The sequence below is a fragment of the Gymnodraco acuticeps genome, unplaced genomic scaffold, assembly GCF_902827175.1.
Source record: "Gymnodraco acuticeps unplaced genomic scaffold, fGymAcu1.1, whole genome shotgun sequence".
NCBI lineage: Eukaryota > Metazoa > Chordata > Actinopteri > Perciformes > Bathydraconidae > Gymnodraco > Gymnodraco acuticeps.
The window spans coordinates 7223676-7366620 of NW_022990238.1; the positions used below are offsets into that span (position 1 = coordinate 7223676).

The 142945-nt window shown below is 40.8% G+C and overlaps 10 protein-coding genes and 1 long non-coding RNA gene across 22 annotated transcripts; 5 read left to right on the forward strand and 6 right to left on the reverse strand.

Moving 5' to 3' along the window:
* Positions 1-470: 470 nt before the first annotated feature.
* Positions 471-8457, reverse strand: gfap (glial fibrillary acidic protein). The gene is made up of 9 exons (XM_034220167.1): positions 7921-8457; positions 6440-6500; positions 6239-6334; positions 5974-6135; positions 5744-5869; positions 3204-3424; positions 3079-3122; positions 2704-2786; positions 471-2494 (listed from the first exon to the last, which is right to left on the reverse strand). Exons 1-9 carry the CDS (start codon positions 8433-8435, stop codon positions 2453-2455), a joined length of 1350 nt encoding a protein of 449 aa, XP_034076058.1. The 5' UTR covers positions 8436-8457; the 3' UTR covers positions 471-2452.
* Positions 8458-13394: 4937 nt separating this feature from the next.
* map3k3 (mitogen-activated protein kinase kinase kinase 3) lies at positions 13395-30595 on the reverse strand. Of its 3 annotated transcripts, none has more exons than XM_034220156.1 (17): positions 29409-30595; positions 25389-25395; positions 24689-24810; positions 23793-23833; positions 23250-23349; positions 22794-22907; positions 22468-22588; positions 21506-21639; positions 21125-21198; positions 20918-20985; positions 20433-20528; positions 20133-20294; positions 19042-19190; positions 18180-18311; positions 17143-17272; positions 16827-17004; positions 13395-15753 (listed from the first exon to the last, which is right to left on the reverse strand). In XM_034220156.1, exons 3-17 carry the CDS (start codon positions 24782-24784, stop codon positions 15525-15527), a joined length of 1824 nt encoding a protein of 607 aa, XP_034076047.1. In that variant the 5' UTR covers positions 24785-24810; positions 25389-25395; positions 29409-30595; the 3' UTR covers positions 13395-15524. The 3 variants fall into 3 exon arrangements, with proteins under 3 accessions (XP_034076047.1, XP_034076045.1, XP_034076046.1); XM_034220154.1 differs by having other exon boundaries at positions 25315-25395; XM_034220155.1 differs by lacking the exon at positions 25389-25395.
* Positions 30596-31692: 1097 nt separating this feature from the next.
* On the reverse strand, positions 31693-46101 carry limd2 (LIM domain containing 2). The gene is made up of 4 exons (XM_034220242.1): positions 45803-46101; positions 35128-35172; positions 34755-34891; positions 31693-34588 (listed from the first exon to the last, which is right to left on the reverse strand). The coding sequence occupies exons 1-4, from the start codon at positions 45803-45805 to the stop codon at positions 34429-34431; spliced, it is 345 nt and encodes a 114-aa protein (XP_034076133.1). The 5' UTR covers positions 45806-46101; the 3' UTR covers positions 31693-34428.
* Positions 46102-47098: 997 nt separating this feature from the next.
* Positions 47099-55580, reverse strand: ddx42 (DEAD (Asp-Glu-Ala-Asp) box helicase 42). Its single transcript, XM_034220233.1, has 18 exons — positions 55453-55580; positions 53952-54167; positions 53657-53807; positions 53495-53556; positions 53053-53089; positions 52521-52673; positions 52203-52307; positions 51877-51996; positions 51595-51771; positions 51382-51510; positions 51175-51274; positions 51046-51093; positions 50855-50952; positions 50199-50475; positions 49586-49812; positions 49380-49490; positions 49087-49185; positions 47099-48473 (listed from the first exon to the last, which is right to left on the reverse strand). The coding sequence occupies exons 1-18, from the start codon at positions 55575-55577 to the stop codon at positions 47784-47786; spliced, it is 2925 nt and encodes a 974-aa protein (XP_034076124.1). The 5' UTR covers positions 55578-55580; the 3' UTR covers positions 47099-47783.
* strada (STE20 related adaptor alpha) lies at positions 55510-63536 on the forward strand. 7 transcript variants are annotated; one of them, XM_034220234.1, is made up of 13 exons: positions 55510-55663; positions 56444-56509; positions 56934-56991; positions 58387-58415; positions 60163-60265; positions 60626-60747; positions 60995-61103; positions 61194-61317; positions 61566-61737; positions 61885-61989; positions 62066-62334; positions 62425-62467; positions 62646-63536. In XM_034220234.1, exons 2-13 carry the CDS (start codon positions 56498-56500, stop codon positions 62799-62801), a joined length of 1302 nt encoding a protein of 433 aa, XP_034076125.1. In that variant the 5' UTR covers positions 55510-55663; positions 56444-56497; the 3' UTR covers positions 62802-63536. The 7 variants fall into 7 exon arrangements, with proteins under 7 accessions (XP_034076125.1, XP_034076126.1, XP_034076127.1 ...); XM_034220235.1 differs by having other exon boundaries at positions 62081-62334; XM_034220240.1 differs by lacking the exon at positions 56444-56509 and having other exon boundaries at positions 55524-55663.
* On the reverse strand, positions 63521-66620 carry rnf113a (ring finger protein 113A). The gene is made up of 10 exons (XM_034220241.1): positions 66474-66620; positions 65918-65997; positions 65736-65834; positions 65346-65453; positions 64931-65040; positions 64716-64822; positions 64510-64599; positions 64334-64427; positions 64153-64259; positions 63521-63706 (listed from the first exon to the last, which is right to left on the reverse strand). The coding sequence occupies exons 1-10, from the start codon at positions 66577-66579 to the stop codon at positions 63639-63641; spliced, it is 969 nt and encodes a 322-aa protein (XP_034076132.1). The 5' UTR covers positions 66580-66620; the 3' UTR covers positions 63521-63638.
* Positions 66621-67061: 441 nt separating this feature from the next.
* Positions 67062-80253, forward strand: rundc3aa (RUN domain containing 3Aa). Of its 2 annotated transcripts, none has more exons than XM_034219911.1 (11): positions 67062-67324; positions 75562-75689; positions 75832-75965; positions 76073-76158; positions 76409-76498; positions 77361-77441; positions 77521-77686; positions 77790-77947; positions 78493-78606; positions 78754-78860; positions 79302-80253. In XM_034219911.1, the coding sequence occupies exons 1-11, from the start codon at positions 67218-67220 to the stop codon at positions 79439-79441; spliced, it is 1311 nt and encodes a 436-aa protein (XP_034075802.1). In that variant the 5' UTR covers positions 67062-67217; the 3' UTR covers positions 79442-80253. The 2 variants fall into 2 exon arrangements, with proteins under 2 accessions (XP_034075802.1, XP_034075803.1); XM_034219912.1 differs by having other exon boundaries at positions 75562-75677.
* Positions 69130-74726, reverse strand: LOC117548548. Its single transcript, XR_004569349.1, has 2 exons — positions 74296-74726; positions 69130-71622 (listed from the first exon to the last, which is right to left on the reverse strand). It is a non-coding gene; the product is annotated as an uncharacterized LOC117548548 (long non-coding RNA).
* A 926-nt stretch (positions 80254-81179) lies between the features above and the next one.
* fam117aa (family with sequence similarity 117 member Aa) lies at positions 81180-91291 on the forward strand. Of its 3 annotated transcripts, none has more exons than XM_034219476.1 (8): positions 81180-81646; positions 83185-83330; positions 86028-86123; positions 86899-87012; positions 87965-88093; positions 88394-88625; positions 88729-88903; positions 89657-91291. In XM_034219476.1, exons 1-8 carry the CDS (start codon positions 81523-81525, stop codon positions 89868-89870), a joined length of 1230 nt encoding a protein of 409 aa, XP_034075367.1. In that variant the 5' UTR covers positions 81180-81522; the 3' UTR covers positions 89871-91291. The 3 variants fall into 3 exon arrangements, with proteins under 3 accessions (XP_034075367.1, XP_034075368.1, XP_034075369.1); XM_034219477.1 differs by having other exon boundaries at positions 87965-88081; XM_034219478.1 differs by lacking the exons at positions 81180-81646; positions 83185-83330 and adding an exon at positions 85091-85516.
* Positions 91292-92153: 862 nt separating this feature from the next.
* Positions 92154-99635, forward strand: slc35b1 (solute carrier family 35 member B1). Its single transcript, XM_034219958.1, has 9 exons — positions 92154-92686; positions 93688-93791; positions 93894-94024; positions 94121-94151; positions 95435-95592; positions 96185-96311; positions 97993-98099; positions 98257-98410; positions 98963-99635. The coding sequence occupies exons 1-9, from the start codon at positions 92562-92564 to the stop codon at positions 99013-99015; spliced, it is 990 nt and encodes a 329-aa protein (XP_034075849.1). The 5' UTR covers positions 92154-92561; the 3' UTR covers positions 99016-99635.
* A 1778-nt stretch (positions 99636-101413) lies between these two features.
* Positions 101414-103451, forward strand: ndufa4l (NADH:ubiquinone oxidoreductase subunit A4, like). The gene is made up of 4 exons (XM_034219960.1): positions 101414-101672; positions 102409-102497; positions 102744-102804; positions 103156-103451. The coding sequence occupies exons 1-4, from the start codon at positions 101631-101633 to the stop codon at positions 103210-103212; spliced, it is 249 nt and encodes an 82-aa protein (XP_034075851.1). The 5' UTR covers positions 101414-101630; the 3' UTR covers positions 103213-103451.
* The last annotated feature ends 39494 nt before the right edge of the window (positions 103452-142945 follow it).

Here is a 142945-nt window from a genome sequence, read left to right on the forward strand (position 1 = left end):
GGGCTACAGGAAGTACAATCTTTGTCATTGAACATATGTGCACCTGTAACTCTTTTAAAACAAACATGGGAAAGTGTGGATCTATCCTTTAAGCAGTGACACAAAGTTAATCAAAGTACAAGAAGTATATATGAGGACACAACAAATCAAATTCCTCTATAACTATCCCTTGAAAAATGTAACCCATAGCAGGAAAAAGCTTCCGTAAATATTCAGGTGTTTAATAATCAACTGTCAGGGGTTCATTTGGGTCTCATTTCAAGTGTGACTAGCCATTATAGAGCGTTTTGTTCTCTATGTTCAAAATAAACCTTAAATGCACCCAATCAAGCTTTTGTTGTTGAACAATGCTGGACTTTCGAATGGTATGTGTCAGTATTGAACCATAAGCCAAAAAAGAAGACTACACACATATGAACTATTTTGAAAAATGAATGAAAAAGTGTAAGAATCAAAACAAGAGGCATCAACTCTAACAGACAAAATGTTTTATTCTTGTCAAGTAAACATTACGTAGCATCGGTCAATACTAATGTTATATTTCCATCTGCAAATGTTTCTTCCATAAGAATATGCAGGATTCATCCATCTAAGATCAATATTAAAAAACAAAGAGGGAATACAGTAGAAATCTGCATGTTATTGGGAGAAGGGGTTGAGTGACAGCAGTGGAAGTTGTGGAGGGGAGAGGGTGGGAGGCACAACTCAAATCACAGCATGTCCTTGGCAACGAACACAGCAACAGCCAGCTTCAGTGTAGCAGCACTCATTAGAGGCGAGGCCAGCTGTCAGTAACACGGCTTCAGTCAGCGTGCCGTGACTTCTAACCAGGCAGGAAGCATGGATTACAGTGTTTTTGCTGGAAAGGTCAATCAATCGTCCTCCTTCGCAGCCTCCTTTTACTTCTAACCCCAGCATCCTCACTTTTATAACAAACCTTATAGTTTCTACTGCTTTGGGATTTGGTGGAGATCATCTCCAAAGCACTCTCTCGCTGCTATCAGTCAAACACAACAGAAATTGGCCTGGGAATTTGGAGGAGATTTATTGGAGGCTGGAGGACAAGTCAGTATCCAAACAGTTTCTCCACACCTCCAACCTGGCTCTGTCCCTATCACGCTTGCTTGATTATACTCTGAAGCATCCTTGTGTCAAATAATGTCTTATCAGGTTGTGTGAGAGACAAAGGATACCAACAGCTGCGATGAATGGAGAAGGCAGAAGAGCAGAAGGCGAGGGAGAAAGTATAAACACACTCACAGCTGTTTATTTTGGCTCATGAGACTTCCTCTCAGGACTGCATAGGTTTTCACACACTCGTCTGTTGTGAGTTTTGTTGCACCTGTTGATGGGACACCTTTTATATGTATGTAACATCACAGAATATGGATGCCAAGGTCAGTGTCCTCTGTAGAGAAGATGCAAACATTCAGCAACTGTCAGTCAACACTGTTTCTTTTAAATAAAACTACTGAATGGTGATGAAATCAATTCTGTCAAAAACTCACAGAAAACATCATAGCTTTGATCAATATAGACTCTGCAGTGGTTTTATGTTGATTGCCTGTCAGCTGTCTCTGTCTCTGTCTGATCTGTCTTTACGATTTAGTAAATGTTTACTACGGCTGCAACTTATTGTTCGACTAACTGTCGCAGCTCTAATGTCTACAGAACACTGACTTTTTTACAAATGTACCCATCAAAAGCAGCCATAGCAGACTGTTTGGCTCTAGAGAGGTTTGTGGTTGTAAAAAGTGAAAAAGTACACATTAGCTGTTTGATCATTTCCACTCGTCTCCTATCTAAGCACACGTGTAATCAGCCCGAAGTGAGGTGTACTCATTGAAACACCTGTGCAGGCTATACAAGCTTTAACACACAAGCAGAGGCATAACATTAAAAAAAGAGCCCAAATTCACCTGTCCTTCTGCCAAAAGATGCTCTAACATACACACAACTCTTATTTCCCACCGCTATCCAATTCTGGTGTCTGCAAACCCAAACTCCCTCTGGTACTTCCCTTGCCACATTTCACATACTCATAACATGTCAACCTCGACCATGCTACATATTAGCTTAAGACAATTGCTACGTTTTAAGGCCTTCTCTATGGCAGCTAATCTGAAACCGTGCTAACAAATTCAAATTAAACAGGTTGCCAGTGGTTTCCTGGAGTTTTCACTGGAACAGAACAAAATGGTACATACCATTTTAATATGAGTGACCTACATCCTGCTAACAGCTGTATAAGAGCTGAACATAGATGTTTTTTGCAGAAGTTCTAATGAGGAAGTCTAGGAGAGTTTAATAGTTAAGTCATGGGTTGTTGAATAGATTAGCATGCAGGTGATGATGAAAGGAGAGAAACATGAAATGATGCACTGATGGGGGAGCTTTGGGGTTTGGAAACAAAACAAATAAGTAATAATCCCAGATTGAGACAAGTCGAACTTTAAGGAAGATCTTTGTGTTCAGTTGTTGATTCCTTAATGATCTGAAAATAAAAGACAACAGAGTTAAAAATAGAGACAACAAACGACTCCCCAGTGAGTTTTTGCTACAAAAGGCATCAGGTGTGCTGTGAGACAGTGAGTGAGTGTGAAAACCTGCAGAAGGGTTCAACATTGCCCTCCAGAGGGTAAGGTGAGAGGTGCAATGTGCAGTTTTGTTTGCTTCAGTGGAATGTTCTGTAGAAGCTCATACCTCCCCATCTCTAGTCTCCACGGTTCTAACCAAGATGCTCCTCTTCACGTGGGCCTCTGGGGTTTTAGTGTCCAGGTTAGTTTCTAAAAGATGAAAAGACTCCAGTTAGTGTAGTGTAGACATTTTTTTGTTATCCTCTCTTTGATGCCATGTATTATAGTTTACACATTTAACACAGTAAGAGTGAATATACTATTGTGATTGCCCCTAAAGAAATAAAAAATATTTTGTGAATGCCTTTTTGGAAAGGTTGGGTGAAAGAGATGGGAAAAGACCAAATCTATTATGGATATTTAAACAGTTTTTACTAATGATTTCGATGACCCCTTGATCCCCTAGATTAAAAAAGGGGGTCATACTGTATGTGCTACTAACCTCTAAACTGCAGGTTAGAAAAGCTCTGAACTGGAATGGTGATCCTGAAGGAAAAAGAAAAGATAATATTTAGTTTTGTTTTTTTTAAATGTTGGTGGTGCTAAACCAACAAAGCTGTGTCTGACCGGCTCTCCTCTCCATCCAGCAGCTTCCTGTAGGTGGCGATCTCGATGTCCAGGGCCAGCTTGACGTTAAGGAGGTCCTGGTACTCCTGCAGGTGTCTGGCCATCTCGTCCTTCAGCGAGTGGATGTCGTCCTCCAGATGGCTCACTCTATCCTGGTAACCAGATGTCTCCATGGCGAAGCGGTCGTCCATCTCCCGGAGCTGACGTTCCAGAGACTCGTTCTGAAAGAGGAGAGAGAAGACGGAGAGATGAACACCAACATCTGATGCATCAGACTGAGGTTACTAAACTCACACTCTTATGTTACATTTCAACCACACACATCTTTTATTTGTTATTAATGTTACATGTACCTCGACTGCTATGTCTGCTTTTATAAATCTAATACCTACCACTACAAAGTTTTCACTAATCCCTCCCTGCTTCTATTTTGGCACTTACTGCTGAATCAGTGTTATGATCTTCATCCAACTTAACATTATTTTTAAATAGCACTATTTAGGTCATTGACTTAAGGCAGTTACAACATTTGTGTTTACTGTTTGTCCATAAGACCCCTCAGAAATAGGAAATGGTATACAAATGGGAACACTTTTACACGCAAGCTCTAACTAGGGCTCATTCTTTTAATTTCAGTTCCATATTATATAGAACCAGAGATGTTCACAAGTCTTTTTTTGAAAGTCTAAGTCAAGTCTCAAGTCTTTGGTCACGAGTCCAAGTCAAGTCTCAAGTCTTTGTGGGGTGAGACTTGATCAAGTCTCAAGTCTTTGGTCACGAGTCCAAGTCAAGTCTCAAGTCTCTAAAAAATAAAAGTCTCATGTCTCTTCTGGTTGTAATAAGCCTTCTATTGTCTGCTGCTATCCAGTCTGTTAAGAATACTGCACAGCTATATCTAAGAAATTCAAAGCATTTACTGTATTATTATCACTCCTACATCTATTAGCATACAGTATCAGTACTGATTAGTTGTTTGTTATATGATCACTTTAAACAGGCTATTGCAATGCAATATGAGGAAAAACATCACACTTTAGCTAAATGCAAACAACTTATAAGCAAAACACTTCAGAATCAGAAATCAGTATCACAAATACTTTATTAATCCCCCGCAGGGAAACTGTGTTAAAAGTACTTAAAAGTAAACATTTGTTCTGTGCCATTTGCAACTAAAAAACTATTGCTGCAATATTATCTGAAATATACTGAACTGGTGATATTAAAACATGACCTGTTCCAAAAGAGATATCTACCATTAACACTATTTACCAGCCAAATGCTGGTAAATCATGCAAGTGGCTGGTACTGTATGTTGCACGCACCAGCCAAAAATAACAATGGCAATCTATTGAGTGGCTGGTAACATTTCAACATTCACTAGGCTAGCCATTTGGCCAGTGGACAAAAATGTTAAAATTTGACCTCTGCAACCGTATTGTTTAATTACATTGGGTCTCTAATTACATCTTTTAAGTCTACTATAAATAAACATATTCCTCTATCCTCTCACTCAAACCCAGTGTAATGGTAACCTGATAAACCTGTAACATTAACGTTACGTGGTCAACAATAAACCTGTACCTGTCTATAAACCGACAGATGTATTTATGTATGTAACTATGTATTTTTCTACGTTTAACGTTAGCCAGTGGCCGGTGGCAGCGGAACGTAATGATTAACGTTACCGACCTTTTTTATGTCATGTCAAGAGTTGGATGTCAACGCCACTCAACGCAAACAAGTGTGACAAGCAAACATTCACTCATCTTTTCAAATATTCAGTTACAAAGCTAGTAGCAAGCTAAGTTAACATTACATAGCTGATGCTGAGCTAAACATGTTTGCTAACCGTCCATAAGTGCTTTGACAAAAAATCCATTAAAAAAAGTCATCTGTGGAAGCCGTAATACTGTAAAAAGCACGACCAATTATTTTAGCCGGCCCGGCTATAATAACTGGATGGACTACCTGCCTGTCAGCCTTCCATCGGGGCACAAATTTATCTCGTGCCCTCATTGGCGCGTTCGTGTGTGTTGGAGGAGGGGCTCTGTGAGGAAGTGGCAGATTTTCTCCGGTTGTGTATTTTCAAATTCTAGCGATCTCGAGCCGGTTTCTCAAACTTACCTACCCCACCTTTAATACGCCAAAAATAGAAAACACAATGATTGTTCACGAGTCCCAAAACACGAGTCCAAGTCGAGTCCGAAGTATTTTGAGCAGGAGTCCAAGTCAAGTCTGAAGTCTCTGTGTGTGCGACTTAAGCGCGACTCGAGTCCGAGTCACAAACTCGAGTCCCCATCTCTGTATAGAACCAATACAACAAAAATGAGTCTTGATGCTGTCTGAATGAGCTGTTATTATGTGGCATCAAAATATATCATAACAATATTTCAAGTGTAAGGTTTCCGGTAGAGAATATGTGCCCAAATGTATACTAAATATTTGATTGAAGAAGCAGCATAATTTAAATCTTACTAGAGCTGGATAAGACTAATGTTATGTTCTCAAATACTGTCTTCTCTGTGGTCGAGTGGACTTACTGTTCCTCGTAGAGCCTCAACATCGCAGGTCAGCACTTGGACCTGACGCCGGTATTCATTGGCCTCCTGCTTGGCCTGGCGCAGGGCTTCTGCGTTTCGATTGGCTGCGTTTGTCAGGTCAGCAAACTGTACAAAGGCAAAAAGCCTGTGAGTATCTATCTTCTCACAAGGATATTTTACTCTAATGACTTTAATTCTCGGTACTGCCAACTTAATGAGAGACTCGTGACCTTGGATCGGTACCAATCCTCGGTCTCCTGCATGTTGGAGGTTGCCATGGTTTCATACTGGACCCGGATGTCCCTCAGAGCAACAGTCAGGTCTGGTTTGGATACATCAAGTTCAACATGCACCTGCTGGGCCATGAGCTGCTCCTGTAACTCACGCAGATCCTGAGAGAGACAACAGTAGTGAATAATTGATTCAAGTTCAAATGAGGTTCTTGATTGTGGTTAGCAATAGCTAAAGTTTATTTTGCAAGATTTCAATTTTTACCTCCTCATGAGTCTTCCTCAAGAAGTTTATCTCATCCTGCATGGCATCGATTTTCCTCTCTAAATGGACACGATTAAGAGAAGCTTCATCCACATCCTATGCAAATAATGAGATACATAGAGAGATAAAGGAGGCCAGTCAGACTAAACGAAAGTATGAATTGTTAAAATCATGAATTTAGAGAAAATTCAACTGAATTACCTGTCTGTAGGCATTCAAATTGTTTTCTGCATCCTGTCGGAGACCCATCTCATCTTGCAACCTGGGTAAGTCACAAAGAAGCAGTAAAGGCGTGAAATAAAAGTCCTTCATACAGTAGCTGATCATGGACAATGCATATTTAAAACTACACATTTTGTTATATTGAAGCCCATACTGAACAAATTTTAGAATAATTCTTAATTAACAGGAAAGCCTACAATATTTACAGTAGATTTTCATATCACAACATACATTTTAGCATATATTTATTTGGGATGTTTTTAAATAATGACAAATGTCTTCTTTGCTCTATGCCTGATAGTAAGGGACTGTAGCAAAAGCACACAAGCACAATGAGACTGTCCTGTTTAATAATAGCCAAACTATAAAAACTAGAAACCTATTTAAAAGATGTTGATCATATTTTTTACTGTGCTGCTCCCCTAGCTTCAGGAGGCGACTGGGGCTCAGCTGAAAGGGCAGTTCATGCATCGTTACACACTAACTCCAGTCTAACAGCCAGAGGACTTTCCCACGGGATGGAGTTTACAGACAAACACAAACGCACAAAAGGGGGTCCATGTGTGCAGATACATCCTCAAGCACAGACACACACAACACTGAAATCCGCCTGAGGCATAGCAACATAAATACCAAGTAACATATTTTGGTAACATCTGCAGTGATTCATGCAGAGTTCAAGGGAAGCAGTTGAATCACGATAGTGACCTTTACAGCGACGGCCATATTCACATCTTTCAGGATACCAGCAGCTGCTGAGAGTTGAGAGGAGCCCGAAGTACAACTTTATTTTACCCCAAGGGAAATTAAATCGTTTATTCTCCTGACAATTTTTAACAATAAATCCATACCAAGTAGAGTTAAGTTAAAAAAAACTAAAAACCTGGATATACGCATGGAGTGAATCGGAGTTTTACAGTAACAGGGGACAAGAGAACATCTGCCTGCCTGTCTCATTTGTGGAAATCTGCATATAATTGCATTCCTAATTTAAAAAAAGAAAAAGATCTCAGCTGTGCAACAGACAAACTGTTCGGAGAGTGTTTTAAAATATGCAAACTGACTTTCCTGTAAGAGTATTAAAAAAATTCCCCAAGTAACATTTGCAGAGCATAACCATTAATGCAATGCCAAGTTGACCAAAATTAGTTTTGTGTCCAACTCCAGCTAGGGACAAATGTAAGTCCCACTTTACATAAAACAAGATGCATTGAAGAGGTTAAAAAAATATGATATGTCTTAAAGTTTTTGAATGTCTAGTTTTACTGTCCACACAACTACGTTTACATATAACATATTAAGCTTTGCTGTCAAGTGCCATCTTTAACATAAATGTAATGTAATCATCAGAAAGGACAAGTGAGAAAGCAAAAGTCAGTCTTCTTATAAGCCCCTTTTAGAGGCTGTGCATTGCACTAACATGCTTCCACCCCCAGGAGTCCCACCCTGCTCCATCCTACCTCTGCTTGAGCATAGTCACATCTGCAGCCATGTTGTCCTTCTCTATCTCCAGCCGAGCTTTGCCAGAAGTGAGTCCGTCCACCTGTCTGCGCAGCTCTCTCAGCTCCTCCTGGTAGATGTCTCCCATGCGGCTGGGTTCCCTCACCTTCAGCTGGTTCAGCTCCTGCACCAGCACCTTGTTCTGCTGCTCCAACAGGCGCACCTTCTCTATGTAGCTGGCAAAACGGTCATTCAGACCCATCATCTCCACCTTCTCGTTGGTGCGCGTCTCCTTGTACTGGGCCTTCATCAGGGATTCAGCTGGGAAATCCAGCCGGTCCATGGTGCTGCCCAGGAGCAGGCCCGTTGAGCCCAAGGAGATCCGCGACACAGGGCTGGAGTGGGTGAAGTTGCGGGGGGTGCCTTGCCAGGAGAGGCGGCTGGAAGAAAGGCTCCCAATTCTGACTCCTGTGCTGCCGGAGCCCTGAGGCCCGTAGCGCTTCCTGTACGAGGACTGGACTCTCTGACTCTCCATGATGGGAAATGGAGCTCACTCGGGGCAATACCAGGGCTTTTATAGGCGAACCCCCCCCGCCCCAAGTCCAAAGCAAAGAGGCCAAAGGGTGCAGCAGAGAGAAGGGAGGGTGGCAGGCGGTGAATGGGACAAAAAGTGAGAGCGGAGGGTTGGTTTACATGACACTCAAAGAACTGTGTGCCAGGGATTGTCTGTGCTCGTCCACTCAACTACAAATGTCTCTCGGCTTTCTCCATCTCTCTCCCCCTCTCCTCCTTTCTCTCCCCAGCCTATGACTCACTCTCTCACTTTTTTTTGTCTTTCTCTCTTTCTTTCTGTCCCTGCTGAATGAAAAGGAATTTGTGTGACAGGATCTGGCCACCAATTCAACCTGACCACAGCACTGCCACAACAGCAGAACGTTTGATCAAAGAAAAAGAGTTGGAGCTTTTGGGAAGAGATCTTCAAACTGGTAGGAGCAAACAGCAAAAGCTTTAATAAGGAGAAGATACATTAGACACAGAAATGGTGAAATGGTCTTCCCTTCAATCCCTGCCTACGTTCTATCTGTCCTATCTTTATAATGAAGGCCAAAAAAGCGAGCCCATGCTTTTTCTGCTACACATTTTTTTTTAAACAGGTTAGTAACATGACAAAGTCACACAATCTACATTTGAACAACCATCATGCTGCAGGAGCACACATTTATGAGTACAGGGGCTGTTTATAGAGGCTCCAGAAAGACTGTAGGACTCTGGCCTGTTCACTGTGTTCGGGTTATAAGACGTCCTGTTTGGCTCCAACACAGATGGATGGTAGAGCCGAAGAGGAGGGGGGGGTGCAGGCCTAATCTGAACTCCAGGAGGACAGAGGCTGCATTACCAAACCATTTTCACCCATTACCTTGACAACCGCAGGGTTGGCTACGTCAGCACACTTCAGCTGATATATTTCAGACTTATTTTTGAAGGGCATGTTTTGTGGAGATGAGATTGACTTACTTGTTGCCCTTCTCCAAGTGTTCATCTATGAAGAATATTCAAGGTATTAGAGTCCTATGACACAAAACACTGTCACAAAGAAAATCTTAAAGTTGTAAGAAACAAATGTTTTCCTTTTACTTGTCATCATAAAGTAAATGTTTATTGTACATGTACCGGCTATAGAACTATGGCGACATCTGCCTCACTTTTTTCGTGAAATTCTGTCTGCCACCAGGTACCATCTCTCAGAAAAATTAAGGATCGATTTGCGGCCCAAAGATCGTCAACCATTTTGCAAAAAAGGTAGAGTAAAGCACTTTTGTTTTCGCCGGCAGATATTGGTAGCTCACCTCAGATTCAAAGTGCCAATGTACAATTTTCGCAGTTACTTTCCCCAGTAACAGAAATTATCAATCTAAATCAAAGAAGAGGTCAGAAATGTATAGAAACCAATGGGTGCCATGTCTTGGGAAACAGCCGGTCAAAAACTGTGAGCACAATTGAACATTTTCCAGCATCGATTAATCGGTCAACTCAAACAAGATTTGTAGTTAAGGAAAACAGAAAGTAGTGGAATCCTTTAACTGTAGTGTTACTACAGGTTATTAAACCGTAACAGCAGTGGGACATAAAGGACTTCTTTGTTGCTGGATAAAACACAGGGAGTGGAAACCAGTGGTACTGGGAGACAGTGGATAAAGCACTGTATGACTTTACTATCTGGCCTTTGAGTGTTGTCGTTGTTAAGGAAGCAAAACAACAACACAGTGTCTTGAATTCAAATTGCTCTCTTGGTAATAGAGGTTAAACAAGATGGCACACTGTAAGTCTGGCAGAGATTTGTTGATTTAAAGGCTCTATTGCTAAGGATTAATGCCGGAGTTGCATCATTAAGGTGACACTAATTGTTTGGGCTCACTGGATTTTTTAGACAATCACGGCCGTTGCCTCAGATCTGGTCTCTGGGGTAATATGTCCCGATGATTAAACATCCACAGAGAGAGAAGAAAGGGAGTTGGGGTGCAGACCCTTCCCTCCCTGCTGCTGGAGTCAATGCAGGGCCAAGCCAAACAGCTGATTCATGTGTCCGACATCAGGAGAGCACATGTGCAGGACTTACAGGAAAAAAGGGTGCAGGCAGGGTAGAATCTTAATGCTTCTGGACTCATTCTGATCTCACGCCAGGGAGACATGGTTGCTTTGTGCTCTGGCATTTTACACCCACAATCCCCAGTGTAAACCTCTCCTCAGCCATCCCTCAACCTCACTGATGGCCACATACCAAATTGAATCCTGTTTAACGAGCAATTTAGCCCCACCTTCATAACTACATCATGGCCCTGATTCCCAGGATATTAAAGGGGGAGGAGTAGGCCTTGATCTAGAATAGTAACTGAATTAATGAAACATGGGATTTTTTACTTCTTTCCCATAAATCATGAACTGAATTAAGCAAGATTCGTTTCCAACACCTGCGTTAGTTGTCATGAGTGAGGCGTATGGCTGCCAAGCATTTTGAAATAGATCACATGAAACGCATGTAATTGCTAATATTGGAAAACTACAACAAATAAAAAACATACGAGTGTGTATGTGTGTGTGTATGTGTGTGTGTGTATGTGTGTGTGTGTGTGTGTGTGTGTGTAAGAAGAATTGGGGTGCCGGGGGGGAGGGGTTTGCTGCCTTTAAGTAGGATGCCTTTGGTTATGTTTGTTTGTTCTGCATTTATGTATAAAATGTGAAACAACAGAAAAAGATATAAGAACACCCACAAAAGAAACTAAATATGATAAAGTAGCATGAAAAGAGTAAATGTAGCCTACCTAGTTACCTTCTGTCACTGCTTATGAAAAAGTATTATAGTAAAAGCCAACTTAAATGTACCATTTGTTTTAATATACCTGGAGCACTTGACTGCATCATTAAATAAAACCAGAGTGTGGCTCATTTGTGCAGCTGAACCTTAACTACAGTAGCCTACATTTCTAAACCCTGAGAAGTGACAACTTAAAACTAAACAGATAAATGCTTGGTTGAAACGGAACCAGCAATGCCTTATGGGAATGAGCTGTGTCGAAAATCAGGGGGCTTAACTTTGACAGATAAGCAGGCTAAATGACTCGGCACCGCCGAGGTCCAAACAGAGCACAGCCACAAAGAGGGCCGGTTCAGACCCGAAGCCGCAGTCTGCCTGTCAGCAGGAATGCTGGGGCCCAAATACACAACACACAGACAGATCTGCATACCACACACGGCGCATAACAAGCAAAGCACGCAGACACTATCTCAGATTCTAGTCTGTTCAAAAATGATGGGTGTTTGTATATTGATACACAAACTGATGGTCATCAACTCTTTAAATGTGACTCAGATCTGATCAGATTTGTATCATTAAACAGGTCTGAGAATCTTACCATGCTAGCTGCTCTGTGAGCTGAGGCCACCTGGTTGTGCTTTGCGCTAAATACCATCAACATGCTAACGTGTTAGTTAAAGTTAAGATGATAGAATACAGGTGTTAAGCGGCTACATTTCTTTTAACTTTATTTTAGCAGTAGTGTTTGCAAACTCACTTTATCTAATCGGCACTTAACGCATAGGATGGAAGCACATTTCTGCAAGTAAAAGTAATAAACAAAATGAAAACCTCGCTTTGTGAAAACAAAAAGAGATCCTAGAAGTCTCAGAAAGTTATCTTTAAGCTTATTTCTCGAGGAGATAAGTTATGACACATTTTCTGATTTTGAGATAAAGTTGTTATTTTCAAGAAAGTTGTAATTTGTTCCAAATACCAAGTCATTATTTTGAAATAAGTATTTGTTATTTTTTGTTTCTCCTTATATTGAGACACATTCTTCACACTGCATCATTATTTTGAGAAACAGAGTAATTTATTTTAAAATAATTATTCATTATTTAAAGTTGCACATTATGACTTATGCATCACATTGGCAGAAGTTGATTAGTTTGACAGATATTTGGGTAAACATCCACATCTTGGATGAATTCAACTTTTGCCCTGACTATGGCACTAGAGGAAACATTAAGTAATCACTAAAGTAATTACAGTTCATCTGCAGGGACATAAATGTGTGTGCAAATGTCATTGCAATCCATTGCATATTTGAGAACATTTCACATACTCAATAGGATGTTGCCCTCTGAGAACCATGAATGTCAGACACCAAATGTAATGGCAAACATCTTACTCAAATAATTCCAGAAATATTTCAGTCTGGACTAAAGTGATAGCTGATAATTCATTATATGCAAACCCAACATGTTCAATTCAAGATTTAACTGCTCAAACAAATACTTTTTGACATATAACATCTAAAGGTTGAAGAGCGAGAGGGAAGCAGAGGGAGGCAAACATTCACAAAGCGCCTTGAATGTTAAACAGCTGCCGGCTCCTTCTGTTCCGCCTTAATATAGGGACATTATTAGATACAGAAATGTTCATCCTCAATTGCTATAATTTCTTTGACAATTCTGCGTGTGTGTTTTACCAGGTAGAGTGAATTGATTCATTTTGAGGGAAAACTAATCTATTTATGGAAAACAGGCTGCATGTACAGCTTCATTGTGAAAAACAAACAAAAGCTTAAACAGACAAATACTTCAATCCACTGTAGCCATGTCTAGAATCTTTCATTGTGAGGGTTAACCAGAATGAATCAATCCATAAAGGCAATAAAAACCAAACCTGTCAAAAGCAATGCATCTCAAGAAAAAGGCCCTTTGTTCAATACAATCTGCTTTCCCATATCACAGCCAGACACTGTTGCAGAAATCTCTCCTTCCTGTGTGTGCCTTCTGTTTTCCTTCATGTGAAAAAAAGGAAGAACATAAATGAGGGAGAGCAAGAGAAAAAAAATGCGTGCATCAATCAAGTCGCTTCTACTGCCAACAATGAGGTCAGTCTTTCATTTACTGGACTCACTGATTCTGAACAAGCCACAGCTATCCTCCTACACATGAACACACCAACAAACACTTCTTAAAAACTATTTATTTTGGAGAGAGGGCATGACATATAATATATAAACACTTTCATTAAAACATACTATTATTTTCTTGCTGTAAAATACATTTGATACATTAGACTTTGCACTGCAAGTCCTGTCGTGATACATCATCATTTATAATATATAGATCTCTAAACAACTAGTTTGTATTAATTTGCTTACCACAGGGTTCTTTACTGTCTTTTCCTTAAAAAAAAAAAATGTTTAAACACTGAACATATTTTAGCTGCCTTTAACCTGTAGCAGCCCCAGAGAAAGTTCTTATATTAGCTTTAAGGCAGCAGCAAGCATTTTGCCCAGAAATTCATTAAATACTGGACTCGTCTGAACCCTGGGATAAACAAAGTCGTCGTATGGGATGAACAGGGAACTCTGCGCTCCAGCACTGGCTCTGATCCGGCTTGTCTTTGGCTCACACACACTCTTTCATTACTGAGATCACAGAAAAGTACTCCCAGCAGTTAAGCATTTAAAGGCTTCATTCATGACACCTTATCGATGTGTCAAAGCGTTATAAGTTATAAGTAAACGTTTCCTAAGAATGTGTGGAAAGGTTTTTTAGCTGGAAGAGGAACCAGACAGGCAGAGTTTGTTTCTCACCCATTCTTCTTTTATAAACCCCAATGTCTGCAAAACCAGCTGCTTTCAATGATTTACTTAGTCCTGAAAGTATCATTAGATATGACACAGTCTAAATATAAAAATATATTTATACATATTGGCTTATAAAACATCGAATTGGGATAGACATGGGGATATAAATAAAGTTTTAACATTTTTCACATTTGAAGTTAACAATATTTATGAATTTGGTAAAGAGGACAAAAACATTCATTTGACATAAAAGTGCATCTGATTTAAAATGGATCCTCAAACTAAGGCTTCTCAGTCAGGAATGTTTGCGCCAGACATATTAGGCAAAAGCCAACGGAAATATATTTTGTACTTTTAACAGTTTAAAGCATCTGCCCAACTTTCATATAAAACTGATCAAGTCTGAGGCATTTCATCGGCCCCTTTTTGGCACTTTGTCGGTTGAGAACACCTGTGATGCTGAAGAGCTACAAGAAGAGAATGGCAGGTAGATGGATAAGTCACATTGAGGCGAAATGTAAAACATGAGAGAGAAGTCAAAAAGAAAAATCCACCCTCATCTCATCGGACACTGTTATATCTCATCCTCATACTTCTACAGTTAGGAGGCAGCAATAGTGATTGTGGAGGGAGTGTTTTCTGCTTTGGAGAAACATTTCAAGTTGTATCTCTGACTTAAATCAGGTCCTGTGGCTGCATAGCCTCAGTTAGAATCTCTATTATTACAATCACCACTGCTCTGAAGGCATTTCCAGAGTCTTCAAAACTCATCTAACCATCTTGATGAAAAAAAACATCCACTTTGCTGCACTATGATAAAGAAAACGTGTCAGTGGAGAAACTTTTTGTTCCTACATTTTTACCAGTTTACTAAATGATGTTAAACTGTGGAACTAAAATAAAGACTTGTTCTGTTATATAAACTCCAGTGTAGCTACTCTACACATATCTCCAACATCTGTGTTTCATTCAATATACTCAATCATCTAGTAAGCAATGCATCAAACATAGCTTTTAACTACTCTAAGATCTTAGTTTTCTTGAAAAAGAAACTAGACAAAGAGGAGGGGGGGGAATAATGAACACTGTTGTGCACCAGGTGTGTGCTGAAGCTTTGAAATGATGTCAAATACCTGATCCCTGCTCAAAGAAGTGAACGCAAATACAGGAGAGGCAACTGGATGAATAAACAACTGTAGCATGACTTAATGATGCTGTCTTTGGAGTGCATCATTTGTGCACATAAGAGTGTTTGTAAGGATCCGCTGCCCACCAGATACTTAATGTTTTGTTTCCCCCTGGTGGTGACTCGTGTAAGAGCATGTACTGGCATTGGTATTCAAGAAATAGATGCTGCTGTTGGACGTGGGGGAAGAGGCATGTTGGGTTTTACACTGACTTCTAGTCCAGTTCCACGTCCGGATTTCTGCCATGGATGGGTTTCAAGGAAGCTACAGATACTGATTAGGCTAGTCTGTGATAAAAAGTTAGAAACCGGGCAGGTTTCAGCACAGAATCTGGGAGAAGGGATGTCTGAGCAGCTCCTCAGCACTGGGTCTGTGTTTGGCCTCCACAAAAATGCAGCTGATGAAGTCCCGTGCCTGGTCCGAGGTGTGTGAAGGCAGCAGTGGGTTGGTGGGCTGGGTGGCGATCTTGAATATGGCCGCCATAGCCTCGTATTCAGCCCATGGAGGCTTTTCCGTCAGCATCTCTACCACGGTACAACCAAGGCTCCTAAAAAAAAGAAATGACGTTAAAATACATTGAGCAGACGCTTTTATATAAGGCGACTTATACAAAGTGCAATCAACCATAAAGACTCTGAACAGCAACAAGCCTGCAAGTACAAGTACTCTAGTCACAAAACAAGCTGAAACAAATACCACATATGAGCTTTACAGGAATGTTTTGAGTTGAAACTTTCATACTCGCTGTCTGCAGAAGGCCTCCTCCACCTGTTTGGGAGCTTTACTGAGAACCTGGAACATACCAACCTCTGTTACGACCTGTCTGACTGGCCTTCAGCCAATCACATCACAACACTCATGGGTTCACCACCCAATCAGATTGCATGAGGGAATGTTGCCTGCTCTGTGTGGTAGACTGTGGGTTACATACTGCAGGCTTTACTCACTTTATTTTTTATAAATCTTCCCTCTGAGAGCACAGAGCTTCTACCACTAGATCCAACTCAAAATGATGATGGGAATGAAGGTTACTACATGATACAAGACCAAACAACTACATTTAAAAAGCCAATATGTTTGTGTTTTCATGGAAGTCACACAAGTACAATGGACTGCATTATATGTATTTTGTATCCGGTCTTTCTGAGTCCTCAAAGAGCTTATAAATACACCCTTCACGCATTCACACACATTCATACGAAGGCAGGGGCTGACATTCACACACCATTTCAATGCCATCAAGAGCAATTTGGGGTTATCTTGCCCAAGGATACATCGACATGGTAACTACAGGGTAGTAGCAGTACCATTTATAATCTGCTCTACAGCTTTGAGTAAGCAATTAAGTATTCTTCCAGGTATTAAACAAAATGGGTTATATGTATTTCAATATTGAGATGTATGCACCTTATTTAAAAACATATTTTAAATTAAGTTGGCTAGGGAAAGCATAAATATGAAAATCTACAATTTGTGCCCCGAGAAACTGCTTCAATTAGAAGACCTTCTTACCTAATATAAATATAGCTTAAGCATGACTTATATCCCTGAAACATGTACTGTACTTGATTATCTGGGATCAAACATTGAGCTAGAGCGCTGTGCATCTCCTGGTCTTACCAGACGTCAGCTTTCCTCCCGTAGCCCTCTCCACTGATCACCTCGGGGCTCATCCAGTACGGGGTGCCGGTCACAGAGCGGATGCCGGTGCCAGACATGCAGATGGTCTGCAGCCTCTTGCTGGCTCCAAAGTCTCCGAGCTTCACGTTGCCCTCTGAATCCCGCAGGATGTTGGCACCTGAGTTGACATGGAACACGTACATATTTGATCCCCTTTCACATACTGTCAAACATTTGTATATCAAAACTCTGTCTAAACATTGATCTAGTGTCAAAATAGTATATTACTCTAGCCCCTGTGTATTAACAGGACTACCTTTGATGTCCCGGTGTACGATCATGTTGCTGTGCAGATAGGACATGCCCTCCAGGATCTGTCTTGTGTACTTCCGTGTCACGTTTTCTGTCAACGCCCCGTAGGCCTTCAGCTGATCTTTGACTGAACCCTGATAGGAAACAACCAAATGCTAAACACACCAGCACACACACTGTGAGCACATTACGATTTAAGACCACCAGTCTACCCCCTCACTGAAGGTCTAAACCGGGAACACAGTCAGGATGTAAAAAGAAACACATATATAACAAAACTTAGAAAATGTCACATTTGGAAAAAGTAAGTTAATTGATAAAAAGTAGGCATTTAAAAATAGACTGATAAACAAAAGTCATCACATTGTTTGCAGTGTAATTTAGCTGATGCGTGCTTGAATTGATATTGGAAAACAACAATCTTGGGTTGATAGAGAGACTACTCTGCGTTGATCTGCTCTATGGTCATTATTTGTGGATGCCAAGAACTAGAAAATATAAACAACTGACTGACTGCAACAATGTGACATTTATTTCTTCTGGTTCTTGACCTGCTTTAGTACGTAACGCAATCTTTCATTATCTCTTTAATCTCACTACTTATTTAGTCCTGAAAGAAGTTGGTTACACAACTATGGCTCAGTATCCCCAAACTGAAACAATGTTACTGAGTTCCTAGAAAAGGTTCCTGGAAAAGTATCTGCAGTTGAAAAGAAAAAAGGTATTTAACTTAATAATGGGCATCATTTCAGATGGAAGGAACAGAGGAAATATGCCAAATCACACTTCCTAATGCCAACATCACCAGATTAATATCAAATCAAAACATTTAGTCATGGGAACAAATGGATGCCCTCCGTTTGCCTTACTCATGTCTTTTTTGGCTTTAAATAATTGCCCTGTGACATAATGTTGGATGCCAACTTGTCTTTGAACAAATAAACTGAGGTTAGGGAATTATTGTCATTTGTTCAACCAACAAAAACAACATTTATCTGTTCCCTAGCTGGATCTCAGAGAATAAAATCTGCTGGGACTCACCCCCGGCATGTACTCCATGAAGATGGTGAGGGTCTTCTCATTGTGGTCCCTCAGACAGCCGTAGTACTGAACAATGCGCTCGTGGTGCAGATTTTTCAGCAACTGGATTTCACACTCCAAAGCGCTGACCTCCTGTACAGACACAATGAGAAGCAGGGAGATTACAACACGAAGACTCAACCGCTCAGACATAAAAGCTCAGATTTCTGAACAATGCCGCTTTGTTTTCATTTGTAAACAAAATGCACTTTCCGGACATGCCAGAGACATGAATGCTCTGTCATATCTGTTACTGCTGATGACAACACATCTAATCATAAACACAGGAATGACAAACAGTTATTAATCGCTGCATGTTGAGCCAAATGTGAAACCTTGAGTAAAGAGAGTAGATTTAAACCAATTGCACAGTCCCCCAATAGAAGAGAGGGAAGTCACATTAATCCCAACACAGAAGCCGGTTTTAAAGAAACAACAGATTAAAATGTGCTACAAGCTGGGAGGGGGTGAAGGGGTAATGAAAGGCCAAGGCAATGACCGCCCCCCCCCACCACAACATCCGTCTCCTTTTTAGACACAGGAAGTGACAGTGCATTTTTCCTCTGTGGAAGACAGGAAAACCCATTAAAATGGGGAAGAGGGGGGTTGAGGGAAGAAAATAATCTCTTCAACGCTTCATCAGTAAAAAGTTGTTTTCACTTGGATTTCAATGTCATGTTTTTATAGCAACTTGAGTTAATATCGAATTGTAAATAGTGGTTATCTTCTCCCTCAGTACCAGAAAGATGAAAGGGGAAGGCATAAGACAACCAAGCTTTCTGTCTCTGTGAAAACATGAACATTTGATCTCCATGTGCCTCACCTTGCTCGTCTCAGGACTCTCTGGATCAAACTGGACCTGCTTGGCAGCCAGTTCTCTCCCAGTATCCACATCGTAACACAGGTACACACGACCGAACGCTCCCTGGCCCAGAAGCTTCCCCCGCCGCCATGTCATCGGAGCACTGGGTGCTGCAAAGAAACATCACCGCTGTTTATTTGTTTCTATTTAATATATAGAACATGCCATCTTACATAGCACAGAAAAAAGTACACAGCCTTTAAATTGTTGCAAAAATAATCATTTTCTCTTTTACCCTTCCAACAAATGTTCCTAATAAGCAAAGCTAAACTGACGGATTTCTAATGGCACAGCAATGCATATGGCAGGGCTATTCAATTAGTTTGGAATGGGGGCCGGTTGATGAAAATGATCCAAAGCAAGGGGCCGGGAAAAAGATGGCTTGAAATATGAGCAATCATATTAAGAGCTTCAGCTACAGTAAATAGTGGAATGCGTATATTGTGTTTAATTAAATCAAACAACATAGCCCCAAGGCCATTATAGATCTAAATGGCAAGTTCAGAACTCAGTAAGCCGACATGTGAAGCTAATTTAACCATCAACATCATTTCATTTGATTTAATTTAGGTGAAATGATCTAATCATTCACGCAGAGATGCAATACATGACAGGAGCTGTCACTACAGTAGCTAGTAGGTGGGTTCGAAACCCGAGCCCGCAGAAGTTTTCAGGCAATGTCTTCCTCTATCTCTCAATTTAACACCCTCTCTGGAATAAAGGCACTCTGACCCAAAAATAAATCTTTAAAAAAAAAATTACGTAGATTACTTTTTAACATTATACTCAAAGGGCCAGTAAATATCACCCCGGGCCGCCAATTGAATAGCTCTGGCATATGGTACAGTTAGCATAGGAATCTGACACACTTTACTGACACACCTTTTAAGTATTGTTTCTAATTTCCTGCTAAAAGTCAACTCGAGAGGAAAAACTTAATTCGATGATTAGGTATATATATATTAGCCATTGAACCCTGCAATGCATCATCTAGATATCCTTTAAGAATAATGAGGACACTTTGTTTTGAGTCTTAATGGAGCAACACTCACACTTGTGCGCGACAGGACGCTCTTGGGGCCGCAGCCTGCCCTGAGTGTCGACATGCTGCCAGCTGCCCACACTCTCCTCGCTGCCATTGAGTGACCGGCGCGAGGGCACCAGAGTGAACAGGTTCCCCTGGGGGCGGCGGATCCTCGGGAACGTCCGCCGGCCTGAAGGAGAGCAGGAAAGAGGATGGCACAGGTTAAAAATCTCATGACAAACGGAGGAGATTAAGAGAGGAAATGGTAAAAAGAGAAAGCATGAGAAATAAGCTACATTGTCAGATAAGATACCAATGCCGGTCTTACCTTCACTGTGGTCTTTATGATGCAGGGAGACGTGATACCTACGAGGAAAGGTGCCTCCTTTCCCTGCTACCCTGTCATACACATGATTCTCCCGGTCTGAAAGTAAATATCAAAAGGTCAAAGATCAGGAGGATTAGCCTGTAATTTAAAACAGTTTAGCTCAGTTGCTCACTGAGTCACATGAGCTACATTATGACTCTCCCTTGAAGACTATACTTTTGTAGAACAAGGCAGATCTGGAAAAAATAACTGTAGTTGTAGATTTTATTAGCTTTGGTTCATTTATAAAAGGCCTGGCCAGGACTAGTATTTACAGTTTTATTTTATAAATGTGGTTTGCTGTAAACACCTGAACTCTTATGCATCGCTCACAGTGTCCTGATGGTTAAAAATCAACAAAGAATGCTTCAACTCATAATATCTGACTGAATTGCTTGAACACAGTATTTGCCCACGGGGAATGAGAATATCATGGCAGCTCTCACCTGAGCCCTCCTGACGATTATCAGGATAACTCTTTGCTCTATGCATTCGAGACTTTCTCAGTGAGGGGCTGTAAGAGAGGAGAAGATAGGAAGAGGAGTAAGAGATGTTGAGAGGTATAATTTGAGTGATAACATAAAACAAATGCCAGAAAAATAAGAAATATGAAAGAAGAAGTGAGTCTCTGGCAGGCAGATCTGCGCTCCTACCTGTCTGAGTTGCTGTCTAAAGACTGACAGCTGCCAGAAACAGAATTGTCTGCACTGCTCCAAGGATCCAGCACCTGCACAGTGGAAAATAAAGGTGCTTTGTGAACACACATTCATTTCAGCAAAAGCAAATTCCACCTTAAAACAGAATGTATTTAAGAACACTTGAATCAATAAGCTCATGTTTCAATGGCTCCTCTTGCAATGTATAGATGGATACATTTGTTTGACCTTTTACCAATACCTTTACAGTGTCTTACAAACTTGAAGAAAAGGTATTGAACCTTTGAAGACGAGGTATTTATGGGATAACGTCTCAGATACACAACACATGATTTATACTTTAAGGTGGATTTTCTTAATATCGAAGCAATGACTCACACACTGATCGCTGGTCTCAGGGATGAACTCCCCCTCGCTGTTGATGCTGGTGTATGAACCTTGGCGGGCGATCCTCTGCTGGCGTTCAGGCACGTAGCCAGGAGGCGGTGAGCTTCGCCCCGTGTTCTGAGAACCTGGGATAAGAAAGGAGTAAAGATCATAAAGGAAACATTAGATATATGAGAAAAAAACTCACAACTACAACAATTACACTAAACAATGGAGGATTAATACATACACACATCACCACTAAACTCTTTTTATTGCTGCCCTCTACAGGCCTGAAACACACAGCAACAATATGCTGTGAGGAAATCAGTTGATTTCATGATAATGATATTTGCCTAATTTTGAACAAAATGCCTTCATTTATATTGACATGTATTTGGACATCAAGCAGCACTAAAAGCAAATACGCAGTACTTGATGCCACATTCATACAACTCACATACATGCAACTACTGTCATGAATAAATGTTATTTTAATATTCAGAAACCCTCTCCCCCAAAAAGAAAAAAGAAAACATCTGTACAAATACTGATAGCTTCCATTCTGAGTGAAAAGAGCAACAGCTGAGAGTCTTAATATTTATGGTGCTGTCAAAGTCCAGCTCTGAGGCCCTCCTGCAGTCATAAACCAGGCCACTGCTCCACGACACTAATAGCATTCTGTAATCTGATTGGCTAATGTCCAGCAGGCATCGTCTAGTGATGGTGAACGGGAAAAGGAAGTGGAGCCATTTCTAAAAGGGGAAGCCAAAGAGAAGGCGACACACAAGGAAATCCAGGAAGTAAAAAAGAAAGTGGCAAAAGCACGATGACAACGTGGCTAACCAAAACTGAATATTATCAAAACGTTAAGAAAAAAGAGTGTTTATATTTCCTACTTTTAGTCACTGGATTCACACTCTTTTTGGAGATAAGATTAAAAAGAAAGTTGAATGGCGGGTGAAGATTTGTACCAGTTGATAGGTGGCGTCCCCTGGGCTCTGACGATTGGTAGGCCGTGCTAACGTCTCCAGTGGACTGCGAGGGTTTGACCCTCACCTGCTTACACGGCACGTGGTGGGAGGGGGAGGGGGCCTGTAGTGGGAATGAGGAGAGGAGAATAGTAGGCTTAAAAAACATTCAACACACGATGAAACTTCATGTCAGCAAGCCAGTTAGGGTAATGAGGAACTTGATTTCACAAAACATGGCTCAATGGTGAAGAAATGTCAGTGGTGCAACAATACGCTGTAAATGCATGCCCAGTGGGTGAGTGTGTGAGTATGTGTGTGTGTATTACATTGCTGTGCTCCTGAGTGAGCAGCATGATCCTGATGCTCTTCATGTTGGAGCTGCGGTCCAGCAGGTCGATTGCCTTGTCCAGGTCATCCTGGTCTCGCAGGGGGATGGACAACTGCGAGGAAACAAGACAAACACAGAAAACATCAATATCAACAAAACATATATATAAACAACCACATACATAAGATTCAAAAGCATACAAACGCTTTTTGAAACATTGTTAAATGTACCAATGTTTAAATGTGTTATCACTTGCATACACACGGACCCACAAAATACGATTTTATTTTAATTCTCGTAAATGAAACACGTGTAGATTCACACAAACATATTTGGAATTGATTGTAAAGAGAACACTATCAGTTGATTGTTGGAAAATGAATCAATAACTTTATAAAATATATAGATTTATAGATTTATAATAATCCAAACCTTATCCAGCTCTCCACTTTACCTCATTGTTCATATAGTGCAGGTCAAGCTGCTGGCCAAAGACAGTCTTTACTTTCTGGTGGATTTCCTCAAACTGCACAGGCCTTCCAAACATCAGGATCCTACACATTACACAAAAAGCAAGAAATCATAAACAAACGTTTTAGAAGAGATTTGTACCGGCTGTTAAGGAAACAGCTTTCGACTTGCACATGTGCACTCAAAATACACACAAGCTGCTGTTTGTAGCGTGTGCAGATTCCTCCAAGTACACCTTGCATATTTGAGGTCTGTGCTGGCAGCCGCAGACTAACCACAGTCCTTTTCCCCGTCCATCCTCCAGCTCACATACCAGTCTGAATTAAGTGCTGGTCTTAGTCTTTCTCATGAACTGGAACATGTGACGAGGACAGCATGCGTCCGCGTGTGTTTATGTCTCTGTGTGAGTTTATGCTCTCTCTCCCCCTTAGATATACATCCATGTATGCATTTCAAATGCCTAAACGCATACACACACGCATACACACACAAACACACAAATAAGAGAATGACAAATGAAACATACCTCCTCTCTCCTGAGAACTCAAACTTTATCCTGACATCGTCCTGAACGAAAACAGAAACAGTAAGATTAGAGATAACACTCAAAACACTAACACAATTAAATGACCATCGTAACTATCAGAGATGTGTTTTTCCCAAAAGAGAAAACTTAAAAAGACCGACTTACTCATGCACTGCCTTCACTTATTGACCTTACACAAAGAGTATTCACTGGGAAGAAATATCACTCTGCACCTCCTCCATCGCTACATCACTTGCCAAAAAACCCACTTCCACTTATAACAAGTCCAAACTATTCCCTAGTAACCAAGTTATTGAAGTGGGAAAATGGGAGAGAATGTGTTTCCCAGGGGGGAAATCTCTGGATTTAAGCAAACATTACATTGCACATGAGTTGTCTGCTTTGGCTGTTTTCCGTGGCTGCAGCTGCAGTAGAAAGTGAGGGTGGGCTACTTATCCTACACAGGCAAGATATATTTTTAGAAAAGAAGGTGAAAATAACTCCATTTATTCATCAGTGGGTGGTTATCTTGGGACTTCATGTACCACTATGTTAAATTATCTAGTTGTGTGGTCTAGGGGAAATACTATAAATCACGAATATACTTGCACAAGCGCTTTAGTTACACTCTTTGTAGCAGAGGTCCAACAATGTAATACTAACATTGACAGACCACTGGTCATTAAGAAAAAACATAATTTCTCAGCATTTAAGACTCTCCTGAATATTAAAAGGTATTGTAATATATACCAAACACAACTTAAAGACTCTTAACTGTTTAATTTTGAAGCAAATCTCAACACGTGTGTTAAGCTTTTCATTCATGTTGTGGACGGAATCTACAGTAAGACAGTGTTATAAAATGTTTGATTTCTGGTGATGTGGTTGTACCGCACCTGTCTGTTGGCCTGGGCAGGTATCTTGGGTTTGTTGCCGTCATATGACAACACAGGCTGGCGCCGCGTCATCTGGAGGGCAACCAGGTCCTTCATTATAGAGTGGAGAGCCTGCCTCTCGTCTAAAGAGGATAATGAGTTGGGAAAATACACAATTAGAGTGTGGATTGGATAATGGATGGCCTTTATGTGTCTATTTGACGGAGAGAGAGCGGTATCAGCCCCTCAAAGTCATTTCTGCAAAAAATGTTTAACTACATCCATATTGAGACTATCCTGTGACAGGGTATTTGAGGCAAATGAGGGAGCCCTGCAGTGTTTTTGATATGCCTATTGCCATGTTTGATCTCAGGGCAAGCTCTGCCTTGGCTGCACTAGCTCATGGAGAGAAAATATTCTCCTTGTGAAGCTTGGACAGACATCATACAGTCCTGGGGCAGCAGAGAGAACCAGACCCCCATCTCTATAACGCAGACAAGCAATCCTTCATCCGACAGCGTCTGGAGCAGCAGCTCTCACAGGCCTCAGGGATAGTGTTTGTTGTGAGTGTATGTCTGTCTTTATCTCATGTTGAGAGAAAACCATGCTCATAATGTCTTTCTAACATCAGAATTTAGAGAACTTACTCATTGTGGCAATGTAAGCTCACGTGGTCTTCAAACCAAGTCCTCAGAAACGTGTCTGTGGTGTGCAAACTCACCAACAGCCTGGAGTGGTAAAACAGAAAATGAATTTGTTTTCAGATAAAGAGTGTAATAACTTACGATGGCACGCAAGCATGTGAGTAAGACAGGAGATGACATATGAAAAAGGTTGTTCAGCATACAAGTACCTCAGCCCATAAAACATTACTCAGTGGTAAATATTATTAACATTAGGACTAAGAAATGGGGAATAAACTGAAGGTTTAGATGACAATGTGGCTTCAACCCTATTTTATGATATGCAAGTAAAAGAAAAGACAGAATATTGTTTTACTGTGAACTAACAGAACCAAATGTTCTTTTGCAGTACCTTTTGTATTCATAGTTCCTTGCAAACATTTAAAAAACATGTAATCTAAGCCTGCACAACACATACCTAAAGATGTGTCTGAGTGAGTGACCTGAACCTTGAGTGCATGAGAATGTGAATTGTGTGTTTTGCACAAGAAAAAACATGACAATTGGAAACGGCTGAAATTCAAGCTGCACTGGCAGTGATCAGTATGGCACGGTTTAAAAGGGAAGTTTAACAGGGAGTTTTCATCCATTTTAAATATCTACCAGCTTTAAACCTCTCTGATTGCACGAGCTGCAAAAACCCCCAACTCAGCTGGGTTATAGCTCCATTGTTAACAGGGCAATGTTACCGGCCTCGTATATGCCGTCACCAGCACTATAAAGTGAGGCATTTCCTTTTATGAAGAGGGTTTCCCCAAATCTGTACTGTTAAGAAATTGAATTCAAAGTCAAGTCAAAGTCAACTTTATTGTCAATGTTCTGTTTGTGAGATACAAACAGGTAGATCGAAATGCTGATTCTCACAACCCTGAGGAATACTGAGTAATTTAACAAAGGAGAACACAAACTTAGTTTTCACAATCACGAGATATGATGGAAAACATTGGTTGGTAAAAAGGTATTACAATCAGAAGACAATCACCCAACATCTCTACCTTAACTTATCTCTGCAGGGGAGGATACCACAACTCAAATTCTCTTTATGAAACATTTCAAACCTGCATATCTCATTTTGTGAAACTCCTTGGGATTATCTTCATGCTCTGAAACTTGAAGCCAGGGATTGCTGTTGCACTAAATGCTGATTTGGCAGTTCTGTATGGCTTAATAAATGTAATTGACAATGATAAAGTGGCCTTTGGTCATTTTGGGTTTCTGGAACTGTATAAGAGGTTGCCCTTGGCTCTGAAGGACATGCTTCTTTAAACTAGTGGACTTGATTTGTCACTTATCCAGGTTTATCTTGCAGATCATTTGCAGTAACATTTTCCACTCAACTCAAAGATGCAGAGATACTCTCAAATCAGGTTCATCTGTTTTTTGGTCAGTTAAATTAATGTGAACAATCATGTGTAATATTGTCGGGTTATGACGGTAAACTTTGAAGTCGAAGAACAACATTTTGTTTGCCATTGTCTCTCAAATAGATGCATGTGCACACAGGGTAAGCACACCAATGCACATGAAGCATTTTCCAGTTATGGGTCTGACTGTTAGCAGTATGTAAATATCCCCATTGCAACAAATCGTAAATATGTACATCATTTGGTGTGCAGATTTGGTCATTTTCTGTACAACTATGTCTTAATTTAGCTGCTAATGGCAATCATGGCTACTGTTGCTGTTTACCCCTGTTCTGACCACGATGAGCCCATTTGTATATACATATGGCCATATCAAGTCACTACAAATAAGAGGAACCTCTCAGTAATATCCCATGACTGGTCTAAAACATTATGGAAAGATATAAACCAGAGTCCAGTGCAAACAAGGGCTACAGCTTGTCTAGTAATATACTGCAACAAATCCAAGCATGTACATTATATCTGCGGTTTGCTGCTGGTTAAGCCCAGGGAAAAACTGACTAACTTAATTTACAATATGACAGTTATTAGACCAGGAAACACCAGTGATGATGAAGCCTAGAGAACATTTAACAACTGTCTCTCTGAGGATAGACTGGCACAGTCAGAAGGCTTTTTGAGAAGAAAACGGTGAGCATCGGTACCTGCGGCAACTGTGGATTCTGGGTAATATTCACCCACAGGAATGCCAGGCATGTCTGTCTGTGGTTGGCGGACCGTTACCACGCTGCTTTCGGGCTCCCGCTCTCTCATGTTCTCCTGCCAATGGAGTATAGGTGCCAAGTACCTAAGTCCTTCAACCCTTTGAACTTCATGCATGTGCCCAGCGTCTGGAAGTTTACTTTTGAAATGTAAGTTTCATATTACCCTCTTTTAAAATGTTGTAACTTATGTAACCTTGTTGTGCCATATTATCCCCTGTTTAAGTGTGCAAGTTGCATGGATGTACAATCACTTTAGGACTCTCAGAGCCATCATCTCATCAGTAGAGGTAATGCTGGAGATGTGTGTACCTCAGGTCCCCTGAAGTCAACAACACAACAACTATCCTCCCTGTCCATTCCCCCAGAGACCCTCTGCTGACCCCTGCTTTTAATTACCTCCCAGGTGGAATGCAGAGAATTCAATGGAGAAAGAGGCTGCGCTCTACCAGTCCAGTCAGCTGTGCCAGCTTTATTTTTCTTGTATCACATTTCCAGGACTAGCAGGATTTACATGGATTTTCTTCCCCCCTCTCTTTTCTGTCTGCTTTGAGAGGTGTTTAGTCTGAGGCTGTTTTTCCCAGCCACAGTTCTTACTCTGTCTTTCGCCAGTCATGCATCTGGACTCAGTGCTTCACAGCAAAATTCTGGCCTGATGACTCGTGTTTTGGGTTCAAGGTAACCCACTACATTTGAATATCGCAATGTCAACAGTCTCAAAATCTCGTTACTTGCCTTGGCTAAAGTTTCAAATGTTGCTTGTAATGTTTCAATACATACATACATACAGATGTATTTGTATAGAAAGATGCCGAGAGATAAGCTCTACAAAATCACAAGGAGTTTTTAAAATCTTCCTATTCTGCATTACAGATGACAACATGTGAAGGTTATAGAAAAGTTAACAAAGTCGGAGGGCCTTCTGAGGTCCATACCTTTGTCCAGTTGGCACAGCTATCAACATCTATCTTTACATGTCAATAACAACCCATGACACTATCACAGAGAGGGCTTATAGTTTAACTACAATGAACAACAACCACATCTCATTCTTATTTTATGTTTAAAGTGTTCAAACCTGACAAATTAAGCCCTACACTTGTAAGTATTTGAGTACATACATTTCAAATGAACGCAAAGGACTTATTACAGACCATGAATAACTCTCTACTTAATTGGAAGCTTTATTTATTGGTGCTTTTCCCAATACATAATAAAGTGAATTATGTACCTAATTTACCTCTGAAAATTAGATACATATTTCACTGCACTTCCTTTCAATGGTGCATCAGGAACTAGAAGGATTGCTGATTGTGAAGCAGTCTTATTTTCTATTGGTAAAATACTTCCTTAATAAGTAAATTAAAACCCATACTCAATTAATTACATATACAAGCATGTGACTTTTAAAAAACAATTATGTGTTCTGTTTGATGTTGTTTTGTTAAATAATGAAGTGTTCTGTCCAAATGTAAACATGGTGGTGCTGTAATTGAGGATGCATGCTCGGCCAACCGACCCTGTGTAAATGAAGATAAATGAACGCAGGGAATGTGATTGAAGACAGTGTTTATTAAACGAATCCTAGAACGAGTTTTGCTCCTATTCGGCCATGTATATTTGATTCAGTACGCCTATATAAATATGTATTTGATCTTATATGTAAGATTTGTTTACATGTTTTTAATTCAAATGTTTATTTGCTTATGTTTGCTTATACTGTTTCAACGTTAACATACAATCATATACATTTGTATATCATACTTTCTAACAGTGAATATAGTAGTATATATATACATGAATATATAATTTAATTTAATTGAAATTGGAGAATTGGCACAACCTGTAGTTAAAAAATGTTCCCACATGACCTGAATGCAGCATAATTCAATCATCAAATACCTGTCATCACTGTCACGTGCACAACTCTCACCTGTGGTTTGCGTCACCGGTGTCTCGCAGCAGGGATGACGCAGTAGTTCCAGCCGTCGCTCACGTCCATCGGTGTCCACCGGCAGACCGTCACACCGGTGAGCGTGTGTGAGAGTGGGGTGCCATGGCGGGGCTGACCCCCCCCAGATAACTCTTCTTCTTCAACGGAAAATTAACGCACTCACACAAACGGATAGTCTCCAGGTTGTAAAAACAAACAGACAGCTGTGATTTGTACACAGAAAATGTTCGAAAAAGCGGGCTACATCAGGCTTCTCCAGCTGTGTCCCAGAGACTAACTCCTGATCCGCTGCAGCCTCGGACCTTTGGAAAACTTAAATTTCCAAAACATGTTTTCATTGTTCACAGACGACTCTGCTAAGCATGCAGATCAGGGCGCTGAATACCGCCAATCACGGAGCACAAAAACCACCAAGAAAGGTGTAAGAATAACTGTATGGCCTGTTTGAAATCCATTTGTAAGCAACAGCTTCGCCAGAGGAAAAGACCGAACGATTTCCGTGATTTTGATAGCCCCTCTTCCTGCTAAATTTGCAGATTGTCCTTCTTTGCGTTGCCAGGTTGGAGTCCACAATACAGCAGGCTGCAGATATCCTTATATCATTGCAACTTAAATATGGTTTAAAAAAACATATAAGAATGCATGTGAATGCATAAGAAGTATACTTTATTAAGTGCGCGACATGTTGCAAAAACTGGCTCACGTTGTTGTACACATAACCTCGATTTATTTTAGGGGAGTTCGATTAACTCCATCGATGTTTTACACCTCGCAGAGCTTCGTAGGTAAATTAGGGTTGCTAAAAGTATTAAAACTGACTAATGTGAAAGAAAACGCAGTCTTTTCTCGGAGTCACAGAGTTTGCGTGCAGTTTCTGTAGCAGACTGCAGTCCACAACTTCCCCCCCCAAAGCAAAACAAAGTAACAAATAATCTCCAGCCGAATACGTCAAACTTCCTGACAGAAAAAATATCGCCACCGGAACCCGCTTTTTTACACTTCAACAAGTCGTGAACACTTTACTCCAAAGTCGTGTCCATGTTTTCCAAATACTTCACTCTCCGTCCCCCATACGGGTGTAAAAACATGGATTTATTCCCAGGGGGATTTCTGGTTACTAAACTATCTAAATAAACGCCGTGCTGCATCGGGAGCGCGCTGTTACTCGGTCGAAATCTTTCTGCAAGCGCGCTCACTATTATTGTTAAAGGGGCGGACCAGTTGTGACGTAGATCGCTCTCATGCTGCCTTCATAATTATAGGAAAATCCATATTTAAGGTATCATTGTGCACATCCACGCAGCTTTTTGCCATTATATTGATGCACCAGTGGTAGGGGAAGTATTCATATTCTTTAAGCAAAAGTGTTTTTTCTTTTAATATATACCTTCTATATTTCTATTAAATATTCCTTTCCATTATTGATGCAACAGTAAATATTAATAACTACTATACATTTATGCCCACATTGACTCCATAGATCGTATTCCCTGCAAAAACACACATTTTCCATGCACATATTTTGTTGATGTCTTTATGTTGTTAACCTGTTAACCCTTACCTACTTTGTTGTTGCAAATAAAATGAAAGATCTAAAAGTACTAATTTCATAGTTCATAAATACTGTGGTAGAAGTATATAACATGCATTGACAAGCAATCTTCATTTAAGGTCTAATGTAAAATAAGCCTGTATTGGTCCCCATTGAGATAATTTGTATGTTGTAGCAAGTTCCAGATCAATAGAGAAATACAAAAAATAGTATGAGGTTTATGGAAGCTAAAATGAAAAAGTATAAAAAATAAAAAGAACGACTTTACTCAATGTTGAAAAATGTCCTCGTGCAATAAGATATCATATTATCATTACTAATGCATTTATGTTAAAGCATGATTTTACTGTTTTAGTTAGATTAAGTCATTTCTAACAGTTTGTTATAGGACTGCAACTAATGGACATTTTTATCACAGGTTTATCGCTTTTTGTTTCTTTGTTTGGTTTCTAAACAAATCTAATTACTCAGAACCCAAAAGGGACACATTCAGAATTTCAGCAAATCTGCACATGGGGAAGCAGGAACCATGAATGGTTAAGCCAAAATCGGAATTTATAAAGCGTCTAAAAGTAGAAATAAACTGACAGGAATTTAACAATTCAAGAGCTGGACATTGTCATTCTCGCATCAAGAGATTTAGTCCTTATTATCCTTGGAATTCAAGGATTTATCTTTCTTTACATTAATTAAAACACAAACATCACTGAGTTAAATCAACACCAGCGTTTATTTTTTTCTCCAAAAGCATGTAAAAAAGAAAAAGAAAGAAAATGCACAAAATGATTGTGTATAGAGGCGTAGAAAGGGGGGTGCTTACATTTTAAAATGTTACACTTTCATAACAAACTAAGTAACAGAGAGAATGGAGAAGAGAACGACTGAAAACAGTCCAAGCGTCCTTTTGCTGTAAGGCCACCTCAATCCACAAGTCAAGTCTGTAACACAGAATACATTTTCAAAGATGCATACATTTAAAATGTCTCATTGACAACAGCATTGAAACGTAAATCCTCAACAACATAAGCACAAAAATGAAATGACTCACAGGTTTAACATTTATGACGTTAGTCTGCAATCATTCACCTGAGCCTCTTGGCACCAGCGTTAAGAGTCTGCTAAACTGAGAAGTTGCAATTCACAGATTCTGCAGTTGTACCTTGGCGAACTGCTTACAGAGAATGACAAAGACAGCATTTCTAGATACATTACTCTTGATTTTAAAGCATTCTCAGGGTTTCAGATGACCATTTTATATTGTAAAATATACATTGTCAAATACAGAACTTTGTACATTTATGTGTATAAGAAGAGGTTAGATGGGGGAAATGGCTGCTGGTTGAGTGACGTAATCTTATGTTTAAGAGTGGGCCTCTAAACTAAACTGGTCTGTTGCTGAAAAGGCATTAGGACATTTGTTCGTCAAGGTGTGTGCTCATTTGAAAAAGTAATAAGGTCAGCAATTTATTCCTAAGGCTTCTCTTTAAAAGAAAGAAAGAAAGTAGCAGATATATCCATCCATGTTTCAGTTAAGTTTCAATTCTGCACAGCATGCTGAAATTCACAGTAAACCTTCAGTCACAAAAACTACATTTTGTGTCATTAAAGTGTAAGACAAGTCTCAGTGGTATTCGGATATTTTCCTTTTATGAGATATTTGAGTGCTTTTGACTCATTCTTTGTATAGAATGAAATATAAGGAGTAAATCGTGTGTAATGTGGTTAAATTCTCTTTTTGGAATAAAATAAAATAAATAAAAATGTCTGGAGTGCAGTAGCTGCACTGGAGACCGAGGCAACGTTTTCAAAAACTTTGAATAAAAGGCTAAGTTGAATTGAGGGGCAAGTCATTTGTCTTTCTTTCTCACTAGACACTACTGTCACACTCTCCCCAGCAGGGGGTGCTCCGCAATGGGTTTTGCATGCAGCATGCAGGAGCACAGTGGGGACTAATACTGTGACAAACCCTACCTCAGCCACCTTCTTTAAATTCATTACTAAGAAATAGGTCCAGGCGCTAAGATGTATTTAGCTAATAAGACAGGAGATTAGAACAGGAAGGCATTTATTTAAAAAGGAAACCTGTCCACACTTACTGGGGGTAACAAAACAATGGATGTTCAAGACACTGACTAAATTGGATCCCTCTATGACCACCATAAAATAACTGTCCAGCTATATGAGCACTCTCAAATACAACACAGGGAGAAATCACAACAAGACAACAACTGACTGATGAAATGATGAGGGAATAAAATGTTGTGGTTTCCTGCAAGGTGTAAGCTCTGTCCTTCAACAACCTGGTTTGTGACAAATGTAATAATCAATTCAACCAAATGTTTACAGCTCCTCTCAAGATGTTTCACCTGCCGGAGTGAGGGATATTTACGGACGAGGCCTCAGTTTCCCTGTGATTATCTTGTCCGGTGATCATGTGTGGTCATATGTGCAAGACGAGAGTACAGTAAGGTGGGGAATGTTCACTAATCACAAACTACAGCTCTACGTACAGATAGTATACAAAACACAAACTGAGAATTCCATTAAAATTTCCACCAACAATAAAAGCTCAGAGAGGATTATCTTATGCCACGACATTAATCAAATCCAAACTCAGGCGCTTCTCAAAAACCTTAAAAAGTGATTAGCTATGCATCAATGAAACACATAAAATCATTCACGACACAAAAGATCAATACAGTCATAAGATAAGGCTATTAAGACCCAGTCATCCCAACATGCAAGGATAAGACTAACAGCGGTCAGTAACATAAGAACAAACCACAAGATGAAGCGAACAATGATGGAACTAAAACGAGGTGAGTTGTTGCTGATGTGCGAGGTTACTCTACAGTACTCTGTACCCTGTTTGCTCCTCAAATATGTGAAACCTAGAACACTGACATGACTGACAGCAAAGTCACAATATCGAGGAGTATTATTATGATTTGTGTATTTTAAATAAGTGAAACTATGTGTGTTGACCTGAGTGTATACTCTACTGCAAAACATGGATGCTCTTTAGCCCCTCTGAAATGTTTGCCTGAGCATACAGTTTACTTATTAAAAAGGAAATAAAACGGTGCAAATTCTTCAAAAGAATACGAAAAGAAAAGTGATTATTTGTATTATACTCCCCATTTCGGGGAAGGCTTTTGGTCACAATCAACTACCAACTCCAAATGGGAAATAAAAAAGGAAAATATAGATATCAATTAAATTGAACCCAAAAAATGATTTTTAAAATAGTATGGATAACGACTGGCCAGTCATTTCCTGTTTTCGTTCGTGCCTGTATCTGTTTTGATGGTATTTAAAAAGCGAGTGAGCGCGTGGGTGATTTAACAGTGCCCCAGCATATGAGGCATGTGTTCATCGTGATGTATTGGAGGTGTTAGGAGGAGGAAAAGAAGAGGCATGGATGGAGTGGGACACAGGCAGGTATCATTATGCCGTCTTTGTTAGATTATCTCCCTCCTTGGCGGTCCAGAGCTCTTTGTGCTGTTTGCGTCCGAAGCCCTCGTCATAGTTGCCTTTGCTTTTGAACAGCTGCTGAAAGTGGGGTTTACAGTAAAATTCACCCTGAAGAGCTGCAAAGGTTCCAAGACTGCAGGGAGAGAAGGAATACAACAGTTATATAAAAACCAGACGGTGACAGGAGAAGAAGAAAGTCATGTCAACAAACAGGAAAACACGGGACTCTATAAAGATTAGGTCCCGTACCATCCGGGGAAATGACTACGTTTTAGTCCAAAAATAGTAATGACATTTACCTAAGTTTGGCATTGCAGTGCTTGCAGCAGAAGCATGTTGAATGGAAGACCAGGTTGTTGGCAACCAATCTCTCCATCGGGTAGACGGTCTTCTCGCATGATGAACACACTTCCTTTTGGGTCTTAAAGCTGAAGGACTGAGCACATAAACATACAGATTTACGACCAGACACACAAACAGGCAGTGTTCTAGGCCTCCATGCTCAGTGAGATGAAAGCTGGCATTTACAATAGACACAAACCCCAGGAAAGAGTTCCTTGACTCTGTTTGAAATCAAAAGGCTGATGAATGTGTAGTGGGCCAAGAGTGACACTCAGAGAAAAGGATCAGCGCATACACATGAGGAAAGAGACAGGCGATGCTTATATTTACCTTGGATCGCTGGACAGGTTTCTCTTCAGTGGTATTCCTGGTGTCCTGGATGAACGAACAGAAAAACAAACGGGTAAACAAATGTATTCAAATGTGTGAAATGATGCACGTTATGTTCTTAGAGGATATTCAATGAATAGTTTCTACAGCATTGTGTCTTAAAACCTGTAAACAAATGATCATTTTTAAACACATCGAATGAAGTTTGTTAAAATAAGGTATTTGGTTAAGAAAAGCTTAAGATATTTTCACACTCTCTCGTAAACTTTCCAACTTAGATCAATTTACATGCTAGGAGGAAAGGCTTTTGTAGAAGAGGTAAGTGCACAAATCAAATTACACATTGGAAGCTTAAGTGGTGGTGATGTTGCAGTCATGCGTCCATGGTGTACTTTGTTTATAGCCAAATATTAGCATTTGGGATACTGGCCATAACATTTATGCTTTAAGAGCCTGTTTTCTACATTAATCCAAAATTGTTTTTTTCGAAAGGAAACCTGGGTGATACTATCTTCGGAGTCTGCTTCCAAAAATATGTAGTTCATAGTTAACAAGCAACAGAAGAACGTCACAAGAGCCGAAGAATATCGTTTTCACTGTCCTCTTATTACCTTTATTCCTGTGTTGGTATTGTCAATTAAATCTCTCACCCCCCGCCTCTTTCTATTTGCTCCATCTGTCACTTTGCACCCCTGGGAGAGGATCAGGTGCCTTCTGTCTGGGCATGTGAGCTGCGCTGTGGGACACTCTGCATGGGGCTGCTCTCAACATAGCAGAACAGCTCAGAACCAGTCTTCTAGTTAAGACAATTCACAGGGCAACATCACATGATGTCACTTAGAAATGGCCAGAGATTTCACAGTGAAGTACCAAGACACATTCACCTAGTCTGCCACTCTTTATCATCATTACTTTGTAATCGGCAAACATAAGAAAGCATGTATTTCACTTGTAGGTTCTTCTTCACATTCTCTGGCTGCCATATAACATAGGTCACCACATTTTCCTGCACATTGTTGGTGTTTGGTAATTACAGTTTGGTTTCTGATGACAGGAGGAATTGAAAGACTTCCCCTTGAGGCACTCGAAATGTTAAGAAGGTTAAAAAAAACGAAAAAAAGCCTACACTATCACGAGCTTCCCTGCAGCAGCAAGAACAGCCACATCTTCCAGCTGGGCTAACAGGTAGTTCAAGCAGATCATAAACAGCATTCAGGCATGTACATGGTAACCGCCATAGAAAGGCCAGTGTGCGGGGAAGAAGGGCAGCCTCTGTTCAGGCAGGGGAAAAGTCCACTGCAGACTTTGCTAAAACCCTGTTATGTAAGGTAGTTTGGCTGGAGCAGGAGGAAGTGGTGGAGGTGGGGTGAGGGGGTTCAAGGGCTGCTGACAGAGCTGCAGAGAAGGAGATATTTAGCTCCATCACTCTTTGATTGTGAAAGGTCTTGCTTTGTGATGACTTAACAAATCAATTGTCCGCCCCTAGTGAGCGTGTGTATGACCATTTTAGTGTTCAATGAAGAAACCCAGGGGCAAACACTCACATTCAAAGTTGATTTAAAATGTTATATTAGTATATCTATAGTTGACAGTTAATCCCATTAGGAGTCGGTTTTAATGAGTACAGCCAGATAAACATCTTAATCAAGATACGTCTTCTTAATGAGAAAATCCCCCCTAACATTTAACATTTTACTGTTTGTATGTTTAAGGCTGAATCTAACACTTAACAAAAAACACGCACTGCGTTCCAAATATGGGCACACCATTATTTCAGCTTGGTGATTGGTCAACCTCTCTTCGAAAGACGTCACTGCCATGATCAGCACAAAAATGTTCAATGAGTATTAAGTACACGATCCATGCTGACAGAGCAGTCCTGCTCACTGATGTGTAACATCTCTCGCAGCCCAATATAACCAGAGATTGGTCGGCAGATGTTTGTTGTCTCATATTGAATATTATCCGACCCTTTTACCTTAATGCACCACTTAACAACTGAGCAGCGAGGCCGTTGTCGGCACTTATGAGAACCGGATGACATGTTTATGAAACGATTGGCTCATTAAGTGAGGCCATGCAGCTTCCTGTAGATGCAATCATATCCCAACTGACTTCTCCTCATCCCAGATGCCTCCTGAGCTCAGTAAATATGTTGCTGCTAAGCTAGCAGACAGGTCACACTTGGCTGGTTATCTAGAAGAGTGCATGCTCTACCACTTCCTGTTGCTGCCGCTGAGCTGACGTGACTTTGATCTTCTCAACATAATTTGAACTCTTATGAAACTTGGAATGTGTAAAGTTCTCACAGTCTGTTCATAGTGGAGGTTAACATCAGTGAGAGTCTGTAAAAGGAAGGAAATTAGGTCGATAAGGGCTATATTTGTACATGTGAAATCATGAAATGAATTCGGCCAAAACATTTAAAAACAGACCTGATTGAAGGCTCAAAACTGCCAATGTTTGTTGCCATCAACTCAGCAAGATTTGTTACCATGTTAGGAGGTAGGCATGCATTCCGCACATAAACACACGGGCATCCTGGAAGAATTCAGATGAGGTTGTGCCATCTTGTCTTCTTTTACCATATATGTGCATGAGTCTCAATTGCCGCTAAACAGCTCAAATGTGGCAGGAAGTTGTTATGACACATCTGTCTTCCATAGTCCCCACAGTGACAGAGCAGCTAAAGTCAAAGCTGACTTTCAACTCAAAGCAAACAACCACTTATTCGGTATGAATGCTTTAGTTGCAGAGTGAATAAACATTGATTTATGATCTCTTTATGATCAACTCGCAAATTAGCTCAAGACTCCTCCTCACTAATAAAAGAGACAAAGGATACCCAAATACACCAGTGAGTGGGAAGAGGGGGCCTTCATTAACACAGAACAAGGTGTTCAATGTAAACAGAAATAAAGGAGGTTTGTAGTGTAGTTCATTAGCACTGCTTGCTATGCTAAACACAGTTTTAACTGTGAAGCAATTTGACATACCACTGTGCTAGAAGCTAGAGCCAGCTGGAGAGCGGTGTCTCTTACCAAACAAAGACCACTTTCACACAAGTGCTGAAATCTACTTGCCGCAGAGGTTCAACTCTTACCTCACAGCATCAATTTGAAATCGCACCTGCACAAGTCGGTTCATATTGCAACCACCCAGACTTGTTTGGTAGAATAGGGCCAAGTTTCCTTTGTTTATTTATAAGGTTTTTAAAGATACTTTGACATTTGGGGATACATGTCTTTTCACGATCTTCCTGAGCTTTTGGGGAAATTATCAATAGCACTCTTTTGTCTGTAATGTAAATATAAAGCTACAGAACCAACGGGCACTTGTCTTAGCGTAGCGACTGAAAAGGAGAAAACACAGCAATTCCTTGAAGGATTAGTAGGGAACATATCCTCACTGTAAAACCATAACTCGCTGTTGCATTTCCCTTCTAGTTTGTATGCCCTGTTGAATAAACTAGCTGCTGGCCTTCAGCTTCATATTTACTCTACAGACACAAGAATGGCATCAATGTTCTCATCTACCTCTCAGCAAAAAGCTAATATGTGTATTTCTGAGGATGTCCTTTAACAGATCCTCTTTAGTTCTAAACGAGCTGTCTGGGTTTACTCTTTTGTGCTGAGGGATCCTCAATTACTGTCACAAATCTCACTTCCTTTCTCCCTAAGGCCACAGACCACCCACCATGTGACGGGAAATAAATGTCATTATTCTTTTAAAATCTGTAAAAGATGTAATAGGCAGAGTAGTTTACACAACAACTTTGGAATAATATGTACAAGTCCTTCATTGTTATGCAAGCAAATCAAGTGCCACAACTACGAACCAGACCCCTCTTGTCCAAATCTGAGAGTTTACAAAGGCTATCTGCTGACGCACATCACAGCCATTTAGAACAGCTCATACTATGAGGGTGAAAGGTCAACATGTTCATAAATAGTTCAAAAGGGAAGCAGTAACTCCTCTGTTCCTTGTGCTGATGGACACTACACAATTAGACAACCACCCCCTATCTTCACACTTGATCATCACTCAGGACACACAGTGAGCACGATTCACTGCAACAGGCCCCTAGAAGGAAAGGCAGGCGCTATGTTAACAACGGTCTTATGTCCTTACTCCAAAACAAGGCTCCCACTCTCTCTCCTTCCTTATTTTTAGAAATGAATTCATTTTTTTTTTTTTTGGGACATAAGAATGTTAAAACAGCATAACAAATTTGGAGAAACTCATACTTCAAAAAACACAACGGAACAGGGGGCAGCATCAAAACCTAGTCTATCCAAAAAACAAAAACACACATTTTTTCATCTGTGACTGTGTGATCAATTAGTTAGCTTGTTTTATGTGTAACTTTTGTGCTTCTCCCAACTGGGACGTCCCAACCACCATCTATTGTAGTAATACACTGACTATGACCAAGTACCTCAAACAACTTCACTTCCAATAATCCAAACCATCCCTTTAAATGTGTTTTTGCAGAAAAGCAGCCTGCTGTGCATTAGGGCTGAACGATTAATCGATTTTAAATCGAAATTTGAAATGATGCGATTATCAAATCGCAAAGCCTGCGATTATTATTTGTTTCTTCTTGTGTGTCAGTCATCCACACCAATCAGAAGTGCTGTGCTCCACATGTACCAGCCATTGTTAACCAATCAGAAGTGGCCCATGGTAGAAGGTGATAGACAGATTGATCCAATCACCTGCCAAGTATTTTTCAAAGTGCCTGCCCTTTCCAAATGGCTTCCAATGGAGCTTTCCTAGATGGTTTGGTGAAACAAACCACCTGAGTCAGGTTAGTAATGCTCCATCACATGTTCTATTACAGGGTGAACCTTAAACTGAAGCTTGACTTTAAAGCAACCCAACGGAAGTTTCATGTAAGTTTAGTTCTTTCACTCGTAGCTCGGGCTGCGGGGGTGCTAGAGACGGGAGCATGTTGATGCAACCTTCCTAGGCGGAGATATGGCCGCATTTTACAATAAACTTCCGTTGGGTCGCTTAACAACAAATATCGTAAATAGAATCGCAATATTTGTCAGAAAATTCGCAATTAGATTTTTTCCCAAAATCGTGCAGCCCTACTGTGCATTGCACTTTCTGGACCCGCAAGTCATGGCACCATCCATCCAACAACTAAACAGCTGCTACAGTTAAGATATATAGGCTCCCCTTGACAGCAATTTCCCATCAATAACACCGAACATGAAGCAAGTTAAGTAAAAGAGGGGCCTGGGGAGAAAATAATACTCAGGATTGGAATGTGGTTAATTACAAAACCTTTATGTGTTGGAGAAGTGAGTATTGCTTGAGGTTTTGAAACTTGACAGGCTCTGTTGATGAGAGTAGGATGAAATTATCTTTGAGAGTGCAGATGGAGGATTGCCACACTAGTTAGCAGTAATCATATTTTGGAGTATGTCGGGGCATTCTGTCCGTCAGTACTTCGCTTCCGTTTTTTTAGCTTCCTGCATGCAATAAGACAGTGACAGGGCACTTTTTTAGCTTGAGGTCAGTGTTTCAAATGTCTGCATGTCTTCTTAGTCTGCTGACGCCAAACACTTGTTTTTGTTGAAGTATGACAAGAGCCCAAAAGTGCTCAATTGTAAAAACCGTGTCAAAAACTGGGACTATTACAAATGTTCATTATAGATTACCATTTTTTTTCTGATCAATTGAATGTCAGAAAACAGTGAAAAATCTCCCGTTAACAGAGTTTTTGCTTGAGAAAGTACTTCATAGAGTATTTAAACCAACCTAATGGATGCAGGTCGACTACTTTTAAGATCATAAGAAAGGCGTGAACCTTTTGTTGATATAAAAGACGAACTTGAGCAAATGCAAAACACTTAAGATTATATCATATTCAACCCATTGCTGAGAAGCTGCTGCTTTTCAGAAAGCGAAGATTATACAGCTTTCTTTAACGTTTAATTGGTCAGCAACTTTTGCTCACCGGAAAATAAGTTCTGCACCACTATGAGTTTTGCTGACAGACTTTTGCTCAGTGAGTCCTTTTCATTTCTTTGAAGAAGCTGCCTGAGGGCACAATCAAGAACAACTACTAAGTTCTCTGATCGTTTGTGTCAAAGATCATAATTGCATGCTAACATATCTCGTAAATTCAGATACAACTAATAAAGTCAGAGCAAAATACTACATGCGTTTGTAAAGAAACACTGCATAACATTTATCGATTTCGCTCCTAAACCACACCTGCAATGACCATAATAACACATGGTTGGTGTTGGTATTGTGTAACAGCTGGTCTGTCTATGTTTTCATCTTAAAACGATAAAGAACAAAACCAGTGACGGCCTGTAAAAGAATGTGCTGAGGAGCCTGTGGTGACTTGACAGAGTAAGAGGCTGCTGGCTTTTGCAACTGGCTGAAGCTAGAGAAGAAACAGCCTCAAGTGCTTCTTCTGATCAGATGTTATCACACACTGAATGAGAGGGGGAACAATTTATAACCCAATTCTTGGGACTGGAACTCTGAATAACATGCCCTATCGTGTCTTTAAAAGAAACTCGCATGCAAAAACTCTCTGTAATGAGAGATATGTTCATCAAACACTTCTTTACAGCCCACTTAGATGTTGCTGACTCGGACAATGAAAGATGTAGGAACGAGGGAATTCAGACATTTTTCACCAATAAGGTTGTCTTTGTAGTTATTTCCCAGATATATGTGGATCATTTAAGTTACAGTGCGTAGATTTCCAAAGCTCTGTAGAATTAAAAATGTGCCTCTAGGATATTGTCTTTTGATGGACGATACTCTACTGGCTGAGTCTTTCTAAACAGTCCGCCCTAAGGTGCTTTCAAAGCAGATAGCCTGCATTAGATCAGTGGTGACAGCCACAGAGAGGCAAAGCAATGGGAATGCATGGTTGTTGTTTGGACAATTTATACTGAAAATATTCACGCAAATACAGGGGGGAGTGATGGGCTTGGACATCTGTATTAATGCTAATGTTCTGAAGCTTTATCAGAGATGTGATTTTCAGTAGACTGCAGTGAACCATGTCAGAAAATGTTTATATCAAACAAATGACAGTGAGGGTAATGTTTTAAGTATTTACCATTGCCCTTAGGAGCCAAACAGCGTTTCGCCAGGGGGGCGTCTTGCCGTCATTTGACGCCCTTATTCAGCTCGGGACGCCCTGAACGTGAGCGTCCAAAAATATTAATAATTTGAGAGAAGATCGAGAGTTTTTATCGCTTGAAATGACGAAAAGGAAAAAGGACATCCCTCTGTTGGAGGGGCAAAGGAGTCTGGTGGGATTCTTTTCGGAGTATTGAAGATAGTTTCCCCGACATCGAAGGTGCCTGCTACAGCAGGGGTTCCCAACCTTTATTGTGCCAAGGACCGGCAGATCCATCAAAAAAAAAAATCGCGGACCGGTTGTCAATTTTAACTGATTTTAATATTTACTCACCACCAGCAGCAACAGAGGCTAATTGTATGTAACAGACTGAACAAATACTAGAACAATATGCATCCAAAACATATTAACAATGTTTAAAAAAGAACCAGTGTCGTTTTTTGGTTTTTCGGAAAAACGGAAAACCAAAAAGCCGACGTTATTCAGTTTTTAAACCAAAACGGGAAAACAGATAAATCAACGTTTTGGTTTTGTTTGTATGATTTACGGATAATCCAGTGAATGCTGGGAAAACGAGGAGAAGGCGCATTATGAAGGAGATGTCCGGTCGCCAGGGTGTGTGTGTCTGTGTGTCTGTGTGACTGTGTGACACTGGTATTTGTTTTCAGAAGATATTATGATAGTGACGTTTGTTCCGGTGCACTCCGACAGCATTTAGCACTACATCGAGATTAAGATTAAACTAACTTCTTATGGGAACACCCGCATATACCTATGGAGTTAGCCAGATGTGTGTAAATTACTGTTCATGGTTATTTGAAAACAAATGACGGTGTCGGACAGACACAAACACACCGAACACACAGAGCTGAGCAGAGCAGATACACACACACATCATGCGCCTTGGTAACTGGACATCTCCTTCATAAAACTAATAAAAGGGGGAGAAATCGGGCAGTTCGATGTGTGTAGAGATGTGTGTGGTTAACACGTAGCCTGCAGTCACTCGCTGTTCTGATGAAGGTAAACACAGCGAAGGCGGTGCGTAAAAAGGCACATCTTTACCCACTGGCTGGTGCTTTACTTCTCAGAGGCGGAGTTACACGTCCCGCTGCCTCCTGATGCTGCAGCCATTTCATGAAGTGAAGGAGGATTTCCTTCTATAAAACAGCTGCGGGCAGCAGATACCGTGAGAGTCTCGGACATGAATTCATAGATCAGGGCAGACTGGTTTACTCTCCTGTTTTGCCAATCCGGTGCTTAAACAAATAGCTCTACACTCCTGGCCGACATGTCCTTAAAATGAAGTCCGAGTTTGAAATATATCTCAAATAATGTATGCACTGCCATTTCCCCACGTAAACACAACAGTCTGCAATGAAACGGTTGTCTCCTGTGCGCTCCTCTTCCTACTTGGCGCACCGGTAACTTTCTCGTGCGCACAAGAGGCTGAGACCCTGAGCCGCCGAATCGCTCGGAACATCATAAAAAGCCATTTTCAACGGTTTTCTGGTGAAAGATTAACTAGGCTACTGAATGAAATAATATGACTGCTATAGGTGCAAAAATTAAAAAAATATAAAAAAATATTATGATAAAATATTTTTATATATTTATAATTCTGCAAAAATTACGATAAACTCACAGCTATTTCGCGGCCCGGCAGTAACACCTCCGCGGCCCGGTACCGGTCCGCGGACCGGGGGTTGGGAACCCCTGTGCTACAGGACAACACTTCCAAAAAATATGAACCACTGAATAACACACAGAAACATCGCATGAAGTAGGCCTAGTGTACCTTTGTTCACACAACCACCCTGACTATACAATACAACTATTAATCGGAACGTTTTGGCCAGCAGCTCTATCGCTAGACCTGCTGGCGACCCATTTTTTTGGGCACATCTGACAGCAGGAAAACATCCCCCCTCCCCTTATATGGTCCTTTTGACGAGCCCAGCAAATCAGGTTTTTGTGTCGTTACTGGTAATTTTTTGTAATCATAGCATATGGTCAAACTAAATAAATGCTATTTGTCCTAACCACAGCTTTGTACAACGTGCTTTGCCTAGATCTGCATTGTTTGTTACTCATCTTGGACAAAAACTCCAATTACAGCAACAGCCTCTCAAATCCACCAAAATAGTGACGAAAATCAACCAGCAGAGCAGGGTGTCAATCTGTGCTGTCAACCCAGACTGAAATTACACTCAGCCAGCCCACTGGCAGTGGCAGGAAATGAAAAAGACCATTTACTTAAGCCTTGCCGCCATATGCCAGAGCTAAAATGAGAGACTGCTGTAAATGTGGTGCGCTGGATGGATACAATGTGGTTCAACCAGACCACAGAGCAGTTTGTAAACTAGTCGACAACACAAGCACAGGCAAGAGATTTGTAAAAAACACATGTTTTGCTTCCAACTGGTGATCGTTTTGAAACCATTGCTGATTTACATAGATGTTTAATCCAATTGTCCATTTGATATTACTTAGATGACAAACTTAGTAGCTGCAGAAGAGTATTTCACACACTGAATTTGGTCTCCCAGTTGTGATCTGTTATTTGGAGTATTTTATCCTAGTTTTAAACCCAGATGTATGCATATAGCTAGAGTATACTGTGGCATGTGAAGACCACACTTAGGTTCCTCATCAGTCTGTGTTGGTACAGAAGGGAGTGGCTGAGAGAGATGATTAGAAACCTGGATACTGTCATAATTTTGATGTAAATAACCAGATTTTCAAATTAGATATTATCTGTAAATTAAGATCAAAAGTAGGAAAAGATTTATAACCAAGACAACAAGCTTAAGGTTTCAAGTATATCATAGGCCTACGGTACTGCTGGTTAAATTTAAAAATAGCCATACAATTGATTTAGCCTTAATTTGTGTGCATCATTTGTTTGGGGTCTATTGGGTTAAATTCCTAGTACAGACCTCTGTGTGTGTACATATACATGCTTTACTAAAGACATTTATGTAACACTGGGACAGATCGGAGCCTACATCTTCAACAACAAAAAAACCCAGCAGCTTAGGTTGCTGCTTGAACAAAACAACATACAATGACGGCACATGATATTAAAACAAAAATCACAAAATCAATTTACGAATCGGGTGATTGGGGAGTAGCCTACAATTTTAATTAATTATCTGTTAAAAATATAACTCATTAGCAGGGGTGATTTGTGGCTGATGTTTTATTCACTGGGTTGAAAAACCACCTTTGGTATTAATTAGCCAGCAAGCTATAGCTAACTAATTCACGTTAACACAAGCAGAGCACACTGCTAGCATTTTGAAGAACACGACGGCGGGGGGCTCAATTCTGCTTAATTTCAACATACAAGGCTCTTTACGATAGCTTTTACCTACACTGCATTAACATCCATCATTTGCACCACCGCATGTATAAGAAAACAGCTCCCCGTTAGCTAACCCCCTCGGACCGACATCATCAGTTCACCTCATCTCACACAAAAAACAGAAGCAGAGAGGAGAGCAGGGAGGAGGGAGGGGAGGCTGCAGACACACGGTGAAACACACTCACCATCTGCGCTTCTTGTCTGCCACACACTAGCTCAAAACGTCTGTTCACTCAGTTGCTGGAGATGGATATTTGCTCTCTCATTCAGCAGGTTTTTGCGAGGCTTTTGTTGCAGACGCTGCTGGCCCAGATGCCGGTTAGTTTCTAGCCTCTGCTTCGCTTCACGTCTCAATTTTCAACAGAGCGTTTTTTTTCCTTCTTCTTCAGCAGGATGTCGCACGCGATTGGTTCTCGTCTGCTCTTGATGCATTCACTGACTGTCGGACAAATCCCAGCTGAGAATCGAACAAGGATGGCACTGTTAAGTGTATTACCCCTCCCCAATAGAACTAGTGATGGAAGAAGTACTCTTTTGATGATTCTATTCTATTCAATTCTATCATATTTTGATAGGGTAAATCATTTCGATCACGATGAGGCAATTCCTTGACCGAAACCATCTTGGCCGCTCCCCTTTAATAAAAAGCAACACAAAAAACAAGTGAGACTAATAGACAATACATTTAAGACAGGGTGAAAATAAAACAAGATAATATAGAATAAAAAGTATATAAATGTTATGGAGTAAATCATGATACAGGACCATGTGCATGCATAGCCTACTATGACATTGACAATGTCCTTGTATGGACTTTTTCTGTTATGTATTTCTTTGAAAATATACAATACTATCTAAATAATACAAATGTATGTAATGGAGTCAACTCTAGATTTGTTTTGGTTTTTGAAACAGTTCCGTTTGGTTTCAATTTCTACTATCTATGACACAAATAAGTCTTAACACGACGGACAAATATTTAAATGTGCTGCTGCTCTACTTCAACTCAGATGAAACTATTGAACAATATCTCCCTATACATTTATTTGACAGCTGAAATGACTCTAGTTAGACAAACACACAACATATATGACCTGCTAACAAAGTATGATGTATAATGATAGTTACTAAGTCACAGACAAGATGGTTTTATTGTAACACTTACTGCTAATTCTTTCAAAAAGAAAAAAAGGTTAGAAAAAAAAGAAATTAACGGTCGACCTCAAAGTCATGGGTGTTCACTGCCTCCCAGTGGCCAAAGGCAGGAGCCTTTGGCCACTGGGCCACAGTAACTCCATTACTGCTCAAACGGAACTATCGACTTAAATGACTATTTATTCAAACAAAAAATGTAACCAGCTTTTGGAGCGAATGTTTATTTATATGTATACATATTGTTTGTTATGTAATTGCCTTTAAATATTAGCTTTTCATATTCATTTGTATTAGTGACAGTTTGTCATAGAAAAGCAGATACAAAAGTCAATGCCAAAGAAGTATTTTTAATCAAAACGTCACATTTTCCACGTGTAAATGAACACTTGAAATTCCTCCCATACAAAACAAATGCATCTTTCTTGAAAAACAGTTCCAAAGCATAGACAGACTAAATGCCAAAGTAAGGCATTTCACTAGTACTCGAATACAAGACACAAAAAAGCTATACATTTTATTAACATGTGTGTGACTTTGAATCGAGACAGAGCACTTAAACAGAGTTAGTTTGGTAGATTAACAAAACGCAAACACAAATGGACGACTTGGCAAAGATCCATCAGGAAATAAAATAAAGCATCAAGCACAAAAGCATGTTAGGAAAAGGAACTCATTGAGAGGAAACCTTGCAATAACCAATGTGTCCTAGCTTTGAATTGTTTACTGACAGCTGGCTTCAATACAGCTCTATTGCCTGATCCTATTGACTTACAATAACAACAGTCATGATGACATATGTACAGTAACTGTCTCTGAGCTGCTTCTGTTGATCTTTCTGATCATGACCTAACCAACCTGACAGGATCTCAGTGAACTTTTATTCAAAGTCCACACATCTCCTCTTGTGCTTGTGTCAGCCTCTGATATGCTCTGCTATCTGCCTTCACAACAGACAAGCTCATCATTGAGAAGTTGCACACATTATTCTATTGATACGTAGATTTCCTGCTTTTAGTTGTCCCACCTGCTCTTTCTACGCTTTGGTGGTTCAGGGACAGCAAAGCTATCATCTCCTCTGTCCCTCCCCTCCCCACTCCCTTTGTCTCCCCCGTCCCTTTCGCTCCTCCGATCCTCTCTTTCCCTCCTGCTTCCATCTCCGTTGCGACTCTCGCTGTGGCGGCTGCTGCTGCTGCTGCTGCCGCTGCTGCTGCTGCGTTCCCGGTCCCCGTGGCGTTCACGATCTCTGTCTCCGTGGCGATCGCGGTCTCCGTCTCCGTGGCGATCGCGGTCTCCGTCTCCGTGGCGATCGCGGTCTCCGTCTCCACCACGACGATCCCGGTCTCCATAGCGTTCTTCTCCACTGTATCGGTCACCCCTCTCGCTGTGGGGGTGATGACTGTCGTGGCGTCCCCGGTTCTCCCCGTGTCTGTCCCGCTGGGTGTCTCTCTGCGGGGGAGGGGCAGGCGGGGGGAAGTTGTGCTGTGGACTGGGTTGACTGGCCGGCACAGAGCTCAGAGAGCCAGCGCTAGTGAAGCCAGGCATGGACATGGCAGCCCCCTGGGACCACTCAGAGCCATTGGCAGACTCTGTGGGCACAGAGCTCAGGCTACCGGCGCTGGTCCAGCCTGACGTGCTGTTAGACTTAGTGCTGAGCTTTGGGGGGCCGCTGGACGCAGCAACAAAGTGACTCTTGTACTGAGACTAGAAGAAAAGACATTGAGAGGGAGAGATGAGCTGCCTGCGAGGCAAAACAAGAAGTACCTACTTTAAATCTTGTTGTGACAACACGAACACAACATTCAGAGTTGGCTAAACAAGGGTTTCTGTGCTCTCATCTTATGTTGCGGTGTCTGCCATTTTGTGTCCAGATGCTGAATCTTTTGCTTTTTAAAAATCTTTCTGCCGCCATTGCTGTTTGAACGTTTCTACGCCTGAATAATAACACAACAGTTTTAGTTGTAATAATTATTACTCTCTCATCCATAACCCAAGTATCCATAAAGTCACATGGTATTTTAGTGTCATTTCAAAATGTTTAAATTGAAAGTATAGAAATACTTAATTTCATAGCAATGGAAGTAGAGAAAAAAACAATACAACATTTAAAAACAATTACATTTTTATAATAAAAAAAATGGCAAGAGCAGAGAAAAAGAATAAAACTATCAATAATGGTGATATTAAGTTAAAGAAATAATGAAGACATACTAATGAAGAGAGAGCAGCAGAAAGCAGAGTTCTACTGTAAACTCTACTGTAAAGTCCCCTGAGACAAATGTAACATTTGTGATAAATAAACTTTGACTGATTCTACCTGGAAGGCTGATTTCATCGCAGTCATGCGGTCTCCCATCGCCCCAGTGGCTGGTTTGCTGTAGCTTTCAAAGCTACTGCTACACAACATGTTGCGCTCCTGCAAAAACAGAGAATTACTCACATCTTCATGAATTTTCTCTAAACACAACCATGAAAATAATATGTAATACAGTCAGAGGATCCACGTTTACAGGTTTCACTTGAAGTTTGATTATATTTGTTTCATCTTATAGTGCTTAGTAATTCCTAGGAATCCGTTACAGATTTAGAGTGGTGCAAAAAGTAACTCACAGAACTTTCAGCCCCAAGGCCTGGTCTCTCTCTGTAACCAAGACCACCTCCGCCAATATTCAGCTTCTTCCCTTTACCACTCTTGAATCGGGACTTCCTAAACCAGGGATTCTGAGGAAGAATGTGAACAAAATAATGTTAAAACATAATCTCCTAAAAACCTTAATAGACTTACTGTTCTGGATTCTCTGAGTTCTCTATCTCACCTGCATGGCTAAATCCATCAGTTCTTTGGAAACAGCTTGATTAGCTCCCTCCAGATTTCTCACGAGGTCACCAGCAAATGTGGTGTCTTTGTTCGTGAGGAGAGTGTAAGCAACACCTTTCTCTCCAGCACGACCAGTACGACCAATCCTGTGTGTGTGTGTGTCGATGTCTCGTGCCACGTCGTAGTTCACCACGGTGCGAATGGACGGGATGTCCAGACCACGAGCTGGGGAAGAAATTGTCAAAAGATGGTACATTTAGGCCTGTACCAGATAGCTTCATTCACAATTGTTGTTAGTGTCAGTTCAGGTTTTCTGCACAGTTGCAGACAATGTTTAGGGTACACAGATATTGTACCTGTGTTTGGTTTCAAAAAATCTCAAATCTAGACTCAATCCTTATTTAAAGCCCTAGTTTGATTTATGAGTTGATATTGGTTTTGTAACTCAATACACAGAAGACTAACCTGTCACTTCCCAAAGCATTTTTTATTTCTTATTTTTTTAAATGTGACCCTAATGTGTTTTGCTCATATAGAAAGGATCAATGAGAGAATTTAATAGAAAGTAGAAAACCTTTCCCATCTCCATCACCACCTTCTCTTGCACTCACCAGCTACATCAGTGGCAACCAGGACGGGCAAATTCTGTTTCTTGAAGTCGCTGATGACTTTGTTCCTCTCACTCTGGTCCATGTCTCCGTGCAGGAGGCCCAGGCTGTGGCCCTCCTGGGTCAGGTTAGCCGCCAGTTCGTCACAGTTTGCCTTCTTGGTGACGAAGATAAGGACCGAGCCGGAGGAGGTGAACTCCACCAGCCGCCGGGTCAGCCAGTCCCATTTATCCGCCGCGGTGGGCAACATCTCCACGATCTGAGTGACATCCTCATTCGCCTGGTCAGAGAAATGAGGACATTCAAAACAGTGCATAAGCATGTCAAAGTGTGTTTCACTTTATTGCCTTTTATTGAACATTTTAAAAATAAAAATGGTACTTCCAAAACATTTTGTGGCCATAATCAGGACAGAATAATGTTGTATTCGGGCAATTATAGGTGAAGACACCACATTAGGTTTTTAATCTTGGGAATTAGGAGTTTTTTCTCTGAATATTATCCCCATTGTGTCTGACGTTTTTTCCTCTAGCCTTTAACACTTCCTAACATGTTGTTGTAGTAATCTAACAAAAGGAATAAATCAGCATGTGTCAATTTTGAGTATCTGCAGTTTCAAAACAATTCTTGATGTTTGCAGAAAGTGTGATGCTGCATACCTCTCCGATGTCTCCCTGCACCACTCGAATAGGATCTACCAAGATGTCTCTGGCCAGCCTCTCTATCTTCTTTCGGAAAGTAGCGCTAAACAAAAGGGCTGCGAAGGAAATATGAATTATAAATTAGGCTCTGAAGCTTTGCTACCAATGACAATGACACATCGTTCTTTTACTTAAGGAACACCACTTACTCTGTCTGTCTGGACGGACATGGCTAGCAACGGATCTAACCTGATATTCTGAAATGCAAAAGAGAAATGAGCTACATTGCACATAGCTTTTAAAACATCTTTGATACAATAACGATCAAGCCAACTCACCAAAGCCCATATCAAACATGCGATCTGCCTCATCAAACACCATGTATGACACTCTCTGCAGGGACGTGGCCTTCTTCTTAACGTGGTCAATCAGACGACCCTATGCACACACACACATAATCAGTAAATATCAAATGTGCTGCAGCTGTGGAGCTGTTTCTCCTAGAAGGCATGTCAAAGACAAATGTAGGTTATCTCTTCTCTTACCGGAGTGCACACGACAATCTCTGCTCCCTCCTGCAGAGCTTTGGCCTGCTCCCACATGCTGCCTCCTCCATAAACCGCCACAGAACGCAGAGAGTAGGCTTTCCCAAAACGCTTGCATTCTGCATGAATCTGGCAAAGTGACACACAAGAGTATTTTTAGAGACTAAGCAATTATATTTTTTAGATTTGACTTGGTTCCTTCCCAATGCTTACCTGCTGACAAAGCTCTCTGGTGGGACACACAATGATGGCGATGGGCCCTTCCCCTGCCTCCAGTTCCTTTTGATCCATGATGTGAACAAGCATGGGCCAGATAAAAGCAGCAGTCTTACCACTGCCAGTTTTTGCAATTCCTATCATGTCTCGTCCAGAAAGAGCTATGGGCAAACCCTAAAAGCCAAATTGAGAATTAAAAAAAACAACAATATTTTTGAATAAAATAGTGAACAAAGAACAAACATTTAATAAATATAATACAATAAACGTGTACTATACTTGGCACTGAATGGGCGTGGGCTGAGTATACTCAGACTTGCGGATTTGGTGCATCAGCTGCTCATCAAAGCTGAAGTGGGCAAAGCTCGTGCAAGGTTTTGGAGGGACAGCACCAGATACCTGAAAGAGACGAAGTGATGAAGAAATGATGATGACAACAACAGTCTGTATGATGAATGCTCATGTTACTTTCACAGCAACTAAGGAAATAAAGAAATACCTAAAATTGGATTGGGGCCCAGTATACAATTACTAAATCAGCATAATAACTATCACATGTGTAGGATTTGAGCTGTATAACAAGTGTACATGAATCCCATACTTACCCTTAGGTTCAATTTGTGCCTTAAGTCGAACACTTGAGTTGCAGTCAGGCAACTGAGCTCTTCATGCTCATTGTAGAAGTTTTTCTCAAAGGGTGGGTAATCAATCTGTGGACCAAAAGACAAAATAATCGCAACATCATCACTCATTAGACACAAGTTAAAGACATCAAATGTTGAGCCATGGTTGAGACAGCACTTTTAAACTGTCTGGGCTCAATCAGTACAGGGTTAAGCGTTCAAAATGTATTAGACTGATATGGCATTTTTCTAGCCCAGGGCAATACTTATTGCTAAACCCTTTAGTAGGGTCAACTGTACCTCAGAGTGGTCAATGGGAGGAAGCGGCAGGATAATTTTCTTAGTGGTAGGGGCTATTGGGTTCCCATCACTGTCATAGTCAATGTTTTCATCCTCGTCCTCTAGGGTCAGCCCGGCTGTGGGGTTCTCTGCCATGTAGCGGAAGTAGGCTTCCTGCAGAGAGCAAAGCTTTTCATGTAAAAAACCGAGCCGGTGTGCTGCTCACCGCAGCGTCCAGGCGCCAGTAGCTGAAAAATACCTGAGGTGACATTCAGCTCAACAATAGGACAAATTATTCACAATCTCTTATCATCAATTCACATCACTGAATTTCTGACATAAATCAACAATTAAACATGCTTTCTTCACACTTTTCAAACAATAATATTCTACAGAAGGAAAATAAATGTATCATAATAATCCTAAAGGCAACCTGCATGGTCAGACAGAAGGGAATGCAGATGGCTTTCTAAATTAGAGAGGGCAGATTTAGGTCTGAAGACCTCTCTGATCAACGATGTAGTAGATGAAGAACTTTGGAGGGCTCACTCACTTGTTCATCTTCTTCTTCAATGTCATCACGTATACCCCTGAAATGACAAGCGGAGAAAAAAAAAAACTTCCCTGCGGCTCGTTGATACACCCAAGACAGACCACATCCCACCATGACTAAGTTCAGTGCTTACCTTAAGATATCTTTAAAGCCAGCGAAACATTGCTGGATGTGCCAGGCTTTGTGCCAGTAATTGTAGAAACTTAAAATATAATTTCTGCATAAAGCTTAATTGCTTTATGTAGTTAAGACAGTGAAACGTACATACAAATTGACACTATAGTAAATATAATATAGTGGCTTATAGTTTCGCTCACAAAATATTAACTCATGTGGGCAACAGTTTTTTTCCTTCTGGTCAAATTTAAATGTAAGCACCTACATAAGGACCTCATAAGTGACTAAACATTTTAAATAACATAGAAGAAAGGTTGAGCCTTACTTTGCTGACTTCTTCTCCTTTTCTTTTTCCTCTAGTTTCCTCATGTCCTTAGCTGCTTGGCTCTGTCGGAGAGGAAACGTGTATTTGTTAGAGGAACAGCAGATTAGGCCTTTGGATGCAATATTCTAGTTTTCCTCTGCCAAACTGTATTTCTCTTCTCACCTCAACCTCTGCCATAAAGGCATCCAGTGGGTCATCTTCACTGTCTGAGCCGCCACCTGTCTGCATCTGCAGCCGTGTGGGCGAGTTCTCCGCTGGGATGTACGGCAAATCCACATTGTTGCTGGACTCCTCTTCATCGTCGTCAAAATACCTAGTTGAAAACGACAAAGATGCAGTTTTCTAATTAGTCACTAACACAAACAAGCGGTTGATATGCAAATAAGTATAAGAGTATATAGGTATAAGGACAAGTGCAAAAGTGTACATGTGTGAATGGGATATATGTAACACTTACGCATTTTCCTCATCAAAATTTGCTCTTTTTGTCCCTATTTTGTAGAAGGATGGGAGCTGCTGGCTTTTCCCATATCCGCTTGATCCTGGGGGTGCAAAATTTGTTTGAGATTTCGGAGGAGGGCTAGGTTCATCTTTTTTCCCGGCAAGGGAAAATCCTCCAAACCCAAACCCTCGCTTCACACCTGGACCACCTTTGTTCCAGTTCATGGCTGAGCTGTGAAACAAAATAATTTAAGATTTACGTTATACACCAAATATTGTTTGGAAAAATGGTGGCATTTATCTTTCTGCCTTGTTCCTTTATTGAATGTTCTCAAAAATAAAATGTGACTTAGCAATTCTCTGAACTTATTTAAAACTTTTGTCAACAAGGACATCTTACAGCAGGTGTATTTTGATGGAGGATAAGGGTTTGAGGCCATTCTATCAAAAGATCATTCATTTTCTGACCTCAACCCTTTTGATTTGAACAAATATGCTTCCTACTTCAATCAAAAGCAAAGAGAGCGTATTTATTTGTAAAACTTCATAGGCCATTTATTTGTGATTTTCTATTATTTTAGAGGGAAAACACTTATTTTCTTCTCCTTAAACGTTCGTTTTGTGGCTGCTATCCGTTGAGCAGAGTTCTTATTATATGATGAATCTGTAATGTAGTACTGTATATGATTTCCTTTTTCAGCTAACGTATTCATTCTGTTACCCTATTAGTCTATAACTATCAATCATAATTGTCACTTTTTGCTTATTTAGTTGCTTCTTAAATCAACAAAATCATTTTTTGCATATTTTAGCTTTTATTGACTTTTGTGAAAGTAAATGCAAAAAGAAAATGTAGGTCGTGAATTAGTACGTTTAATAAATGCATAAAGACTAGTTAGACGTAAAAAGGAATTTAGAAAAAGTTATACATAAAGATAATTAAATGAATTCATATACACAAAGGGGTGTGAATAGTTTGTAATAAAGTAAACAGTTTGTCCATGCTGCGTAGCTATATATCTATGTGGCTGTGCAGGTTAAACATAACACCAATAATGCAATATATGCTTGTATTTCACAAGACACTCATGTCTCTGGAGGCACGCACATTGGCGAGTAAAACAGATCATAATTCAGCTTAACTTTAATATGTGTTTTTAAGAAGAGAACGTTACCAGTTTGAGGAACTGACGTAGCATAAAGCTAATGCTATTTGCTAACAACGGCAGTGAAAAGCATCACAGCAGTAATTAGCTACTCGCAGAGGATGGTCAATTTGATTTACAAGTACCATAACATTGGCAACGATGTATCTAACAGTTCAAAAATAATAACGTTAGCATTAGCTCAAGGCCGCAAAATGAGGTCGAGATGGGAGTCTGTAAGGCTAGGGTCGAAACACCGTGAACGTGGGGAAGTTAGGATGCTTTTCACAACCCAGGGCAATACACTATAACAACATGCTATGACTGAATGTATCAACAATCTCGTTAGAGTGGCTAACAGGGAACATTTACCTGTTTCTGCTGCCAGTAAAACGTCCAGTGTTTTCAGAAGACATTGAGGAATCTTGCGTCATCAGTGCGCGCCAAGTTTCTGTCGCCGTCAGTGTGCGACGACGTCGGAGAGCTGCCAAAAACATCCCGCTGGAGAGGATGGCATCTGAATAAGTTATCCTATCATTTTCTATATTTCGAGCCAAGCATTGCTGTGTTAAACCTTGAATAGGTAAGTGATTACGACGTGAAAAATAATTCAATTTGTGTTTGCAAAATGTAGTCACGATATCTGCTATAGCTAACGGTAATCTATAATGCTAGCATGCGCCCTCGATTAGCGTGCCATTAGCAACAACTGAGGTCTGCAGGTGATTTACCTCATATAGATTGTGTTTTTTGTTGCATGGAGTGTTCGCATTGCCTCCATTAACATTGTTGGAAGTGAGCTTTCCTGTATTTGATTTATAACAACAATTATTCAAGCGTGATACAAATTAGCGCTATAAAAAGATACCATCACTTAAAGCCAGCCCGAGAACCCGACGCACCAAAATGTGAAGTGCACAAATATATTATCTGTAGTGAGTTTTTTAAAACGGTATTTTCTCTCTTAGGAGTCTGACGTCATTTGAAGCAAACACAAATTCTACTTTTGTTTTTAAAGAATATAATGCAGACAGTATGTTTTGCAGTACAGAATCAGTGGTAGCAGGTGTGTCTCTATGTTGAGTTAAAGCTAGAATGGCCCAAGACTGTGGGACAAATGATTAAGCATTGAATCCAAAAGTGAGTTATTACACTCGTATTGTCTGTAATATATGTTTGTAGTATTTGTTTGGTTGTATTTGTGTTTTGTTCTGTATGGGAGACAGTGGATGCTTTGGGATGCATTAAGAACAGTGTGATGAAGTGAAATCACATGAAATTAAATAATAAGCATGGTACAACACTGTCCCACGCAGGAGGAGATTAAACAGATTAAACACTTTATTTTCACTCGTCTTCACAGGGATTCCCTGGGTGTGGTATCATCAATTCATATGTAACATACTCAAGAGGATCCATGTCTTTTCTTGTAAGTGTTTACCAATTTTAGACAAAGGCCTGTTTAAGGGTTACATGTTATCCTATACACATGATTAAATGTACAGTACTTACAGTATGTTTCTTATCGATATTTCCATTGAAGCTTCATCTTAATTAAGGAAATCGGACTGAAATTAAACCTCTGACATCTTTTATTGCAAACAGCTAGGCACTTTTGTTATTGTAAATAGAAAAAAACATACAATCTTCTAAGAGTCCTGCAGAAACCACTATTTGACTCTGCACTACTCAAAAATAAGAAAAGTAATAGGATTTTAAAACTCAGTTTTCTACGATTTTTTTATTTGACAGAATAGTTGAGGAAGTAATGTTTCTGTTAAACATTTTCTTACTCTTGCTTGAATTTTCTTTCCTTCTCTCCATGTCTGTCATTAACCCTCTGCGTCTGTCAGCGTTGGGTAACTGAGAAACTGAGTGTGGAGAGCCTGAGGGATTTGGACTTATTTGGAGGTGAGGTCACAGACATACAGAGATTCAACAAACTGGTTCAGCATTTTCAAACCACTGATTACACATCAGGACCTTAATACGCACAAGCATCAACATGCTGCTCTAGTTGAAGCTTTGCTCTAAGTGAGTGAGTTTCATAAAGACTGGGCAGTTTGTCACAACTCCTTCTGACAAACAAACAGAAATGAACTTGGTGAAGGTAACTGATGTTCTGTGAGCTTGTTTCTGTGCCATTTTATTTAGTGCTTATTGTGAATGTGTTTATCCTGCGTGTGAATAAGTTGCATATTTGTTTTTGGCTGTCAATTATTTTAATTTGCCATTTTGAGTATTTTTTTTAAGGTTACTTCTTGTCTGTGTTAAGCCACATTTGTTTAATTGAGAAATAAAGTCTGAATTTAGTTTGGCTTCAGATCAAGAACCAGCGCGGTTTGAGGCCCCTTGCTAGTTTTAAAGTTTCACTATTTCTGCTGTATTGAAATTCTTATAAACTTGAGCTGTTTTGTAGCTTTGTGTGTTTCATACATGGTATAATGAAGCGCAGAATACTTTCGAGAAGCAGTAGGGCATTTTTTGATTTCGATTTTTAATCAGAATATAATGAGACCTCCCCTCTACCTCTGCCAACTAACTTGTTCGCTTTTTTATTGTTGTTCCTACTGTATGAATGAAGTATTTCTGTCACAATATCAGCTATGAGTTTCCTTAAAGTAGTATTATTGTAAGGATGGCCCTGAAAGATACCACAGGTTTGAACTCAGCAGATTGTTACACCTCATCTTCACACACACCGTCCCTTTAAGTACCATTTTTCTCCTATAAATAATCAGTTCAAGTTGTGGCACATTTTGATTTTCTGAATCAAGGAAAAGGATCTGAGGTGGATTATGCTTTATTTCCTTTCAGGCTTTGTCTCTTTTTCCTGGTGGCAGATTATTGCTTAAAGCTGCATTTGTGTTCTAGTGTATCATTTCTGTTTTGGCTGTGCTGTATTCTCAATGGTTTACTTTACATCATATATCTGGGAAGATCCTGCAGGATTTGTAGCTAGACTGTTTTTCATTTGTGCTTTGATTAAAAGATTAGTAGAAGTTATCACTTTACAGTGGTGAATGTTTTTAGTCATTTAAGTGCAGCTTCAGTTTATTCAAATCCCACAATATCAGGAAAACTGTATGTTTTGATAATGATGCGTCACTTTGAGAGTGGTAACCTGAAGGACAAAGTTAGTGTTAAGAAAACCAGCAACGTACGTTTATCAAATTCTGTGGCATGCTGCAAACTCCCGCTGCAAGATGCTGCGCTTCCCAGTTCAAGAGCTTCTCTAAACCGATCCTTCTCTTGTTTTGTATTTGTTCATGTCTTTATGTCATTGATGTGGTTTTTCTACCCCAGAGCAAGCTCAGGGACTCTCTCACAGGAACGTAAGTGTGGTTCCCCTGCCATCGTCATCCACCATATGCCCTTTGTGTGTGTGCGTGCATGCATGTGTATTTGGGCGCACAGTTTTTTATGTAGAGGAATCCACAACCCCCCTGAGGCTTTGCACATTAATGTATGCATGAGTGTGTAGTGACAGACGCTGTACATGCTCAATGCTCACAAGGACAGCTCACCTCACTCACCAGCGTTCTGTTGGGGAATAGAAAGAGAATAAGTCTGTCTGTCCTCAGTGTGCTGGTTAATGCTTCACTCAAGGTAACTGCACTGTTTTGGATTTTGGTGTCGTCTCACTGAGAGTCTAATTTTGTGTTGTGTTTTGATACCGCCTGTCTGTGCTGACGGCCTGTTGTAGGGTTGATGGTGAGCCGAGGTTGTCCCTCTTTAATGCCACTGTGTTTTCCTACTGACCTCTTCTGTGTTCACCATGGCATTTTTTCAGCAGTAACCCATGTGATTCTCAAACAACGCTGCCAGAACATGTTTGGCTTTGTTTTTATTTCAGGTATAACGTAAGGTCTAGACGGGTTATGTTTGACAAAAGGCACTGTTTTGGCAAGAGTGTTGTCTACACCGTTTAGTTTTACCAGTGAGGATATTTTCTGATTTGTGTGGCTCTGATCTTGATCGCAAAGCCTCCTCTGAGCTATAGCATAGGATTGTGCTGAAAGGAAGTGCACTGTTGTTGTTTTTATTGCATATCTTCTCTCTGGTCACCAAGGAAACAGCTTGCCTTCGTTTGCCTCCACAGCTTGCTACTGCAATCTGTCCATTTCCATCATTTAAATAGTGATACATTTATGGAATACAGGAGTCCTCACTTCTAGGTTTAGCATTAACATGTGTTTTTGATGCACATGTCTAAACATTTCTATATATATATATATATATATATAAAAAAAAAAAATGTAACACAGGAAGAGATGGGCTCTTTGTGGGCAACACTTTAAGATTCTGAATTTGATATTCTGTCAATCCTGATGTAGTCTTTCTGTTTTTCACTGAAACACACACTCAGTTATATATTGAGTGTTGGAATATGTTAGTATTACTAGACCTTCAGTAGACAATTGTATTCGCTCAATATTTTGTAATGTCTTTGGGTATTGCTAGGGCTCACGTTAACACACCTTCACGCTTGTCTTTTTGTGATCTTTTAACAGTTCTCATACATACACTACCCTTCAAGAGTTTGGAATCAGCTGTCAGTTTTATTTCATTTCTTTTTTTATAATGGCTATTTAAACATAGATAGAAAATGCACATTCTAAATGTAAACAAGATATTTTAAGAAAGGTTTTTCAAAAGCAACAAATTGCCTGTTAATTCCAGCTTTCTATAAGCATTATTGTGATCTTAATACTCAACCAGGAACATCTTGCTAATTAAATTCCGCACCTTTTGATTTTAAGCTTCCAGTTTATTTAGCCAATGACTGCTGATTTATTTTACCTTTATTAAACCGTTGCTCTGCGGTATCCTTGTCTCTTTCTGCCCTTTCAAATGTCAGTAAAATACGCAAAACAAAAGACAACAATATAGAGTAGACCTCTAAGGCATCTGACTGTGCCGAAACAACCTTTTGTGGCAGAAGATTACAAACTTTTGAACGGTAGTGTAGGAGTGACACTCCGGTAGTAGTCCCTCACCAGCCCATTATCACAGTCCTGCACTGTAGACGTTACGTCAAGTGTCACTGTTCATCTTCAGTCGCTCTGTTTCCTCCCTCAGGCCCATGAGGACCGCCAGGAGAGTCTGACCTCCCCCCCACGTCGGGACACCATGGGCAGCTTCCTCCCTGACAGCGGCTCCTACGAGCTCCTCACCGTTATCGGTATGTAAACGCAGGCACACACCTGGACTTGGCTGTTCGAAGTACACAGGTTTCATTCATTGTTTTATTAGCAGGAAGCAATCAGAAATATTAGCAGCAGTAATAATAAACAGCCTCTTGTGACTGATCATCTCTAATACTCGGGAACATTGTATTCAAAATTAAACTAAAGACATTGTGCAATCCACATTTATTTTATATTGATAATAAGTAATACAAAAAAAGAAATCTATTGCCCTTTTAATGAGAATAGTATTAACATTGTTAGATGTTATTCTTTTATTGTAGATTTTGGAAAGTAGATAAAAGATACTGTTGCCAATCTATGCATTTTTCCTAAATGTATTCTCTGTGTTTTAGGCCGGGGCTTGGATGACTTGATGACGGTGAACCTGGCTCGATACAGACCCACCGGGGAGCACGTTGCTATCCGACGGATCGACATGGAGTCATGTACTAATGACATGGTCACCTACCTGCAGGTCAGCACTCCATCACTCTGCTGTGACTCAGCCCCCCCGTAGTCCTGTCTGAAATCAAATCCCCTTTCTTTCATCTCACTGCTGCAGTGGGAACACTTGCATAATCCTGGTGTCTGTGTTTTCATTTACTGTTCTGTCTGTACTGCTCAGCCTCTAATGCCTGATTACATCAGAATCCTCTTTTCCTCTTCCTCCTTTTTCTCGACTTGACCTAATAAGACTTTATTTCCTTTTCTTTGCGTCCCAGAGTGAACTACATGTGTCGAAGCTGTTTCACCACACCAGTATTTTACCCTACAAGAGTGTCTTTATAGCTGAGAATGAGCTGTGGGTCATCACTCCTTTCATGGCTTATGGTAAGATGCACATACAAAACCGTAACTGAATTTGAATGTACATTGTAAAAGTTGTGTTAGTTGATGTTTGCATTTGGTGGTTTTTTAAAGGGTCAGCCAGAGATCTGATCTGCTCACATTTCGCTGACGGTATGACTGAGCTGACCATTGCATACCTTTTGCTGGGAATACTCAGAGCTCTTGAATACATCCACCACATGGGATACGTTCACCGGTAAGATACACTTCAAGTGTCGAAGAGCTTTTTGATAACTTCACCTAAATTCCAGTTCTTTTGTATTCCCATATATGCTTATGCCAGAAAATATGTATTTAAAAGCTGTTAGTCAATCCTCGTTATTTCTTTTTTTTGTGCTGATTTCTTTTAACCATTGGGCTTTAATAAATAGACAATATTGACAAACCCATGCCTCTTTGTAAACGGAAGTAAACGTGACATTCAGTGTCTTTGGTTCTGTGTAGGAGTGTGAAGGCCAGCCATGTGTTGATCTCGGCAGACGGACAGGTCTGCATGTCTGGACTACGGAGCATCTTCAGTCTGATCCGTCATGGCCAGAGGGCCAGAGTGGTCCACGACTTCCCCCAGTACAGCGTCAAGGTGCTGCCTTGGCTCAGCCCTGAGGTGCTGCAGCAGGTACAGAACTGCTCTCCTCCACACCAGCATTATATAACTCTGTGACAATACTGTCTCTGGTCTACATGTTTGATTATTCTGTTCTGCAGCCACATAGAAGTGAAATATGATGAAGTTGACATTCTTTATGTGACTGTTTTTTCTTAGAACCTGGAGGGCTACGACTTTCGGTCAGACATCTACAGCCTAGGCATTACAGCCTGTGAACTGGCCAACGGACATGTGCCCTTCAAAGACATGCCTGCTACACAGGTAAGATAAGTACTATACATTGAAAGGTTATGATCTGTGAGCTGTTATCGTTATAAATCAAAGGGCATCAACCCAGTTCGTACCCACACAGATGCTGCTGGAGAAGCTCAATGGGACGGTGCCGTGTTTGCTGGACACCACCACTATCCCACCAGAGGAGCTGTCGATGACACCTTCTCGCTCTGGAGCCGACTCCGGGATCTGCGAGGGTCCAGGAGCCGGAAGTGTTCGCCACTCCAATGGAGAGCCCAGCTCCTCGTCAGGAGGACACCCCTACAACCGGACGTTCTCCCCGCACTTCCACGCCTTTGTCGAACTGTGTCTGCAGCGAGACCCGGAGAAGAGGTTGGTCCTTCTCTTTGTTCCTGCTTAAATATTATGTAGGGCTTGTTGCGCAATATGTTCACCTTTCAAAACACATCTTTTCCTTTTCAGACCGTCTGCCACCACTCTCACAGGCCATCCCTTCTTCAAACAGGTGTGTTAAATACCAGGTTCATCCTGACATTACCACCTATAGAAATCCTACTTGTTAGAATGAGTGATCTTGACACTTATCTGGCTATTCTAACATAATAGTTGCTCCATCAACACAAATAATGTCCATAGAAAATGTGTATTTATAGAATTTCTTCAATTTTTTTTGCCCCTCTAAGATTAAACGGCGGCCTTCGGAGGCGCTGCCTGAGTTGTTGCGGCCCGTGACGCCCATCACTAACTTCGAGGGCACCCAGCCGCAGGACCCTCACTCTGGACTGGCCAGTCTGGAGTCGGGCCTCAGCCACCTGGAGGTGGACGACTGGGACTTCTGACAGTGGAGGAGATGCGCATGGGAAACTGATGGAAAACTCTCTGAGCATACTGGACAGGATTTGTTTTTGTAATGGTCACCTTGTAAATAATTTAAATCTTAAAACTAAAAGGGGTTGCTGTTCTCAGACAGAGGTTAAAAGCCAGCAGCCGTCTTGCCTCTTTTTGAAGTCTCTCACATGCTTTTGTTATCTAATTATGCACACTTGCACTGCACTGACGGCCTCTATATATTTCACACATAATGCTGCTGCTGAGGTTTCGGAAGAGGATCTTTGGTTGTAGATGTAGCCGAGACCTAAAGATTCTCCAATGGATCGGTGGGAAGCTGCTGCTAGGGATTCAGGGGAGACTCTACCTCTCTGAACATGGCCCATCTGCTCAGTGAGACCACCACCCTCTGTACAGCCGATGGAAGGTTGCAACTTTGTCCCAATGGCAAAATAATTCAACAGCATGAATACACATTTCTTAGCTCTGCTTGTGTTACAGTGTAAACTACATCTCATGCTTTACACATTACTTTTGTTGCAGAGGTTAAGCAGTACATCCGTTTAGTTTAATCCTCCAAGCATAGAAGTATGTATTTCCTTGAACTTACTCTGGGTGTTATGTGACTTATGTCAGAAGTGAATGTTACATTGGTGCTTGTTTTGTCTGCATGTACATTTGAAAGTGAGGGGAAAGTGTTGCAAATGTCAATCTTGACTTAACAATAAACTTTGTTCGCTTTTAAAGATTTTTTAATTTGATGGTATCACACAGTGAAGCAATGTTATTTTATTCCAAATGTACACGGACAAACACATAAGGGGAGGGTTGAAAAGGTTCAGATGCTGCTAATCCTCCTCATCTGATGGTGGCTGGTCTTCTGCGGCTTTGCGTTTCTCCATCTTGGACATCAACTCTGAAATAACAGGAAAATAATAGTTTTAAGTATTATAATATTTGTAAAAGTTGATTTCAGTGGTGGCTGTAAAGAATTGCCTTGGCTCGTGAAATCAAAACCTTTCTTAATAACTAGAGCCTTGTAAAGACACACAGTAAAAAAGATGTAAAAAAGTCAATTCACAATCTTTATCCAACAAAATATTCTGTTTCGATTCATTTGTGTTGAAGATTTAGCCTTAAAAAACAAATGTCACTGCAGTAAACAAAATATATATATTCTCCCGTTTGCTAAACACAACAATGGGACACGTAGCTGTATTTACTATTGACCATTTGGTCTATCCGAAATCTAACCTATAAATTACAATGATATAACAAAACAATATTTGTTGTGGTAATGATGTCATAAAATATGACAGACATCTTCAAGTGTTAAAAGACATTCTGCAAAGCCCAACTTACCCTTAGCAGGGTTGAAGACACCATTGGTTTGAGTGTTGCACACATAGCAACGCTTGGACTTGCGGTAATGCATAAGAGCACAAGTCTCACAGAAGTAGTGCTTACACCTGGGAGACATTCAAATGGTTAACTCACTGCAACTGGTGGTGAACAGTGAAGAGGAGACACGAGAAGAACTCACTTCGTGATGATGGGATTTTTGAAGGACTCCCTGCAGATGAAGCACTTAAAGGGCAAATCTTCATCATCACTGCTCACTTCGTAGTTCTCCTCATCTAAATGAAAGCACAGCATTGTTCAGGAAAGGCTGATGCAGGCACAAAAAAACCCCTCATGATATCCTGTTCCTGAACTTACCGTTTGCTCCATATCTGCCCTCTTCCAGTTCCCGCTCAATCTGCCAGCCATGTTTGTAGTCCGATCTGTCGTGGAGGAACTTGCAGCTGTCTGACATCAGGAGAGGAGAAGATGAAGAACACTAAAGTGAATGATCTTGATGTTAAAGTGTTACAATTATTCAACAGACGACTTCGATATTTTAATGGAACAACACTCATACACACCTCCAAAGCCACAGAACCCTGTCTCCTTATAGTCTTTGCAGATGTCCGGCTGGTAGTCCCACCGTACTGTGGCTCTCAGGTGGTCAGGGGCTCGGATTGGTCCTTTCCTGTTGATAAAATATATGCATCATCACCAATATACTACATTTGAGCATTGACAGATGAAGCGTTTCTTTTGAAAGCTTGTGCTTAATATGTCTCGCCATAGTTCTCACCTGACCATTCCAGAGGAGGCGTTGCCCATGGTGGTATCTTTCGGCTTGATGAATTTTTGGTAATTGTTAATACCGCGGTAGATTTTATCGTCTTCTTTACCTTCTAGCTCCTGTTGAAGGAGAAAAAAGGATTGCTCGGTTAATAGGAAACTTCATTACTCCATCTAATACATTGATTATGTTTTGTCTGCAGGATTACATGAAACTGTCAACGTGCCAACATTTTCATGAAAAGTTTTGGAAAGGTGTAGCTTAGGCCAAGGAAGAACCCATTACATTCTTGAGTGGCATGAGGTGCAAGTATACATCCTTTTAAAATCAATTGAGCCATATTTTTCACACTATGCCCAAAACTGTATATTTAAAAAAGAAAAAACATTGTTTATGTTTATGTACATCATGTAATCTTCTGTACCTCCTGGATTTTCTGACTCCTCTCAAAGATCGCCTGAGCGTCATTGTCCTTCTCTGTGTCCATCTCATAAGTGGCAGTTGCACCCCTGTCATCAGGTCCCTCTGGTTTCTTTTTTGGGGGAGATCGGGAGAAAAGCAAGGCGTGAGAAAGATGCCTGCATGAAGAGATTGTGGCTTCACAACACCAGACAGTGAATGCAGAAAAACAATCAGAGCACAGACACACATGGATGGAGAACAAGGCTGTTGCTCCACTGCGGCAGCTAGGAGGTTACTATCCTTGCTCATTGGCACTGTAACAATGGGTTTTACAGGAGAAATATGCTTCTCCTTCACTTTATGGTTACTGCTTCTAATACAAAATACAATAAGAACAAAAGTCTCAACTCACTGCTGACCGTGTGGACTTGTATGCAACAGTGATCTTCTTTGTTTCTTTTTCTTCTTCATTTTCACTGGACGATTCTTTATCTTTCTCCACCTTCTTTGACTAGAGAGGGAAAAGACCAGGGCTAGGTTATTAAACTCAAAATAGATTAAAATAATATATGATTACTGTTATTATAATTGTACCTTTTGAATCATGGGATTGCCTCGAGTGTCTTTCTTTCCCCTTCTGACGACAGAGCACTTGTCCTCATCACTGCTGCCATCTGAAACAAAGTTTCGTTTAGTTAAACTTTTGTTGTTAAAGCAGCTGGGGCATTTTCACCGTTTGGGATTGGTAACTTAACTTAGGTCAATCTTGTGAATACATCTCTGCCAATGTCTGTATTATTCAGCTATCAAGCCGCAAAACGCATTCGGTGCAAACATGTCATAATCCTAAAGATTCCGAGGAAGCGTGAACGCAGCTCAAATGAAAAACTGTTTTTTAAAGCTACAACATGTTCCCAAACTTCCCGCAGTGTGCAGGGTTGCTCCCATCTTTCGAATAGTTTGTCTCTTTCCAGGTAAATGTAAGTTTTATTATCAAAGACAGGAATGCCTTCACACAAAACATCTCGCCATTTAACGTTGAGCTAACGTGTTTACATTTCAGAACGGTTCACAAAGCCAAAGCGAAATCAAAACACGAGATTTGCATCCTAAAAAAAACTCTCAAACTATCTTATTGATGAACTAATACCTTTGTCGCTGTCGCTCGCTTTTCTTTTTCGCCCGGAGAACTTCTTAGTAGATTTTTTGAACAGAAAAGTGCAAGGACCCGCTTTTGGCTCTTCAGACTCCGCCATCTTCCCTTCACTGCATACATAAATAAATAACCTCCGTGACCACAGCGCCCTCTGGTGTCTCGGATCCTTCTGCTGGTAAGGAGGATAATTACTACTAGTCATAATATATTTATTCTAAACCCAAAAGCTTTTCTTTTTTTTTTAAATACGAATACATTAAACAAAAATGTACTGTTCTGTTCTCAAAGAACACACACAACAAGAGCCTATTTAATTTTTTTAATTTCTTAATAGGCCTACTTGTTTTTGTGTAGCTTTTGCTTGAATGAAACACACATAAATGCACAATAGAATGGGAAAACATTCACCACAAGTACAAAAAATACTTGATGGCATCATTTTCCTCATCTGTGCCAAGTGCGTGACACTCGCTGAATACAACCGGAAATATAGATAGGAATAAAGGTATCAATACAGTAGAACCTGAGGCCGATTTTATTTTGAAAATGTTGACCGGAATTGGTACATTTGATCACCTCTCCCTTCACGCTGCTCGTCGCTCTCCCGTCTTCCTCCTCCAGCAGCAGCATCCGTGGCTCCCCGCAAAGGACAGCGGGTGTTTGTAGGACACTGGGCCCGCTGAGGGAGGGGTCCTGGCCTGGGCACGGATCCCGAAGAGGCCCCGGGGCCGCCGCTGGATGGAGTCGGGCTGCATTCACACAGCAATGGCTATGGGTCTGACATCGAAAAAGGCGTCTGCTCGGAGCGTCGGTTTGGAGCGGAAAAACCTCATCACTGTTTGCAGGTATACATCACGACACCCTCTATTTACAGCATAATCTGCAAGAGCCAGTCCTTGCATGCTACCATATTCATAATTGTAATATGTCTCCACAGTGGGGGATGTACATTTTTTTCTGGGACCCAATTTAGATGGACAGTAATGCAGGCAAATGGACATATTTCTAGAAGTGCTAAGGAGGAAACGGAGGCAGGTGCATGTTCACCTTCACATACCCCGCCATTGCACACACTTTTTGTAGACCTACAGTATTCATTTCATGTTGAATGTGTTCCTTTGCATTTTCCTGGATGCACTTTGTTGTATTATTGCTCCAAATTCCATATTTTGATGTGGCATTTATGCAGGATCTCTTTTAAACCTTTGTTTAACAGGTTGATACACCTGCTTGATTCCTGTTTGTACTGATAGATACAGCTGTAAAGGATAAACAATGAGACTAGTGGGTTAATATTGTCTGTAACACCAGACCTCATAGCAGGTGTCCTCCTCCATCACAGTGAGGTTGTGTGTCTGAATGGGACAAGGGCATTGGGAGCAGAGCAAGGACTCCTCCCCCATCACCAGCCATCAGCCTATACACTACAGTGCGTGCTTATGATGTGATGTGCAGTCATAGAATCACGGTCTCATACAGCGATCAGAAAGGTTAGGGATGTACACTCATGTGCACCAGAGAGCTGAGAGGTCCTTTAACTCACCTGATGAGAGGTTCAGTTGCTCATGTAAATTACATCCCTCTGATTTAGTGTTTAAATGTTGCTCTGCCAGTGACGAGGATTCATCCACACTGGTGTCATGTTTTTCCTTTTTTCGGGTATGATTGACATTTTAAGTCATCTGTTGTGTATCATACTGAGGGATGATCTAAGTCAGTAGTTTCTATTCTTTTTTGACCTTACTTAAAATGTAGAAATGTTCATGAGCCAAGAGGACATGAATGTAATGTACCCAATACTCACTTGAAATGTAAAAGCAATTCTAAACACATTTGGTTTATTTCGTGTAACATTAATATAAGTGTTTTATTCTTATCTCTTTAGAGAAACCCCAGGATCTGAAGCCTGTGTGACGTCTCATAGAGAAAAGTTTGCTTAAAATGTATTGTAGTATTTCAAAAAATATCCTTTATGAACTAAATAGTGTCTGATGGACTCAATGATATATTATTAGTAATTATCGTTTATTGTTTTCTGTGTTTTAGTCCAAAACACATACATCAATGTTTTGCATTGATATTCCAACAATTTCAATCTAAGTTATATATTATTCTCAAAAGGGATACTGAGTAGCTGTTGTTTTCAGTATATCCCTTTTGATGTCAGATAAGTGAACTACAAATAAACTGTAGTCATGAAAAGCTTCTTATTATTGTCTCAGTGTTTTATAAAGTACTGTCTTTAATTCATATTGCTACAAAACTCACTTGTGTTACTGTTATTCGTCTATAAAATGTGTGAAAAATATTTGTCTTCATAGAGCCTGAGGGAATGTCTTCATACAGCTAGTTTTGGCCAACCAAAACAACTGTCTGTCTATAATTATGTTTAATAGTATTTGAATGTTTTGTGATATCACAAGAGCCTTGTAGGAATTACATTTTTACTTTCATACCTTTTATAATGCTCTTATCAAATGTATTATTGCATTGAAATGGGTGTTGATTTGCACCTTGACTCTATCAGACTGCAACATAATTACTTCTTATCATGCATCCACACGTCACTCTTACCTCCATTCTGTTGTGTTGTCTCTTATATACAGTGAATGTACATAGTGACAAACTAAAAAAGACAAAGTCCAGACACTTAAATAGACAAGCAATCAAGCGTTTTTATTCCAGTACCTTTCTATCCAAGGCCCTGTCTGCATTTTAGTGACAGGTACAGTAAAGCTAAACACACAATGAAACACATAGCATGCCTGCAAAGAAAGAAAAGTATCACAATTGACTTACAAAACAGAGAAAGTTTAGCAAGAGAACAAAAACATTGTTGTTTTCGGGTTGGCCTGACCCTAGTTTAATAACCAGTTTAATAATTTAGGCTTTTTAAAGACAAACAGACAAGACAAGACATAAATAAATCTTAAACAGCTTTCCATCAGTAATGCTTACTACATGTTCTTTCCATCTTCTAATGAACTACATGACATTGATTAGGTTCAGTTGGAGGGCATCTTCTTCCAGGCGTGTCTGTGTCGCTGCATCTGCATCTTTCATGTACTTCCTGACCTGTTTAAAGCAAAATGTGTTTCTTCTTGATGCCATTCTGGTCAGAGATGATTCAAGTAGTCAAAAGTTGTTTGTACGATCTCTTAGGAGAGAGATCCTGAATCAGCAGTAGCTGTGCATTAAAGCAGACTGGGCGTCTTGTTGGTGCAGCACAGGATCCAGGCTCTGTGCTGCTGCTGAGACACATTTACCTTCACAGCTCTAACTGCTGCCTGGCCACAGTAACTGAGCTGACGTTAGTGCTAGATTAGTGCAGGCCAAGCCTTTATTTCCCCCTTATAACTGTTTGTGTGTATATAAAGTATGACCTCTTTTCCCTCAGTGTCACATCATACACATCTAAAATACCATCGGCACACACAGAGATTAACATTTCCCAACAAGTCGTTGGATATAGTTATATGTCTTTTTGTGGAACTTCAGAAAAAAGGGGTCTGTTTTTGCTTAGGTCTAGGGTCCAGAAATGTCACATGTTCCCCTGTCTGTTAATGGAAGTCATAACAAAAACAAACTGGCATATCAGAAAAAGAAAGTGTATTCACATGATCTGGCATAATGTGGGTCACCAGCACCAGGCACAGAGATCTGCTCAATGTTTCAGTGCCTTGTGTTGACAAGTGTCCTCTTAAAAACACATATGCACAGCAATAGACATTTGTGTATAATAAAGAAAAACCTGATCAAACATTTGCATCACCACAGGGAACAGTTTCAGAGACTTAAACACACAAATATTTAAAATTTAGAATAACAAAGTCAGTTGTACAGATTTAAAAATGTCTATTAAGCAGAATATTCAGGCCTTTTTGAGTTTATCCAAATGCTTTCACCAGAACAATACTTACATTTTATACTTTGACCTTAAAGATTTTAGCTATAATAATGTTTAATACCTGACCACATCAGAACAAATCAGAGGGGCTTTGTCTTAATGGCTTTAGAAAGACTTGTGATGTATTTATCATGTCCATGGTGACAGCAGTGTCATTGTGATCTGCAGTGTCTCTGCTGTTGCCACTAGCAACAGGTTTATGTTAACATGGGAGGGCTGAATCTTTCTCTTTTAGTCATTGGGAATTTCCATCCATCTATAGTTTATTTACCCGAGCCAAAACATTGTTTAACATCACAAGGCACTATGTTTAAAGGTGACTTGTTGGTCTGTGATATATTTCAAAATGTACTGTTTTGTTGCTTGTGTCTGGCTAAGTGGTCCATGACAGGAGGAGCAGTGTTGCCGTGGACACGAGGAACCTGAGAAAAAATAGATAAGATGAGTGAGAGTTGACAGGTTTGATGTAAGGTGTTATCCCTTTGCGATGTGCTGCATATTGGCTAAGGTTTGAGCCCTTCTGGGGGCGTGGCCTGAGAGGAAAACAAAATGTCTTGTGCAAATCCCAAACAAAAGTAAAAGGTGCCACATTCCACCTCTCAGTTTAATTTGAAAGAAACAATAAAAACAACTATTTTCATGTCTGGAATGACAATGTGTTATAGTTCAGATTTTGTGCAGCCTTTTTTGCATTCTTCCCCTATTTCCTATTCATTATACCATCAAGTATGTGAAATTACAGCAGTAATATATGCAGGTATGACCATTTTTTTTTATCTCAGCATAGGATCAGCCTTCTCTCCCACCAGCAATTTCTCTGTGACACCCTGTTATTCTTCATTTCACCCTACGAACACCTGCTTTACACTCTCATCACTTCCCGCCCAATGCCCTCACTGTCCTCACTGCACATTAATCCCTATTCACCTCCTCTGACCATGAAACACTTTGCTTGGACGCCAATTCACAGACGGGGCCGGTGAGAGAGAGACACACCCTGCTGAAGTTGCATTTTTAAGTCTTTTCTATTTTTATTGGGCCATATTTTCTAATTTCTTGTCTTAATATTTATCAAAGCGCACAGCATTCTTTATTGTGGCTGTCTGTGCAGATCCAGTACAGGACGTCTCCCCCGACAGTCCAGGACGATAAACAACAGCACTGGCTGGTGTTACACAATGCTGCGGCCAGTGAGGAGTCTGCCTGTGTCATCTGATCCTGCTGGTTATGCCAAGACTAAAGAGAGAGACAGGAAGAGGAAGAGAGAGAAAGAGAAAGGAGTCAGGGGAAAGAAAAAGGAATCTGAGAGGGTTAATGTGAAGCCTTATGTGTTTGGATTAGGTTTCACTGCTGATAAATGCAGTTTTGGTTATCTTAGGTCAGAGCTACTGATCAAACACACTTGTGAAAGTACAGTAGAGGGTTGAGAGAGGAGAACAACAGAGCATTTCAGCTGAGAGTGGGCTTGGCTGCAGCCCAGGCTGAGTGAGAGGGGGCACAAAAGAAGCTTGTCAGAAGGCCCTGCAGTTGTTTTTCAGTGTCAAATCGTACCAAGAACATTATGCTATTCCACTCCAGCCATTTGCATTTGAGGAATGCCAGCAATCCCCCTTCAGATCAAAGGACTTCAGTTCACAAGTTGCTATAATACTCCCCTTGAGATAACGCTGCTTATCAGGTTAGATATGGCCTTTTGCAACAGTTTTTAACCCTAACCCTTCATCTATTCTGATTCAAAATGTTATTGTATCAACACACATGCAGCCATTTATGACAGGCTTATACTGGGCATGGGTAACTTATGGGAGCACTTGGTGGTTTTCCAAGGGCTTGGCCCTCTGCATAATGAGGAATTTGCTTGATTTCTTACAATTTTCTGTGATTTGAAGTCTGCAGAAATAACCAGATTTGACCATATTTTTCACTGTTTATCCTAAGTTTTAGACGTAATAAATAATACAGTCTTAGACTTAATCATATCGAACAAAATGTCATTAGTGATGGGATTCCTTAAGACAAAGTCATTTCAAAGGAACATATCTCTTTGGGAAGTTTCAATTGACAATGATTGGGAATTTCTGCCCCAACACACAATATTTGTGCTGACTAGCAAACTGGCATCACCTAAGTGGATTTCTTACCTTTTGGGTCATGGTTGAATACAGCACATAACATCCTAACATCCCACTTTGTTATGCAGATATCATCATGAGACAGAATTTAGATGCCACTGACCTGTTCCCTTGATAAATCCGGCTTAGCTCTAAACAAGTCAAAGGTCCAAAAGTAAATGTATTCCAGTTTTGCCTCTCAATTGGAACAGACCCCGTGCAGATTCTGAAGTGATGTCCAATTGTTCTCTCTGATACTTCTTTCTTCTTTCTTGTGACATTTTGAGCCAGTCCCCCCACCCCACAATGAGCTCCCCTTTCATCTAGAGAGTCTTGCGCTTCGGAAAGAGGGCTTTCCGAAAAGAGGTGGTGGTGCTGCCCCTGCTGAAGGAGGCACCCCCCAGTGCGATCTTGGTCTTCCCGCTGGTGATGGTGGAGGTGCCCAGGGATGTTGTGCTCTTGCCCCTGGTGATGGAGGAGCCCCCCATGGCAATCTTGGACTTTCCCCTCTTTATGGTGGTGTTGCCCAGGGTTAAGGCCGTCTTCCCCTCGGTGAAGCTGGTGTTGCCCATTGAGAGGTTTGTCTTCCTGACCCAGATTCGAGGACGGGTTTTGGGGCTCACTCGATGCAAAGCATCGCACACTCATGCAGCACGTCCCGCTCTGCCCCTCGGCGGTAATAGTAACATCAGCTACTGTCCAGAGCAGACCAGAATGCTAAGCGTGGATAGCACGACCCCCGTGTCACATAATGCCTTCCTTGAGATGATCGACGTGGGCTGTGGAAGGCCACATACCACCCATGTGTCCCTGTGAATGGACAGAGGCAGCCGTAGGTGGCCACAGCCTATCTGGGGGGACGGGACAGTGGAGTGATTGTCCCATCTCCACGACGACACGGACGGTTGAAGGACACATTGTTGCAACGGGGGCAATCTGTGGTGACATCACTTTCTTCTGAGCCATTGTTCCCTATAGCCTCTGATTGTAGGACATAGCCTCTGTATACGGCTGTATATACCATATGTGAAATCAGTGGCATGGTTACAGATTTGACAAGAGAAAGGATGAATATGTTCCATGTTCTCCAAGTGAAGCTGAGGCTTTAATTACACCCTTCCTTTTTTATGTTGTCCCTCCATTTAAAATATGGGTGTGGTCCCTTTAGATGCTGTTTACTACCCATTTGTGTCCTTGCTGAACTGTTTGCAACTCATTAGAGTATTTGAGTCTTTTATTTCTAACATTTATGTCATTTAGGTTATATTATATCCCACAAAAACGCAAATCTATTTACAAAACACTCAAGCCAAGCAGTGTTTAAACATGTTACTTTATGAGCATTGTTACATTACAGTTTTTCTAGTTCAAAACTGTGTTTTCTGGAGAAAAATTATGTAATGGAAATGCAGGCTAACAACCAATGTTAAAATACTACATTTGCACCAAAGATGTTGACAAGTTGATGACTGTACATGCACAATGTACAGGAGAACAGTGCTGATGAAAAACACACACACTCTCTTGTGCTTCACCACATACATCCCACACGACTGTTACACATTTTCCCTCCCTGCCAAGCAGACACACCATAAAACAACATCTCTTGCTGTCACATTTGCATAACACACTCAGCGTGGCTTTGGAAAATCTCACTCTTGATTGCAAACCCATTAGTTCTGCTACTCCCTTAGCACTTTCTTACTTGCAAATGCACCTTGTGCAAACAGGTAACAGATGATGTCACACACTGAACATAAGCAGAGCAACTCTTTTTGTATTGACTTTTACTACTGACCTGCTAAAACTGAGCAGATAGAAATATCCTTGGGTTTTAAACTGTGGGGCGGAATCATGTGTGAAAATTCCAGTAGATGTTGCTGTGCGTTTCTTTGCCCCTGATGAGGGTGGTTTTAATCACTGACACAGACTTGGTCCCATGGGTGAAGGTCAGAGTAGCGAGAGAGCTGGTGTTCTCCCCTCGTGTGACAGAGGTTTTGCCCACCGCTACAATGGTGTTGCCCAAAGTTACGGTGGTTCTGCTCCAGGAGATCGAGGAATTACCCCAGGAGATGGCATACTTAGTCCTCAGGATTGAAACCCTGCCTTTGGTGAAGGAGGTCTTGCTTGACAAGAATGTGGTTTTCCACTCATTGTTAGAGTCTTTTTTGGACGGCTTGGCTGCTTTGGGTGTCTTGGCCCTGGCTTCAGGGGTCCTGTCCATTTAGGTGTTCTTGCGCTTGGACATCAAGGCTTTGCGGAAGGAGGTGGTTGTGGTTCCCCGGCTGAAGCTGGCCCGTCCCAGAGCCACCGTCGTCTTTTGCCTTTGGATGGTGGAGTCTCCCATGGAGGTGGTGGTCACTCCCCTGAAGACGGAGGAGTTGCCCACGGCTACAGTAGTCTTTCCCCTGGCTATGGAGGTGCTTCCCACTGCCATGGCAGTCTTGCCCTCGGTGATGCTAGTATTTCCCATTGTAGAAGCAGCGGCAGTCAGCCCGAGCCCGTGCCTGAATGCTGGCTCCTAACATGAACGCTGCACCACTGCCTGTGTGGCAGCAGGGTAAAAAACAAACCCTAAACTGTGGCTGCGACTGCCCTAAATAGATCAGACCACCATGTAAAGATTGGGGGGGGGGGGGGGGTTATTGGATTATTCTTTGATGCTGGCCGGTCCCTGAGAGAGACAAGACCCAAGGGGACCTAGAAGCACAGCGTGCACAAAGGCTGAAAAGACAGGGGGTTAATTGTATTGTTTTCATGATAACACTGCCAAAGCACTAAGGGGTACATTGTGCAGTACACAAGACAATTGGGGTGACCTCAGTACAATAAGATGGCGTGGTTCCCAAAAAAGAAAAGAGAAAAAAAACTCCTCACCGCTATTGTTGAAGGATTCAAATACAGTAGTACATTTGTCTGCTCTGGTACAGTAAAAGGCTTCAGTTTAACCGCTAGTGCAACGCACAACCAACAGAAAGTCCAAATCCTTCACTTCATTTCGCATATTTTCTCCATTCCGTCTTGTGTTTTTCTAATTCTTCTTTCTCTGTCTGCTTCTTTTCAGATTCTCTGTAAAGACTCTCCTAGAGAAGTACACAGCAGAGCCCATAGACGACTCTTCCGAGGAGTTTATTAACTTTGCCGCCATTTTAGAGCACATCCTCAGCCACCGCTTCAAAGGTAACACTGCAGGTAACATATGGCACATAAATGGATGGAAAAATCTAACCACCATGAGACAAATGTATATTAACATGAAAATATTTAAAACAAGTGGGGCATACATGTATTCAGAGCAGATGTGATGCATTGCTGTGTTGTGATCTTGTATCAGGTTCAGGAAGCTGGTTCAGCTCAGATGGACAGCGAAGTTTCTGGGAGTATATCCGGCTGGCGTGCGGCAAGGTGCAGAACAACTGCATCGCCAGCATCGAAAACATAGAGAACATCAGCACATCACGAGCCAAGGCAAGGACACTTTATGCAGAACTGTGTGTGTATGTGTGTGGGTTATTGCAAGACAGAGCCGCTCAGAAAGCCATCTGTTCCTACTCACTTTTGATGTTGTCTTACAGGGGCGGGCATGGATTCGGGTGGCGCTGATGGAGAAACGTCTGTCTGAATATGTGTCCACTGCTCTGAGGGACACAAGAACAACCAGGTCATAATCCATTATTTAAAAGGACATACAATACATTTCTTATTCTGTATATTTTGGATTTTGAAGTGACACCTGCTTCTTGGTGGTTATGGCTGTTCATGATAATCAGTCTAATTCAAAGACCTACGTTTCTTTGAGGGACGTGCACAGCTCCTACAGATGTTTAGCATCAAAAAATGTAAAAGGCTTCACAGCTTTATCATTATTATATCCTAAAGTTCTGAGATGAAACCACTCTTTCTCTTGACAGGAGGTTTTATGATGATGGAGCCATTATGCTGAGAGAAGAGGCGCAGGTCCTGACTGGCATGCTGATTGGACTGAGTGCCATTGACTTCAGGTAAAGAGCTACACTGCATACTCTGATCTTTAAATATGAAAGTACATGAACCAGTACACACCAGGCTCTTTTAAATTGACAAAGTTAGGTGGCTTATATTTGAAAGCTTTTATAAGTATCCTAAGTTAGGTTAGTCTTTGAACCTTTTCTTGCCTGTTCCATTCATTTCAAACCAATAATTAGGAATTATTGTTAGGAGTCTTCAAGATATAATATACATTAGGGTAAAGTTTATTCTATTTTATGAGTATAATTTAACATATAATACTGAAATAATAAGTTAAAGCATATGCTTTTATATTTTTTTTATAGAAATATATCAAATAAATATAATTTCACTGTTTTTGAAATATGTTTTGACCTCATGTACCCCACATTTCTACACCTACATTTAGCAACTGTTAAGGTATTAGTAGGTAGTATGTATTCATGAATAATACATTGATGATGTGTATGCACTTTCTCATGTTTAATATATTACTGTTTAAATTATGTAAAGGAAAGTACGTCTGACATTTATGCACTACTAGAAGCTCACTTCAGAGTGAAGACCTCTACACAGAGCGTTTCCCTAAGTGAAAAAAAATAATGAATGTATCCACCTTATGATTCGAATATACTTTAATGTTCACGAAAAGTGGGCCGGTAGCTTTTCCACAATCCTGCTGACAAACCAACAAACAAGCCAAATCCCCCTTGGCTGAGGTACTAAAATGGGTTATTATATCTTACATTGTACATGCAGACTATATACATATAAAACCAAACTGTAGCTCCATTCTATATTTAAAAACATTGATATTTAATGATAATATCCACCCTTCAGGTTTGTTAAATAGGATTTGTCTCTGTTTCTGTGCAGTTTTTGCTTAAAAGGGGAGACTCTGGATGGGAAATCCTCAGCTGTTATCGACTACACACCTTACCTGAAGTTCACTCAGAGGTGAGATTGATCCAGTAACTCCAGTTTATGCATCACATTGTGTGCAGTTTTGCATAACTGTTGCCTCTGTGCTGTGTAGCTACGACTACCTGAGTGATGAGGACGACCGTCACAGTGTGGACAGCAGCAACAGTGAGGAGAGCGTCCCCGAGCATCCCTACATCCCTCTGGTGACCGACGAGGAGAGCTGGAGCAACAAGTGCCGCAAGATGGAGCAGAGGTTTAAAATCGTCTATGCCCAGAAGGTGAGAAACAACAGCTGTTAAAACCAAATGAATGCTATTTATAGATATGTTCCACTGTGTGCTTCTACACACACAAACTTGTCTCCTTATTTTCATGTTGCAGGGTTACCTGGAGGAGCTGGTGCGCCTGCGGGAGTCTCAGCTGAAGAATGTGGAGACAGAGAACAAGCACCTGAGAGCCAACGTGGAGGAGCTGACGGTGCAGAGCCAGCAGGAGAAGAAGGAGCTGGAGGCGGTTGTGCTGGAGCTGCAGGCACAACTGTGAGAAACACACAAACTTCGACTACATTTACCTAAATAACAAGCTCCAAATATAAACATGTGCTCCAGATCGCATCACTGTTTGGAATACATTCATTTGTTTGTTTTAAAAGAAGTTTTAAATAACAATACAACTAAAAACAGTTGTTATTTTTATGCAAAAATGTTCCTCAGTAGAAAATGTGTAATGACACTAGTGACCTACTTAATGACACAACTCATTCTTTTATAAGGAAGATGAAAATAAACTGAAAGTTAACGCGGATCAGATTTTTGATTATGCTCGTTAATGATGCAATACTTCACATGTTTTACTCTGAAACATCTGATTTCAAGTTGCAGTCCTGGATAAAAGGAAAGAAGTTGGTCTGTTTGTAGATAAAGGAAATGTAAGGTGCTGTGGGAAACTGAAAAAACAGGCATTAGCTATTTTTCTGTGTGTTTTTCTTTTATTGCCACCACCTTTGACGTTGAGATACTATTTGCTTGCTAAACGAAAGCTATTGCTTCTGAACTGAATGATTTGCTCTCTGTGTGTCCTGCAGCACTGCCCTCATGCCCTGTGATACCTCCCATCTGGCTAAAGATCTTTCCATCCCGCTGGTCAACCAGTGGTCCACAATCCCAAACAACCATGGTGATGTCAAGCTTTTCCGCAGGTAAACTGGTGTCAGTTCCTTCATCTAAATATATAAGACCCTTATTGGGAAATAAAACACATAGCATTCATAAGCAGATGTTTATAGATGCAATCAATGTACAGACCATCAGGTATTTGGGCTGAGATTATGTTTTTGTCCATGTAGGAGGAGTTTCCACAGTTTGGAGCTGCTTTCTGCTGAAATGAGTCTGAACTCTGACTCTCAGAGGAATGATGGGAGACAGAATGGAGATGCTGCTTGGACTTCAGCAGGTAAAATGACCTTTTTACTGCTACTGCTGTACATTCATCATGTAGGCTTCATCCGACAGTTGGAAACAATATACAAATGTGAGATATTTAGTTTTTAATTGTCTATCTAAAACCGATTTCAGTTGAGTTTGTGTGTATATATAAGTGTGTATGTATTTCTCAAACTACATTTTACAACTACATTTGACTTACTTACTATGTATTCCAGTATAAAAAACACAGTTGTAGAGTTGCAACATTTCTGCTCGAGTAGGAATATATTTGCGCTCCTTCCACAGCTGCATAAAAGCCTTTCAGAGGCAGCCACCCATGCACATGCACATACATCACCGTACAAAGGCAGGCTTGATGGCTGTTCATGGTGTTTCATGTGGGCAGCTTGAAGTATGCACAATCAGAGGCTTAGTTTGATTGTGCATTTTCTCTGTTTTGTCCCTGTAGGGAAAGACAACACTCCCTCCATGCTGGGTCTGTGTGGCTCTCTGGCCTCTTTAAGCTCCAAGTCCCTGGCCAGCCTCAAGTCCAGCGAGTGTTTGGTGAACATCAGCACAGAGCCCAGCCCCGCGCTCACTCCCAGCTAGGAGATGCAGTCCATTGACCACAGAGATACAACCCCTAGCCTGTCTGCCTGGTGATGCTGCGATGACCATAAACCCGACCAAAATCCTTCTCCAACCCATAATGCACCAAGACCATCAACAGCTCCATGGGAAAGTCATGACACCATCTTTGGATTTTTGTACACATGAGAGTAAAATCACCATGAAGCTAAAAGGATCCATCTCTTTTGGTTCTTTCCCTTCACCTCGCCTTATCCGCTCGACTCCTGTCTCACACTCTCGCAAAACCACTATCTGTAAATCCCGATCATGCAATTTCTCTGCAAACTCCTTTCAGACCTTTTTCCAAAGCTTCAATTAATTTCCTTAAAATGTATTCCAATGTTGCTCCTTATTTCGATATCCGTTTTCTTCCTTTGTGGCATTGTTTGTGCGCCTCAATCTGTCAAAAATGTAACCAAAACAGCACTTGAAGCTCTTTGGATGCAGCCACTTGCAAATAGAGAAGTGAGGATCATTTTAAGAAATACAGATTATCCGTATAGAGGCGAGGATGACTGTCCTCACAGAGGCATAGCACTGAGAAGTATGTTTTAAAGTTTGTGACTGAATGGTATCTGGGGTCAGCCTGGACGTGCATATCATTCCTGCTTAAGTAATAAACACTCTTTCAATCTGTGCACCTATTTATTCAATCTATTTAATCATAGCCTACCACATATATTAAATTATCTGATTTTATTTTAAAGTGCAGTATTTTATTTTTATTTTTTTAATTTTTTAATTTAATTTTCAGTTTTGTTTGTGTTGCAATAAACAACCTTTTTCCATTATGTGTGTATCTGTGTACATTGCACTGTGTTATTAAAAAGGGTGATGCCATAATCAGTTATTTTGTATTATTACAGGCATCTTTACTGAATCTTTCTGAGAAACAAAAAGTAATACTGAAGCAATCAAGCAGTGATTCAAAAAAAGATACTGGCTCCATCTTGTGGTTAAAAATAATACAAAATATAATGTATCTTATCGGTAAACAAGTACTAAAGTCAGGTTGCACTGGAGAAATATGTTCTACAGATTGATGGAAATCGTTGAGTGACATTAGCCATAACATTTCAGTCAACCTGCAAGTATCCATTAAGATGATGGAGCCTGTAACACACCAGACTGTGGTTTTATATAATAACACGACATCTCATGTAGCTAATATATAACTGAATAAAAGGAAAATAACAATTACATTATTGTTGAATAATGAAGATGAGGTTTGTTTATCTAAACTCATTATTTTCTATAAAACACTGAATTGCACTCTTTGATTTGTATGAGATGGGTAGGTTTTTATATTGTTAGTGAATTTAAAACGCATGTAATCAATTAGTTGTTTTGTTTTATAAAATGCAACAACAACAAAAAAGTCTAGTCCTCAAATGTCTTGTTTTGTCCATCACACAGAGTGAAAAAGAGTCATCTAGTGAATAGACCAATTCACATCAAAGTTAAAAGGTGATTCCAAAGAAATGTGACTTTCATTTAGTCAAAACTCAATCCGACAATTCTATCACTAATATGGTGATTAACTTAATTGTAGGCTTTGGTTTTCTTTGGGAGCTTTAACTTTTTTAGTTTTTTTTGGGAGGGTGGGGGGTGGGGCCCATTAAGTAGACGGATCGGCGTAATGACCAATACGTGCTCAGTAGTATTCTGCTGCGGCCAATCAGATCGCCCTCCCTAGGAACCATACACTGCACGAGACAGTTGCACACAGTTTGAGCCGAGCTGTTGTGTTTTCACTTTACACGAACAGCGATGTGTGAGTTGTGTCTGTTCCTCACACTACAACGTCAAGATGCTTTAAACTGCAAAGCTGCACCCAGGTCGTCTCTGCTCCGAAAGTAAGCGACACAAAATCATGGTCATCATCACAAAATAAATCTCAAGCTGGGTGCTCAACAAGGGGCCCCACCAGAGTTCTGGATCATCATCACCACCACTGTGGATGAAGTGAATGTGGGCAGAAAGAAAGACAGCGCGTTGCAGTGACCGAGAGGAAGAAGAGAGGCCGTGTGTGTTTTCACAAGCGGAGCATCGAGTGGGGAATGTCGGGCAGAAGTGGAGGAGCGCCTCGGGGGTGCAGCAACCCCAGCCTGCAGCCCCTCAGAGCCACCGTCCCGTACCAGCTCCAGAGGGGCTCAGCTCTCCTCTGCAGGGAGGTCAACACGGGTAAATACAACTCATGAAGAGGGGGGTGAACTCTGCATTCACCTCCATGTGGTCCAGTGTTGAAAAGTGTATGCCCATTTATGAATATCTGACTCAGATACGCAGTTACATATGTTCAAGTGTTTCATTTACTTGTTTTCTTAATTGTATCACAATGAAGAAAGAGGCTAATGGTGGAGTCCATTAATCAATACGGACAATGAAGAAGCAACTATTTTGACAGTAGTTTTATTATAATTTTTCAACAGAAAATATGTCTAACATTTGATTCCCTAGTGTCATTTTGCTAATTCTGTCTGTCTGTCTTATATTATTGTAACTTCAATATTTCCAGGCTTTGGACAAACTCTAGCTCTGAAGAATTAACTTTCTAACTTTAATTGACACTATCTGGTTTAATCAAAAGATGAATCAATGATGCAAAGGAAATCATACATCTGCCCAATGCACTTAGCACATTGAATGAAAAATAGGGTTGCTCAAGCCATTTTTGAATGAATAAGTCTGACATTTTAACTTGTGTGCTCATTGAACAATTCTTGACTTGCAAAACTTAAAAAACATTTTTTTTAAAAGCAGGTTTGCTTTGATGGCTACATAGGCCGAACACACGGCAATTCATGGATCAATCACTGCCTCAAAGATTGAACTTGACCCTCGGTCTAAAAGTAAAATCCCAGCATACCTTGAGAAAGTTAGGTCAACAATGAAGGCTTCTGCTAACCCCTGAAACATAACACTGCTCTCTAAATGTTATCTGGACACCCAGTCAACCCTTTGCACTCTAACCTGTGGGATCTCTGCTGCGTTCTTCACTCTAACACAGCTTTGTTCTACTTTAACTGTATCCATGCAAATCACATCTGCATGTAGTCGTGTTTATTTATACATTCTGCCTGTCTGCCCTGCAACATGACAACATACTGTGTGTGTATACTTGTAGCCTGTGGTGACTGTTGCCTATGCTGTGTAGATGGATGGCTTTGCTCCAGGTCAAAGGCATGGTCCACACCTGCCAGAGATTACAGAGAGCTGCCAACATGCACAACTCCACACGGCATGCTCGTTGGTGGGGAAGAAGCCTGGGAGCAATTTCTTTAAACAACTACTGGTGTCAAAATACTGTTTAGCTTCTTAAGGAGAGTTTTATACTCTTGGCCGATCAGGCTATACATGATCACGCATGAGTTGTGAGATCTGCAGGACAGACATTGTTCTGACAAGTACTGTGTTAAGGCTTACACAACCCAGACATATACTCCCTGACTTTATGTTACTTTGAATTCTTCAAGGAATCTTTTTCTTGTTGCATTTTTCTTCTGTGAACAAAGTTTTGATGAATTGAAGTTCAACAACCGCAAAACTATACAACATCCTTCAACTCATCAATAATTTTTTAGATTATTGTAGTCGACATGGAGGCATGCTAGAAGCACAACGTTTTCTTTACAAGCTCTAGGTTATGCAATTGATATACAAATGGACATTTTATGGATAAAGTAATCCCTTAAATGTATTTTTATTTCTGTTTTCCAAAGCTGACAGGAACACAGCTCGCCCACCGAAACCTACCATCCGCCGAACGCTTTCTCTCGACGCCATCATCGGCCCCTACCTGCAGGGACAGTGGCCCAGAGAGGGAGAGAGCCAGGCTGTTACCTGTGTGAACGACAAAGCCACACAGGTACATATCAATTTATCATGACAATATCAAATGAATGGTGATACCTCTGAGTAATCACTGTCATTTAACAAGAGCCTTCCACTCAAGTGGAAGTCTGTGTAAGGACACATTTCCCATAAAGCCTGTTGCTCCATGTTGCCGCAGCAGACAGGGGACCAAATGTTTTATCTGCCTTGCTTTTCTTGTATGTTACGGGATTATATAGAGGACAAGATATCTGATGTTGGCTCTGCAGGTGTCTCGTGGTTCCAGTTAGACGCTACGGGTGGAAGGCAGCCAACTGGAAATAGTCGTTTTTGTTCTTCTTTAAACTCTGCTGCTCTCCCCTCGCTCCCCCCTCGACTGTATCGGCTCCTAACTGGTGCACAAAGCCCCGACTAACTTCTCCAAGCTCCGCAGCTTCGTCTTCGATCCTGACACAGTTTAAAACCCGAACAAACCCCCTTCGCCTCCATTGTAAGGAACAGACCCCTCCTGACCTCATTATACAGACACCCCATCCCCCAGCACTCTCCTCAGCCACACACACACACCCCACCCAGCACGTCCTTCTGCCATCCTCTGCATTACTTTAAATGATTTAACTTGGTTTGCTTCAGTCCTCATTTGGTATGCTTTTTTACTTTCAAAACTTCCAGCAAATTGTTCCATTTATAGTTATGGAGATTTTAAAGATTGTATTTCTTTATCATGTAGAAAGCAAGACATATCCTACATGGGTTTATGAGACAGAACCTTTTTTTATTTTACATTATCAAACACACATCTTTGGTAACTCAGATTCAAAATTAAAATAATATACTTTCAGGTACCCCTAGATACGGCTACGTCAGCTCAAGTGAAAAAAACAAAGGAAGAGTTATACATTAAAATGATAGATAAAAAAGACATGGGGAAAATAAAGCTAAGAAAAATAAAGTAAAATGACATAGCTATACATATACTGTACGTATACACTAAATACACCTTACACTCACACAGTAATCAGACTCAGAATTCCTTTATTAGCACCACACAGGGGAAATGTACATTGTTACAGCAAAGATACAACAACGATAAAGACAAAATAAAACTGTATTGAGTAAAGTGGCAAGCACACATTAATCCGATCCATATAGATAACACATTTACGTGTCACATGTTGTATAAATTGTACATGGAATAACGATTAAACATGTAGTTAACCGTCTTTACTACGCTATTATTCTACAGATATGTGCTACATGGGTGCAAGCATGTTTGTGGACAAGTTATTTTATACAAAAGTATAAATATGTGCTTGGTAGTGTTTATTTCAGGAACAGTAGATTTCATTTGAATGCAAGTTGTTTCAGTTTAATTCTGAAATAATAATTCAGTCAATCAGTTTGTTTATAAATAAAAAGGCCAATATCTTGATCACCAAACACATTTACAAGGAATATAGCAAAAGGGCAAAATATGTTCTTCCTCAAGCCTCCCAAATGTGAGAATTAGCTGCTTTCCTGTGTTTTCATTCAAAATTAAATGGATTGTATTTCCCTTTTATTGAGGCCATATTGCAGACAGGAATTAAGTACATGTTGATGAGTCGTCAGAGCTGGAAACACAAGCCAAATGTTCTGCTACCTTGAGTCTTTTTATAGATGTGTGTCCCATGATCCCCCTGTTCATGTTTTGGGCAGGGTGGGGTTGTTGGTGTTGGATGATTTCAGGGGGGGTTGGCAGCTGTAACTCTACACCGATGTCACCGTATGACTGACCCATGTCGCGTCCTGACTTATTTAGCCGGCCGATGCTCTACGTTTAGTCCACTGGACGGGGACAAGATGGTGTCTGCGTTTCTACTGCAGGAAGTGATGGCACTAATAAGATTCTCTGAGTTGTGAGGCGGACACCTTGAGAACTGCTTGCATTTTGGGAATGGAATACCAGGACACAACCCTACTGTTCACAGTGAGGGCTAAATGTGTACTGTTGCCTTATTGAATGGCATGGGCACCAGTGCGTGGATCCGATTTGTATGCAAGTGTGTGAAGCAGTGGACTGGAGGCACCAAAACTGTGATCATTTGATCCTGTGGGTCAACTAAACAAGGGTTACACCGGGTGAGGATGAGCTGCGAGGCGTCTTCTCCCAACAAAGAGCCGGGAGAAGCCAACCCGACTCCCTCTGGTAGAAAGTCAAGAGTCAATGTGAAGAAATCGGTACGTTTATAGGAGTAAAAGTAGGTTGTTGAGTAGTTGTGATTGACAAAAGAAGAAGTGCACAAGAAACTTTTCTGTTTGTCTTTGTTGTTGTTGTTCTTCTTCTACAGTATGTGACTTGGTGAAAAACAAGGTTACTCTGTGTGCACTGAAGTGTTGAATGCTGAACTTGCACTGTATTTATAGTCTTTCCAAAGATGTGGTTTGGATGTTTTGAAATGTGTGTGAAAGCGGAGGGCTGTTTTGCAGCTCAGGGTGGTTTTCTCGAACAGCTGTTGGGGCAGGTGTGGAACACAGCTGTTGGGCTCCACTTCTGTGTTGTACTCGTAACAACTTGTAGTGTTGAATGGAGTTAAACAGAACATGTCAGAGGCCTCAGAAAGGTCAGCCAAAATGTCTGCCATAAAAGGCAATTTTCTACTACATCCACCAAATGTTTGTTAGACAAATTCGGGACCCATATTATTATACTCACTTATTATTCACAAAATAAATAATATTTTTTTCTAAGACACCAAGTTCCTGGGCAGAAGAGACCCGAGGGAGGAGAAGTTCCGGCAAACACAAGCGCTCAGCATCGTGGGGTAGTGCAGAGCACCTGAGGGAGGTACGTATTTGAGTTTATATCATCAATTGCCCTGTTTCTTTCTCTTACTTACAACTATTGGTGGAATAAAAAGTACTTATTCCATGCTCCAAAAACACTCCTACAAGTAAAAGTCTTGAATTCGAAAGCTATATTTGGTAAGTGTATGTAAGCCTTATTTGTAAAATATCATTTAAGTATAAAAGTACCTTGGATATATACTAAAGTACAGTACTTAAAGATTATGCTCATTATAACTCTGTCATGTACTGTTGGGTAGCTTAATATACAGCAATGAAGCATAATATATGAAACCATCACATGTTTGTCCTGTGAGAATCACATGTATGTAAACAATCTACTTTCCATGATCTAAGAAACACAGTCCTGTTTTCAACTTGTGACAATGCCTGTTCCAGCTGATCCAAGTGATGTTGTACAGTTGTTTATTTAGCTTAGGATGGAAATAGAATTATCTCAACATAAAAAAAAAAGATCCTTCAGTTCATCACAAACATTCAAAATCACTATGTGCAAAGAGGGGACGAAAAACAGTAGACTGAAAAGTAACTAAAGCTGTCGGACAGCATGTAATGGAGTGAAATATGAAGTTTAATTCAATGTAAAACTTCAAGTAGAGTAAAATTACATTCCACCACTGTTCACACCCTTTTTTCCGCACCCTCCCACTGACAGCACGAAACATTAACAGCCTCCTGAGGGGAAAGAGAGTAACCTTTCCCTTTTCAGAAAGAAGCGTTGTGACTCCTGCTTTTTCTCTCTGCTCTGCCCTCAGGTGGCCAAGCTGAGGAACCAGCTGCAGAAGCGTTCCCGCCACGTCCCTCCCTCAGCAGGGTACGAGCCCCTCCACCACCCCCTGCCAGCAGGTCATGCAGCAGGCATCACTCAGGTAAACCCATTGCTTATGTCTCCTGATGACATGTGGGGAAAAGACACAGAGATCAAAGTTTTCAGGACAACTGCTGATGCTAATCCGTCTTCCACGGGCAGACTGGGAAGCGCTTGGTAACAGGGGTATTTAAAAACAGTTGCGCTTTTCTTAGGAACGGCTGTCATCACACGTCCTGTTATTCTGCCTTGCTGTCACAAAGAGACAATCTGAAACCAGCATTTCATACTTTAACAAGGACCGAGTCTTTAGTCAGACATTGACAGGTCGATATTATATACCGGTAGTAATGATAATATTAATAATATAGATTTTAAACCGTATCTGTATAGCCCCTTTCGTAAAAGTGCTTTCAATAAGAGAAAATAAACATATAATTAACATGTAAAAGGGATAGAATGCCAAATTAATGGAAAATAAGATGGTAAACACACTTGATAGATTAAGATAACCATCATTTTATTTGCTTTGTCATGCATCAACATGTAAGGTTTGACTGAACAAACAAACAAGCAACTGAAAACTGCTGTAAGGCATTGCAGCAGTCAAAAAACATTTGCCCTTCCTGGTGGACCACCTGATGACAGCAGTGACTTACCTTGCCTTTTTTACCTGATAATACAACAGTACCACCCAATGTGCACACAGAGAATAACATTACATGTTATTCAAACAACATATTTGTCTCTTACAAATAAGATAACAATACATAGAATGAACAAAATAAGATGGGGAATATTTAATTGAAGTATTTACAATTAGGTAAGGTAATGAACAAGCATTAAATGAGCATTAAAGTTAAGCTCTTACGATACATTTAGCTGATTTAATACTGCCCTTTGCTTGCACTACCTCCTATTTGGATCAAAATGTGCACACAACATGGATACATACACATTCTGCACAAAAGTATTTAAGCGAACAAAGAGTCTTAACGATTGTTGTTTTTCAGACTGTGCCCCTGATGCGACTGAACAGAATCGCCCCGCGGCTGCGACGCAGTGTTGAAGGTCTGAACCTGGAGCTGGAAGAAGCATTTGTCTCTGAGAAACCTGACGATCAGCACGAGGTGAGGCAAAAGGTTATTAAACAGATCATGTTTTGAGAACATTTTTCAAGTAATGATTATGAAACTGAACCAAACATTATAGCAGCAGTATTGGCTTACTTCTGTAATACAAAAAATAAAAAGCTTAACGCCTTTTTTTGTATGTATGCACTGTGTTTTTTTTTTTGCTTAAGTATAACAAAAAGCTAAATGGCCAAAAATCTTGTCAAGATGTTGAAATTCTAGGAAAGTTGTTAACGATATGTTTGTAACAAAAAGGTAGATTTAAAAAAAAAAACAACAACATTGCCCTGTGACTCCTGAATATTCCAGATTTTGGATATCCCGGATGGCCATAGGGCCCCCGTCCCTGTTCAGAGGTGCAGCAGTGGCTCTCAGAGTGAGCCCTCCCCAGGGCCCCTGGATCTGGATCCTTCCCTCCTCTCTCCTTCTCAGTCTCCTTGTCCTCTAGATCCATCGCTGCTGTCTCCTTCAAATTCCCCTTCTCCATTGAACCCATCTCTTCTGTCTCCATCACAGTCTCCCTGTCCCATGGGAGAGCCAGGTTAGACCACTCTACATTTTTGTGGTGTCCAAAAATAAAACAAATATATGGTTAGTTTTCATATTATTAACAAAAGTTCGGATATTTGTGTCTTTCTGAGCAGAGCTACTCGACTGTGAGACGCTAAGTCCCGCTCCATCTACGCCGCTACCTCTGTTTGCCCTGGACCCCCCCCTGCTAAAGCCCTGCTCCTCCGCTACTCGTCCCAACAAAACCTACTCCTTCCAGCGCGAGCCGCCAGAAGGCTCTGAGCGAGTACAAGTGTGCGAGGATCAAATGTAAGCAAAACATAATGTTTTGATTATATATTCATGAAATAAATATTCACGTTCCAGATATGTCATTTCAGGAGCAACCCATGAAGCCCCCCTCCTCAAACAGTAGCATATAATTAAAGCTCTTAAATAAAATCAGATTTAAACTTAACTCAATATAAACATTTATCATACCAATTTAGAAAAGGTTGGAAGAAGGTAACTTGTGAGGTGTGAATATTGCATTTACATGATATACATTTCTGCGAAATGCTGCTTATGAGACAGCCCAGGTTTAGTAGAAAATCTCTTCTTGCACTATTTCTATTTTATTTGTATTTACTTGCACATCTCAAAACATTCTATTTCACAATTGTATCTGTTCTATTAGTTATATGTCCTATATATGTTGCACTGTTGGAGGAGCCTGTGACTTAAGTTTTTAATTGCCATATCTACACTGTAGACAATGTGCAAATGACAAAGCCTTGAAACTTGAAAATCTAAAATAATATTAAAAAAAATTATCCAAAAAAATGTAATATAATTATTTAAATAAAGGTGTGGTTATAATGTAAATAACTAAAGTATACATAAAAACATCAACTAGAGCCATATTAATCATTTTTATCATAACAGAACTATAATAATGTTATTTAAATGGTATTATGATTTTCCAGATGTGCAAAACTACATCTAAAGCTGTGGCATTTGGAGCCCTTGATGATACAGTATAATGGGGTACATGCCAACTTCTATCCATCTCTTTACTTCCAGGTCTGCCTCTCGGGACGTGCCTCTCCTCCAGCCGTCCTGCCCTGACCGCAATAAAGTCAACTTCACCCCTCATGGAGGCTCCGCTTTCTGCCCTGTTAGCCTCCTGAAGCCCCTCCTGCCCTCCATGGACCTTCTCTTCCGGGGCCTGTCAGTCTCTCCAGTCACAGGCTGCCCAGGTCAGGCCTCTCCCACCAGGCACCTGGGCCTGCAGTAGCCTCCTCTCAGGACTAAACCACACTGCCAGAACATGCCTACAACTGACTGTGTTTTAAATGTCACTGCTGTAATGTGCCATGATCACTGTGAGCAAAAAAAGGCTTTGTGGCTCACACTTAGTCTGTTTTACTGATTATTTCCGCTTTCAGAATGCCATGTTAAGCTGATATTTACCTCATCAGCACCTATTATAAGTATTCCCTTATGTGGGCTACGGATTAAGTCAGGGCTGGAGTTCTGGAAATGCAGAGAAAAGTTTGAAGTCTGAGTTGTTGTTTTTGATAAAACTAAATATTTTTTTAGTTGATGCATCAGCATTTCAGAAAAAAATTGCAATCTGCTAGGGATGTTTTCATTTTTAATGTGAAAGAGTGACTTCAAAGTGAAAAAAAAAACAAGCACTTACAACACATGAGTAGTTTACTATCCTTAATTGTTAGTTAAAGGTGGGGTAGGTAATTTTGGAGAAACCAGCTCGAGTGCGCTAGAATTTGAAAATACACAGCCGGAGAAAATCAGCCACTTCCTTACAGAGCCCCTCCTCCAACACACACGAACGCCCACATGACCACTGAGGGCACGAGATAAGTTTGTGCACAGATGGAAGGCTGACAGGCAGGTAGGCCATCCAGTTATTTTAGCCGGGCCGGCTACAATGATTGGTCGTGCTTTTTACAGTACTACGGCTTCCACAGATGACTGTTTTTAATGGATTTTTTGTCAAAGCACTTCAGATATTCCTCGCTATCGGGATGTTAAGAGCATTCCATGGAATATAACAAAGTGTATCTCGAGCCGGTTTCTCAAACTTACCTACCCCACCTTTAAGGAATGGTTCAGCTTAATTTTTTTAAACCAATAACTTTTTCGAAAGTCTGTTGGTCAATAGTTTAATGGTAGCTGGCTTTTATACAGATGTACTTCTAGAAAGATATATATTTTTGTATCTTTGCAAGGGAGCTGGTGATATCATTTTAGTTTTCACTGAAGACATTTTTTTTTTTCTGTTTATACTTTAAAGTTTTACAGGCAATAACGGATGTTGGAATAGCTTTACTTGCCTACAGAGGGCATTGTTTTTAACCAAACCTTTTGCAATGGTTGTAAACCTTATGAATTGAAGTGGCCAAGCTTAGTGTTTTTGTTCAATCTGAGCCTCGTTGGACCACAGGGAGAGGTTGATTCCCTCTGCTCAAGTTAATGTTCAAATGGATCAACACTATCTCTGTCAGTATGATCCTATGCAAAACTGATTCAAAAAAATACATATCGTTGAGAAAAAAATTAGGTTTTTATCAGCCCTTTTTTTCAGACATGATGTAGCAACCTTTTCCCACTTGTGTTTAGTGTGCTGTTGCCATTGTGATCAAATAAAAATAAACAGATTTTCCGGGCGTTTAAATCCTTTCTATACTACTTAAAATTCCTGTGTTTTTTTTCTTGTTGTTGTTGCTTGCCTTTGACACGTGGATTTGCGGTTTTTAAATCGAAGCACCGCCTTTTCCACCCAAATCTGCTTTCGATTGGACGAGAAAGGATCTCTATTGACCTACATGGACCAATGAATTTAATCCACATCATAGGACGGAAAAAAGGCACGCGACTTTTTCAAGGAAGGGCCTCATTGTTTTTAATAGCTGCCTTTACAGGTGCCACACGACATTTTATATTTTATTTTATTATTATTTAAAATAAAAATATAAGCAGAACAATTTGCCTTTCTGCTTTGGTGGGAGTAAGTTAGTTGTTTACTTAAGTACATGTATCAAAACATGTAAGGTAGTTGTGTTCCCATGTTCTGCTACTTTTTCCACTACATTTGTAGGCTAATATTGTATTTTTTACGCCAAGTACGTTTATTTGATAACTTTAGTAACTTTGCAGATTTACAAAATGTAAATGTATGAAATATGATTATTTTATTTCACTTTTATTGGCCATGTTACCCTGCAGTATATAAACTAATTTGATCCAAAATGTTGTATAAGCTATCCCCATCTTTAACAACTGCAAAATTACTTTGATACAATTTACATCACCATTTTTGATGCACTTATTTAATATCTGATATGGGCAATTCTCTATTATGATTATGAAGTGTTGGTACTTATACTTAAACGATATGAAAATGCGCTCATCACAGAATAGCTGGTTGTGATATTATTACTATTATTATTAATCTGCGTATAATCGTTAAACTAAAGACAGCATTATGTTTTTTTTGGTGACTTTTCAGGCTTAGTTGTTGACACCACTGAGGTCCTTTCATAAAACCTATTTCCCTGTCGCTACCGCTATTCCTACTATTTCTCAATGAAAACACGTAGCCTACTGTACTCTGCTGACAGTACAGGTATCAAGGTGGGAATGGGATGTTTTTAACAGTAACGCTGTCCTGGAGGAGTGATTTAGATACCTGAGAATGATACAGAACAAACATATGTCATGAAATCTGACTGTCTGTGCAGCTCCAGAGAAGTCAAGATACCGCTTGCAGGCTTTGACAAATTAACGGCGCTCAAGAAGCTTTAAAGGCAACATCTTTGCCTGCCATCACAGAACACTACACCTAAACGCGAGCATCATTTCCGGGCTCGTCACGTCGTCTATAGTGGAGCGGGATATCGGTGTGAGAGGAGCGGGCAGCGGAGCGGTGTCGGTTAACATACCCGGGCTGCTGGACGATAGCATGGCTCCGGGAAAGGGAGCCGGGAAGCCCGTCTCGATATGGGACAATATGCGGATACGGTTCATTGTTTGTTTCCTCGGAGTCTTCGTGTGTTACTTTTACTACGGAATATTACAAGAGACTATGTAAGTAACACTTAGCGTGACGTATGTTATAGAACATTGTCCTATCCTGTGCCAAACTCCATTATACAATCTACGATTGTAACGCTGACTTGCATGTCGACAGTTACCGAATCATTTCTAGCTTAATTGTACTATGGCATAGCTATAAGTAATGCACAACAAACGTACACCATTTGCCAGTGGGTTCAATCTACTCGTTGTGCAAACTCATGTAAGATATACAACGTTATCTTTACCGATGACAAAGACAAAGCTGACATTAAATTGTCATATTTATGAATGGAGTTTGATGTGATATTCTTTTCATTTTAGAAAATGCCAGGTATTGATCTCTAAAGTTATACCATTCAGCAGGTGATCTATATTTGTAGTTCACTAAAGCTACTATGTCACTACCCGGCTCATATTATGTGTGTGCACTGTGCATACAGCAAACCTTTCCTTATTTGATTAACACATAAGACCATAATGGTTGTATAAAGTTGTCTAGAAAGGGTATATAAAGTAAAAGAAGACTAGTTTCTATTGCATATCACATAATGAGGCCTGACACAGATGGTATGTTGTTACTAAAGGGGACAGGGATCATATCTGGTTTCAAAATGAAAGCTTACCTAGTGTCTCACAAAAGAAACTCTCTCACGAACATAAATGATGCCTGATAAATGCCTATCATTCTATGTCTTTATTTAATACTATTGACATCACTTTTTCCTATATGTTCTTGGCAACTATTGCCCATTGAGTTCAGTTTGCAAGTTGTTAAAGATGTATGGTTCCCTAACCAAATGTCACCACCCCAGCCTGTCACTTGCAGTATGGTATCTCCTTTCTAAAGGGGCCTTTCCATAGCTTGAAGACTCTTGAAAGTGCTCAACTCTAATACCATTTACCAGCCCATACTTTTGCTAGGATTGTCATTTGAGGCTATTTCAGCCTCAGATACAGATTGTCTGTGATCTGTTGCACTCAACACAGTTTGTTCCCCTTGACTCGTCCAGCACTCGAGGCAGCTATGGTCAAGGAGACCAAAAGGAGAAGTTCGTATTTGCCCGGACATTGGTCCTCATCCAGTGCATTGTCAGTGCTCTGTTTGCTAAGATCTGTAAGTATTTACTATATAGAAGAAGTACTCAAATCTATCCAAATGGTTAATATAAAATAAGATAAACATTATCTGAGGCTACTTCTACCTCTTCATCATCAGTGATCCAGTTCTTTGAGGGTTCAAAGCCAGACCACACCCAGAGCTGGCTTTATGGGCTGTGTTCCCTCTCTTACCTGGGAGCCATGGTGTCCAGTAACTCTGCCCTTCAGTATGTCAACTACCCCACACAGGTACATATGCCCTTTTAGTTGGTAACATGATTCTAATATGGATTTATGAATGTATCATTCCGTCTTATCCTAAATCTTTGTTTTCTTTGCCAATAGGTGTTGGGAAAGTCCTGCAAGCCCATACCAGGTACATCTGAGAATCACTTCTGTAATCATACGTTGTGTGATTTGACAAATACATCTTATTAGAATGAAGGTACTTCTCAGCTGGTTTCATGTAATGACAAGCCTGAATATTTGTAGTTTTATACTAAACAATCTATAAAAGTAGGTATAAACACTCAAGTAATAATCGGGTGCAGTCTATTACATCTCATGCTCATTTAAAAAAGTAATAACAACTAATGAGAATAGGAACAGTTCTGTCAAACTAATGTTTAAAGGCACAATGAGTAGGATTTTAGAACATAGAGGCTCATGAAAAATAATCCCACTCTATCATCACTCATGACCCTCACTCACCTTTTTTTAATAATATGTTCAGGACATTTCTTGTTGTCCATTGCTATTATTATGATGTGTTTTCAAACAGCCATCAAGAAATCCTACTCATTAGCATTTAAAGATTGCTCTTGGTTAAAAGTGAATTAGTGCATTTGTGCAGTTTTGTTCCTGCCTACATCTGTTACAGTGCAAGATCCATGCCAAGTCGTGATCTGTGTCAATATGACTAACTCAGAGGTTTCTAAATCTCATAGGTTAATGTGTTGATGTATCGAACTTAAACAAGCAAGTCAGAATACCCTCGTGTATATATAGTATAGTACATTACAAATAAGAGATAATCTGATATCTCTCTTAACTGATCAAGTACATATTGGGTAAGCACAATCTTTTCACATGTGAGCAGATATGAGCACACATGGCAGTTTACAGTTTGTTCTGTTTGTACATGAATGTTATATCTCACTGCTTGTTATCTCTTGACACACACACACACACACACACACACACACACACACACACACACACACACACACACACACACACACACACACAATAAGACAGAGAGAGACACACACACACACACACACACACACACACACACAATAAGACAGACACACACACACACACACACACACACACACACACACACACACACACAATAAGACAGAGAGACACACACACACACAATAAGACAGACAGAGAGACACACACACACACACACACACACACACACCACACACACACACACACACACACACACACACACACACACACACACACACACACAATAAGACAGACAGAGAGACACACACACACACATTTTCGCAATCCATAATTTCCACTCTCAGGGGGGAAGGCTTGACATTTTGCATCAGGGTAGGATTACTTCAAATCCTAGAGATGTCACCCTGATATTCATGGCTTAAAGAAAATGTCCATCATGCTGCTGTTGTGTGGTTGCAGTGATGATCCTCGGTGTGACGATACTGAGGAAGAAGTACCCGCTGGCTAAGTATCTGTGTGTGCTGCTTATTGTGAGCGGAGTGGCGTTGTTCCTCTACAAACCCAATAAGAGCTCAGTCGCAGACGACCATGTCTTTGGGTTTGGAGAGATTCTGCTGGTGAGTTTAAACGCTTTATGTTCCATCCAGTCTGCTTGTATCTAGGAATGCACCCATCGTGAAATTCTGTGCTGATAGACATTTAAAACCACATTTTGATTTTGATGATAGCCGATACTAGTGTTTTTGTTTTTTCTGTCATTTATTTCCTGTTTTGGCCAAGGAAAGGAACACATCCTCATCATAAAAAACTGAACCATTTCAAAGTCACTTATTACAATAAAATGTCAAATTCAACCAATTTATAAAACAACATATAGATAGATATATAATCTAAAAATAACTGCTTTAAAAGCCTTTTTTCCTGCTGTACAACTAAAGCACTCAATAAAAAGTTCCTTTTATAGTCAAACAGAAATATGTGTCTAATGAAGCATAAAATAAACACATCAAATGTAAATCCAACACAACAGTTAGCTGCTACAAATTTAACACAACGGATACAAATGGTTGTAGATGTTTGGCAGTTGAATTGGTGCATTCCTACTTGAGTCCCATCTGCTGCCAATCTATCGGTTCCTCCCTCCTGAAGCCATGGTTACTGTGACATTTCCATGACATTTGTCTCGTGCTGTGTTTCGCTATGTTGTAGCTGGTCTCCCTGACATTGGACGGTTTGACTGGTGTGGCCCAGGATCACATGAGGTCTCGCTTCCAGACCAGTGCCAACTACATGATGCTGAACATCAACATGTGGTCCACTCTGGTGCTAGGACTAGGTGAGTCCACCGTGCTCTCTGCCAAACTCTTGTCTCACCAAAAATGTGCTGTGAAGTGCCAGGAAGCATGAAGGGTTTCATTCCAACCAAAACTACAGCAGGCCATCTCACTGACTGGCACAGCTGCAGCTAGAGAGGAGAAACTAATGAGCAAAATCACCGTGGTGTGGCTCAATGGCGCCAACATATAGCAGAATGAAACTGAAACACTGGTGCACAAGTCCTGTTGGGAAGCAGTTGCAAATTGTCAGAGAAAGCCAAAAGCAGTGGTTCAACAATATGTGGCTTTTTGCAGCACTATAAAGGGGCTTTGCTGAATGTTAATTTGTTATGATTTTATAGCTCTTTTAGAGGTTTTTAAAAAAAACTTTGAATGTTTGTCGTCATATTTTATATTTCGTAACCCAAAATAATGTATCCTTGAACTAAATCCTTAATTTCAAAAGTGATCCATCAAATACAAAGATTAGATTTGGGAAATGACAACCTCTCTCTCTGTTTTCAATAGACGTTGACTTTTGGACGTTACAATGCTCTGGAGTTTTTGGAAACAATTCTACCACTGGAATCTAATTTTTCAAACAGGATACCATCAATCATTTAAGCATTTGCCAAATATGTTTATGAAATCCCAATTGTATACAGAATGAATAGACAGACATTTTTTTCCCAGCATTCCAATATACATTTTAGAATTTGATTTCAACATTATTATTTTATGTTAATTTACTCTCATTAGAGCTGTGTATCATCACGGTCGTCACACAGCTATTATATCATTGCTGTTGGTCTAATGCACTGTTAAATGTTATGTCATTATTCGTTGTGTTGATCTGTATTCTCACGTCAGGGTGAATTACAGATTTGATGCTGTAGAAAATGGCCATCTGAATAAGTGAAAAAGAACGAAACAATAACAGTGTGTGTTAGAGGCTCTTAAAGAGAAGACAAACACCATTCTCTTCGGAGTTTAAAACTAATTAATTCAGTCGAGGCAAAGTGTTCAGTCTTATCTTTATAGATAAGGAATCCTGCACGTCAAAGCCGTCAGTTCTGTGAGAGGGTTGCAGGAATATATTGAAGAATAAGGCACCAAAAGAGATGCAATATAACGAGGGGCTTTCTAGTGTTAGTCACTAATCGGCTGAGAGATAACGATCAAAAGGTTAAAGCCAGTAAGAGAACTATAAGACACTGTTATCACTCGTATAACTAAACTAATTGGCAGTGCTTGCTGTCTCTCACAAAGTGCCAATCTCTCCTGCACATTTGCTTCACACTTTCATAGTTCGTATTACACTTAAAAAAATGCTATATGTTTTCATAAGTGATATTTGAGTTCCAGGCTATTAAAACTCCTTCAAAGGGCCTCAGGTTAAGGTTTGCACACCCATAAAGACACCACATATTCATACCTTTTTTATAAGAAGTTGATAAGCTTTGAAGTGCTGGTATTTCCCAAAATATAAAGATGTTTAATTCTTCCCCTCCCACAAATCCATGGCAGCCCCACACCTCGGCTTCATCTTCCTGTTGTTAGCGTATTTCACCACTTGGTGGGGTCATATGACCACACCATCAACATTATCAACAGATTTTGTATAGTTAATAATTTGTTTCAATACTTGAGCTGTTAGTGTTTTGATATGATATTATAATTATTTTTCACTTCTGCTTTCAGTGGTATTATGGACAGGCGAGGTCTGGGATTTCCTGAGTTTTACTGAACGCCACCCGAGCATCATCTACAACATCATACTGTTTGGACTGACCAGTGCTTTAGGCCAGGTGCGTGGATGGAGATTTGAAGAAATCCTTTACTTTGAGATACATTTTTGCCCATTTGCCCTCACCATCGTTACCTTATCAGCAATGGATAGTGACTTTAACTTGAAATCCTCAAGGTTATAACTTAAATGTCTGTTTTTTTAAACTCCTCGATCAGACCTTCATCTTCATGACGGTGGTCTACTTTGGGCCTCTGACCTGCTCCATCGTCACCACCACGAGAAAGTTCTTCACCATCCTCGGCTCCGTTCTTCTGTTCGGCAACATCATGACTGGGATGGAGTGGTTTGGCACCATCCTGGTTTTCCTTGGTGAGAGTTAACACTTTGTTGCCTTCTCTAGATTACAGTATATTGTAATGTATCACTGTAAAATTGAAGATGGACTTTTATGAATTTATTTTAAAACCGAACTTAGCAGGTAGAGCTTCACTGTAATAAGATACTCCTGTGTGATCACTCGGTACCAAATCCTAATTTAAACATCTTGTATGCTTCTTCACTACAATGCACCTTTCAGCTTGTTTGAGATAAAAGCCGTCTAATAGCAGGAACTTTGTGTTAATGGCTGAGCTCTTCTTGCAAAATGCTGTTTAAAACATTTAACTGTACCCTGAGACAGTTACTCCGTGTGTAATAACAAACACTGTGCCAATTGGGGGATACTTGGGCTTCCCACGCAAAGATTTGGTTGAGTGGTAAATTATGCAATGAGAATTTAGCTAAAGGGCGGTCAGTAAATATAAGGCTGTCAAATATTTAATGTTTTTACTGGTTAAATTGGTCACTTTATTGGTTAAATACAGGGTGTTCAACCTTATTTTCCTTTGCTCTTTAATCACATCTTTGGGTTTCTCTCTTTAGGTCTCGGATTCGATGCTAAATTCGGCAAAACCCCCAAGAAGACGACACACTAAAACGTCAGGAGCACGAGACAGAAAGATTGCAAATTGAAACACTCTAAAGCCAGTATCATATTTTCATAAAGCGTTCTGTAGAGGCACACTGTATGTGCCTATCATATGTTTAAGTATGGTCAGATGTTTCACTTAACTGTATTTAAAAAGAGAGTCTAGCTTCTATTGTTTACTTAGGATACAGCAAAGAGACACATTTGACTTGGGATCGAGTCCTGAATGAACTGTGACAAGCCATTTATTTTCTTTTTTTCACAAAATACCTACCTTTTGTAGAGGAATTTGGACTGACTGAAAGAGACGGAAAGTACTGTATCAGAAAAATCTTTATGTTTCTGAAACCAGCTAACCTCCCTTGAATGGATATTGAAACCAAACAAGGTCTAACTCATGAACTTCCACAAAATAAGGCTTGGTTGGCAAAGTCATGCTTGAATATGTGTAATTATCACATAAAGATGAATGATTAGCAAACAATCAGCCAAGTATCATGTCATTTAAAAAATATAAACGGTTGTATGCATCGCATTGTTGTATGTCCAATCATATCATTGAACTGTTTTTACTTTTATTTTCTACAAGTTGAAAATAATTGACCATAAAAAGGGAAATTGTGATAATTGATGGTGATTTTCTTTTTGTTACAGACTTACTTTACTTGAATGGTTCAATCATTCAGTTGAGATACTCATCTTTGAAAAATAGCTATAAAATAATAATAGGAAAATCATAAACGCTTTTAATATAACAGTTTTCTTGTATTTTGATAAGTGCTTTACAAATTAAATGTACTATTATTATTATTAGTATAAATTGCTTACACACTAAATGTTACGTAAAGTACAACAATTGAAACTTAACTTCACCTCAAGTCATAACTAAACACATTTCAAGCTTTGCACCCAATCTGAATTGAACATGTAACACACTGCACAAGTTTCTCTACATATAAGACAGCAATCTAAATTTAAATGAATGCGATTTAAATGGGGCACCAAATTGACCTATAAACATGCCATCTTGCCAAACACCTCATTTCTGGATTGTCGCCTCAAATCATATGTCAGGAAACTCTTTTAATCAACCATGGAGGAGGCCTTCGACCAAATTTATGCAGTGTCTGTGCAAGGATGAATTTCCCATTCAAGAAGATTGTTCCCTTGCCATTTCCCCGAGAGGACGCAGCCTGTGAAGTGGACAAAGTGTTAGGACCAGATCTGGTAAAGAAATGTTGGGACAAGTTTTCGTTTGTAATTCAGGCTTTGTTCTTCTTACTATATTTAGAATGTGTTCTCTTCTGATTTACAGTGCAAAATACAACCGTTGGAGATGCACAGAGGTATTGATTTGTTTTGCAATGGTGAAAACACAAGTGTGCATAATACCCTAAATAGCACATTAGAATAGCACAAGAGAGCAAACACCTAAACATAATACCCTAATAAATAGCACATTTTCAAAATGAGGCAATTCGTACAAAAGTGTGTTACGAAAATAAAAAACATTTAGAGCATTAGGGTATAGTGCAATGTTTTCAGGTAGGCTATACATCTTTTATCTTTTATTATTCTACCATAGGTGGAACATGTTTGTAATTTAAGGGACACCTGCTTAAACATAGGAAACAATGTTGATAGGATATTTCAATTACCTCAAGAGTGTTAAACGAATGCACAAGGCTTAGTTGGAACCACAACTTAATTAAAAACAATTATCAGATGGAAGAGCAACATTATGTGAAACGGGGGGTGTTTTAAATTAAATATAAACTACATTATATTATAATGTACATTTTTACAGTTATAAGCTGTAGCCTACCTTCAGCTTCACTGTAAGAACACTACCAGTTAAAATACGTGCATATGGATTTTTCTTTTTTCTCTCTAACCCTAACCCTTTGAAGCAACTTAAAAAGCTAAGCTACTTATTTGTTCTCTTTTTAATTTAATTTTAAAAAGACACTTAAAAACTATAAATTCATTAATTCCTTGCTCTGTATGTATAATAAAGTTGTGTTATATCATCTTAATAGTATCCTTGTAGTATTCTCCAAGTCTATTTTTATTTGAACCTTTTCTTTACAAAGATTGTATTTCGTTCATTTTTATCGGATTCTGTTTTGATTCTTGCTGCTGTGAAGGGCTTTGTGATTCTGTTTTGATTCTTGCTGCTGTGAAGGGCTTTGTGATTCTGTTTTGATTCTTGCTGCTGTGAAGGGCTTTGTGATTCTGTTTTGATTCTTGCTGCTGTGAAGGGCTTTGTGATTCTGTTTTAAAATATTTCATGCAACAACAAAAAAACCGCTTTAGCATTGCCCGAATAAAATGCTGTTTGGAAATAAAAACTAAAGCCATACAGTTATATATTGACAAAATGGTACACAATTACTTTGTATATACAGCTGTAGTGTGCCATTAAAGCTCTACAAGGTACTGATAATAATTACTAAAAATGTGATTTTGCCACGGTCCATCAGGCGGTATTTCTAGCATCCTCTCGGAGCTACCACAGGCCTTTCTTCCGCCCGAACTCGCAGATTTAAAGTGTCCACCGTTTTGGCAAGACCGGTTGTAATCCGTTTCTTACTGTACAAAGTCGGCCAACACAACATCAAAATGCTCGGCACGGTGCGCAAACAGCTTAAGGGCCACCCAGCTGTAAGTATATTTCGGTTTTATATCAGAAAAAGAATGATATTAGACGATTTTGTTTTAAACGTCATCATCCGTGAATGTGTGTTGCTAACTTAGTTTAGCTAACCAGTTACCCTTAGCAAGCTAGCATCCTACCTTTGACCGCACTGACTTTGAGAAATTCTGTTAAACATTTAAAGATGCTTTACTGGTAATTGTATTTGTTTAACTAGTATACTTCAGTACACGGTTTTCTCATGCAGGGTGTTGATGCTTTGGTGTCAAATAAGGTCCCGGCTTCATCTACAAGACGATAGCAACGATTATTAGCAAGAGTGTTTGCTGTGCTGAAAATAGCATCACATGCTACTAGTTGGCGTGTTAGCTCGCTAGGTAGCTTTAGCAAGTTTGTTTTCTAGGTGTTTACTCTTCCTAGAACTTAACATTTTGCACATATCTGTGAACAACTGTAATTTGACTTGTGTAAATTACCTCACAGTGACTGCTTCTTTGTAATTAACCATATGATAATGAAGAATAAAGGTGTCAACACAATGCAGGTGTAGTCTGCAAGGGCAAATGATTTCAGGTAGGCCTACAGTGAGCATATACGTCAAATTGTATAGGCAACTGTGCATTTCAAAGATATGTTGTCTTGTCTAGTTGTGCCAGGCAGTGTTAATTGAAATGCTTCCTTGAGCTGTGACAGTTCGCCTTTATGTTATTGAAGGTTACTTATCCTCCTGTCTGTCACCTACAGCTGATCCCTCTGTTATTCTTTATCGCTGGGGGGGCAGCCATGTCCATGGGGTACCTTGCTCGTCTGGCCTTGAGAAACCCTGATGTCTGGTAAGGACTCTAATCATTAAACAGGAAACGTTCTTTTAATATTACTTCCGTTTTTATTTTTGCCCTTTTCTAAAATGGCAAGTGGCTGGTAGGGGTTACATGTTATCTGCTGTTACTGAGATTTGCAGATTAGAAAAAAAGGAAAAGATGCTGACGGTTATTGTAAATAATAATTTGACTACTCGTTGAATGTCAAGTTAAAGTCTCTGTTGTTGAATCTTTCATAACTCTAATTCTCCTCTATAGCTGGGACAAGAAGAACAACCCAGAGCCCTGGAACAAGATGGACCCAACACATCAGTACAAGGTGAGACTTTGACACCACATTCTTTTAATCGTACTTTTGTTACAGTTTTGATTGTATGTGCTGAAGACTGTTGTTTGCATTGTATGGATCTTTGACTTGTTGCTGAGCCATGAATAATTCCTTCAATTAGATTAATCCAAACACATCATCTGGTTAACCCTTACCTCTAGTAAGACATCTGATGAAGTCATTATCTTCTCACACTTGAACACAAGTTAAAAGGGCAAGTGCAAGATTATGCTCTGCCAAATACCCTAAAACTTGTAGTCACCCGAACTCACTTTCGGCTTTCAATGCATTTTTTTTCTGAAATTTCCACTGTTGAACTGAGATTTGTTTTTGTATTCTCAGTTTTGCGCAATTAACATGGACTACAGCAAGCTGAAGAAGCAAGGCCCTGATTTCTAAAGATCAAATTTGCTGGACCAAATGCATTAAGATGAGCTGATCCGCACAGAACCATTTTAAACTTCCGAAGAAGAACATGAGGCATGCAGAGGCTACAACCGCACAATGATTCATATTTAAGTTTTCTGATTGCATCCTATTTGGAAACCATGTCTCTTAATTCTCATTTTCAATTGTTGTTCAATAAAGTGAATGAGTCTTTTCTCCATACAGAGAAAATAAGTCATTTCATTTATTTATGGGCATGTTTCTTTCCATGTTCTTGATCATGTGTCTTTTTTATTTGTATTGTCACTCTTAAGTCATGCAAATAGATGTTTGCATTAACAGCCTCCACCCTCTGTTTACAGTTATGTCATGCTTCTCAGTTACTACATGAGCTGTGCGCTAACCTCATTTTACTTCCGTCCTACATTAACCCAGCTGCTGGTAAGATATGTGCCACACTGTGCTTGGCTGTAATCCAGAGCCTTATCAGTATGGCACGGGCAGACTTTAACCTGTTCACATTAAAGCAATGGGCTCCCTCTGGTGGCAGTATTTACTGCAGTTTATGAGGCCTGCCAGTTGCAGGGCTTCTGCTACATATGTTATTTTTAGCTTTCAGGCATGCTGTTTAAAGGGAAGAGTGAGGCACCATGTCTCTCTGCAAAGGTTGACTGTTTGTTTAAAGCAATAACATGTTCTAGTGTAACACTGAGCAGTAGAAACAGTATGGGAACATGTTGAGGTGTTTCTCTTTATAGAATGCCATCGCTCTCAGCCAGATGAGTTTGTAAATGTCAACAGGTCGTGCCGTCCCATATGCAGCTCAGGGAAAATGTGACAAGGATGAGCAGCCAACGCATTGCAGAAAATGTCAAGGAGACATTCATATTTGAATAGAAGCCCACATCTAAATCTTCACCCGCCCTCGGCTGGAGCAATCATGTATCTCATTCTTCACCTCAGGAAAAATTAAGTTCTGGTACATCATGTTATAGTGCCTAATTTTGGAACAACATTTGAAATGTTTCAGCATGTTCACACCAACTTTAAGAACCCCTCGTACACACAAAATAACTTTATTTATCCTGAGCTCATTTATTTGTTGATGTAACCTGTGGTTTTCATCTTCATTGAGGCAAAATGAAAGCAAGTGACTTGCTGTGGCTGAAGCTTTTGAAGGGGGAAAATCAACACTAAATGACTCATTCTTAGGTAAAGGAAAAAACATGTCTGCCTTATTTATGCTGCCGGGTTGTGAGTTATTAGCCTTTTCTTTAATTAGGAGTGAAATATTTCCAGCAACCATGATAACTTTGATAAATTGCTTACATGATATATAAACAATTTAATAGCAGAGAGAAACATCTAATTTGGAAGTTAATATAACCCATAGTTTCCCACTCATTGTCTGTACGGTACAGAATATTTTGATGGTGAAAATCCTTCTGCAAATCAGGGCTTTGGTAAGGCAAGGCAACTTTATTTATATAGCACTTTTCAACACAAGGCAATTCAAAGTGCTTTACAAAAAATGAAAGACATTAAGAAAATGGCATTTAAAATCTGTCATTAAAAAGAAAAGCTAATAAAATAAACATTACAAGAAAAAATACATGGATAAAAGTTACAGTGCAGTCTAAGATATGAATAGTTCAATTAAACATTAAAAGAAAAAGTACATGGATAAAAGTTACAGTGCAGTCTAAGATATGAATAGTTCAATTAAAAGCAGCGACAAAAAGAAAAGTCTTCAGCCTGGATTTAAAAGTAGTCAGAGTTGCAGCGGACCTGCAGGTTTCTGGGAGTTTGTTCCAGATATTTGGAGCATAATAACTGAACGCTGCTTTACCATGTTTAGTTCTGACTCTGGGGACAGAAAGCTGACCAGTCCCTGAAGACCTGAGAGATCTGGATGGTTCATAATTTAGCAGGAGGTCAGAAATGTATTTTGGGCCTAAACCATTCAGTGCTTTATAAATCAGCAGCAGTATTTTGAAATCTATTCTTTGACACACAGGAAGCCAGTGTAAAGACTTCAGAACAGGAGTGATGTGATCCACTTTCTTAGTGTTAGTGAGGACTCGAGCAGCGGCGTTCTGAATCAGCTGCAGCTTCCTAATATATTTTTTAGTGAGACCCAGAGATGTTCACAAGTCTTTTTTTGCAAGTCCAAGTCAAGTCTCAAGTCTTTGGTCACGAGTCCAAGTCAAGTCTTAAGTCTTTGTGGGGTGAGACTTGATCAAGTCTCAAGTCTTTGGTCACGAGTCCAAGTCAAGTCTCAAGTCTTTAAAAAATAAAAGTCTCATGTCTCTTCTGGTTGTAATAAGCCTTCTATTGTCTGCTGCTATCCAGTCTGTTAAGAATACTGCACAGCTATATCTAAGAAATTCAAAGCATTTACTGTATCTGAAATATACTGAACTGGTGATATTAAAACATGACCTGTTCCAAAAGAGATATCTACCATTAACACAATTTACCAGCCAAATGCTGGTAAATCATGCAAGTGGCTGGTACTGTATGTTGCACGCACCAGCCACAAATAACAATGGCAATCTATTGAGTGGCTGGTAACATTTCAACATTCACTAGGCTAGCCATTTGGCCAGTGGACAAAAATGTTAAAATTTGACCTCTGCAACCGTATTGTTTAATTACACTGGGTCTCTAATGACATCTTTTAAGTCTACTATAAATAAACATATTCCTCTATCCTCTCACTCAAACCCAGTGTAATGGTAACCTGATAAACCTGTAACATTAACGTTACGTGGTCAACAATAAACCTGTAACCTGCCTATAAACTGACAGATGTATTTATGTATGTAACTATGTATTTTTCTACGTTTAACGTTAGCCAGTAGATGGTGGCAGCGGAACGTAATGATTAACGTTACCGACCTTTTTTATGTCATGTCAAGAGTTGGATGTCAACGCCACTCAACGCAAACAAGTGTGACAAGCAAACATTCACTCATCTTTTCAAATATTCAGTTACAAAGCTAGTAGCAAGCTAAGTTAACATTACATAGCTAAACATGTTTGCTAACCGTCCATATGCGTTAATGTGACTGACCTCTCCGGGTGAGTTTTCAAGTGCCTGATGAAATTTGACGTTGTTGCACCAGCATCCTTGATTTTAATATTGCAGACTTTGCAGTGTGCGCTCCTTTTGTTGGTGCCGCCGGCGTTTTGTTCGAAGTTTTTATAGTTGAACCTAATTACAAGCGGTACAGCTGCAGGTGTGCCGCCGGTCGCCATGGTGTGACCATGATGTTAATATTAATGTTAAAGGTGGGGTAGGTAAGTTTGAGAAACCGGCTCGAGATACACTTGTTGTTATATTCCATGGAATGCTCTTAACATCCCGATAGCCGGCCCGGCTAAAATAACTGGATGGCCTATCTGCCTGTCAGCCTAACAGCAGAGGTACTCATTAAACTGAGCGCCCTCCAACCTAACAAGGCCACTGGCCACGACAATATCCCCTCCAAATTCCTCAGAGACACAGCAACCGCCATCTCACCAGTCATAGCTCACATAATTAACCTCTCCATAAAACAGGGAAAAGTACCCAAAGACTTCAAAATTGCAAGAGTAACCCCCCTGCACAAAAAGGGCAGCAAATTGGACCCAGGCAACTACCGCCCTGTTTCTATACTTACCTCCATCTCGAAAGTCATGGAAAAAATAGTATATGAACAGGTCGAAAAGTACCTCGCAGAAAAGAAACTAATCTATGAATTTCAATCTGGCTTTAGAACATCCCACTCCACTGACACATGCCTTCTTTATTTGAGCGACCACATCAAACAAAAGGTGGACGAGGGCAAGTACTGCGGCATGGTGATGCTGGACCTACAAAAGGCTTTCGACACTGTCAATCACCCCATTCTGATTGACAAGCTAAAAGCAATTGGTTTTGATAAACTATCGGTGAGCTGGATGCAATCCTACCTGGAGGGGAGAGAACAGATGGTGGAGGTAAACGGTACTCTGTCCCCCCCCCTCCCAGTGAGCTGTGGTGTTCCACAAGGAAGCATATTAGGTCCGTTACTGTTCCTAATTTATGTAAATGACATGTCATCAGCATGTGACTGCAACTTTTTCCTGTTCGCGGACGACTCAGCCCTGCTGGTCTCTGACAGGAACAGGTTGCAGGTTGAAAAAACCCTCAGCTCCGAGCTCGGCAGAATCTGCACCTGGCTCGCCGATAATAAATTATCATTACACCTGGGTAAAACAGAGTCCATTCTCTTCGGTTCAAAACATAATCTCAGCAAATCCGACGACTTCTCAGTTGCAGTGGGCGACATTATTGTCACAAGTAAGAAGGAAATTACATACCTAGGATCTATTCTTGAGGCAAACCTCTCCTGTGACAAAATGGCATCCAATGTAATAAAAAAAGTCAATCAAAGAACTAGATTCCTATACCGGATCTCCTCTCTGGTAAACAAAAACACCCTGAAAACTCTGGCAGGAGCACTCATTCAACGGTACTATGACTATGCTTGCACGTCATGGTACCATAGCACCTCCAAGGCGCTAAAAATAAAACTTCAAACATCGCAAAATAAACTGGTCAGACTACTGCTTGACCTTTCATCTAGAACCCACCTCACCTCTGCCCACTTTGACAACCTAGGATGGCTTAGAGTAGACGACAGAGTACAGCTTGCAATGGGCCTGGTCTACAAGATCCACTACACCTCTATGGTACCCATGTACATGTCAAAATTCTTCCCAAAGGTCAAGGAATACCATGATCATAACACCAGAGGGAGCTCCACAAATCATGTGAAACCCAGATTTGGCACAAAAAAGGGGGAATACACGTTTCGCAATTATGCCACATCAAGGTGGAACGCTCTTCCCACAACTGTAAAGGAAAGTAAAACTATACTTACCTTCAAAACCTCTCTTAAAGAGCACCTTCGGGGGAGAGCATTGCAAAACTGGCCCCGGTAATGGTACAAATCTCAACCTGTCGTTCAATGGACAGCTTCCCCCCCCCCATCTATGTATATACAAATGAGAGCACCACAGACCGTGGAGGCTTTTAAAAAAGGCCTCAAAACCCATCTCTTCAAAAGAGCCTTTGCCTAGACCTTTTTATCACCCTTTTATTTATTTTTTATTGCTTTTTATTAATTCTACCGTGTTGTGTAATGTTTATTTATACTGTTCATGCTCACTACTTGTAGCACTTCGGGATTTGAAATCAAATATGAAGTGCTTTATAAATGGAACCCATTATTATTATTATTATTATTATACTTGCATTTTAGACTCTGTTACTAACTGTATATCTGTAGACTTGGTATGTCTTAAATGTCCGGTTAGGATGTATTAGAACGAATTCTAAAATGAAAATTGTAAATAAGCAACCTGTATGTAAAAAACCACCTGTATGTACATTTTAAATAAGCCATCTGTATGTCAAATATGTCTTATATGTCTTAAATGACATGATGAATTGGAAATGGGGGACCCTGATGTAAACAAGACGAAAGTCTTTCTCTGGTCTGCATCCCCTTAACAATTGTATGTTTTGAGCTGTACTGTACTGTACCCAATATACAAGCTGTTAATAAACTTTTCAATCAATCAATCAATCAGCCTCCCATCAGGGCACAAACTTATCTCGTGCCCTCATTGGTCATGTGCGCGTTCGTGTGTGTTGGAGGAGGGGCTCTGTGAGGAAGTGGCAGATTTTCTCCGGTTGTGTATTTTCAAATTCTAGCGATCTCGAGCCGGTTTCTCAAACTTACCTACCCCACCTTTAATACGCCAAAAATAGAAAACACAATGATTGTTCACGAGTCCCAAAACACGAGTCCAAGTCGAGTCCGAAGTCTTTTGAGCAGGAGTCCAAGTCAAGTCTGAAGTCTCTGTGTGTGCGACTTAAGTGCGACTCGAGTCCGAGTCACAAACTCGAGTCCCCATCTCTGGTGAGACCTTTGAAGACACCATTGCAGTAGTCGAGTCTACTGAAGATAAAAGCATGGACAAGTTTTTCCAAATCCTGCTGTGACATTAGTCTTTTAATCCTAGATATATTCTTTAGGTGATAGTAGGCTGATTTAGTAACTGTTTTAATGTGACTGTTGAAACTCAGGTCAGAGTCCATGACTACACCTAGATTTCTGGCTTTATCTGTTGTTTTGAACATTGCAGACTGAAGCTCAGCGCTAACTTTTATACGTTCTGACTTGGCTCCAAAAACCATTACCTCAGTTTTATCTTTGTTTAATTGGAGAAAGTTCTGACACATCCAGTCATTGATTTGTTCAATGCACTTACTCAGTGTTTGAATTGGAGCATAGTCTCCTGGTGAAATTGTTACGTACATTTGTGTGTCATCTGCATAGCTATGGTAACTTATTTAGTTGTTTTTCATTATCTGAGCCAGTGGTAGCATGTAGATGTTAAAGAGAAGAGGCCCCAAGATGGAGCCTTGAGGAACCCCACATGTCATATTTGTCAACTCAGATGTCTATTTACCTATAGAAACAAAGTTGTTTCTGTCCTTTAAGTAGGATTCAAACCAATTTAGAACTGTTTCCGAAAGTCCCACCCAGTTTTCCAGTCGGTCTAGTAATATGCTGTGGTCAACAGTGTCAAACGCAGCACTGAGATCTAATAATACTAACACTGAAGTTCTGCCACTGTCTGTGTTTAAGTGGATGTCATTAAAGACCTTTACAAGAGCAGTCTCAGTGCCAATTTAGAACTGTTTCCGAAAGTCCCATCCAGTTTTCCAGTCGGTCTAGTAATATGCTGTGGTCAACAGTGTCAAACGCAGCACTGAGATCTAATAATACTAACACTGAAGTTCTGCCACTGTCTGTGTTTAAGTGGATGTCATTAAAGACCTTTACAAGAGCAGTCTCAGTGCTGTGGTTTGGACGAAAGCCTGACTGGAACACATCGAAACAGTTATTTAAATGCAAGAAATTACTCAACTGTTGAAAAACAACTTTTTCAATGATTTTACCTAGAAATGGGAGGTTTGATATGGGCCTGTAATTGTTCATTACTGAAGCATCTAGATTATTATTTTTTAAGAGCGGTTTAATGACTGCAGTTTTCAGGGCCTGTGGAAGAGATTTGTTTACTATATGAAGTAGATCTGAGGCCATGCAAGGCAAAACATCTTTAAAAAATCCTGTTGGAATAATATCAAGGCAGCAGGAGGAGGATTTCAGAAGTTGTATAATGTCCTCTAGGTTTTTATCATTAATCTGATGGAATTGTGTCATGGTGTTTGAATTGATGTTAAGTGGACACAGAGACAACACATTTGCTGTTCCTGATGCAGAGGCACTGACTGCTTGTCTGATTTTCTGAATTTTGTCAGTGAAGAAGGAGGCAAAATCATTGCACGCCCTGGTGGATAGAAATTCAGAGGCTACTGACGCTGGGGGGTTAGTTAGTCTGTCGACGGTAGCAAACAAGGCACGTGCGTTGTTTTTGTTTTTGGTAATGATGTCAGAGAAGAACGATTGTCGTGCGTTTTTCAATTCCAAATTATAAAGGCCAAGTCTCTCTTTATAGATTTCAAAGTGAACCTGGAGATTTGTTTTTCGCCACCTGCATTCAGCTTTTCGACATTCTCTTTTTTCTGTTTTCACGCTCATGGCCTTTCTCCATGGAGATATTTTCTTGCCAGACACTTCCTTTACCTTAGTTGGAGCAATGGCATCTATAACATTTAGAATTTTTGAATTAAAATGATCTACTAGCTCATTTACTGAGATGTTAGCAGGGGCAAGTGTGGACGAAAAATTCTGAGTAAACATTTCCCTAGTATTTTCAGTTAAATATCGCTTTGTGGTTACCTCTTTTTGAACATTTTTGTGAACAGAAATAGAGCTCTCAAAGAAAACACAGGAATGGTTTCACAACATCATTTGTTCCAATGTGTAGTACCACATTCTTCACAGTCGGATGTTCAGCCCCAATATGCAGGATCTTCTCAGCCAAGTCAGAGACCACATCCTTGGGAAAACAGAGTACTTTGGTGTTGTTCTTATTACACAGACCTTTTACATCTCTTACAGCAGATTCACCCACAATCAGACTTTCAGGCCCAGTCGTTAGCTTTCCCTCTAGCCTTTTACTTTTGGAGTAGCTATTGGTCCTTACCCTGCTGTGTGAAGAGGACAGGTTATCCAGGTCATCAGATCTCCGGTTCTTGGTCAGCAGAGCGTATCTGTTCTGGATTGGCACACTTGGTGGTTTAGGAGGATTGTTTGTAATTCTCCCTTTAGCAGCTGGTATACTTTCTTAACCTTACCGAATGTAAAAAATGTTTTGCATCTGAGTTTACTGTTACAATACTGATACAAATCAATAATAAAAGGTCTTGAAAATAAGACTTTTTGTTGTCATGTGGGTACTTTTTAATATCTAATATGGAAATATTGTGTTCAGCCTTGCTAGTGTTTCTGTCTGCATGTAAGGCAGGTATCATTAACTATGTTCACTCTGTGTAGGATGTTAACATGCTAACATTTGCTAATTTGCATGAAGCACAACATACAACTGATCTTGATGGGAATGCCCTAAGTTTGTCAATTTTTAAAGGCTTAACCACATTTATTTTATCCTGATGGCACATATTTAAACACAAAGGTATCACCATGCGGGTAGCATAATGTCAGTACCAAATGTTATGGAAACCTAATCAGTAGTTGCCAGACAGTTTCTCAAAACCACAAATCTAAATTGTGATGGTTTGAGAGGCACTAGTAGGAAGCATTCTTTAGAGATCATACATGTATGCAGAAATGCTGTCAATGTATGATTATCCTTGCTCACCGTCAATGTTTTGTTGAGCGACTTTAAAGCTCTGATGCCATTTTCTGGGCCATTTGTGCTTGCTGAGTAGTTTTCTATTCATGCATCCAATAGATACAGAGCAATATTATCAGGTATTTGGAGTCATGTTTCTGGCCATCTGGTAATGAAAATGAAATATTTTCCAAGGCCCATAACTTTGACCCAGTTTATCAGTTCAAGCTGTCCTGACTGAGCACACGCACCTCGTAACCTTGGCTGCTGTGCTCTCAGTGTTCTGTCACCCTGTTCCTGCCTGTTGGCGTCAGCTGATAGAGGTGTTATGATTTTATCTTGTTATGCAGCAGTTTGATGATGCTCTCAGAACTAGTTAAATACATGGGTCTGAGGTAGAGTTCTTTAGAATTGACGTGGCAACTCTACCGTGAAGTCAGAACCTCTGGCTCTTGGACTTGTGATGTGAATCCTCCGGCCGTAACTCCAAATAAATCATCAGTGTTTGACATCAAAGCTCCTGCTCCACCGTGTCTCCTTCCTGAGTCGGTGACTCCCACTGCATTGCTACACAGAAGTTTCCCTTACAATTTGGCGTTGTCGGCAGGATACCAACAAATCTTCAGAGCTGGTAAGTGTGATTTTCAAATCTACATTTGGATATTGCCTTACCAGAATCTGTGATTGACGGTATCCTAAAAAATTACCTGTGAGACTGAACCCAGGGGATCAGTGTCTGGGGACTCAGTCCTGGCTGATTTTCTCTGTGTGTGCTGCTCGGGACGGAAGTGCCATACAAGCATACACAGCTCATGTTTAGAGAGACCTTAAAAAAAGGCATCAGTGAAGTGGAGCTTCTGTGTGAAAGCAATGCAAAAGATTTGTATTGGACAAATCGCCGAATTCTGGGGGTTTTAGCGGCCAAACACAGCAGTTAAAAATAAGCAGCCAGAGATATTACTGCCATCGCCTCTGTAAACACGGCTCCAGCTGCAAGCTTGGGTGTGTGTGTAAAACCTCCCTGTGTTTGTGGGGCTGGAGAAGTGCAGCTGAGATGGAGAAAGTCACAGCTTTTGTCTATAGCTTTAAACTCACACCACCGCCATCTCTATTAAAAACGAAATGGTCTAAAAGCATTCGTTGTTTGTGACCGTCTTCTACATTGCTGGCAAGGCCGGGGCAGCGCGAGATGCGTGCATCACCCGATGCGCCACAGCTCCCTATACATGGCTAGAGGACCTGGTGGCGGTCCGGGGTGCATACATAAAATTATAGGCTAATTGATCACGGGTGGGCAGTGGCAAGCAGAGTGTAGAACAAAACTGTGTTTCATCGTTGCAAATGAACTCGATGGCAAGTGTATAGGCTGGTCGAGTAGGACTACAGTTAACTGGGCTGTTTTTGGAGAGAAAGGGTAGAGGAAAAAAAGTCTATGTTCTCCTGGTCGGGGGTTCATAGCGCCACTGATGGAGTAGTGGTTGTCGCAAGAGGATAAGCTAGTTATTGCTTTTGGACGGTCTTCAGGCACGATCTTAGCACTTGTACAAGGGTGGACGGCTGGACGCGCGAGTAGGTGCTCCATTTCTATAATTCCCTACCCCCTCTGAAACCTCATAATTCGGACTAAATTGAGCTGGATGGGCTCTGCTGTCACGCTGGTGTTTATTACGAGTTCATGTTTTGTTTGTCTTATTGTTTGTATGGGGGGTCTATATTGGTTTGTCCCGCCGTCTTGTATGTTTTGTAACAACTAATAATGAATCAGTCCATAGCCAGGGTAAAATGAACTAAACTTTAGTTATCTCACCAAAAGTAAATGACTTGAGAAAAATAAATAATATAAAGATGTAAAGCAAAATTCTGGTAGTATAAATGTGCTGCAAAATGAAAATAAATAGCAAAAGAGTGTCTTTATGTCCTGCATCTGAGTGTGCAGGGGAAAATGTAAACAAGAAGCCCACTGTTCAGGGTGTGCGCTGTAGGTGTACAAAGAAAAGAAGATTATATTGCTTTAAGAATCCATTCTTAAATGGTATTGCTGGTATGTTCAGATATCTTTGTGACCTTGTATAAACCCTATGCCCCGTCCTGCGCCCCGAGACCCTCAGAGACCTGCCTGAGGAGATCAGGGTTGCAAAATCTGTTTTTTTTAGGTCAATGTTGTATTATTTGTTTAATTTATTCTTAAATCTATATATTGTATGGTAATAATGAATAAAAACGTAATGTATTGAACACATTCCGAAACAAAGCAGATAAGACAGAACTAGACTCAGACTACTAATTGTTGTTAAAACCTTTTGCACTGTTGTTGCAAAATGGAAACTTTGTTGATTGTCTGTTCCAACTGGCCACTGGAATCAGATAATTAATATAAGTTGAAGTTCAATTACAGTTTGAAAAATAGTTTAACATTCTTTATTAAACTGCTTCAAATTATTTCTCGTATCAACCAATTGGTCTCCATAGACATTACTAAGATTAAAATAGTTGTTAAACTACTGACAAGTTTTCTGAAACCGAGCTTATGGACAATAGAGTAAAGGTCACTGGTTAAGCCAGGATCAATATATATTTTTTGAAGTTTTTATTGTGTGCATAATACATGTTTTAAACCTTGGGCAATCTCTTTAAAATAAGTCATTACAGTTAAAAAATAGATGTTGTTTTCCAAGGGCCTCTCTTTCACAGGCCCACACTTTGAATCAGGACACTTCCAAGTCCTACAGAGATCAGTATCACTTTGTGTTGCAAGCCAAATCCAGGGGTTCTACTCGAGCCCAATTTTAAATACCATAAAGAAAAGTATTGAACCCAGCTCGAGCTAAATGTCAAATGTATTTAATTAATGTGCAAGTGTTTTGATTTATTTAAAATGTTCCAGTCTAGCTTCCTTCGAGTTTAGTGTAAACAACATATTGGTTCTCATAACATTCTCACTGCTGTGCTGTCCCAAATGTTTGAAACCTTGGGCAGACAAGCACACACACACACACACACACACACACACACACCCACACACCCACACACCCACACACCCACACACACCCACACACCCACACCCACACAACACACACACACACACACACACACACACACACACACACACACACACACACACACACACACACACACACACACACACACACACACACACACACACACACACACACACACACACACACACACACACACACACACACACACACCACACACACACACCACACACACACACACACACACACACACACACACACACACACACACACACACACACACACACACACACACACACACACACACACACACACACACACTTTGGATGAGTATTCACTTTATCCAAATTGTAAATTGTTGCCTTCTTTAAAGTTATTAGTAATTCAAGATTCATTATTAAATTAAATTAGGTACATAACATAGAATCAATAAAATAACTTTGACTTGATAATTTTGTTCATAACATTAGACCTTGTCCTCTAATCTCTACTAGAATAAGATAAGTGTGCATGTTTGGGTGTTTTAACACTCCTGTAAAGTACCTAATCTTGTTATCCTTTTCATTACAGAGCTGGGAAAATGGTGTATTGCTTAGATTCTGATCCGTGCAAGTCCAATTTTGACTGACTTTAGTTCTAATGTTAATGTTAATTTGATTTCAACCCATAAATTATTATTTAGATTAACTCAACATTTCACATGATGGATTAGTGTTCCACATTTCTTTTCCCCACTCATTTATTGTGCAATTAGGCCAATGGTAAAGAGAGACATTGATGACCTTGTGTCCCTTTTGTTAGTACGTGGTTCCATTTTGTCTATGGCCTTGGACGGCTTCACTAAGAGTCACCCAGTTCTACCCTGCTACAGTCCGGCTGAGTGCAGTCACAGAGATGCTATGGCTGCTCTACATGAAATTACATTAATGGTCTGGTCCGAGAATGGACACCATTCCCTGCTACCAGAGACAATGCTCCCCCCACCGAGCCATGAACTAAAAGCTTGACATCTGCTTTGAACACCTGGAAGCCTCCCCGCCACACCAGCACCAACCCTTGGGTCAGTCAGATGGGACTAACGGCTTCACTTAGGGCATTTGGGTCAGACACATGACTCTCGTTACCGCAGAGTGGGTTGTTTTTTTAAGGCTATTCATACTGCTATGCAGAGGATGCCTGTAGGTTGGCAAGCTGTTAAAAGCCCCTACTATTTTTAAAATAGGCCTAATGTCAGGGGCCTCTTAGTTCTACATGTATTCACATTATATGGACAATGTTTCCACCTGGTGAAACTAAAGGCTGCACGGTACTCAGGCTACAATACGACCATTCTGTTCTGCTCTGACAATTCAATTGATAGATTCTACATCAAAACAATTAGCTTTTATTGTTTCCAATGATAACGTCACCTTAAGTGGAGGAATGCAAACCTGTTTTCAAATGTAAGGTTTTGAATTTGTTTGACGTTTCTCAGTAATGACACCCTCAGACACCCAATTCCATTCATGCTATGCCATCAGTAGTGACTCAGATGTTAGGGGGAAGAAGCTTTTCCTCCCAAATCAAATAGGCTTTGTTTTTCAACAAAGGTATCAATTTCTTGCTTAATATATGTTTCTCACAATTGTTTTGTTTTTTTGCAAGCTGCACACAGGTGATACTGAGTCTTCTCGAGTAATAGATTATAAACTACACCATGCTTAAATAGACTTTTAAGTTATTATTTCATATGAGACATATGTAAGAAAGGGGAGGGAAGAGTCAATTATATTGAGTAATTGATTTTATATTGGAACATTTATTTCTCAAACCTGTTTTATGGAAGAGGAAAATATTTCTGATAAACTAATATGTTATCAAACGGTAAATGGTGAATTAATATAACATTTAGAATCATTGAGAAGGGGTTATATTCACAGGGACGAGCTCACCTTTAACTTAATACAACATTTCTCTGCTTTGTACTGATGAGTTCTTGCATGTTAAATGACTAGCACAAACCTTACATGTATGCATGTGCATGTGTAAGGAAGGCTCCCAAATAATTCTGAGGGGCCTATCCTATTTTTGTAATTAAATGATAATGTGCTAATCCATTACTTTGAGTTGTCTGCACTCAGGAAAACATCCCTATCAAGTGTTATCCCAATAACTAGGACAGCTCTGAAGGCCAAGGGTCAGAGAGAGAGGGTCACACTCTCCGGCTGCAGAGGGCACCCCCAGCCACGGGCAAGGAGGCACGAGGTCGTTCGAGATGAGAGGATTCTAATCTTCAACTATCTGAGGAGATGGGATGCTTCTTCACCTTTCTGCTCGGTGGGCTCAGGCAGACAACCCTGCGGGACGAGCGAGGACTTCAGAGGCTTCATACAAGGTTCCTTGTTTGTTGGAGGAGCAGATATCTTCCTAACCTCTCCCATCACGGGGGGAGACCTGGATGTGCCACTTGGAATACGCAGTTTTGTCTGGCACTGCTCTCAAGCAGATAGCAGAAGGAATGCAGGCGGATGAGCCTCTGTTTCACTGGGGGGATCAACTACAGTGCTCACTAATGAGCCACACAAAAGCAGAGCAATTGGGGGGTTGAAATATGGCGCTCTGATGACGAAGAGTTTGAGCCAATCAGCACCTCAGTGCTAATCTACAGTATCAGGATGCCTTTACACACACCAGACACTCTTTGTCATAAAGAGAGGAGGAGAACGAGTCAGAAAGACTGAAGGACACGTTCTTCCAGCTCTCGTACAAAGATGAACTTTGCATTGATTTTATATCTTGGATGTTTACAGAGGTACAATTAATGACTGTCTTTATATTTCCAATGACCAGACATGTGTTGAATAGTGGTGATTAATATATTTTTGCCGGATCAGATTACACTTTCGCACTAAACAAAATTAATTAATTAATATTTTATTGAATAATAAGATATTTCTACTATTACCACAGATAATGTTAATATCCTTAAATCGTCCAGCAATCAGGCTTAACAAAACTACTCTTTAAAGTATTATCCATGCACAGAAAGACCTACAATGATGTTTCAAGTACTGGATTAATTTCAGTTTTGGCCCAAAACAAATATTTTTTCTATTGTGCACCTGTGTTTTATGTGTGTTCATTATTATGCTTTTGACAAAGGATGATCAAACACTGATGAGAGATGATTTTTCTATTATGATTGGCTGTATCAATCATTGTGATTGAATGTTTCAATCTTAATGTGATTGTTATTGATGTAATTGATGTTGTGTAAATCCACACTCTAATCTGAAGATTTACAAAATATTATTAGACTAAGGTTTTTAGATTATCAAAATTGATAAAAAGACAGGACCTGTTGGGGAAATATTTTCCAAGGCCCATAACTTTGACCCAGTTTATCAGTTCAAGCTGTCCTGACTGAGCACACGCACCTCGTAACCTTGGCTGCTGTGCTCTCAGTGTTCTGTCACCCTGTTCCTGCCTGTTGGCGTCAGCTGATAGAGGTGTTATGATTCTATGTTCCTGCCTGTTGACGTCAGCTGATAGAGGTGTTATGATTTTATCTTGTTATGCAGCAGTTTGATGATGCTCTCAGAACTAGTTAAATACATGGGTCTGAGGTAGAGTTCTTTAGAATTGACGTGGCAACTCTACCGTGAAGTCAGAACCTCTGGCTCTTGGACTTGTGATGTGAATCCTCTGGCCGTAACTCCAAATAAATCATCAGTGTTTGACATCAAAGCTCCTGCTCCACCGTGTCTCCTTCCTGAGTCGGTGACTCCCACTGCATTGCTACACAGAAGTTTCCCTTACATGTCCAATATTAACTTTTTTGCAGCTCTGTTCTGCAACTCATGAGGGTATTATCTGGCTCTTTAGCTGCCAAATACTCCACGTTCACTTGCTATTCATTACGTCTGCCTTCTGTTTAACGCTGGGTATATTTTACAGCGGGTTTATCAAGAACAGTTATGCTGAAAAACTCTGTTAAAGCTCACCTATTATGCTATATTTGAACAATACATTATAGGGCCATATCTACACAAAACGTGTCTCTGAAGTGTTTTCCTCAAAATACCAAACAGGTCACCCATTATAGCCATGCCTCATATCTCTCTATTTCAGCCCTGTTACAAAAGTGCTGATTCTGTGACTGTTGCTTTAAATGTTTCCGAGCTGCTGCTGGCCACGCCCCCTTTGGAGCTATCCTCTGTGAAGAGAGAGGTTATATCTCACACAGGCTCCACCCTCTACTGGACTCTATGGGTACTACCTCTCAACCATACTATGCGAGCATTCATCAACTGAAATATCTATAACTGTAGCCGCCCCCCTGGGGCGGGCCTACCTGAATGCGCGCGCAAGACTACCGTATATATAAGGCGGCCTCGCCTCCTGGTTGTCATCCTTTTCTCTTCAGCGAGCAAGGAAACAACTAAACTAAGACGTGAAAAGACAGAAAGTTTGAAAAGAAAAGTCATGGACTCACCACTAATGGAGCAACGACCCTGTGCTTCGTGCCCGGGCTTAATTGCAGGTGCTGATCTCCACCGGAGGATGTCGGGGTGCCCTTCGTGTTCTTCATGCCCGCAGGCCGGGCGGCTCCGTTCGTCGAGGAGGAAGACGACGACGACACCTCGTTGTCTGATGCTTCCGGGCCCGGCCTTCAGGAGGGTCCACAGCATATTGCACGCAGAACATTCCATATGTTAACTGTAAAACAGTTGCTGGGACTGGTGCAGCCAGGCAATTGGTTCACAACCATCGACCTGAAGGACCCTTACTTTCATGTAAAAATTGCTCCAAAGCACAGAAAGTGTCAAGATCTGTCTGTGTTGTATTTTCATGTTTTATTTTGAAAGGTCTTCACCTCCTGTCTTGCCTGTTTCTGTCTGTGTTGTGTTTTGTCTTGTCTAGATCTGTTTTTGGTTTTCTGTCTGCGTTGTGTCTTGTCTTTAGATCTGTCTGTGGTTCCCTGTCGTTAGTTTCCCTGGTGTGTCTTATTACCTGATTGTGTGCACCTGGTGTCCCTGTGTTTTCTCCTCCCTCCTCACCTTTGTCTTGTTTGTATAATTAGTCTTGTGTGTATTTAAGTTCTGGTTTTTCTGTCTGTCTTTGTTGGTTCGTCTTGTGTTATGACTTGGTCTTCGGTGAATGTTCTGTTCTGTCTTCGTTTATAATTTAGCCTTGAAATAAAGGAGTCATTTTTGTCACTATAATCTGCATTTGGGTCCTGCTTCCTACACACACCGTAACAGAAAGTATTTGCGTTTTGCCTTCCAGGGTGTAGCCTACGAGTACAACAGACTACCGTTCGGCTACTCCCTATCCCCACGCACGTTCAGCAAATGTGTGGCCACAGCGCTTCAGCCGCTGCGCGACCGTGGCATGAGGGTGTTCTTTTATCTAGACGACCTCATAGTCATGGCCAGGTCCAGGGAATGGGCAATGTTTCACACAGCCCAATTCATCCTACACCTAACCAAGTTGGGTTTCGCTGTCAATTGGAAGAAGAGCTCCCCCATACCTCACCAGCAGGTGCAGTATCTGGGGATGTTGCTCGATGCAGGCAGCCTACGCGCCACCCTGTCAGAGAGCAGACAGGCATCCTTGCTTCGGGCAGTTTGCAGACTGCAACAGGGGGTAACGGTGACAGCGCTGACCATTATGCAGACTCTGGGTCTCATGGCAGCTGCTCACTTCGTGGTACCGCTGGGCTTGCTGCATATGCGCCGCCTGCAGAGGAGGTTTGCCAGCCTTCGTTTAAATCCCAAGAGGCACAAACGACGCCTGGTGCCCTCCCCCTCAGTGGAGGGCAACCTCCGTTACTGGGGGTCCCCAGAGCGCCTCCGGAGGGGAACTCCACTGGGGCGGGTAACCTCCTACGTCACGGTGTTCACAGACGCATCCATGACAGGTTGGGGGGTACCTGTCTAGGGAGAGCTATAGGGGGTCGCTGGTCTCTGACAGAGACACGGCACAGCAACCTTCTAGAGCTGCGGGCAGTGGTGTTAGTCCTCCAGCATTTCAAACCCTTAATACAGGGCAAACATGTGCTGGTGAGGAGCGACAACAGCACCACAGTGGCGTACATCAACAGGCAGCCTCCTCCTGTGGTTGTGGGCTTCAGAGATTGTGTTGTCTCTGAGGGCCCTCCACATCCCGGGACTGGAGAACAGGCCCCTGCCAGGCGAGTGGGTGCTTCACCCGGAGGTGGTGAAGCAGATCTGGGCCCAGTTCGGGAGAGCAGAGGTGGACCTGTTCGGCAGCCGGCGCAACAGCCACTGTACCCTGTGGTTTTCCATAGCTCGGCGAGACAATCCACCCTTGGGGGTGGACGCGTTTGCAGGTTTACACACGAGCCATGGCCAAAAAAGCTGCTCTACGCCTTTCCACCGGTACGCCTCATTCTCCCCCTCCTGGAGAGGGTGAGACAAGAGCGTCTGTCAGTCATCCTAGTGGCCCCAGATCGCCGCTTGGCTCCGTGGTTCGCAGAGGTGACACAGATGATGGTGGGCCAGCCCTAGGCAATTCCTCAGTTCTGGGGGGCGATGTCTCAGGAGGCAGGTGCAATAGGGGCGTTACCCACTCTGGGCAAACCTCTCCAGGCTTGGCTCCTGAGAGGGACAGGCTGAGACAGGGGGGACTGTCTGACAAGGTTATTCAGGCTATCCAGGCAGCAAGAGCAGGATCCACCACAGCCTGTTACAGGCCAAAGTGGTTGGCATACCAGCGATGGTGTGAAGAGGGGAGTCTAAGAGCCCCTATCGTGTACGTTGGGCTCTATTCTGTCCTACTTGCAGTTACTGGTAGACAGGGGTCTTGCTCATTCCACAATTAAAGTGTATGCAGTAGCCATCTCATCCTGCTATGAGGGATTTGGCGGCAGGTCAGCCTTCAGTCAGCCGCTTATGTCGCGGTTTTTGCAGGAGTCAGGAGGCAGCGCCCAGTAGTGCACGCCTCCTTCCCGCAGTGGGACCTGCCGTTGGTGCTCGAGGCTCTGGTCACAAAACCATGTGAGCCTCTGGAGCTCTCCTCCCTGAAAGCACTGTCATGGAAGACAGCGTTGCTGCCTTAACTTCGGTCAAGAGAGTGTCGGAGCTGACCGCTATGTTGGTGCACCCAAGTTGCTTAGTGACCCGGGGTGACCGTAGCGGGGCGACACTCAGACCGAACCCCTCCTTTGTTCCCAATAATCTAAGGAGCTATTCAGTTAGTCTTCTCCTCTGCCCGGTGCGTGCGCTAGCATGTTATGTGGAGTGCACGGCTGCCACTAGGCACACTGAACAACTGTTTGTGTGCTTTGGGGGCGGCGTGGCCGGTAAAGCTCTGTCCAAGAAACATCTGGCAGGATGGCTCTGCGAGTGCATCTCACATGCCTACGGACAGGCGGGGAGAGCCTTCCCCACGGGGGTCCGTGCACACTCTACACGGGGTATGGCTGTGTCAACAGCCTTATTTAACGGAGTGAGTGTGGAGGACATATGTGCGGCAGCGTCTTGGTCCACGCCAGGCCCCTTCATAAGGTTTTATCTCTTGGACATGTCTGGCTCCTTCTCATCATCTGTGCTTGCTGAGGCAACACAGGGCTGGTGAGGGGGGGGGGCTGTGGGTCAGCAGGTATCAGGCAGGGAGAGCCCTCCTCACTGTTTTCCAGGCACACTATTCACAAGGTAAGCGTGTCTGAGTGTGCCCTACCAGCCAGGTAAACTGCGGCCCCCACTTCTACACGGTCACAACCGGGGGAGAGGGGGTTGCGGTGCAGGGGCTGGTAACCAAAGGCCAGTCAGGGGCAGTGTGGTGACTCAATGTTGTTGGACGACAGGGCGTTTAGGCATCAGGGCTCCACCCACTGTACCCATAGAGTCCAGTAGAGGGCGGAGCCTGTGTGAGATATAACGGTGGGTTACGTATTGTAACCCTAGTTATACAGTTGCAAGAAAAAGTATGTGAACCCTTTGGATTCTCCACACATAGCGTTGTGTGTTCCTTCCAAACAACTCAACTTTAGTGTCATCTGTCCACAGAATATTTTGCCAGTAGTGCTGTGGAACATCCAGGTGCTCTTTTGCAAACTTCAAACGTGCAGCAATGTTTTTTCTGGACAGCAGTGGTTTCCTCCGTGGTGTCAGCCCATGAACTCCATTCTTGTTCAGTGTTGTACGTATCGTAGATTCGTCAACAGAGATGTTAGCATGTGCCAGAGATTTCTTTAAGTCTCTAGCTGACACTCTAAGATTCTTCTTCACCTCATTGAGCATTCTGCGCTGTGCTCTTGCAGTCATCTTTACAGGACGGCCACTCCTAGGGAGAGTAGCAACAGTGCTGAACTTTCTCCATTTATAGACAATTTGTCTTACCACGGTAAGACAAATTGTCTATAAATGGAGAAAGTGGACTGATGAACATCAAGGCTTTTAGAGATACTTTTGTAACCCTTTCCAGCTTTATGCAAGTCAACAATTCTTAATGGTAGGTCTTCTGAGAGCTCTTTTGTGCGAGGCATGGTTCACATCTGGCAATGCTTCTTAAGAATAGCAAATTCAAAACTGGTGTGTATTTTTTATAGGGCAGGGCAGCTTTAACCAACACCTCCAATCTCGTCTCATTGATTGGACTCCAGGTTGGCTGACTCCTGACTCCAATTAGCTCTTGAAGAAGTCTTTAGCCTAGGGGTTCACATGGTGGGCTTGGTGGGCTTGCGCGTGCATTCAGGTAGGCCCGCCCCAGGAGGCCGGCTACGGTTATAGATATTTCAGTTGATGAATGCTTGCATAGTATGGTTGAGAGGTAGTACCCATAGAGTCCAGTAGAGGGCTCCGCCTGTGCTTATATAACTAGGGTTACAATACGTAACCCACCGTTTCTACCGGCAGATACTCAGTTAAACGCTGCCTTGATTAAACGCCATATTATGTTCCAGACCACATCAAGCATTATTTCTGAAACAGTATGGAGCTCAAACGTTTATCTCTCAGGTTTACCACAAGGTGAGTTCCTTTAATATCCAACTTTTTTACACATATTCTCTCCAGTACAACCAGTGTTACTCCAGTGTTAGCGATGCTTGCTAATCAAAACACAGACCATATTACTTCCAAAACACGTTGCGCATTGTTTCTGATACAGCGACGTTTCTGATAGGGGACGATAGGTTGGGCAGAACATTGCCAGGAGTTTAACATAAAGCCAGCCCACATTTTAGTAATGTCATCATGACCGCAGAAAATCTGGATCAGCTCCGGTGTACCCCCATTTTTAAGAGATGTCGGTAAAGGAGGAAAAGAGAGATGGTTGTATTTTCGGACACTTTGTGAGTCTCCTTACACACCAGGGACACATTTATGTATAAAATACATGAAAAAGTTCATTTTGCACAATAGGTGACCTTTAATTTGTGTTAAACTGGCATCCAAAATGTGCTTTTTAAAAAAAAAAGTTGAATGCATCATCAAAATATCAATACCTCTTTAGATCCAACTAGATGCCTTTGCCTTAACTGGAACATAAAATCACACATTCAGTAACTTTCTGTTGACACCTCCAGACATAAACACTGCTGATGCATCATGTTTTTATCATACAGTCTGGGCTGTTAGAGATATCATCCACTTTACAGCTCCTCTTGTCGGCTTACACTAACATATTATGTCACCTTATCTTTATAACTCCTGTTTTTACTCTTTTAACTTCAGATCTGCAGATAATATACTTTCGGAAATAAAGACACAGAATCAGAAAGTTCAACATGGATCCTTCATCAGCCTAATATCTTTTCAGTATTCCCAAGCCCAAGAGGGAAAGAACAGCATTCATCCACTTTTATCTCGTGTCAATATTGCCTCTGAAATGCCTCAGTTACTTCTCAATTACCTCTGTGTTTTCACTCAGTCAGACACATACACAGACATACACACTCACAGATGCATTACTGAAGGAATAAACAGCTTTCGCTCTCCTGCTGTGTGTTGAGTAATGAGTAAAAGCTTTTCTCCCTCTGATTATCTCAGTGTCTCTCGTTTTTTGCCATTTGGTGTTCAAATCTGAGCTGCAATCCACTTGTACTCTGTGTCTCACCCCTGCTTTCTTCTTTCTCTATTATTCCTCCATTATTCCTCCTTTCAAGAGATTTTTCAGTTTCATTAAGCCATATGGAAATACACTTCTTCTTCATCTTCTTATGCTGCTGTGTCGCATACGTTTTATTCCAACAAAATCACATTGATCCTTGAGCTGGCTAACTCAGGAAGACAAAGTGCCATTACCAGCAGATTCAGAAAAAGGTCATGGTTGTCAATGTATTTTTGCATGAGGGATTGAGGAAGGACCCTGCAATTTAACAGCCATTTCAACAGGAATACCACAGGAATTAATCATCTAATATCTCAGGGACGGAGAAGCTGCGGTGCGAGCGTGCTTTATGTTGTGTTTCAGAGCATGCATCACTCACTTTGGAGCCAATTCAGCGCTGGGCTGGCTGGATGGTTAGGGACTGTCTCATAAATACAAGGTCTCAGGTTGGATCCCTGAAACAGCCAGTGTGTCTTGTTAAAGTGTCCTTGAGCAAGACAGAATGCCTCACGATAGATTGTCAACCAAATGTCTGAAATGAAAAAGGATACTTCATTTAAAGAGAACCATCTTACTTTTATTCTCTCAGTTAAAGGACATGACAAAACAAGAAGACACAACAGTTCCAAGTTACCATCATCATTGGCATGTGTTTTGATGAAATCTGTTTTTTTCCTTCTCTTTTTGCATCCATGATAGGGAAAGCAGGTCAACATTTAAATAGCTGAAAATAGAACATCTGGCTGGGCCTTGTCAGTCAGCAGTGCGTAATGAAATATGGAAATTGGGGCGCTCTTCAAAGAGATGCGGGCCTCTGGGTGCCGTCCTGGGTCTCCAGCAGGCCCCTTAGCAGCCCCAGTGGAGCCCCGCCCCTCTGAAACGTGTGCTACATTTCCAGGTGCTGCCGCCGCGGCCCAGTCCGTCGCCAGTGCCAGCTCGTTAGCGCTCACAGCCTGGTGGAGCTGGCAGCTGGCATCATTACACTTCAAACCGGCTTTCGACCTGGGGTGCCGCCGCGGGATAGACCGCCCGCTCGTCCGCCTGCCAACAGCTGATTAGAGCCACGCTGACACTGGTACCCAGACTCCATCCACACGCTATCCAAACAGCATATAACAACACACTAACAACCACACCACAAACACTCCAAACTGCATCCAAACCTCAACCAACAGTCTGTCCCGCAGGCCTCCTGAAACTTCTCTTAGGCTGATTCAGAACCTGGTTTATTTGATCTGTATGAAGAAGAGAAAACATGTATTTGGAAGGACTAAAATCATTCCATTATTCAAAAACTCAAGTCAATGTTAATAGACATATTTGTTTTTTTGACAATTAACAAAACTTCCAAAAGCTTACATGCTGAGCAAGAGTTATGTAAATGGTCCGACACTCAAAAGGCAAACAAATCCAGTTCAAAAAAAGTATATGACTCAAAGTTAAGCTATGAGAGAGTTAAGACTGCAGTCCCATAAATATGAAAGTCATTGCGCTCTAGACTGCTGAATGATAGCGTCTTGCTAATGTCTATCAATCATTAGCCCTTTTAAGAAGTAAGAAGATATAGCCTACCTTCTGTAACGCCTGCATCCTCACAGTGATAACAAAACTGAAAAGCACCGGTTCTTCCTGTTCACACCGCAGCGGAGCCGCCTCTAAACTCCGAAATCCGGTTCGTTTCAAGTGTGAGTGAGCGTTTTTAGCTACCTAGTGCCACATGTTTTGATGTCTGTTCTTGTTATTATCTCCGCAAGTTCTTATAATTGAGTCATAATGAGGGGTACCCTTCGATTCTGTGACACCTCACGATGTGAAACGATGTCATGGATGTGCAGAAAAGATAAATAATAAGGTTTTGTGAGTGAATTTCGGTGCAGTAATCTGTTAGTATTTTTCGCTCGTTGCTAATTCAGAGGCTCAGCGTTAGCATTGTGGGTTTTATTTAAAAAAATAAAAATAATGATCAGTTAGATGAGTTTCTTCCCGTTACATGGATATAAAACATTCATAGTTTATTAAATGAACATGCCCTCAGACACTGTTTCCTGCAAGATGTTGCGGCAGTGCCCCGGTATGGTCTCTCGGGCTTAACAGGTTAACCCGATCATATTCTCCACCCAACCCTTATGATTTTCCTTATGTCACTTTAAGGAGCATAAGTTCACAACAGCACATCATTTAATTCCTGATCTTCATAGGGAAAAAGTGGAACAGCAGATTTGCATGATGTTATTGTGTTGTATTGTATTGCAGTTTAAGCTTTAGAGGGAACAATCTCCCTGAATGCTGTTTTGATATAATTCTTTACAGATATTGCCTCCAAATAGATTGTTGCCCATTTTCGCTTATTCTTCTCCCTTCCATTGAAATGATGAAACAAGATTTAATTTGCACTCAATCAGGCTCAGGTATGGCAGAGCGCCCATATCTCGTCAAACCCCAGTGACGCACACGAACACTGCTGGTCCCACTGGAGCCACAAACTGGTTTGAGCTTATCATCCTTTTGTTTCCTCACATGCCTGTTCTTTTTTCCTTTCCTGCTGCTGGGCACAAGCAGAGACTTGATAATTTCCACTGTGATTGAGTCATGAATGATAATGGCTTGATTATTTGGCGAGAATTGGTCTCTTTAGATTCATTTCATGTTCGGTGATAATTGAGAAGCTCTGTCAGTCTGGATAATACCAAACCTTTGGACTGGCTGCCTTTAAACATCCCGTAGTAAATGGTTTGGGTCAGTGTCAACACCATTTCATCTTTTGTGCTTTGGGAAAATCGCCAGGTTTTTTCCATTAAATCAATAATGCAAGGCCTTAAAATAAATATAAAAGCATAAGCAATACACGGCTAAGTCTACTGCATACCCTCCTTTGAGTGAAGGCCAACCTCCCATGATACCCCGAGGTTCATCAGAGAGCTCTCAAGCTATTTTGTCCCACCCTTTGGGCTCGGGTCGTCTTTGAATAGTCCACATTCTAGTGCAACAGCCTGAAGAAAGCCACTATCACTCCTTCACAGTAAAAAATACAGATCTAAAAGCCTATTTAAATATCGATAACTACCTTGGGATTTGGCCCGATTTGTTTAGCGCTGAAAGGAAGGTTTTGCTACAACCATTACTTTCTTTCTGAATGGCCGAGAATGCATTAATATGCTCTAAAGGCACATCTGGGAGAAGAGTGGACATCTGGGAGGAGAAACAGCCTAGTTATGTTGCAATTGGAGAAAGGACCTTACTCATAATTCAGCTATACTGTTAATAAAACAGACGCTAGGAAATAACCATGCTGATGTTGGTAACACACAAACAGGGAAGAATGTACTTAATTTGTAGAAAAGTGTGTTTGGACCACCTCTTTTTAATGAGACATGCATGCATCGTTACAAACAAATAAGCGGGAGGTTAATAGGAGGTCCAGAAGAGCAATTGGTGTAGGTGGCTCACTTCTTAAAGGATCCCTAATGAGCTGTCAGTGCCACTTCTAAGACTTCATGCATTGATTTATCACAAATCCAGTGACATGGAGGTCACTCGGGCCACCGTGTGATGGACTTCAGTACTTAAGGGTTTTGACACAACCTTTTTGACCTGCCATACGGTCCACATGAATCACTCTACATCCAAGGCACTTCTTAGGAACACAGTAATACAGCTACACATCAATATGTAAAAAGAAAATCATTTGGCACCTTTCAATTTCTACCTCATTGAAAAACAAACCGCTCACAAAAAGCCTCCTTCCTCGAAAATGTAATCTCTGGGAGACCTTGAGAGGGCTTGTTTTGTCTGAGTGAAGAAATGTTTGAGCCCAGCAGGACTTAAAAGCAAAGATGTAGTTGCTGCTAACATCCACGGGGAGGCAGCACAGTGTCTGTGGGAGAAAGAGGCGGCGGGGCGACCCCTCTCTGTTAGCAGTTGACCCCTGTGTTGGAGGAGGGCTGGGGGCCCGGCGCCGTCCCCATGTTCCCCTGGCACGGTGCCCTCATGCCGGGGTGGGAGGGAGCAGGACAGACTGAAGAAGCAGCGCTGGGAGCGGGGCAGAACCTTCGGACTCCATCTGTCGCTTTCTCCACAGTCGAGAAAAGGGAGACGGGGAGAGCCAGAGACAGGTGGGCCCACCCCCCACCAGCTGGCACTGCAACCAGCATCTGCCCACAGCCAAGGCAACTTTCCTTTCTCCTCGTCATCACTGATCAGACAGCACAAAGCCTCGTTTACTTTTTCTCAGCCTTTCCCCTCTCTCATCTGCTACACTTCTTTTAAGTGTTTGTACTTTGTATAGTGTAGACCAGTAAAATGATGAGAACTTACATTTCAGCACACTTCTACACTATTGTGATCAAAGATGTAACTCTACTATCCTTTTTGTTAACTGCTGCTGTTGTTGTCTTCTACAGCACATACATTCAATACTCAATCAATGAAAGTAAAGATGGAGCATGGTAGGTGCCTGCAGAGGGATCATAACAAAAGACAAATAGAAAATCATTTTTATGTTTAGAGAAATCTGAGATTGGATTTGTGAAAAAGGGCTGCAAGTTAAATTAAGAAGCCTCTTATGTTTTTATACTGCATATCTTGTTAACAGACGGAGATCAATCTGAATAACAGTACATGATTTAGAGTTCATTTAGGTGAGTCATGGGGCCCCTAAACAACTGTGTATTGGGTTCTGTTTTTATTTATAGGCATTTAATGCCTGTAAAGTTTCTATTTTCTATCCATCTTCGGGGCGTCTGGCCGTTTTAGGCAATATATTTTAACAAGGAGAATATAATATTTACTATATTTCGTTTTTAGATAAATTATTATCTTTAAGTTATTATTATCGTGCATGTTTTCAACAATGTGTTATGAAAAATAGTATAATTATGCCCCCTTTATTTCCCCATCCTTAAACAACATAGCAATTAAAAATGTGAGGGGGTTACTTCACTTGAAAGTTTAAAGGGCACCAGCACCCATAACACAAACTGTGGAGATGCCTCTAAAAAGTGTAATCCGGGGCCAGACTGTACTTTATGTTACATTGGTCCAGGCCTATAGGGGGCGGTATTACCCCTCTCTGAAAGTGTCACTGAAGAAATTGCAGGACCACAGTCTACTTTTGACACATTAATGACAGGTTACACAGGTCACATGGCCTCAGTGTTCACAGTTTTTCCTCTGAATGACATTAGGCCCTGTGCAGGCATCACCGTAGAACACTGAATGATGAGATAGCAGCCCCCCCCCCCCCCCCCCCCTCCCCTCCCCCGCCTAATTGTGCTACATCTCTGGTGGACCGGGCTAATTTAGTTGAAAATTGATACAAGGATGGGGATAAAATGTTAAGCAAGACAATCCAGCAAGTCTGATTAGGCTGTTTGTAGCCAATTAGGCCTACTGGCTCCCATCTGAAGTCGAGCGGGCAGCAACCTCAGGCACATTAGCCTACTGGAGAGCTTTTTGTCTGTCCCATAACATAATTAGACCCACACTGTAACATTTAATCAGATTCATGTCAGATTTAACGTTCTTTTAAAGAGCAGACAAACAATAAAACCAAGAGGGCAAAAGGAAGCATGTAGATCCATAATTTCTGCCACTGTCGTAACATAGACCGTGAATTTGGTGCTGTTTTTTGTTGTCTCACATTACATATAGCGTTACAAATGTAACTTAATGTTGATGATGTAGCCACTGTTGTGGCAATAATGTGCCAATATGAAAAGGGTGGAGGTGTGTGTAGCTGAGAAATATAACATAATACACGGCGCTTTGGACAATTATATTTCTCTCCTCTTTCGAGCTCTCCCAGAAACAGACAAAGAGTATTGACTCATGTGAGGTTTAAAGGTCCAAAGTGAAACAGGAAATTAACTTGATTGAATTTTCTTAGTTGCACTACTCGTGCCCTGACATATAAAAAAAAGATAATTGATACAAACTGTACCATTTGCATCATCTTGGTTGATATCCTGCTTATTATTGCTGAGAAGACAGTCCTTATTTTCATCTTGAATGTATTGTAGCCTACTGAAGATATATATATATATATATATATTTATTTTAGTCTTTACCATTGCTCCATGGTAACTACCTTCCCTTGAGTTCCTTTCAAAGGAAGAGGAATCCAATTTAAAATTGTGCGCCATGTTTCCTAGTCTTTTAAATTAGTTTGAAAGGGAACAGCAGTTGGTGGATGGCTTACTCGGAAATGACATGCAAATGATGTCCTATATATTGCCACAACAAAAAATCATTGATGATACATGCTTAACTTTCTTGTTTGATATCAAGACATAGTGTACTTTGTCATATGTACCACATTTTGGTAATTGTGAAACAGCTTGTCTGTAAATGTATATTGATCATCAGAAAACCACATTTGGCACGTAAGAGATGAACCAGTGACCAGTGCAAGATCATGCTGCTTCCCTTTTGTTTTTGTCTGCATATTAGCTCCAGTGCCACGTCTTGTTTGTCTCTGCTGCCTGCTGGGTTTAATCTCAGGTCTCCGTGGATCCCAATGTCCATTTAGTCTTGATGATCAGCCTTAATAGTTGTGCAGTTGGGTTCTGTTTCATGACACAGGTTGTTTATTGTCATCGCCTTTATACTTTTGTTTAGTAAATGCTCCATGCTGCGATAAAAGCCCATGCAGACGGACCACAAGGTGTGTATAAATATGCTGTCTTCTAAACATTATTTTTCGATTAATGCATTTAAAAAAGTGAAAAGTAAACGTTCCAAGCAGCATGTGATGCATTATAAATTGCAAGTATTGGACGAAAATCACTGGCTCAAAATATGAAGAATATTTCGTATAATAGTAATACATTAAATGTCAAGCCAAATCATAACAGAAGTTATCTGAGAGAGAGAGGGACAGAGACAGAGAGGGGGGGGGGGGGGTACTATTATATTGGTACTATTATAGATGGTCTGAAGCATCTGATCTCCCTTGCAGGTAACAGCAAGCGCAGAATGAACAAATTACATGAAGCGGAAATAGGCTGACTATTAGAAGGGGACGGGTGCTTACAAAACCAGAGAGTGACAGATATGTTATATCACTAGGCCCTCCTGAAAGACCAGAGCGCATGTTTCTAAAAGGAACACTGAGCCGCATATGGACGATTATTGGGGCATCAGTTTAGGTGAAATGATATGTTAAAGATTGATGTAGACAACTTAAAGTGAACATAAATCAAATTGCAATTTAATGTTTGATGTTATTTGAATTTTGATGTATTTCTTGACAGACATCCTATAGCATAGACAGTAATTTACAGTAATATTGATTTCATGGGATTCCAAATGCTTGGAAGCTGAAATCCTGCATTTTGAGTTTAATAGGCATATACACTTAAAATAAACCCTGATGGTGTCAGCTAAATATGGGCCATTAAAAACAGTCTCACACTCACAGTTTTTGCAGTGTAGTGCAGGATACAAATGTCCTAAATCTCACTCATTCACACTTTTATAAGAGGTCTAATCCCGTTGCTAGTTATTGCCTTCATTTGTCTCCAGTATTACCATTACTGAGGTGATTGGCAGCCCCTCGAGATGCTATTTGGCGGGCCCTCTCTTCACTTGAAATGTGTGAGCGAGGCGTGATGGAGGCGTCCCCTGGCACCACGTAGTACCTATCTTCTGATCATCTGTTATCTCTGTCTGAACATATTGGATTATTGATTTGAAGAGGGAATGTGTTTTTTGTGTAGGCGTTTAAGGACCAATGTGTGTCTGTAGAAGCCCACCATATTCTTTGCAGCCTAACTGTTACCTTACATGCTGGCATTTGACAATTTCCTGGCGGGAGCTGTCCTTGGTGCTGAATGTACAATTATTTTAAAATATGCTTTATTTCAAGCCTCAGAGTACTTTACATAGCACTCCTACCATTGCTGAAAAATGGGATAAAAAAAAATCAGGGGAACCAGAGTTATAATTTGTAATGTCACACATTCTTCTTCCCTTCCAAGTCTTGTACCTACATTACCCACAATGCAACTCCACTGCTAACAGTTTGATCTTAGATTCCGGTATGCTATTCTACTAGCAGCTAATGTAGCCTCAAGCTGCTATAGCTGCTAGCCTCAAGCAGAGATGAAGAGCGAGCTACAGAGGTAAAATCATCCTTTTTTTTTAACTCAACACTTCCTGATTTGTTTTTCATTTGCAAGATCACTGAAGGCAATCTACCATATTTTACTTAGCACAGCTCACAATGGGCTTCAAAGCCCACAAATGTGTTCATATATGCAGTGATGCCTGTAAACAGACTTTGGTGGAGTTCCCCTTTAGCAAATATGCAGGGTAGCTCCTTCATTTAAGCTTTAAACACATCAGGCTCTTGTGTAACCACCTCTTGGGTACGTTTACCCACACAGAAGTCTAAAAAAGAAGGTCTGGCTATAATGCAGGCATGAGGTGGGGAGAAATTAAAAAAGAATGTGCAAACACACACATTTATGGCAGTGAAGTGCCTTCTTTCTCATATGTACTATTACCTGGCTCTACTTACTCCATTACACACACACACACACACACACACACACACACACACACACACACACACACACACACACACACACACACACACACACACACACACACACACACACACACACACACACACACACACACACACACACAACACACACACACACACACCACACACACACACCACACACACACACACACACACACACACACACACACAACACACACACACACACACACACACACCACACACACACACACAACACACACACACACACACAACCACAACACACACACACACACACACACATCCACAAATACACAATATAAGCCTCACCATCTGGGAGGAGGATTAATGTCTGGACTGTTGCTCAATGTCCACTATTACGGGCATTCTTTGCACCAAATGTGTAAAAGGGTGCACACAGGTTTTAAAATAAACTGGTAAAGCAGGAGTAAGATAATAACAATCGGGTAGTTACTTTGATGGTTCCTCAGGAGGATATATGGATTAAGACAGCAAAAGCATGGAAGAGGAAGAGAGGAGGAGTCTGTCAAGGAGGAGAGCAAAGTGAGAATACGTGGCAATGCATTTTATTGATATTTCTCCTGCTTTTTGTGTCTGGTTGCGTGTGCATGCATGTGTGAAAGAGGAAAAGAGTGAGAGAGAGATGACCCTAGACACCAGCCAGCTCTGCTGCCAAGACACATTAATTGTATATCAGTAACTGGCTTTCATTCCTCCAATCTGCAGCACCTTGATGCGGCTTCAAGTAACACTATGATTATTTCAGTGAGGCCTCTGAGAGAGACATTCCTCTTTCTTTGGGCTTAATACGTTTTTTAGCTAATCATGTTAACTAACTAGCTGAGTTTATATAAATGCAGCATGCCCATGAAAAGCTATCTTTCTTTGGTGGTAGTCATTTATTAGTGCAATACCATGGTGTGTACTGTATCCATTTCTTCTTAAATGATATATTCAGTCAAGCTACAGTAAATGTGAAATGCATAATTCGTGCACACTAGAGTTTTCCCCCTAACCAGACAGCGGATGATTGGAAGAGTTAATGTATATTCATGTCCTGGGACAAGTTTGCAACATTTGTATGTTATATCATTTCTGTTGCTGATTAATATAATAAGGCAAAGACTGCTACTCATAATCAGGGACGAGAAGAAAAAAGCATTTAATTCTGTGACATGTTGCCGAATATTTATTAAAACATAGCTTATTTTCTTTCTCTCATACTTCTTTTTGTATGTTCCTATATTGGCTTTCTCTCCCTGTTTCCAGACGTCCCACTGGAACAATGTGGGTCAAAGTTTATCTGCTTTCATGATTCTTTGCCCACATTTATGGCAGTGAAGTGCCTTCTTTCTCATATGTACTATTACCTGGCTCTACTTACTCCATTACACACACACACACACACACACACACACACACACACACACACACACACACACACACACACACACACACACACACACACACACACACACACACACACACACACACACACACACACACACACACACACACACACACACACACACACACACACACACACACACACACACACACACACACACACACACACACCATGTATACTTCAGGGGACATTACATTGACTTATATGCATTTCCTGGAGACTTATCCTAACTTAACCAACACATGCCTAACCCTTACCCTAACCCTAATCCTAAACCTAACCAAGTCTTCACCCTAACAATAATGATTCCCTTCATGGGGACCTCCAATTTGTCCCCATAAGGGAGACGAGTCCCCACATGTGACTGTGTAAACAGATTTAGGTCCCCACAAGTATAGTAATGCTAGGCCACACACACACACACACACACACACACACACACACACACACACCACACACACACACACACCACACACACACACACACACACACCACACACACACACACACACACACACACACACACACACACACACACACACACACACACACACCACACACACCACACACACACACACACACCACACACACACACACACACACACACACACACACACACACACACACACACTTGCCCGGCATGCTGTCAAAAGCGGGTAAAGCACTGGGGACCTGCTACTACTGTCCCGAGCTGTCTATATGAATTAGTAACACACAGTGCCACTAATGCGAGCAGATCACAGTCTCAGGCACCACAACATCTGTGCACATCTGACTACATCAGTGTGAGTGTGAGAGTCCTTGAACTTAGCGGGGAATATGCCCTAAGGACTCTTTCGACAGGCAGACAACCTGTGGGGGCGCTCTCTGCTTTAACCTGCAGGAAAGAGCGACATGTTATTTGATTTACTTGTGCTAAATGCTGCCATATGTAGGGGAGCGAGGAGACAGTTGGCTGTTTGCTCAGGTGAAGCGTCAAGTGTCTTGTGTTGACAAAGCCCTCATCGTCATCCATCCACCGCCTCTGCTACTCCGTCACCTCCCCCCAGAGCTCTGCCTCCGTCTCTGCTCATCACTTCTTAAACAATCCATTCCATCTCTGTTTTCTATTTTAGTTTCCATCTGTTTGTTTATCTCTCTCCCTCTTTCTCTTGCCACACAGCCCCTTCTTTCCTCCTGCAGGCAAACAGAAGCATTGCCAAGAACAGCTCCGTTGGCCTGCTTACATTTACATATGTAAATGAGAGCCAATGTTGCTCGTAAATCTGCAATTAAGCAAACAGCTGAAGCTTACAAACGATGTCGGTCCCTATTACTTTACCAATAATAGAGTTTCTTGTGCACTGATTTATATTGCCAACCCCATTACCTTCTTTCTACTGCCTTTATGCAATTGGTTGATGATAATGTCCTGGACCACACTCAGGGTCTTTGATTAGTGGAGCAGCACAATGTGTTCAGGAACAGAATAAGCTCCATACTCTTTCTACAAATTATACGGGAGCAAAACACAAGCTTGACTTACTTTTTATGCTATTAGGGTTCAAAGAGTGTATCGGCATGTATTCATCAAAGCACTGTACATCTATTTACATTCTGTACTCTGCATAGAAAACAGCTCTTAATGAGTTGCAGAGGCTAAAAGTCATGACCGAGATTCAGAGTTTATACCATCAAACGTTATGTCCTTAATATCAAAGTTATGAGCAATATGTAAACTGTCCACAGTATGTTGTGTGTGTGGAAAGACTCTTTACTCATTAAGGCTTATGTATGGAAAACCGTTGCCAACATTACTTACACAACCAGCAGACCAACTTTTGTCTACGTTAATTTATAACTAAACTTCAATCTATCCTCAATTATGAATTGAGGGTAGAATTTTCCCCCCCGGACGTGCAGTTGTATTGAAACTTCATTTCACAGAGCAAGGGTGTCTCATTAGAGTTTCTTTTCAGAAATGTTGCTTTTTGGAACTAAGATGTTCACGTCTAAGAGCAAAGTTCAAACCCTATAATGAAAACTGGAAGCTTAAAATGTCGGAATGGTTGGTTGGTTGTGATCACTTTTAACTTTGGATGTTGTGACTGCCACTTGTCAAACAGAAACAAAAAATTGTAATACTGTTATCTTTAGAATACATAACTATAACTGCATTTAGCAACATGGGCTAGATGGATAGCATGTGCACAATCTTTGCACTGTATCTATAACTAAATTAAGTTCCCTCATGCTGCCTGCTGAAATTAAGCACAAGGTAATTGTGAGGATTATGATCATGTTAACTAAATATACATGGACAGCATGTACATTGACAGGCTGACATGATATCAGATAATTGCATCTTGAAAATCTCACAGGAATCCAAACCTAGTTTCTGACTTGGACTTCATTACAGTAGCTCTGCCCCACAACACATTCCCCATAAAGAAAGTTGGACTTTTTTGGATGAAGCATTAGATATTGTATCTTGTGCCAGCTGGAGATAAGGAGGTCGATCTTTTGGCTGCACCCTGGAAGCCTTGGTGGTGTTGAAGACTACATCTGCGGACATTTCAGGTCACTGTGACCTGCCCCATGTGTGAGGTGAGTGAAGGTTCTCCAACATCTCCTCCTCTCTCGATGATTCCTCTTCAGAGGGAATCAGAGAAAACATTCAAAGTCGCTTTGGTGGTCTGGGAGGCAGAAATAGTCAATCCAGGTCAAGCATTTTTTCGTGCTGATCTATTTTTTTGCCTCTTTTTTTTCCTGACACACACTAGGTTTTTCTACCGCACTGTTTAAATAAATATAATTGTTGCTTTTAGCTTTGAGTAGCTTTTAATTTAAATCTATAACTACCAAATCAGGAATATCATCATGAGAATAAAGCAGGATTTATCCCTGTAAGACTTCCAACTTTCCATTTTATCTTCTGTTGGCCAGTCAAGTTAAATGGTTTATTCACAACCACACAGCTGTGGCTTGAGAATTTACTCTCACTAAGGAAGCAACAACCCTACAGATTTCCGATCACAGCACCGCACAGGCTAGCTGTGTGTCAAAGGACCTATTTTAACATTGTGTTTCCTACTTGTTAGTACTGAGATATTTTTGCCAAAATATTCCTTTGTGACCTTCTTCTGTTACATTTCTCCAGACATCTAAAGGTGTCTGGTTAGCTCACTTTTGTGATGAACAACAAAATACATCGGTAAGCAGCCTTCATAAGGATACACCCCATATCTATTAAATCTTCAATAAGTAATGTTTTGTCCCATTTGGCAGAAACACAGCTGTGAAAACAACACTGACATACTTTCTCACCCTTTAATATCACATGGTGAACTTGTTAACCGGTTGTAGTGCAGAAGATAAAACGCAGTATATAGAGCAGTATTAACATTAGAGCCATGTTACTGCTCACCTTGCGAGTTAAAGTCCTATATTCACTTTCCTTTTAGCTTTATTTTTGTTCTCCACCAACTCCTCATGGAAATGTCTTACATCTTCCATTGTTACAGGGATACAAATATATATAAAAAACTCTATTATCATTATGCAAGTAACCTTAAAGGTGGGGTAGGTAATTCACTTCAGAAATACTTTTTGTTATATTCCATGGAATGCTCTTAACATCCCGATAGCAATGAATATATTAAATGCTTTGACAATAAACACATAAAAAAAATGCATCTGTGGAAGCCGTGGCGCTGTAAAAAGCACGACCAATTATTTTAGCAGGCTTGGCTAAAACTGGATGGCCTACCTGCCTGTCAGCCTTCCATCTCGTGCACACACGTATCTCACGCGCACATGAGCAATGAGGGCGTGTGTGTTGGAGGAGGGGCTCTGTAAGGAAGTCTAAAGGAAGGGGCAGATTTTTTTCGGTTGCGTACTTTCAAATTCTAGCGCACTCGAGCTGGTTTCTCCATTCTTACCTACTTACCTTTTAAGTTGTGCATTCTATTACATTAACACTTCACACATATTTGCAAGAAATAAAAAAGGCGTTAATATGTGGAGCAATTAATTCTGTGTTTTAAAGGTGCTCAATAAATAAACTTTCCTGCCGTGTTGGTTGGGGTTAATAGAAAAAAAGGTCACATGAAATGGTGAAATTGGATTATAGCACATGATGAGAAATTAGGCCCAGGAGTGCTGAGATGTTAAGTGTTACAGTCTTAGACCTTTTCTAATAGCGTGAAATTAGAACAGATCTGTTAAAGCCTCAAAGAACACAGAAATGGGATAGGATTGGCTTTATGCCGTCGTACATTACCGGCCTCACACTGATAGGCCCTTTATGAGACTTAATTTAAAAGTCGATGGCACCTTTAATGACCACGGCACTGGCTGTTTCTCTGTGTTTTTAAAACGCTGTATCCCTAATGAGCAGAGGCAGCCTCATTTGGGGGATGGAAGACTGCAACATTTTTAGACCTGTGGCACAAGGTCATAATGCCCCAGCTGTGTGAGGAAAACAGATACGCCCTCGTTGTGCTGTGCTTTAGTTGCTGGTCACTGAGCAGAACATTGTTTCCAACAGGTGAAGCCCTTTGCAAATACACCACCAAGACGGGGATGAAGTGGTTAAATGAAATGATAAATGGAGTGTCAGAGAGAAATCTGCTTGGTTTGTTCTTCATGCTGTGACTTTTTGGCATTCAGTTTTATGTTCTTGTTTATCTTCTGAATTAGAAACAGAGTAATAGTGCAACATTTTGTAGATGGAGCCAAGCGTGTCAAAGCCTTGAAAGACAGCCAATGTCCTTTTCTGTCTCAGAAACTACTTTAGTTGAAGATAATGACTGCAGTTTGAAAGACACAGACGAGAGCCTCTTTGGGGTAAATGTAGTGAATCATATCTTACACTGATCTTAATGATTTTTCTTTGAGTTATGATTTATAGCTCAAAAACAATGTTGGACGTGTGTTTCCATTACTGTCTCCCCAAAAGGTTTCATTATTGTTTTCCTGCTAGTACAATATGTTAAAGCGTTATTTAAAGGGACACTCTTCACGAACCTATCAGGCTACACTCTAACGGGAGTGCAAATCAGGGTTTTAAATCAGAAGTGTCAGCATGAACTAGTTCATAAAAACAAAATACATTACGAAATTGCGTTATGGGAGGTGTAGCATTCAGGGTTTGTGGTACCTTATTAAATGTTTCACATATTGACTGAAAAAGAAATGTTCAACAACACAAACATTGTTTTATGGAAAACAATGGTTTTATTTGATTTGTGGGGACCGTGTCATGCTGCTCTTTGGAGTTCCAATTTACAATGAGAAGCATCCCGATGCGCCTCTTTCATTTAAGGCTGTTTGTCTGGACTCCCCCTAAAACTCATGATATCTTTGTCTCTGCTGCTTCATTTAATTTGTCTCTTTTGAGTTGCCCAACCTTTAGAGCAAAGGCTATGAATTGAGGTTTTTATTTTTTTATTTTTGTGTTGGATCGTTTATTCAGCAAATTCATATAAAAAACTCTTCAAGACGTTGTACCTTATTGTGCACTTTTTGTCACACCATGTGGTATTTTATATATTTTTTTACTGTGAAACCCTTCTTAATCACTCCATACTATGCAAATGTGTCTAAATGCAAGTCAGTGCTGGAGGGGAAGTTGCTGTTTGACTGAGTCAAATTAAGCTGCATAGCTCAGCCTCTGACAGCCTAGAAAAAAACAAGCCTTTTTAATTTTAGTTATGTGTCTCACACTTTCATCTCGTAGCTGGTAATTAAGATATTAATAATTTGGTTCACTGAGGCAAACTACGCTCAGAGCAAGGATGTGCGACTTTCCACACAATGATTTGCCCAATTCAGAGCAACACATCTGCAAGTGTGCAACTTTTCAGAGCTGCATTTATTTTGACAGAAAAACAGTTTTAACCCTAGCTGTAAACATTGGTAAGTGGAACTATATTCAATGTATAGAAGTTAAGATACCATCCATAAAACCCGAATATTTATGTAACTCTCTTTTCATAAGATGTCAACTCCCAAGAGGCTCCCGTCGCTGCCTGCCACTGTTAAAAATACTTTCCCACCTTGATAGTCATGTATTTCCAGCCTGTTCGAGCCTGACATTAGCGAGGGACCAGGCGTCAACAGCTCTTCTTTTCTTGGTCTTGGTAAAAGAACAGCAAGTCTGTCTTCCAAAGGATGCCTCTAATTGGAGGAGAAAGGTTTCTTTCTGACTGGAGCCCATTTGCCAATGTAAGGAGTCATTAAACATGTCATTAAATCCAGCTTCTTTGATATAAGTAAATGAAGCATGTGGATCCCATTTGGTCTTCCAAAAGGATAAGGGCATTTAAACTGGTCTTAGGCAGTGAAAGACTCATGCTCGAGCTGCCTCACACACACACGCATGCAGGTTCATATGCAATCTGTGGGTGTATATTGCGTTCTCAAGGGAAGCTTCTTAAAGTCTATCGTTTTCATACAGGAGAGCACCAAATAATCACATTACTGAAGGAGTGTATGACATTCAGCCACCAAAAGACTAGTCCTGGATGCTACCTCTGTCTGGTGCTGCTCTGTCTGACTTGCTCTTCTTTGTTTCAGTCTTGCAGTTGATTTTTTTTTTAACTCAGCGGTCTGATTTGGCCTGCAGCGAGCGGCTGGTAAGTCCCAGAGGAGATGTCGGCCTAAACAGCCGGGTCTGAAGTGATTATGTGAGTGCAGTGTGAGAGATTCCTTTAGGGCCTGTGGGAAGCCTGCACATTCTTTGTTGACAGTAGCAGAGAGAGAGAGAGAGAGAGAGAGAGAGAGAGAGAGAGAGAGAGAGAGAGAGAGAGAGAGAGAGAGAGAGAGAGAGAGAAAGAGAGAGAGAGAGAGAGAGAGAGAGAGAGAGAGAGAGAGAGAGAGAGAGATGATTTAAACAGACATAAAATTCCTGTAGACTGGGAGATTTAAGGTACGTGATATAAAAATCCCCTTTTGCAGTAAGCTATTAGTTCGTCCTTTATTTCTTCATCCACATATCCAATTAGCATGAGCTTCACATTCACATTACTGCCACTTACATCTTATAACAATGTCAAATTGAATTCAGGTAACCTCCCCATCTTATACCACTGTCAGCCTGTATTTTTGCAGCCTCCAGCTTATTATACTGTGAAGCAGCAGAGTTAAACAGAAGATAATAAAACCCTTATTTTCTTCTGCATGTAGAAATCTTAAGAATCTCACTATGCCTTATGTACACATCACCACCAGCAATTAAGCAGCAATATCCCTTCATAAAATTCAATAACAACCAATTATTCACATTCATGTCATCTCACATTGTCTTTATGAATACATCCAAGCTATCAAATTCGAAATTCTCTTTTTCCCCCTTCCCTGCTGTTGGCCTGTTTACTCTAAAAGCATGTCCTTCAAGCATCTCCTTCCTAGAATCGAGGAGCTAAGCCGTAGAAAAGCGAGCTGTCTTTTATCGCTGCCTTGCAGACAAATCCACTCTAAATGGCCGGTGATTTTCACTCATTGGCTCAATAATCCTTTTGAGAATTAACTCAGGGACTCAGACACATTGTTGATTTTGTTTTTTTGGGGTCCTTTTGTACAGATTCCTCTGTTTACCCCCTTCAACTTGAAGGAGACTTGTTTAAACAACACATACAAATGGAAATGAGTGCACATATAGAAGCGGTTCAAATCAGTGTATTGCTACTCCGTGCCGTGCCGGGGAAGTTTAATACCTCAGATGGCTGCATGTTTTTAGATGTCCTTGTTGAATCCAAGGCTATGCTAGGAGAGAGAAAGACCTGAATCACACCTGGAAGGATCTCCCTCAAGTTGTTTTCCATTGCTTCTGCATGAATCCGTCCTGATTAGAGATGTGGCTCAGGCCTATTCTCGCATGCCTTCGCCCGCTACCTTGCTGCTTTGCCCTGATGCGTTCACTGTCCACCCCTCCTACCTGCCGTCCCTCCTCCCATAGTACACTGTGGTAATTGAGTGACAG

Coding starts and splice junctions, on each gene's coding strand:
- rnf113a (XM_034220241.1), bottom strand. CDS start 66,579: ATGGCGGAGTCTGAAGAGCCAAAAGCGGGTCCTTGCACTTTTCTGTTC. Junction 65,041..65,345: donor GGAGTCAGAAAATCCAGGAG/GTACAGAAGATT, acceptor CTCCTTCAACAG/GAGCTAGAAGGTAAAGAAGA. Junction 64,823..64,930: donor GCCTCCTCTGGAATGGTCAG/GTGAGAACTATG, acceptor TTTTATCAACAG/GAAAGGACCAATCCGAGCCC.
- limd2 (XM_034220242.1), bottom strand. Junction 34,892..35,127: donor AACCTGTCCAGCGATCCAAG/GTAAATATAAGC, acceptor TTATGTGCTCAG/TCCTTCAGCTTTAAGACCCA. Junction 34,589..34,754: donor CACTGCAATGCCAAACTTAG/GTAAATGTCATT, acceptor CTCTCCCTGCAG/TCTTGGAACCTTTGCAGCTC.
- gfap (XM_034220167.1), bottom strand. CDS start 8,435: ATGGAGAGTCAGAGAGTCCAGTCCTCGTACAGGAAGCGCTACGGGCCT. Junction 6,136..6,238: donor TGAGGAAGACTCATGAGGAG/GTAAAAATTGAA, acceptor TGTCTCTCTCAG/GATCTGCGTGAGTTACAGGA. Junction 5,870..5,973: donor AGGATTGGTACCGATCCAAG/GTCACGAGTCTC, acceptor GCCTTTGTACAG/TTTGCTGACCTGACAAACGC.
- slc35b1 (XM_034219958.1), top strand. CDS start 92,562: ATGGCTCCGGGAAAGGGAGCCGGGAAGCCCGTCTCGATATGGGACAAT. Junction 94,152..95,434: donor GTCCTGCAAGCCCATACCAG/GTACATCTGAGA, acceptor GTGTGGTTGCAG/TGATGATCCTCGGTGTGACG. Junction 98,100..98,256: donor TGACCAGTGCTTTAGGCCAG/GTGCGTGGATGG, acceptor CTCCTCGATCAG/ACCTTCATCTTCATGACGGT.
- fam117aa (XM_034219476.1), top strand. CDS start 81,523: ATGTCGGGCAGAAGTGGAGGAGCGCCTCGGGGGTGCAGCAACCCCAGC. Junction 87,013..87,964: donor ATGCAGCAGGCATCACTCAG/GTAAACCCATTG, acceptor GTTGTTTTTCAG/ACTGTGCCCCTGATGCGACT. Junction 88,904..89,656: donor CAAGTGTGCGAGGATCAAAT/GTAAGCAAAACA, acceptor CTTTACTTCCAG/GTCTGCCTCTCGGGACGTGC.
- ddx42 (XM_034220233.1), bottom strand. CDS start 55,577: ATGTTTTTGGCAGCTCTCCGACGTCGTCGCACACTGACGGCGACAGAA. Junction 53,557..53,656: donor CCTTTATGGCAGAGGTTGAG/GTGAGAAGAGAA, acceptor CCTCTCCGACAG/AGCCAAGCAGCTAAGGACAT. Junction 50,953..51,045: donor TGTCCGTCCAGACAGACAGA/GTAAGTGGTGTT, acceptor TTTCCTTCGCAG/CCCTTTTGTTTAGCGCTACT.
- map3k3 (XM_034220154.1), bottom strand. Junction 20,295..20,432: donor TCATAAAGACCACAGTGAAG/GTAAGACCGGCA, acceptor GCTCTCCTTCAG/GCCGGCGGACGTTCCCGAGG. Junction 17,005..17,142: donor CGTACACCGGGACATCAAAG/GTAGTCCTGTTA, acceptor ATGTCAACTCAG/GTGCCAACATCCTGCGGGAT.
- rundc3aa (XM_034219911.1), top strand. CDS start 67,218: ATGGAGTCGGGCTGCATTCACACAGCAATGGCTATGGGTCTGACATCG. Junction 75,966..76,072: donor TCAGCACATCACGAGCCAAG/GCAAGGACACTT, acceptor GTTGTCTTACAG/GGGCGGGCATGGATTCGGGT. Junction 76,159..76,408: donor AGGGACACAAGAACAACCAG/GTCATAATCCAT, acceptor TTCTCTTGACAG/GAGGTTTTATGATGATGGAG.
- strada (XM_034220234.1), top strand. Junction 56,992..58,386: donor GGATTTGGACTTATTTGGAG/GTGAGGTCACAG, acceptor TTTCTACCCCAG/AGCAAGCTCAGGGACTCTCT. Junction 61,104..61,193: donor CACTCCTTTCATGGCTTATG/GTAAGATGCACA, acceptor GGTTTTTTAAAG/GGTCAGCCAGAGATCTGATC.
- ndufa4l (XM_034219960.1), top strand. CDS start 101,631: ATGCTCGGCACGGTGCGCAAACAGCTTAAGGGCCACCCAGCT. Junction 102,498..102,743: donor TTGAGAAACCCTGATGTCTG/GTAAGGACTCTA, acceptor TCTCCTCTATAG/CTGGGACAAGAAGAACAACC. Junction 102,805..103,155: donor ACCCAACACATCAGTACAAG/GTGAGACTTTGA, acceptor TTGTATTCTCAG/TTTTGCGCAATTAACATGGA.